The sequence below is a fragment of the Phycodurus eques genome, chromosome 8 (assembly GCF_024500275.1).
Source record: "Phycodurus eques isolate BA_2022a chromosome 8, UOR_Pequ_1.1, whole genome shotgun sequence".
NCBI lineage: Eukaryota > Metazoa > Chordata > Actinopteri > Syngnathiformes > Syngnathidae > Phycodurus > Phycodurus eques.
The window spans coordinates 12,895,282-13,039,460 of record NC_084532.1 but is presented as its reverse complement, the minus strand read 5'-3'; the positions used below and the strand labels follow the sequence as shown (position 1 = coordinate 13,039,460).

At 41.1% G+C, this 144,179-nt stretch overlaps 6 protein-coding genes across 8 annotated transcripts in view; 3 read left to right on the top strand and 3 right to left on the bottom strand.

Moving 5' to 3' along the window:
* dynlt2b (dynein light chain Tctex-type 2B) overlaps positions 1 to 3,640 on the bottom strand; it is an 8,460-nt gene extending 4,820 nt beyond the window's left edge. Inside the window, exons 1-4 of one of the 2 annotated variants that reach the window (XM_061683748.1) lie at positions 3,487 to 3,640; positions 2,176 to 2,309; positions 1,952 to 2,021; positions 1,210 to 1,310 (exon numbers count right to left, since the gene is read on the bottom strand). In XM_061683748.1, the coding sequence (XP_061539732.1) occupies positions 1,211 to 1,310; positions 1,952 to 2,021; positions 2,176 to 2,309; positions 3,487 to 3,533 (351 nt within the window). In that variant the 5' untranslated portion in view covers positions 3,534 to 3,640 and the 3' untranslated portion in view covers position 1,210. The remainder of the gene's footprint in view (positions 1 to 1,209; positions 1,311 to 1,951; positions 2,022 to 2,175; positions 2,310 to 3,486) is intronic. The other variant, XM_061683747.1, reaches the window with a different exon arrangement.
* Positions 3,641 to 7,132: 3,492 nt separating this feature from the next.
* Positions 7,133 to 17,427, top strand: LOC133406631 (5-hydroxytryptamine receptor 3A-like). Its single transcript, XM_061684359.1, has 8 exons — positions 7,133 to 7,360; positions 8,196 to 8,240; positions 8,321 to 8,427; positions 10,820 to 10,989; positions 13,225 to 13,391; positions 13,489 to 13,699; positions 16,266 to 16,445; positions 17,102 to 17,427. Exons 1-8 carry the CDS (start codon positions 7,214 to 7,216, stop codon positions 17,389 to 17,391), a joined length of 1,317 nt encoding a protein of 438 aa, XP_061540343.1. The 5' UTR covers positions 7,133 to 7,213; the 3' UTR covers positions 17,392 to 17,427.
* An 815-nt stretch (positions 17,428 to 18,242) lies between these two features.
* LOC133406572 (5-hydroxytryptamine receptor 3A-like) lies at positions 18,243 to 24,616 on the top strand. The gene is made up of 9 exons (XM_061684257.1): positions 18,243 to 18,326; positions 18,966 to 19,129; positions 19,226 to 19,270; positions 19,402 to 19,508; positions 19,628 to 19,797; positions 20,151 to 20,314; positions 21,317 to 21,527; positions 22,972 to 23,223; positions 24,343 to 24,616. Exons 1-9 carry the CDS (start codon positions 18,290 to 18,292, stop codon positions 24,585 to 24,587), a joined length of 1,395 nt encoding a protein of 464 aa, XP_061540241.1. The 5' UTR covers positions 18,243 to 18,289; the 3' UTR covers positions 24,588 to 24,616.
* Positions 24,617 to 29,637: 5,021 nt separating this feature from the next.
* Positions 29,638 to 55,269, bottom strand: rubcn (rubicon autophagy regulator). 2 transcript variants are annotated; one of them, XM_061683196.1, is made up of 21 exons: positions 55,057 to 55,269; positions 50,850 to 51,003; positions 48,734 to 48,817; positions 48,194 to 48,353; positions 47,995 to 48,101; positions 47,664 to 47,874; positions 46,943 to 47,368; positions 44,543 to 44,638; positions 43,628 to 43,743; positions 43,347 to 43,542; positions 42,705 to 42,812; positions 41,990 to 42,064; positions 40,078 to 40,138; positions 39,498 to 39,630; positions 39,258 to 39,403; positions 39,041 to 39,105; positions 38,710 to 38,948; positions 36,045 to 36,106; positions 35,768 to 35,921; positions 34,617 to 34,710; positions 29,638 to 31,782 (listed from the first exon to the last, which is right to left on the bottom strand). In XM_061683196.1, exons 1-21 carry the CDS (start codon positions 55,137 to 55,139, stop codon positions 31,646 to 31,648), a joined length of 2,907 nt encoding a protein of 968 aa, XP_061539180.1. In that variant the 5' UTR covers positions 55,140 to 55,269; the 3' UTR covers positions 29,638 to 31,645. The 2 variants fall into 2 exon arrangements, with proteins under 2 accessions (XP_061539180.1, XP_061539182.1); XM_061683198.1 differs by lacking the exon at positions 41,990 to 42,064.
* A 12,301-nt stretch (positions 55,270 to 67,570) lies between these two features.
* On the bottom strand, positions 67,571 to 102,490 carry tsc22d2 (TSC22 domain family 2). The gene is made up of 3 exons (XM_061683047.1): positions 100,325 to 102,490; positions 70,547 to 70,598; positions 67,571 to 69,569 (listed from the first exon to the last, which is right to left on the bottom strand). Exons 1-3 carry the CDS (start codon positions 101,854 to 101,856, stop codon positions 69,285 to 69,287), a joined length of 1,869 nt encoding a protein of 622 aa, XP_061539031.1. The 5' UTR covers positions 101,857 to 102,490; the 3' UTR covers positions 67,571 to 69,284.
* Positions 102,491 to 122,836: 20,346 nt separating this feature from the next.
* On the top strand, positions 122,837 to 129,578 carry LOC133406716 (profilin-2-like). The gene is made up of 3 exons (XM_061684545.1): positions 122,837 to 123,175; positions 128,214 to 128,406; positions 128,886 to 129,578. The coding sequence occupies exons 1-3, from the start codon at positions 123,044 to 123,046 to the stop codon at positions 128,981 to 128,983; spliced, it is 423 nt and encodes a 140-aa protein (XP_061540529.1). The 5' UTR covers positions 122,837 to 123,043; the 3' UTR covers positions 128,984 to 129,578.
* The last annotated feature ends 14,601 nt before the right edge of the window (positions 129,579 to 144,179 follow it).

The window sequence follows — 144,179 nt, the reverse complement described above, 5'->3', positions numbered from 1 at the left end:
TCCCCATAGTTTCCCCACTTAAAGGTTTAAGACCATCAAATATAAATATCAGGTGAAGGTACCCAAGTAAAAAAGAAATGCAATTTTGAAATGGTGATTTTATTTATTAATGAAAAAAATATTAGCTACCTGGCACTGTGTGAAAAAGTAATTGCCGCTAGACCTAATAACTGGTTGAGCTACCCTCAGCAGTAATGAGTCTTTCACATCTCAGTGGAGATATTTTAGCACACTCTTCCTTGCAGAATTGTTCAAATACACCAACTCCGTACTTTGACGAGGCCACTGCAAAACCTCCATTTTGTTTTTTTTTAAGCCATTCAAAAGTTGACTTGTTGATGTGTTTTGGAATTGTTGTCCTGCTGCAGAACCCAAGTGCGCGTCAGCCTGAGGTCGCAAACTGATGGCTGAAGTCTCCTTCAGGATTTCTGTTAAAGAACAGAATTAATGGTTCCATTGATCACAGCCAGTCGTCCAGGTTCTGAGTTAAAAAGCAGCCCCACACCATCACACTACCACCACGTTTGTCTGTTGGTATGATGTTCTTTTTCTGAAATGCTGTGTTACCGAAAGGAGAGTACACTGGCGCATTTTGGCTGCCGCATCTCCATCTGAAATGTTTCTTTTATTGTTTAATGGTTTACATTCACTGGGAACAAGAGCCATACTGTGGCTGAAAGTGGAACTTGGGCAGGCTTTCGATTGTCTTGGTGTAGTTGGCTGTCACTGGAGGGGACCATTACCCCCTTTTTCATGCCAAGTACCTAGCTAGCTCCCTCAGCTCGCCGGCTTGCTCTCGTCAGCATCCACCCTAATGGCTCGGGTGCACGACTCTCTGCCATGCTGTGGTTGTCCTGCGCCACCTTCGACTCTTTTCCATCAACCACGTAGTGGTTGTTCCTGTCCTATTTCTCCCATTCATCTGTCATGGCCGATGTCTAGCTCCAGTGTTGACACTGACTCCGGTTGTGGCGCTACCCTGTGCATCTGTGCGGCTCCTCAGGCTCAGCGAACGGACGCTTTCTTTTGATGTCCCCACTGCATCTGATGAAGCCCAAAACCTGTCCACAATTTCGCCAGGCTGGACGGCGTCCCATCTCTGTGTTTTGACTGCGGCTTGGACAGATTCCTAAACATTCACTTTTACTGTTATTGTTTCTCTGTTATTTGTAAAGCATCGTTGACTGTCATAAGTCCATGAACACTGACCTTAACTGAACTGCAGTTCTTGAGTTGTCCTGATTTCCTCTGTGACCTCCTCAATGAGCCATCGCTGTCCTCTTGGGGTAATCTTTGTAGGCTGTCCACTCCTGGGAAGGTTCACCACTTGTTTGTTGTTTTCTCCATTTGGGGATAATGACTCACACTGTGATTCACTGGAATTCTAAAGCTTTAGAAATGGCTTTGTAACCCTTTCCAGACTGATAGATGTCCATTACTTTATTACTCGTCTACTCTTGAATTTCTTTGGACCATGTCATTTTGTTGCAGCTTTTTGAGATCTTTTGGCTAACTTAATTTTGTCTAACAGGTTGTATTTACGTGATTTCTTGATTGAACATCTCTGGAGGTAATCAGGCTAGGGTGTGGTCAGTGAAAATAAACTCAGCTTTACAAAACAAAATTGACTAGCCACAGTTAATTCATGATTCAACAAAGGGTGGGGGGGGGGGGGGTGGCAATTAATTTTTCACACAGGCCTTGGTACATTGTGCAACATAAAACTGCATTTTATGTTAACTTGGGTTATCTCTGTCTGATATTTTACATTTGTTTGATGATCTGAAACATTTAAGTAGGGAAACTGCTCAAAACAAAAAAGAATTTGAGACGGAAATTAGTTTTTCACAGCACTATCTGATCGGTATTACGCCTGAGAGTTTATAATTTGTCATAAATACATGTTTTAAATTTTATACATTAAAATAATTTGAAACAACATGACACTCACTTGACTCCTTGTCCACGTTGTTCTCCAATCGTCACCTGCACAACAAACTTGTACCTGTGAAACCCTAGATCTATGTATGAAGAAAAATTCAGCAAAACGGTGATCAGTAATAATGAAAACATTCAATTGGATATTCAATTTGATTGTTTAAACATTTGATAAATAATTTTTTTCACTGTTAGGTTAGGAGCATGCATGTGTTTGTGTGGACTTGCATTACTCACTCTTCACTTTATTCTTCACACAGTCCGCCAGTGTGCGGGTAAGCTCTGAGACCTCATCTGGGTCGTATTGCACTTCAGACAGGCGTGCCTTCACTGTTTCGCGAATGCACTCCTTTACGACTGCAGGCTTGAATCTAGAATTAGACAATGGCCAGACGGACGTTAACAACTCACTTTAAGAGTGCTGACCAGGAGCTGAGATTTGAACCCCGAACCTAAGAACTGTTCAGACTTGCTGACCAATAGGTGAGCGTGCGGCCCTGCGTGACTTTGTGTCTGTATATGTGTGTACTGTAAATGGTCAAATAAAGCTATTCAACAAATCCTTCTCACATATATTCTACATTTTTCATGCCAATAATAGTACTAATAATATAACATTTGGCATTTTTGTAGGTATGTTACTAAATCCAGAAAAACAGCATCCATTTTCTTTCCATTTCACTCTGCCGGATTTCCGGCACTTGGATTTAGCAGAGGTCCACCAAAACTGCGTTTTCTAATTTTTTTTATAGAAGGTAATTTCCTTGTCCTTAGCCAATGACGTTGAGAAATCCCTTTACCACCACGTTTTTTAAATTTTCAATTCAAATGGATTACTGTGGTTCTGAAAAAGATGAAAATGTTCCTCCATTTCAGCATCCAAAAACACACATTTATAGGTCTTCGGCACCATTTAAAGATATATCAACAATGAACTATTATTATTCTTGTTTTCTGTGAAGTTTGATGTAAATCTGAAAATTAGTTTGCTCTTAGTGTGGCCCAGAATGCCCGAGCTGCCATTGAAAAATCTAAAATTGGTGTCACTAATAAGAAACAACCACACTTTTTTTTTTTTTTTTTTTTTTTTAAACCAAAGAGTGAAAGTTTCTGTCACACATTTCCTATTGATTTACATTGCGCAATTTGGGCCGATTTTGCGATATAAAAATAAAAAAAAAAAAAAATCCTTCATCCTTAGCAGATTCTTACAAACTGTTTTTTATTCATGTTTCATATCGCTATTCAATGATACCGTGTATTTTAATGGATTTCAGTAACATACCTTATTTTGCTATGAGGCTAATATAACAACAAGTTTAGTAATTTCATATATTGCACGTTGGTTTGCGGTGGTGATTTGGAAAAACTTCTCAGCGTCATCCTGAGATGTCACATGAGAGCAACGAATAATTCACCAGCGGAGGCTTCGCTCAGAACGGGGCAGGAAAACGTCGGTTTGCGGTAGCTGGGGTAACGGGAGCGTCGGCGAAGCTACAGCTACAAGCTAACGTCACAAGATACGAGTTTGGCTTTAAAGCAACTCACTTGTGCTGATAGTTGGGTCGTATGAGGTATGTGTCTGGGCCTTCCATGGCATGCCAACACCAGTGATATAATAACTCAACAAGGAGTTGAGACACAGAAAATAAAAGCGAGGAGTCCTGTAAAGTAAGACCAACACCGCCGGAAGTTGATTATCCCGCCGGCATTCACCGGAAGTGACTGAAGGACATTAAAAGCAGAAAATAAAAATGGGTCCTCGGTTTACGGACACACACACACACACACACACACACACACATATATATATATATATATATATATAATTTATTTTGTATTTTTTTAACCCCCACCCTCCCGACAAAAAACGTACAATTGTCCATATAACGTCATATTTAATGGAAATCCTGGGTGCCACTGTAGTACAGAAGCTTTGCTGCATATCTTTGCTTAGCCCAATCTTGCATACTGTGGGAAAAAGACACAAAAACTAAGTTTCTCAGCCAGTATTATATGGGAACAAACGGTGCTCTTGCCACTCAATGTAATGCGCATGCGCAAAAATTACTTCACAATGATGTTTCACGAATACGCCCATATGGTGTTAGCTGAGTGTGCCTCTTTTTTTTTAAGTGACAACAAATAGTCAGAACAGTAAGCTACATAGACTATATATATTTTTAAAACACAGACACACACACAATACAGTATATAAATATTTTCAGTTTCCTTCAAATAATTTGAAAGATTTACAAATATTTACTTTTTATTATTAGAATCATTGATAAGTTTGATGTAGGAGAGACTATCATTGTGAAAGTGTATGAAACTAGGTTTCTGACTGTTACATTTGAATTTGTGAATACAATTTTGCCCTTACTATTAACATTTTTATTTTGAAAGATACATCTCTAACATTTTTTTCTCAAATAAAAATAAATAAAGAAAGAAAAGGCAACGTAAAGCGGCGTGATGACAAATTTACTGAAGTCTTTTCAGAAAGTCAGAGAGTGTCAGCAGATCCAGAAAAGGTGTTGGACTGTCTCTGGGTGGTTTCCTCAAAAGAGCAATTCATGTCAATGTCCCTTTTAAATGAAGCCATGTAATGGTTGGCCGGATAGTATTGATGTAATATTTTAAAAGACACTTCTTTCACGATATTTATAATAAGGTACTTATTTGGGATGGACAAGAACTTTTTCCACTGAATATCATTGACAAAGTGAAACCAATATGATACAACATGCGGAATGGAGACAGCATCTTTCTGAAACATGGCATAGACCTTCTAGTAACAATTTTTATTTTGATCCAAACAAATATAACCGTACTAATCTCTGTATCTAAAGATAAGAGAAACATGGTGGCACAATAGAAGACAGTTATTTTTAAAGAGCATGATTACCCCTGTAGGTATCGCATCAAATAGAACAGCCTATTGTTTTGGCATGATTGAAAATCTATAAGCGTTTAAGGATTCTGAAGAAAAGACATACAGGTAAGTTGCCCCATGTGCTTAAATAGCTGCATATGCAAAAGCACCTGTTTCGGTACCCAACCAAGAAAACAGAGCGATTTTTGATTTCATACAAAATATCTCTGTTGTTCCACATTACGTACTTATGGGGTGAGAAATTATGTTTTCAAATAAATAAGGGCCCATGCTAATAGAAATTGGTTGTGGAAAAAAAGTTTTACCAGAACTTTGTCCGCCTCGTTATTGCAACTTAAGATAAAGTTTAAGCAACCAAATTTTACAAAAATATATTGAGGAATACAATTCCCGGGTGTGCTGGAGCCTATCCCAGCTGACTCTGGGCCAGAGGCGGGGCACACCATGAACTGGTCGCCAGCCAATCGCAGGCACATAGAAACAAATAAACATTCGCACCTATGGACAATTTCGTCTTCAATTAACCAACCATGGATGTTTTTGGGATGTGGGAGGAAACCACAGTACCCGGAGAAAACCCACGCAGGCACAGTGAGAACATGCAAAGTCCACACAGGTGAGGCCGGATTTGAACCCAGGTCCCCAAAACTGTGAGGCAGTTCTGTGCCTCACTGTACTACCATTCCACCGGTTGTAATGTACTATATTTAAACAAAATTTTTTTTTAAAAAAGTCCTTGTCTGAGATATGATATTCTATAGGTATTTACAGTATATGTTTTGCAACATATAATGACTTTCATTACTGGTAGCGTGCTCTTATTAGATAAAAAGCACAACTTAATAACTCTTAATATACAATATGTCATTAAAGAGACTCAACACTGAGCTCCTGAACAATGTTGTGACTTTCAAAAAGGCCTATAGGTGTAAAAAAAAATAAATAATAATAATTCAACAATGCTCAGTTGAATTGCTCATTATTTAGGAGACTGCAAGTCTACACCAGGGGAGCGATATCAGATACTGTACTGTTGTGCTCTGAAGTTGACATACACTAATCGTGGTCATGAATGTCTTATTCATTTTGGGCTTTTAGTATTTGTATTTATTTTTCAGGGTAGAATCCTTCTAACATACATGATTCAAGGATTTTTAAAATCAAAAACTGGATGGCACGAGTGGACACACCTGTTAAAATAGCACATTGTTCTGATGTGCAAAAATAAAATGACACCCATTAATTAATGTAATATGTCGGCGGGGATTAAGTTGTAAACACTAAAAAATACATTTGGCCATTATTTGCTTTAATTAATGGCGACAGTCTTTGGGAAGAGGTTTATTAGCATATAATATCTGTCTCAACATCCCAATCAGAAAAAGAATGGCTTCACCAAAAGAAAACAAGTTTTTGAATGGCCCAGAAGAGTACAGACCGAATTAGACCTAAACATACACCGTTATTTCATTTACACAGTGACTCAATGTTTGAACATGATGATTGCAATTACTATTTTTCCTGTTTGTTTGCCAGTCAATGGGTGATCTAGTCAACATTGTATGTTTGTAACAAAACATGTTTATTTTAACCAAAAGTGTGGTGAGAAAAAATCTTACTGGTAGTGTGTGGCCATAACAGAGCGTGCCTCTTCTTCATATGGTAGCAACACCTTATTTGTTTGTGACCAACATGCGTGACAATGAATGTCCCACACACATACGCACGTGCGTGTGCACTGAAACCGTGGTTTGTTTTTTGTTTTTGGATACATTCCTTGCGTTGTCTTGCAGAGCTTTGCTTTAACCACATTATTTGCATGTTTTAAAATCTCAACTACACGCTACAGTTGCAGTACCACTATATATACAGTATGTACAAGCTGGTCGATAAGGAGGACTCAAGTCTTCTAGGTAGGGACTGCTCGGTAATTAATGTTTATCCTGTCAGAATTGACAACTATATTTTAATAATATCATAAAGGAATACTGTATTATCAATTCTCTGTAGGCACACATGAGGAAAAGATTTGGTGTTATGACCTTCAAGAATCCTTCACTTAAGGTAGGTTCTTCTCCAGTTGTACATCCTGTATTTGATCAACTTGTAACTGATACCACTTGAATTCTAGTGGGCCCTTCTCCCAATGGAGTCCTTGCTGATTACGCTATTGGTTTTTATTCCAGGTATGTTCGTTTGTCAGCATTAGAACGCACAGGGCAGATCAGACCAAAATAGAGTAGCGAGCTAGTGAATATATGCTATCGTCTGTGTGGTGTGCAGAGTGTGAGTTGAATTTCCCCTTGGGGTATTTTATTGAGTATAGTAACAAATTAAAGACCTGCTGTTTCTGACCTATCAGCTCCTTGCAGTGCCATCATGATAAACTGCTCTCAACCGAACCAACTGGCGCTGTTGGAGGCCCTGAAGCCGATCTTTAAGATGGGCGCCATAAGGCCAGTCACAAACATGGCAACCCCCACCAACGTCAGCTTACACTTCTTCCTCTATGGAATATTAGGAGTGGTATGTTGAGCTCATTATGAATCCATCTTTAATGGTTCTATAGCATTTATGCTGTTCAGGGTCATGGGGAGCTAGAGCCTATAACAGCTAACATTGGCCGAAAGGCAAACGAGACCTGGACTGGTCTACTGTGCATCAAATGTGGTATTCAGGCAAACTTTGGAGCCTGTTCTCTGAATAATTTGATTGGCATTTGTATTTATGAAAAGTGATATTACGGGATAGTAGCACCGTAAATGGTAGACTTTACTTTAGATGACTTGAAACGTCAAGATGGTGTATTTTTATTTAATATTTTTTTTTACTTTCACAACCCCAGACCCATTATGGACAGTTTTAAATAATTAAGGCAGTTACTCACTATCATATGCACATGCAGTATTTTAAAAATAAAATTTCTTACACATTTCTTGCGATAATATCACCTTCATTTATGAAATGATTGGTAATTATCGCATTTTAAATATGGTAAGCCTTCTCCGGCACTCCTCCCGCTCACCAACAATACAGTATGCACGTACGGTTGTTGAAGACTCTTAATTGTCTACAGGTGTGAATGTGAGTATGAGATTAATTTTGCGAATGGCTGGCGACCAGTCTAGGGTGTACCCCGCTTATCGACCAAAGTCAGCTCATGAGGACACACGCTATAGAAGATGGATGGATGCATAAATAATTACGGCAGTAAGTGGAACGAAAGGCAACGGGCACTTACCTTTAAGTCAGTACAAACAATAGGTGACATCAAATTAACGTATCAGAATGGAGAGTTGTGTCAATTGCTGTATTCATAAGTGAATGTAACACTGACATAATTGAAGCATCTCTTCTTCAGAATGAGAAGGCTCAACTCCTGACAACTTATCTTTGGCAACATTTTGTAAGTAATATATCCTTATTAGTTGTTTTATGTTGGTGATGGTGATTTATGATGCATTTATGTTCTCATTGTTGCATCAGCTGTGGCAGAATGAGTTTGTCAGTTGGGACCCAGTCCAGTGCGGCACTGACAAGATTTCTCTTCCCAGACATAAATTTTGGGTTCCAGATCTTATCATCCATGAATTGTGAGTTACAAAACCATAATTTGTGTATCACTTATACTAGATGCACAGGCACGTCTGTACGTCAGTACAGTCTTGGACCGTCATTAGATGTGTTGTTTTAGACATGTTTTCATGCCCAAATCTAATTGTTTCTTACTGTCTTACTTAGAAAACTAAAAACACACTAAATATAAGACTTGTGGAAAATAGCTTATAAACGTAATTTAACCAGCTTAGTTGTTTTCTTCAATATCCACAATTAAGGAACATGAGGGCCACACTGAAAAGCAAAAACAATCGTACAATTCTGAATAAAAGGAATATAACAAGAATGATTATTATTCGGCAATGAGAATAACACCATTATATTAGTTGAACATAAGAATTCAGTTTTTTGGGAGAGAGAAACCTGTAATAATAATGGACTGATAACTTCAAGCAGCTGTCAAAACACACCTTTTCATGAAGGCTTATTCCCAACACATTGTTTAATCCCCCTTGACCCTGTAAAGGGACCTTGGGTATTTTGAAAAGCGCTACATGAATTTAAGTTGTCATGATAATGAATAATAATAATAATTATTATTATTATTATTCTCTTTGTAATTCTATATTTCTCTCCCTCTCTCTCACTCGCACTCAAAAAAATAAATAAATGTTTTCTCACCCACCCGGGTGGTATCGCCTTCAGGCTTGGCTCCTCTACCAGAGGCCTGGGAGCTTGACTAGTATTGTGCTCTGCTGGAAGGAGACGTCAGAGGTCGGTATCTGCTGGAGCCATCCACCCAGTTTGGTGGTAACTGCCCCCAGCACACCGATCACTTCTGGCACCGCCATTGCTTTCACCATCCATATTTTCTCTAGTTCTTCCCTCAACCCTTGGCATTTCTCTAGCTTTTCATGTTCCTTTTTCTGGATACTGCTATCACTCGGGATCGCTATATCTGTCACAACAACTGTCTTCTGATGTTTAGCCACCGCCACAATGTCTTGTGTGTCCTATTTTCTTACACCCTACTGTGATATGGTGCACTGTCTCTAGGGCTTCTTTGCACAGCCTACATCTGGGGTCCAATCTAATGTGGTAGAACCCTGTGGTAGAATTTTCTCTATTAATCCTGTATTTGGGGCCTGTTTTTGTGCTGCCATGATGAGTGCTTCCATGCTGTCTTTCAATTCAGCATTTTCCAGCCACTGGTATGTGTTCTCGATGTCAGCCACTTCTTCAATTTGTGGGTGGTACATGCCATGCAGGGGCTTGTCTTTCCATGACAGACCATCTGGCTCCTCCTCCTTACTGGGCTTCTGTTGCCTGAGGCATTAATTTAGTAGGTCCTCCCTGGGGGCCATCGTCTTCAGATATTCTTAGAGGCCTCTTGTTTCCTCTTGGATAGTGTCTGTGATGCTCGCTAGTCTTAACCTCCCTCCTTCCGCTTTGTGTACAGCCACAGGATGCTGGACTTGGGGTGGAACCCTCTGTGCATTGTAAGGAGCTTTCTTGTCTTGATATCAGTGGATTGCATTTCTTCCAGTGACCAGGGTATTATGCCAATGGGATATCTGATTACCGGCAGGGCATAGGTGTGAATGGCCTGGATCTTATTTTTACCATTTAGCTGACAATTTAGGATCTGCTTCATCCTCTTTAGGTATTTGGATTTGGCTGCCGTTCCAGCTGCCTCCTCATGGTTGCCATTTGCCTGTGGAATTCCAAGGTATTTGTACTGTAGCTATCATGCACATCTGCTATGCTGCCATAAGGTAGTTCAATCCTTTCGGTTGTGATCATCTTCCCTCATCTATCATTCGCCTGCACTTATCTAGTCTGAATGACATTCCAATGTCATTGCTGTCTACCCTTGTGACGTGAATCAGGGAGTCGATGTCACGCTCGTTATTGGCATACAGCTTGATGTCATCCATGTAGAGGAGGTGGCTGATTGTTGTTCTACTTTTGAACTAATACCTGAAACCACTCTTGGTTATGATCTGACTGAGGGGTTCAGGCCTATGCAGAATGTTTGGATATCTGCCACTTTACGACTACTGGTTCTTTTTCTGGGAGTTTATTGTGGTCTGCTTGTAAGTCTGCCAGTCATTGGGCATTGGTATTGTATGACTATATTATCATAGTATTTTATTTTTACTTTTTTTAGTTTGGCCAAAATACTCATTTCTAAAAACTAACAATAAAGCAAAAAACACCAACAACAACATTCACATGGAAATATTATTATTGTGTCCAAATGACTAATGTGAAAATTTTATTAAAAAAATATATTATAGTGGTGGTGTAAGACTTTTTCCAGGTTTGTATGAACAGATATGAAACAGATCTCCCTTGCTTTCGGGAGCCATAAACAATGTAAAACATGATTTTGTATACCCTTAAGTCTGTATCTGTGTGTTGCAGTATGGATCAAGACAAAGCTCCATTTGTTCCGTATGTGAATCTGCACAGCAATGGAAAAATGGAAGACGCAAAACCGACCAGAGTTGTCAGTACATGTAACCTCGACATCTACACCTTCCCCTTTGACATACAGGACTGCACTCTTACTTTTGGCTCCTTCATCAACTTGGGTAACAGTCTTTGCATGGTGACTTTTGATCAGCTGTGGAACTCTGAACCATAAGGATACTGTAAAAATAAGAAGTAATTTAGATGTGATTTGTGTGTTTGCTGCTGAACGAGAGACATCGATTGGGTTCTTCTTACCATCCTCAAGAGGTTTTTAGTGCAAACCATTGCTCCTATTAGGCTCGAATGATAAATGGGACTGTGAGAGGGCTGTGGGTGCTCGTCATCAATTAAATTCAATTGGCCGACTGGTTAGCACATCCGCCTCACAGTTCTAAGGATGTGGGTTCAAATCCGGCCTTGCCTGTGTGGAGTTTGCATGTTCTCCCCATGCCTGCGTGGGTTTTCTCCGGGTACTCCGGTTTCCTAGTGAGGATAAGCTCAAGAAAATGGAATGAATGAATGAATGTTCATATGAGCATTTCCCCAGAACAGATGCGATAGATTAATGTTAGATAGCGGATGTCATTAACTAGATTTACTGCAAATCTTTCTGTAGCTAATCATAGAGGAACACGTTTGTAGCAGATGCAAAATGTAGTAGTCACTAACTTCACAGGTCTACACATCATCCCTTTATAGAGAACTTGTTGGTGTGTAGTACAACCACAATCCATTTCTTGATGCTGCTCGACTTCCATTTCGTTCTTAATAATTACAGTCGAGAGATTCTGGGTTCAAATCTGTGCTCCGGCCTTCCTGTATGAAGTTTCCATGTTCTCCCTGGGCTTGTGTGGATTTTCTCTGGGCACTCCAGCTTCCTACCACATTCCAAAACATGCATGTGAAACTAACTAAAATCTCTACATTAGCCATAGGTGTAAATTTGAGTGTGAATGGTTGTTTTTCTACATGTGCATTGTGCCCTACTATTGGGTGGTGCACAGTCCATGGTGTACCCCGCCTCTCATTGAAGTCAGCTTGGAAAGGTTCCAACTCACCTGCAACGCGCAGGTTGCACTATAGAAAATGGATCAAATGGATGGATTTGAATTGTAATGTAAATAGGGGAAATAAATACAGTATCATATATTCACTGTTGAGCAGAAACCTCCCATGTCCAAATTTGGTCAATTTTAGATTTTTCCTCAAATGTATACTATTGGTCAGTGCCCACATGGGTCTCTTATTTTTACAAATTACTTACCAATCTGAATTGTTGAAAATGGCTTGTTCTCTTTGACGATACAATGTTAATGGCTCAAAAAAAATGCCTTTTTTGTTCCTTGAAACGTGATGGTCTTGGAAGTTTGAGGATTCCGCCCAATGTCAGCGATATACTGTATGACATAACTGGCTTTGATGATGGTGTGTGTACGTTCCACTACAGTATTTTAAATTATTAATATGGATTTATCGTCTCTTTAACAGTACAGTATTGTACTGAGCAGCCAAGACAGAACCAGACATACGTATAGCATTCATATGTCAAATTCAGTTACATTTTCCAATTCTATTGTCATCATCCCACTTTCCCTCTTTGCCATTGGTTCCCTTCCATGGCAGCATCACAAAAAGCCCAATAACAAAGCAAAACCCACTTGGAATTAATCCTCAAGTTTCAAACTCATTTTAGTCGCCTTTGTCTTCGTAGTTATGGTTTCCCCCAAAGGTCTGTTATGACTGTGAAAACCTTATGACTGTATAATCACCGTATCATATTATTCCAGATACACAATTTTCCATGCAATTTATTGTTATATATTTGAAACAACAAATTGAATTTCAAATCAGAAGTCATGTTAAGAAGGTATTTGTTGGAGGAAAAAGCCTTGTAATATTTGTTGAAGGTGAAGAAGCATTTCAATCCCAGAACAGATTTTCTGCCAAAATGAAAAGAACAAATGCCTTTAGCAAGAAACGAAAAACACTTTATTTGCCTTGCCTGATTTCTAGATAGTCTCATGAGATCTGCTCATCACGTGGTTTTTGCTTAACTTTTGGGGCATCTTCTTCCAGAAAATACTGCTTCAATTCCAAATGGAGCCAAATATGGTTCCTTGCCCTATAAAGTATCGTAAGAAACAAGTCCAAATTAAAAAAAATAAATAAATAAATAAAAACATAGTGTGTGGTGTTAAAGTCTTGTTGCTGATACCCTTAGAAAGATCACAGTTGTTTGTTTGACACGCAGAAATCAGACTAAAAAAATTACCCAAATGTCGGCATTTTCTACAATGCAATATAAAATGGGGCGGTTACTGGTCCTTTACAACGAAATGTTTTCCTGTCTTCAGCAAGTGACTTGAAGTTGTCCCTATCGATGTCTGAAGATTTTATCACAGCGAAATCCAAGAGTGTCATGACCACTTTAGGGGAATGGGAGCTGCTGAACATCACGGCCGTAAAGCAGATGAATCAATTTGGGAGTGAGAATACCTATGTGGAAAACCTTCAATTTCATGTATGTCCAATTGTATTGCACACAAATGAACCAAATCCGAATACACTGGGTCCAAAGAAAGCAAATACTATTGAATTTTTTTCAATTCTTCTGCTAGATCCTATTGCGACGCAGGTCCACGCTGTACGTGGTGAGCCTGCTTATCCCCAGCATTTTCCTTATTACAGTGGACCTTTTTAGCTTCCTGCTACCTCCACAAAGTGCGGATCGCTCCTCCTTCAAGATGACCCTCATCCTGGGCTACACCGTCTTCCTGCTCATCATGAATGACCTGCTGCCTATCACAGGAAACACCATTCCCATCATGAGTAAGTGCCAGACTCCCGGTCAGTTTCCCTTTGTATAAAGTTGTTACAGTGAGGATCTACATACAAGTTAATAATGTTTCAGTCATATCCTGATCAAATTCACCAAAATCACATCAGACCAGCTGTCTAACTACTGGGCCAGGACTTAGATGTAGTCTGAGCTGGCGTAAGTTTAGATCGAGTTTCTGCCATAAAATTGTCACTCTGCCAGGTCCATCTGCAAGGACACTCCCTTTGCTGTGCCGGAACGCCCCAACAAGGTTTACCACTTTGGCAAACACGCGCAGCAAGCCTTGCGCTTGCACGAAAATCAGCATCCACAGGCATTTGCGCTCCACTGCCAATGCGGTGTCTACAAAAATAGAGCCCCGTGTCTCAAATGTGTCATCCACTTTAACACCTCTCCACAAATAGATGACATCTTTCTCCGCTCAGGAAAGACTATAACAGCTGGCACCACTAGGCACTGGTAATTAATGTACTTATTATAGTCAAATTTCCACAAGGCAGTACATTTCCTCATGCGTAACAAGACTGTTCTGGTTGTTTAAAAGACGTTTCACATCTCCTCTTCATCAGTTCATGCACAAAGACTAGATAGGACTTCAAGTATATATCCTATAGGTTAGAGACACGCTTCCACCACAAATGGGTTAGCGTTTGGATTAGGGTATCACTCTTTTAGGATGCAAAACAACATTCGTTAAGATACATTGGAGAGGCCTCTGATACATTGGAGAGGCCTCGCGACGCAGGTCCACGCTGTACGTGGTGAGCCTGCTTATCCCCAGCATTTTCCTTATTACAGTGGACCATTCTTAAGTCCCAACACCACCTTATCCGCTACATGCTGTACAATGCTGTCTTTTCATCCCTTCTGTAGCGATTCAATAATCTAGCCTCTAACAAATAGCCAACAAACACTTTTGTTGGTTATTTAATGCACTTTTGTTGGTTATTTAATGCACTTAAAATCACGAGTGAGCACAAGGAGCCAGACCAAAAGTTCAACCAAGGGAGGTAATAAAACATGAAGCAAGCAATTCGAACAACTGGGAATGAAATCCAAGCTGACCAATACCATGCAGGTAACAAGGACGTTCTGGCGAGGAGTGGAAGTCAGACCGGAGGTTAAATGCAAAGGGTGATGAGTAATGGGGGACAGCTGTGTGAGGAGCTCAGCACACCTAGCCGTGCCCAGCCCTGAAACAAAAGGACAGAGTCAACACAGAAAACAGAACAGCAATGATGTCAAAATGAAACAGAACCAAAAATGCCCGAGTAGCGCACACACACAAAATTACATTTATTCTAACATCACTAAATTCAGAAACCATATGATAATCAAAACTATCAGCTTGATCTTACAGCCATGCAGCAAGTGCAAACTTTAGTAGGCATTGGCTTTGGTCGCAAATGCATCAATCACAAGTAACAGTGAAGATGTAAGCAGGAATCAGTTAGTTCCTCCTCCAACTGCACTGCCTTATTGATAGGAACCAAAGTTAAAAGACATGGGAATAGAGCATTTTACACATTCCATACCAAGTGAGAAGTAACAATTCTCCATTGACCTATCAACTGATGTCAATATGGTATGTCTTGCTCCATCCTATATAAGCATGTGTAAAATGAAGGTCTCATTCCAATAGATGCCTCGTTCAAATAAGCACATTGTATGCCTGGCTGTGAGCAGTGTAACAGCTGGAAGGAATGTGTGCCTCAGTCCAAGGTCTGGGTTCGAATCTTGGGTCTGACCGTTCTGTGCTGTTTGCATGGTCTCCCTGTGCTTGCATGGTTTTTCATGGGTTCTCCAGCTTCCTCCCACATTCCAAAAACATGCATGTTTGGTTCATTGAGGACCCTAATTTGGCCATAGGTTTGTTGTGTGTGAATGGTTGTTTGTATGTTTGCCCTGAGATTGACTGGCAACCAGTCCAGGGTGTACCCTTTCTGCTTTCTGATTTTTAACAACAAAACATGCTTACCTCCATCTTCCTCTCAAATTCCCCAAATGCATGTTAGGTTAATTGACGATTCTGAATTGTCCGTAGGTGTGAATGTGAGTTTCAATGGCTATTTATGTTCCCTGTGACTCACTGGCAACCAGTTCAAGGTGTACCACTTCTGGCCCGATATCATCTGGGAGCACACTTGTGAACCTAATGAAAACATGCGGTATAGAAAATGATTGGATGAATGGACTTCTGTCATGGCTTTGCAATTTCCAACTATCATGGTCAAATTAATGCGTTCATGTTCAGAGCTCTCCCCGCCACAGCTTAATAATAGTCACACACCCACTGATTTTATAAACAAATGCCCGAGGTGCAGGAAGTGTGCTGAAGTGCTACAGTGGCAGTATTGATCATTTGCATGATCCATAAACAGCATGGGCAAACACATAGGCCTACCGATTTCCATGTCGTCACAATTCAAATGTCAAGCAAACACGTCTTACCGCAAGAAGCAACTTGTGTCGATCTCTCTGCTCGTTGATTTAATTATTCACCACTCAATCTAGAGCTGAATGTGTGTGTGCTTTACCCCCTGTCTTTCACGCCAGATGTGTTCTTCTCTTTGTGTCTGGCTCTGATGGTGGCCAGTCTCCTGGAGACGATCATCGTCACCAACTTACTGCTCACCTCTGAAAATGTCACTCCGGTTCCTCGCTGGATCCGTGTGCTTGTTCTGCACATTCTAGGTCGTCTTGTTGGTCTGCCTTGGGAAGAAGTCAAAGATGCAGGTATACTGGGATTAGTTCTGCTTAATACTTTTATATTGGAGATAATGCAAAAAAATGTTTGAGATTTGATATACGAGGTGTGTCAGGTTTCAGGAATAGTGTCCCACAAGCCATATTTCAAATCCAACCTACAAACTGCAAGTTTTCCCTTTTGAAGTAATCCCCCCCCCCCTGGAGTCTAATGCATTTCACCAGTCTTCTGTGCCACGTCTTCATGCGCTGCTGGAAGGATTCTTCTGGGATCCTCCACATCCATCTTGATGTCTTCCATATCCTCAAAACAGGGATCCTGGATAACCCCCTTGAGCTTGGGAAAGAGGGAAATAAATCACACCGGGCCAGGTCGGGCAAGTAGAGAAGTTTCTCCAGCACAGTGAAGATCTTCTCGGCCAGGAACTGTCAGATGCTCAGGGCACTGTGAGCATGCGTGTTGTCATGGTGAAGTAGCCATGAGTTGGCCTGCCACAACTTTTCCCTCTTCTCACGTACTGAAGAGAGCAAATGCCGCAGGATCTTTTTGTAGACTTGCTAGTTGATCGTCTGGCCCAGATTGAAGGGGAAACCTCAGAATTTAGGTTTGAAATATATCTTTTGTGACACCAGTCCTGGAACCTTCCTGACACCCCCTTATTCACTGAATCTCCCTCAACAAACAGACACAAGAGGCAGCAGTGTGTCCACACAGAATGGAGCTGAAGACGACCTTCATGAGGAGAAAGGACCAGCAGTGGAGGACAGGGCGCTGCAGGAGCTGAGGAGCCTTGGTGGAGACCTGAAGGTCCTCCGCCAGCAGGTGGAGGAGCAGCTGGGGTGCAGCTGGAGCTCAAAAGAGTGGATCCAGGTGGGTTTCATCATAGACCGCCTGCTGTTTGGAATCTACCTGCTCTTCATATCTGTCAGCTTCATCAGCATCATGATCATCTGGGTCAGGTCCTGTAGGCAGTAGATGACAGCAGTGACTCAATGTTTTTGTTTTGTTTTTTGTTTGTGGAATTGATTGATAAGTCATTTTGACATGCTTATTTTATTACTTTGAAAAGTAACTTTTAAATGATCCCTCATCAACAATTAGTGTTGATTAGATGTGTGAAAGTCTACAATGTTAAAAAAATAAAATTATATGAACAAATACCTCATAGTTTTGGCTGATATTCCTTTCAATCGAGTTATTCCTCTTAGAAACTTTAATTTCAGTTCTCTATAAAACATTTCCTTTACAATATGAGAATGAGAAAAACTAAGCCAAGCAGACATCATTAACTGAATAGCTGTAACTATAAAAATCTAACCGTATGATGATGTATTGTTCATTGTGAATGCGAGTGTGGTTTGTTTGTCTATATGTGCTCTGCGATTGGCTAGTGACCAGTCCAGGGTGTACCCTGCCTCTCGCCCAGTGTAAGATGGGAAGCTCACCCGTGACCCTAATGAAGACAAGCACAATAGAAAGTGGATCAACGGTGAGATGGATGAGTGGATAAATAGGAGGTGCAGCAGCTTGAAAATAATGATTTATTTATTTTTTTCTTAAACTGGCATCGTTAACTTAACTTAAATCTGAAGGTTTTCTTCATTACCGGTAATGTTTTTCCTGTATCAGAAATGTATCAACATTTATACTTATGCCATGTATCAATCTCTTCTAAAATTGAATACCTAAAACTGAGTTAAAAATAAAGCAAAAAAAAAAAAAAAAAAAAAACAATTGAACAGAGCAAGTATGGGTGTAATTCACTTGCAGTAAATGGGATCACTTCACACACCATCACCATTGTTAACCTACCAACCGCTTTTGACCCACTGTTATGTAATGTTTTTAGTGCTGCCCACAGAAAGCCAAGCCTATGGTTCTCTTCATCTTCGTCTCACTCTTCATGCACGGTAAGAACATTCAGATCACATCTATTTTTCAAACCTCCTGTTTGACCTTTTGACGCATGCTAATTTACACGAGAGACTCAATGGTTTCAAACATCCTCAGCAAACTGAAAGTGGCAATAAAATTTAATTACATTCCTTATGTTCAGTATTGTAATTAGTGCAACAAATGTTTGTATTACTTTTTTGTTGAATGAACATAATGAAACTAATATTTTCAGAATATGTATGTAATACAGTACATTGCTAAACTTTATGTACAATTTCCTTCGGTTTTCTTTTGCGATTACGTAGATTAATGTTTGTGGTTAACTGTCTTTCAAATACAATAAAATACCAATAGACTTTTGAGGTGGTGCAAATAGACGATAGCAATAGGAGAAAATGAGTGTGCGGTTTTACGGAATCTTTCATGATAAGTTGTTGGATTGTTATTTACTTGTCTTTGAGAACAGTGTTTCTACTGACTACTGCGTGTTTGGAAAGATTCTTGGTGGACCTTCACCAGAAAACATTAAGTAACCCTTTTTCTGGAGAGCAAGGAACAGCACTTAAGTTTTTGGGGGGGAAAGTGGACCCAAACTAGCACATGTTCCTATTGCTGGCTCCCAATATTGCTGATGGTCTTTGGTCTTCGTGTAGCGTCATGCGTCTCCATCATGCCGAACTGCTCTCGCCCGGATAGCCTCGCCCTACTGGAGGCTCTCAGGCCCGTCTTCAGCCTCAGCTCCATTCGACCCGTCGTGAACATTTCAACTGCCACGCTTGTCAGTGTTGACTTTATCCTGATTGGCATTCTCGGGGTGGTAAGCGACATTGACATCTATTGCAAAAAAGGTCACAACTTCTCTCGTTTAATGGCGACCCCTATAAAACTAATACATTTTGACTTCTTCTTTCAGGATGAAAAGGCTCAGATAGTGACGACATTTATCATCCAAATGTTGGTGAGTCATCACTTTCCAATTTTTTCTATTGTAAAATATGTGCCTTGAGTTAGTGATGCTCTACTGGGACTACATTTTATCTTGAAGAGTATCTTATTATGTGACTCTTTATCAGCGCTCCTGTGTTGCAGAGGTGGAGAAATGAGTTTATTAGCTGGGACCCAAACAAGTGCGGTGCCCAATGGATTACAGTCCCAAGAAAAGTGCTGTGGGTCCCCGATATGGTCATCAATGAGTTGTAAGTCGCTGCAACAATCAAGGAGGAGCAATAATTAGTACCCTGAAATCATTTCAGTTAAAAGCACAAATCAACACATTCCAATTCAATTTGTGTTCGGAAATATCCGCTTCCTGCAGCATGGAGAGGAACTCAGCTCCGTTCACGCCATACACATATGTGTATCACGACGGCTTTGTGATCGATCTACAGCCTCTCCGAGTGGTGAGCTCCTGCAGGCTTGACATATACACTTTTCCATTTGACATCCAGAACTGCACTTTAACCTTCAACGCCTACCTGCATCGTTGTAAGTACGAACTCATCCATACTCCTTTTATATTCACAAGTTTCTAACACCTTTGTTGTTAGATTGGAATTCTGTTTTTCTGTGAATATATGTGTTGTTTTTGTTTTCTCTTATTCTTTACATTGGATTGTATGAAAAAATATGAGGGGAAAATGTATTAAATTGTGAGACTGTCTTTTAAATTTTACAATAATTATATAATATTGTAATGCTGCAAGAATAATGTGCTGCTATTAAGGAAAAAGGGAAGGAGAATTAGAAATAATACCAGAAAGAGTCATACAGGTGTATCTAAAAAAAATGTAATGTAATGTATTATATAAATTAAATAATTGAAAAACTTCTTCTTTCAGTGTCTTCTATACAGATTGGCCGCATAATGTCAACAGAGCAAATATTAAAATATTCCCAAACATTGATGACAACTATGGGTGAATGGGAGCTCATTGGAATCAAAGCATTACAACGGAAGATATCGTCTTCGGATGGCGACGTTTACGAAGAACTTCGCTTCTTCGTAAGGACTTACTCCCGTTACATATTATTTATGTCCGAAAGGATGTAAAGCTACAACAGTTTTGGGCAAATCTTGGGGCTCAAGAGCTGTATTTTATTTGCAAAACGGACAGATGGACGGTCATTCGAAGATAAGGTAAAAAAAAAATAATAATAAAATAAAAATCCATTTAAAAAAAAGTTCAAATGTGTATGTAAAAAAAATCTTAATAATAAAAGTAATATTTACTACTTTTTAATACAGTAATATTTCTCATTTTAACAAGCTACTTGTGATGAATTGAATTAATATTAATCAACTATATTAAAAATAAAATGTAAAATAATGATTCTGCACATATTTTTTACTTTATGTAAGATAGTTTATTTGAATAACAAAATATATTATATAATAAAATGAAAAAAATCACGGTCATTCGTATTGTATATGTATATTTAACTAAATTATCATTAATTAAACAGTTATTTCATAACGTAAAATGCATTCAAATGTTTATTTGACTAACATCATGTAATGTAACAGTTTTTATTTTATGTAAAACAGTTTTTTTTGATAAGTCAATAATAAATCCTTCTACTTTTTCAATTTTATTATTGAACGTTAATTCAACTATGATTGATTAACCACAATTAGAGTATTTAAGTCGCCAGCGGTTCTCACCAGCTCATACAGTATTTAATAGGGTACCCGCTTAGATAGTCTATTGCCACACAGGCCAAGAGCAGTGACAATGCACGGAGCGCTGTGATTACGCATTGTCCTCTTCCGCACAGAGATGTCTCCATGCGAGACTGCCGTTGCTCCACATTTAAAAGGATTGAGACGAGTCGCTTTGATTAGTGACGAATGAAGTCGGCTGTAGACGCACCCACCAATGATGAAGTCACGGAAACTCTGCTGCTGAGATAAATCTAACTACATGTCATATTTTGTATCTGGAAAAGTGTCCACATGTAATCAAAAACTGACAAAATGTCATATTCATCATTTTCTCACGGACAGATTTCAATGCGACGCCGATCCATGCTGTACGTGGTGAACCTGCTGATCCCCTGCTGCTTCCTCATCACAGTGGACCTCTTCAGTTTCCTGCTGCCTCCTCAGAAGGTGGACCGCTCCTTGTTCAAGATGACCCTCATTTTGGGCTACACCGTCTTCCTGCTCCTCATGAACGACCTGCTGCCCATCACTGGAAACACCATACCCCTCATAAGTAGGTTTATGAGTATCTTGAATAATAAGAATAAGAATAACAAATTGTATTTCAAGAGCGTGTTTAAAAGGTTCTCAGATACACTTCACGGGTGAAGAACAATGAAAAATTACAAAATGGGTAACACATAGGAATAAATAGCAAAAAAAGAGACACAAAAATAAATAAGAAAGTAGGGGAGTGTGACAATGGCTAGGTGATAAAAGCAGAGCAGAAATGTGTTTTGAGGATTGATTTAAATGATGGGAGGTCAGTGCAGTGTCGTATGTGTTGTGGGAGAGAGTTTCATAGGGTAGGGACAACAACGAAGAACGTTCTGTCTGCCCAGGTTTTGTGCTTGGTTTGTGGTATGGAGAGACTTGAGCTGGAAGAGCGGAGGCTGTATGCAGAGCTATGGCGTGGGGTAGGTCTGTGAGGTAGGAGGGTGCCTGGTTGTGGAGGGCTTTATAGGTAAGAAGGGTGAGTTTGAAATTAATACGCTGGGAAATGGGGAGCCAGTGGAGGACAAGAGTGAAGCGTTCTGGATGAGCTGGAGTTTCTTGAGGAGACGGGAGGTTGTGCCACTGAGGATGCTGTTGCAATAGTCAAGACGGAAATTGATGAAGGCGTGAATCAGCGTTTTGGCAGCTGTGAAAGACGGTGAGGGTGGAGGCGAGAGATGATTTTCAGATAAAAGAAAGCTTTTTTTGGTCATGTGACTGATGTGTTGGTTGAAGAAGAGGCTGGCGTTGAAGGTGATACCAAGATTGCAGCAGTGAGGGGAGGGTCACAGAGTCAAGTTGACGATGGTAGGGTGGAAGTCATTGTCTCTATGGGTAATAAAATTTGGACTGATTATGATTAGGTTTGATTTGTCCCAATTGAGTTGTAGAAAGTTTGATTACATCCAGGATTTGGAGGAAATGTAGAGCTGGACGACATCAGCGTAGCAGAGAAAACAGAGAGTGTGAGGACGTACAGTGTGATTTGGCTAAGTAGGACGAGGTAAAGGATGAAGAGGAAGTGGCCAATCATTGAGCACTGGTGGACACCTGAGGATGGGGGGGGGGGGGGGGGGGCAGTTGAGGAGGAGCAGTTGTTGATGAAGATTAATTGTTTTCTGTCGCTCAGGTAGGTGTGTAACCAGGAGAGGGCAGCATTGGTGATGTTGAAGAGTGATTGCAGTGACGTGGTGGGGTTCATGGCTGATGAGGGACTGAGTCAGAGTTACAATTTTATGAGCCAAACAGAGTGGCGTTTTTACCAAATTAGCAGCCTGCCTGGTTAAAAAAAATAATAATAATAAATAGTATTTTTTTTCTGTAAAACCATTTTGTGCCAAATCAGTCAGGGATGGATGGATGGATGGATTTAAAAAAAAAGATTGTTCATGATGGAGTCATGTAATTTTTCGAGATTTGTCTATGGCTCACACATCATGTCACATCATCTGTTTTCATGTCAGATGTGTTCCTGTCCCTCTGCCTCGCTCTGATGGTGGTGAGTCTTCTGGAGACCATTCTCATCACCAACCTACTGCACAATTCTGCTCACTACTCAGAGGTTCCTCGCTGGATCCAAATTTTTGTCATCCAGTTAATGGGCCACCTGGTTCTGCTTCCTCCAAAGCCCACACAAGTGGAGCAGATCATCCGAAATCCTGGCACACTTGGTAAGACCACGATGTGTGCATTTGAAACCCGATCACACAAGAGGAGTACTCTAATTTCTCGTGTATAATGTGCATTTTTCCCCCCCAAAAAAAGGTCAAGAATTACACATAGGTATACGGGGAAATAAAAAAAATAAAATTTGTTATAAATGTATGCCGCCATCTAGAGGTTATGAAAAAGCTGTACACTTTCATTCCAGTATGGCACCGCCACCTCGAGGTTATGAAAAAGCTGTACACTTTCATTCCAATATGCCACTGCCGCTTAGAGGTTATGAAAAAGGTGTAGCCTACACTTTCATTCCAATATGACAGGGGTACGTATGACTGCATATATGTACAGTTGTGCTCATAAGTTTACATACCCTGGCAGAATTTGTGAAACATTTTTTTTAAATACAACTGATGACTGAACAACCATCATTAATTTCTTTATGTTTTGTTTAACGATAATGCTTTTCTGAAATGATTGACAGTTTAATTTGAATCCCATTAAAGTAAAACTTAATGTGTTTCTCCTGGTCCTTCATGTTTTCTTGAAAGAATTATACCCATCTTACAAATTCTGCCTGGGTAATCAAACCTATGAGCACAACTGTGTGTTTTCTCATTGCCTAAATAAAAGTAGGGCTGTGAATTTCATTGCCTAAATAAAAGTAGGGCTGTGAAATTCAATGTTTTTCACCTGGTCCTTCTTGTTTTCTTTAAAGAATTGTACACATCTTACAAATTCTTCCTGGGTAATCAAACATATGAGAAAAACTGTGTTTTCTTATTTACTAAATAAAAGTAGGGCTGTGAATTTCGAAATAAGAGCAAGTAAATAAAAAAAAAAAAAAAAATTATGTATTCAAATAAGGTGCTTAACTTCAGAATTATTTGAAAAAAACTAACAAAATACAGAAAATACTCATACTAATGTTTTGATCATATGGGTAGAAGCAAAATTATGCATTGTAAAAATGCTTTATACATAGGTACAAGGGTTTTCCAGAATTTTGAGGTCAACTTTGGGGGTGCGTATTATACATGGGTGCGCATTATACACGAGAAATTACGGTAAAAGTTTTAGTTTTTGCCAAGATGCATTCTCACCTGCCACCTCCTAAACAGAAATGGAGCCATTCACTCAGAGAGCAGGTAAAGGAGAGGCCCAAAGACCAGAAGGGCCACTGGGCCAGGACAAGGCTGTGGAAGAGTTAAGGAGCCTGGGAAGAGACCTCCGAGTCATCCGGCTGAAAGTGGAACAGGAGCTGGACGTCAGCCAGAGCGCAGAAGAGTGGATCCAAGTTGGTTTTATCATAGACCGCCTGCTGTTTGGCATCTACACCCTCTTCATATCTGTCAGCTTCATTAGCATCATTGTCATGTGGGTCAACTCATACAACGCATCACGATTTCACTTATAAACTGGCATGCTGTGCATTAATGACGTGTTTGAATGGATTGTCCTGTTAGTGTGTTATTTGCATGACAATGTAGCAGCATAGTTTATCCCCTTTTAAATTATATTATTACTCACCACTAGTTTATCTAGTGGGGTTTTTTGTTTTGTTTGTTCTTTTTTGATAGTTTTGGTTGTTTTATGCTTTATTTCCTTAAAAAAATAACGTAATCAGCATGTAATGTCGGTTCATTCATGTATGATAATAACTCATTTGAGAAATGAAGCAGTTTGGTCTGTTCAAATCTTTTGTGTGCGTGTGTTTTAAATCAACAGTCCAATCAATTGTTATCAATGAACTTAAGTGTGCCACATGCTAACCAAGACATTTATAAGATATGATGCTACTCCTTGACGAACAAATCGTCCTGGACCGCAAGGACCAGATCATTTTGCACCTAGATGGGTGTTTGACAGTGGATATAAAAAGTCTACACACCCCTGTTCAAATGCTAGGTTTTTGTGAAAAATTAAGAAATGACACCAAGATAAAGCATTTCAAATCTTTTTCCAGCATTATTGTGACCTATAAAATGTACAACTGAAGTGAATTTAAAAATAGGAGTCGGCACTCACCTGCCACCATTTAAAATGTATCTGATTAAACCCAAATAAAGTTCACGTGTTGTAGTTAGGATTTTCCTGACATTTCTTATATAGCAGAAGCTCAAAGATTTTGTGCCAACACTAACTGATATTTGGAACTCTTCATAATTCACTCCACATTGACTAAGGCTGAAGAAAAACAACCCCAAAGAATAATACTGCTACCAGCATGCTTTACCATAGGTATGGTGTTGTTTTTGTGATGAGCTGTCGTATTTGTGCCAAACACACCTTTTGAAATCATGGCCTAAGTGTCCAACCTTGGTATCATCTAGGCTTTACACGATCAGGATGTTTGGGGTCGATCACTGATTAGCGAGTTTAAAAAACTAATAACCGATCACCGATCCGATCACAACATGGAGCAATGTGTCTATTTAAATGACCTGTTCATTTACTGAATATACTTGTGTACTTAATTGCTCAAAAAATTATATTTACAATAAATAATGTATCTTTGTTCATCTATTTATGCCAGTGATGCATAGTGACAGACAGAACAAATGAATGGTGTTCTATTAGATGGTCTATTAGAAGTAAATACAGTCATTAATGTGTCCACTTTTTTGTGACGTTTTTGTTTGTTGGTGTGCCGTGAGATTTTTCAATTGTAAAATATGTTCCTTGGTTCTATAAAGGTTGGAAATCACTGCTCTACTCAGATCGTGTATTCTAATCAGTCAGGTCAAACCAACATTACAACATGACAGAAATAATGGGTGCTAACTTACAGTAATTACATTACTTTATTGTAATTAAATTACTTCACCCACACCGACACTTTAGAGCATGATTCGACAGAACGGCGGCATGTTTACGTACAACTGTTAGTGCTAGCACTAGTTTGCTAGGCTACATAACATTTTGTTGCCTGCTTGTGAGCCGTATCGTATTAAAGTACGGGAACATACCTCAAGCAAGCCTTAAACGAACGTCCTCTCCTGTCCTCAGCACCGGTGACCACCAACACACATTTTTCCCCATTTTGTCCTTACAACGATGCACTCTTGTTGTCGTCGCCACGGTAACGAGTGTATCCGGTCGCTTTTGACAAGATAAAACCCAATGATCGTAAAAAAACGGGATGCGGTGGTATCGGAATACAAGATTTTATTGCAGTAGTCTGAAATAGTGCAATCGTGAAAAAGCAAATTTGTCTTGTCGTCGGATCCGGGCATTACGTGTTGTCTGTCTCAGACGTGGTGGCACGGTGAGCGACTGGTTAGAGCGTCTGCCTCACAGTTCTGAGTACCGCGGTTCAATCCCCGGCCCCGCCTGTGTGGAGTTTGCATGTTGCATATTTTTCTGAAAACGGCCCCATCTAAAAAAGATAAGAATATGGTTTAATAACATACTGAGGTGCAAGAGTCTAGAGTTTACCAGCCTGCAAATCCCTCAGGTGAAACTGTTCAAAAATAAAATGGGCGAATGGTTAATGGAGGTGTTAAACAACAAGTGCAATGTGTGGTTGGTTAATGAATATCTAACTCCCTAGCTATCTCCCAAACAACCGTTCTGTGGATGTCAAAGATGTCATGTTTTAGAATTAAATTCAATGCAAAATTCTATATGAGGAGATTACAGTTGAGTAACATTCGGTTATGTTGAAGATTATGTCTTTGGTGTTTACTGAGCATGAACGCTTTGTATTCTGCGTGAGCTCAATTTTATTATGTTCATAATAAAACCCTAAGACTTACCATATTTTGTGCTACCAAAAGGCAAACAATATTTTCTTGTTAAAATTTGCCTCCCAGTAAGGGTGAAATTAAAATTTGGCATTTGTGCATGAAGATGTTGCCAGTGAATTGCAATAATCCCCAGAGATTGTTAATATCATGCAGCCAATGTGATGCTGCTGTAATTATAAGTGTGTGTGGGCTCACGTATTTGCTGGCAGTCAGTGTTGCATCACGTCAACTCAGCTTGATGTTAGAGCTTTTTTTTTTTTGTTCAATCATATTATATTCTAATTATATTTGAGCAAGCATAAACTTCCAAGATGTGTTTGTTGCATCAGAAAATAAACTTCATTTCAACTCTACTGTTAATTACAGGCAATAACATTTTGCATCCACTTATTTGCTTGTTTTGCCTGAAGTGGTTTTATTATGTGCACTACTGGGATATCTGTTTGTCTTTTATGTCAATGTAGTGGGATATAATCGTTACAGTACTTACATTTTTCAGGTACTGTACTTCACTTGATTATAGTCTGAGTACTTTTGCCATCTATGAATAATATCTTATTTTTCCTATGGTGAATTGTTGAATTTATCCACAATATTCTTGTTGCAATTTACATCCATTATTGCATCCAGCCATGAGAGTAGGCCTTTTGGACTGAAAAGGAAACATCTTCAACAAAGAACCGTCCCGTTGCCTTCATTCACCATTTGCGGATTACCATAACCTGGATGACAGAATCTACAGAGATAAAAGTATACAATATTGTACTTCGACTGTATGTAAAATATAATTGAAAATGCCAGGGTTTGATGCTTGGCTTTAACATCAATGGTTGTGATTGTTGCAGACATGGAGAATAGATGGGCTGCACTGGAATGAGAGGGATTGTGGCACTAAAAGAGTTTCTGTCTCTCGGGAAAATCTTTGGATTCCAGACATTCACATCTCAGTTGTATGTGTATTTAACAAAAACAAACAAAATGAACCTGTTGTACATTATCAATAGAGCATTTTCACCATTTCTCTTTTTTCTTAATTTTCTAAAGCACCTATCAATTAAGGAGCTACAAATGGGAGAAAATGTCAAATGAGGGCATGAAAATACATTGTGTGATACTGTTTTTTACTTTCCTTTTTTCATCCAGCATGGGTGAGGACGACTCTCCCCAAACCACGCACGTCTTCTTACACAACACTGGCCATGCTTTTGACAGTAAAACCATTAGAGTGGTCAGTTCCTGCCAACTGGACATCTACACGTTTCCCTTTGATGTGCAAAACTGCTCCTTGACATTTTAATCATATCTGCACCAAGGTAAGACTGCCCACACCTTCAGTCAGTCACATACTCCCAGGAAAGTCTGAAATAGACCATGCAGCTTGGAAAAGGAAATATCTTGAATTGCTAAAGAAAATGCAATCAGTTAAATTATGAAATTAATATTGCCCGTGTATTTAAGAAAAATACAATTAATTTTTGCGTTAAATCAACTTATCTACTTTATTCAATATTGTTGGTTTTGACATGTGACTTACTTAATGGATGTGCCAAGATTCGGAGATCAAGACGATTCAGGGCGCCAAATCTGAGGAAACCCTGGAAGTGTCCAAAAAACTCATTCAGACCAACGGGGAGTGGGAGCTTGTCGACTTCAAAGTAGCACCATCGGTTCTAAAATTAAACGGAGGAAGCTACTCTGAGATGAAATACTATGTGAGTACATATACTAAGGTTATAGACTTTACAGTATGCACGACAGAACAAACAAAGTGACACTGGTGGACTGCCAAATTGTTCAGAAGTAATTTTATCCTAGAAAATAACGGTGAAGGTAAAGTTTGCAGTTTAAAACAAAAAACACGATCATAACATAATATCATATATTAGGTTGAATTGAGGACGACTTGTTAGCACATCTGCCTCGCAGTTCTGAGGACCGGGGTTCAAATCCCGGCCCCGCCTGTGTGGAGTTTGCATGTTCACCCCGTGCCTGCGTGGGTTTTCTCCGGGCACTCCGGTTTCCTCCCACATCCCAAAGACATGCATGCTGGGTTGATTGAAGACTCGAAATTGCCCGAAGGTGCAACCAGTTCAGGGTGTATCCCGCCTCTCCCCCAAAGATAGCTGGGTTAGGCTCAAGCACGCCCGCGACCCTATTGACGAAAAGCGGTACAGAAAATGGATGAATGGATGTTGAATTGAATTCTTTATTTCAAATGTGAAAAAATTAAAAAGTGACAGAAAAACAACAAAACAAACAAGATTTCAACAAAAAATAAAAATGAAGTTAAATTACACATTTGAAAAGGAACTAATCAAATTGGATTTTTTAATTTATTGGACAATGAAGTCTCCAACATAATTATTTTTGCTAGCTTGTGGGTTTACTTTTTTCCCCGTATCATGTGACCGGGTTTCCAAAAAAAAAAAAAAACTGTTATTTCAGACTCTGATGACCATTAAAAAAAAAAAAAGTGTTCAGTGGCTCTGTGCGGGCTTGTACTAAATGGCCAATTGGGGACTCCTGTACTAGACAACGCCAATGACTGATCAGATTCCAACCTTTTCCTGAACTACCACCATATGGCAACCACTGTGTCTGTGTCTCAGGGTGTGTGTGCTTGAGTGTCAGGAAACTGTAGGTTATAACTGAAATCTGATGGCTGTCAAGTCACATTCAAATGTGAAACAGTTAAGCAAACAAGCACCAACCCGCATCAACAGTCTGGCCATTCTTTTATTGTCAACATCATTCTATAACAATGATAAAATAACACAAACAAAAATAATTATAACCATCTAAATTTCAGCCTTTGAAAATAATTCCATCTGTAGTACACCTTCAGTCACACATAAGAGTGGTGGGTGCTGAATCTGTAGTATAAGGAGAAGCTATGCTGTTAATTTATGTTAAGTTGGTCACTATGATACTAGTGGACAGATTTGTGGACAATAGTACTTTGGTCTCCTTTGGGTGGACCTATGAAGAGGACTAAAAAAAAAAATGTCAGTATGTCACCGTTTGAAATGGTAAGGTGATGGAAGATGGATGGAAACAAGTCCTTTTTGTGGTTTCCCAATATTGTCTGGCGTTACTGTCTTAATTATGGAGTAATAATAGTAAGATATTGTTGAGGAAAATTATCAAAAAAGTACATTTGGTTAGAATGTGGATGCAATTAATAACAGTGTGCATTTTGGAAAGAGAACATCTCTCCTGTTTTGCGGACCAGTAAGGAGAGAGTGAAGAATCATCTTCTGATAAACATCAGAAAACAATCCCACCAGTGACAATTCCATTCCATCTCCCACAAAAACAAACATACATCAGTGCAATAAACTTTATTTTCTCCAGGAATGCCAATTCAGTGACATTTGGAGAAAAAGCTAAGTGCTGATTAGGCTCAGTGTAAACCTTTGTGCATAAAGTACAGCAAGGTAGATATACAAACTAAATCATGTCAGTCTCTAAGGGCAAAACACACAATACAGGAAAAAAAAACAATGTGTCTTAAGAATGTTTTCATCACCCTGAAATCTCACTGGACCAACGCAAGGCAGTAAGCTTCAACTCTGCCATCGCTTTAGCGCAACGACAAACCTAGTCCTAGCTTCAGCTCAGTCATTCAGTCTTGGATTTAGCTCAACGGCTAAATCTAGTCCCGTTTTAAGCTTTACTGCTAGCTTTCGCTGAGTCACTAACTCTTCCCTAGCGTTGACCACACTGCTAGCAATCATTTGGACCTAGTTTTAGCTCATGCCCCACCATTGACCAATAATGCTGTGCCAAAATACTTGCAAAAAATAAATTGTTGTGAAGCTATATTCTCTGCATTTGAAGTCCTAAAAAAAATACAAAATAAAAAAAACAATAAATAGCTGGAGGTTTGTTGTCAACATACCCACTAGCTTGCAGCATTTTAATGTACCTGCTAAACTGGATTACTGAGGCATATTTTCTGTTTATTGTCAACAGGGACGGTCCATAGAATAAAGTTCTGCCCAAAGTTTCAGGTTATGCACGAGTTTTGCTGTGGTTGTACCATTTCTGCTTGCTCTTCCCCAGCTTTAGCGCAAGCTGTTAAGCTCTACAGTTAGCCAGGCATACTAGCCCTGGAAAAAGTTTTTGGTCTCAAGGCATGAGTGTCTATGCACACCCCCCCCCCCCCCCACCCCCCAAGAAAAAATTCTTATATAAAATTATGAATTAAAATAATAATGGGAGGAATGTACATTGAAAGTCAGTCAGTCAGTCTTTCTTTTACGTGACAAATAATAATTCAGCCATTTTAAATCAAAACCATTCGTCCTCAGCAGGCCTGAAGCATGTAAAAGCAATTGTCGGCAGGAGTTAAAAAAGCGGGGAAAAAAAAACACAAGTACGATATTTTATCAGCTCCTGTGTTTTACTGCAGAGGAAAACCAATTTAAGTGCCAATGAACAATCTTTGGCTGTGTGGTGGTGCACCATAGCTTGCCTTTCTACTAGAGGAATTGAGACATCTCACCTGGCATGGCAGCAAACGCTCACTTCTCAAAAAAGCTGTACAAATCTCCTTTTTCACATTGAACACATTCTCCAGTGTTAAGTGCTAGAGTGAAAGGTGCTTGTGATAATAGTTAGTTAGTTTGACAAAGCACTCAGCCAGGTGGAACGGGTGCAACGGGAGGCATTACAATCACGGTCACATTGTGCTCTACTTCTCCTTGTCTCCGCGTTTTCCCCATTAAGTTCCGCCCCCCTCGTCCTCTTGCTGCTCCATGTTCCTGCATGCCATCTTCTCTCGGCGCTCGGCCAGCCTCTGACACCGGGGGCAGTCCTTGGTGACTCTGAAGCAACCGCGGTGGTAACAAGCATGGCACTCTGTATGGAAAAACAACATAAAAACAAGTTAGTTACCATACTTTCAAGTAACATAACAGGGGTGTTACAGGGCTTAAACGTGATTCACGCAAAATAACCAGTCCAACCAGTTTGGCCCTAGAACTGTGCCAGCCAATCAGAATGAGAGGCAAGCTATAAAAAGGTGCAAGGGTGAAAAGCAGAGAGGCAGAAGGGACTAGCAAGTAGGGAGGTGACACTACCGACCGCACCTTTCACCAGTTCAGACACATCCACTTCCTCACCCACTACAAAGCCTCTACACAACTTCCACACTATATGATCCACTATGATGGACAGACTCAAAACGACAAGAAAAACATTCCAAAAAGTATTTATTTCATGTTCATGCGGAATGAAGCTCAAATAACAGCATGGAAATATCAACATGTTGAAAAAAAAAATTAAACTTGGAAAAAAAAAAATTATCAAATGCCTTCAACATGTCACAATCTGCATGATGGTGACACTACCAAAGAATGAAATGGAATGAAAGTGCAACATGCTAAGAAATGTTCCAACCGAAAAGCACGAGTGTAAACATTGGGTCCTTTCACACTGCCTTTACAGGCTTCCATTTTTCCACCTGTTTTCCATGTGAATGTTATGTTGTTGTTGTTTCTGTTCTGGTCTTTGCATGTAGTTAGCTGTAACAGAGGCTGACAGTGTTTATGGGATTTTCTTAAGTTTAAGATCTGACTCGCTTCTCCTTAATCATAATATAAAATGACAATCCTTCAATCTTAAGTAAATTTAAAATAATTTTGTTTCATTTTGTCAAATCCATAGATGTAATTATTATGCAATACAAGCTGCAAATGCTGTACAAAGGTTTCATACTTATTATGTATAGAATCTTAAAAATATTGAACAAGTTCTTTATCAAAGACTAACTCCTCCTCGACTCATTTAGTGAATGACTAAGCAGTCTTCAATTTGTCTTTAAAAGTTTTGGCATCCTTAAACATGCAGCTACCCTGAAAAGGAACAGGCTGATTAATTCCTGATCTTATGTTAAAGCTCTGTTGCACCAGTTTTGCAGGATCTCCGTGTGAAAGAGGGTATTGAGTGCAGGAGCAAAGCAACAAAGAAAAGGACACTGCATGCAGCCTTAGTTATCCCAACATTTTCAACTGAAGTCATCCACCACCAAATAATTGCCCCAAAAATATTAGCCAGCCACCATCTGTGCACATCGACAAGCCACGTGACCACAATATATAAATTCCCCACCACACCAAAGTGCAGAGAGTTAGGAAGAACAAACGGGAAACCACCACACAGCCGAAAAGCTGAGGAATGCTCAGTCAAAAGGAGAGAGGCTAAAACACTTCATTTAAAAAAAAAAAACAAAAATAATAAAATAAAATAAAAAAATAAAAAATAAAAACAGTGCAACTCACCGTCACATTAAAATTAAGAGTTCAATCAATTTTCATGAATGTGTCTAATAACGTCTTTGCTGATAATCCATGCAACAATTGCCTCTCATCCATACAAAGGTAAGGAAAGAAAATATGTGATAGTATAGAGAAAGCCTAACTCTATAAACTCACTTGATTTACCTTTCATTAGATAATTGGTTTAAAAAATATCTAATCGAGTGCTCCCTACATAGCAAAAGCAGACACAATAAGAGAACCCTTAAGTCTGTCAAATGTACATAATGACTTGAGTTGCTGCTTCAGTAGCTGTTCTCGGAAAATGGAGTTTACAAGATAGCCATTTACCAAATCAGTTACTAAAAATTTGGCCAGGGTATGACTCATTTTGTGCTCAACTGTACATACCCAAGTCTGTTATTTCTCAACCATGAATGTCGTCTGCATTGCCCCCCACCATCTTGCTCTCACCCTCCCTCCCCTCACAGGTCTTTCTGCCTCCAGTGACTCTCCGGGCTTTGCGAGTCTTTCGAGCTCGCCAGTTGGTCTGGATCGGAGCCGAATCCACTTGCCCGTCACCCGTACCACCGCTGTCTTCCTCGCTCATGCTCGGCTCTCGAGAAAACACGGCCGATAGTTTCAGCACTTTGGAGATGGCAACTTTCTCCTCTCTTTCCTCACTCTCCTTCGCCACTTCTCTGGCTTTCCCCTCTGCCACCTCCATAGTGCCACCTCCTGGCTCTGATAACATTCTCTCAGGCTCTTCTTGTATGTCTTCCTCTTTCGCTTCTGTTTTGCTGTCACTGGAATCTCCTTTAGAGAAGGTCCTGCCTAGACGGCCAAACCATCTCTCCTTCCTCCCTTGATCTGTTCCCAGTTCATCTAAACTTTCCTGGCTGCTACACGTCTCGCTGTCACTATTCTTTCTGTTACTCTTAGAGAGGCTCTTCTTCAGTCGCTCTAAGTGGAGAATTTTAAGTAAACTGATTCTTTTCTCATGACCATCTTCCGCTTCTTCACTCTTTGACCTTTCTTTGTTGAAAGAATCATCTCTCGCCTCACTTCCTTGATCACAGTCTTCTCCTCCTTCCTTCTCAGACTCGCTCCCTCCCAACACCTCCTGCTTGTCTTCAGTTCTGTGGTGCCAGGAAAAAGCTTTTGCAAATTTCCCAGGGGAGAAACCCTGAAATAATCCCACTTTTTCCACTCTCGCTTCTGTATTGTCTGTTGACTCCTCTTGGTCCCCGCTCTCCGCTCCCTCAGCTGACTCTAAATCCTCCTCCCCGCCTTCCCCCTCCCTCCGGTCCTTGGAGAGGGCCCTTGCCAGCCTACGAGGTTTGGAGAGCTTCCAGTCTATCCAGATAACGGGAGCGGAGCTGCGGCGAGGGGGCGCTCGTAGGCCGCCCAGGCCTGCTACCAGCAGAGCGGGCTCACCTTCGCAGCGCTGGCACTTGCTCAGTTGAAAGGGGAAGATGATGTCTTTGTCGTTGCCGCAGAACTCGCACACGAAGCCCTTTGCCTGGCACAGCTGGAGAAGAAACACTGGCTTAGGTAAACAACGCATACAAATGTGGGATACGTCTTGGCCATAAACCGAAGACCCCCAGTAATTTGTTTGATGTGTATAATTAGAACAGTGTGTCGTCTCTACAAAGAACTGACAGAAAAAAAAACATGAGCAAATATGAAACTTGGGTTAGTTTGAATTTGGTTAAAAGTTGTGATTGGTTGAGAAATTACAGCAAACATCTCCATTTTATATCTGAGCTACGTGTGCCCGCTTGTGTAAAATGTCATTTTTACTGTTTTTTTTTTTTTTTTTCTTTTTGGGAAACAGGATTCCTATTTTGTTCACAGTTTATAAAAAAAAAAAAAAAAAAAAAAAACCTTTTGGGGTAAAATATGCCTCCGAAATCTCCCAAAACTTTGATGGCGTCATACATGACGTCACATAAGCATATCGCACTAGTCGGTAGGAATTAAAGGGTTAACTCTGTGTTTGTGTTTTCTTTGTTCTCTGGCTTTTTGTGACTCACTTGCAGTACAAATTTTAAAGGAAATATCAGCTTCAACAAGAGTTATTGAGAAGACCATGAAAGCACGGTTAGACAGCACATTATGTCATCTGTGTGTTTAATTATATTATTAATTGTTGGGGTTAACTTGTTTTTACATTCATTTGACTCTTAAGATATTTGTTAAATGTTGCTTTAAAGGTTAGTGCACAGTTAAAACGTTTTACAGTGGTGACAGGAAGAGGATATTTCTATTATTTCCAATAGAAAAATGTATTTTTAATTGAAAATAAATTAGGTCAACTTTCATCCTTCAAATTCAACCTTAAAGGTGCTACTATAAATCCCTACAACTTTTACAAATATTAACTAAGGATTGTGTTCTAAAAAACAAGGCTAAGACTTCAGCTACCTCAAATATTTTGAAATTTGGATAACCTTTGGGATTGGGAAGACCAGAACAGGGCAAAGAAACCCTTTAAGATCAGTTATAGTGACAGGTTAAGTGACAACAAACAGAGTCAATAAATAAACACTTGATATTCTGAATAAAACCCAAGGTTCTCTTACCACGCAGCCTGCTACATGCACAGTCCCAAGTTTAAGCAGCTCCTTCATTCGGGGGGCCAATTCTCCATTGCGCACGGACGAGAGATCATTTAGGGAAAATAAGTAAAGGTCCTCGGTCAAGTGACCAGGAAGGATGTCAAACTGCTCAAGGACCCTGAGAGACGACAAGCACACCCATTATTATTGGTGTGTGGTGTCATACAGGAAGACATTTTGCACACATAAGCCCAAATGATGTGACATGATGGTGACTGTCAAAACAATAAACAAAGCTTACTCCTTTGAAAACCGACACATCTTGAAGAGATTTTTCATATGAAAGAGCTGCATTCTCAAAACCTAAAATTGAAGAACAATAAAAGGATTATTTTTTTAAACTTAACATGCCACATGGAGAAACACAGCACTTTGAATTATGCTTTAACAGAAAGTCAATGTTCAAAAATATTCACAGTGCTTCAAGGGGCTCTAAGCAGATAGTGTTTTGTTTCTAAATACATTAAATATGTTTGAAGATAAGTGTTGAAAACACATGCCAAGACTTATCACAATATAATGCTGAATTGTTGAGATATAGCTTTGTGCATCTTTTTCACGTTTGAATTGTCGTGATTTTGTGGACAGGGCTAAAACACAGCCCCGTGATCCCCCACTATATGAGGAAAAAGTGAAATTTTTTTTGGCTGCTCAGTTGAGTGTTAGCTGTATTTTGCTTCCATAACAAGCCCCATTTACCACACTAGAGAGCAGTTAGAAAGCTAACGATGGCTACACCCCGAAAAATGTCGGTGACGTTTTTTTAAGCTCCCAAAAAATTTGGAAATAAAAAAGCGATGGATTGGCTTTTTGAAGACATGCGGATGGCGAGCTGAACATCAACACTACCACCAGCCGACTCTGCAGTGCGGAATTATGATTGATAGTTTTGCAAACTTTCACCAGAGACAACATGGCTTCGTGGGCAACTTGATACAAGTAAATGGGGCAGTGCTTAACTACCGGGGGTTCCTCCTACCGTTCCGATGTCGTCAGGTGCCGTGTTCGGCTGTGACATTTATGTCACCAATAACAAGGGTAAGTTGACGTGTGTGCTTATTTTTATGATTATAGTCATAAATAATAATATAATATTATAGTTATATTAAGTTGTATAGTTATATTAAGTTGAGCCTCCTCACGTGATTTTACATCGTTTAAGCTATCACCCCCTCAGTATGTTTGACTTGCATGGGGACACACACATTTCTTGGAAAGTTGGGACAATTCCATGTTTTTGGGAAACTTTTTAGAAAAATTAATAAGAAAAAGATCAGCTCCCGTTTCACTCTCTGTATGTAATATATTTAAAATGCAACTCTGTCAAAGATTAAATGTTTTGACATCGGAGAAAGGCGTCTGGTTTTTATTTTGGTTCATATGAGTTATCACGATGGCAAAGGAAACATGAGTCGAAGAAATGTGATTTAACATTAAAGGACATCACGCATAAATAATGTTCTGCCGGTAACTTCACTCATTATGTTGCTTATATACAATAACTGCATACATCTATGGGCTAAAGCTAAAGATAAATCCATTTAATTCTAATTTCTCGTGTATCATGAGAACCCATGTACAATATGCACCCCCAAAGTTGACCTCAAAATTCTGGAAAACCCTTCTACATATGTAAAATGCATTTTTACAATGCATGATTTTGCTTGTACCCATATGATCAAAACAAAGTATTATCTGTATTTTGTTCATTTTTTTCAAATAATTATTCTGAAGTTAAGCTCATTATTTGAACACGTAATATGTTATTTGATTTACTTGCTCTTATTTTGAAATTCACAGCCCTACTTTTAGCCAGGCAATGAGAAAACACACAGTTGTGCTCATAGGTTTGATTACCCAGGCAGAATTTGTAAGTATAATTACTTTGTACTTTGTAATTATACTTACAGTATAATTCTTTAAAGAAAACATGAAGGACCAGGAGAAACACATTTAGTTTTACTTTAATGGGATTAAAATTAAACTGTCCAGCATTTCAGAAAAGCATGATCATCAAACAAAACATAACCATAAAGAAATTAATGATGGTTGTTGTCCAGTCATCAGTCGTATTTAAAAAAAACTATTTCACAAAATCTGCCAGGGTGTGTAAATTTATGAGCACAACTGTCCATATTATGCAGTCATAATGTAGCCTTGTCATATTGGAATGAAAGTGTAGGCTACACTTTTTTCATAGCCTCGAGGTGGCACTGGCATATTAGAATGAAAGTGTACACCTTTCTCATAACCTCTAGGTGGCGGTGGCATATTGAAATGAACGTGTACCGCTTTTTCATAAGCTATTGATGGCGGCATACATTTATAAAATGGGGGGAAAAAAATAATTTTGCCCTATACCTATGTATAATGCTCACTATTGATCTTTGACATTTTGGGGGGGGGGGGGGGGGTGCGCATTATACACGAGAAATTACGGTAATACTTTTTTAGTATTACCGTAATTTCAAAATTTCTCTCTGTTGTAAAGTTCAACAAATACTAAAGTACTGTAAAACACTTAAATGTTCTGCCTGTTATTAATTATATTTGTTTTTGGTTGTCGGACTATTACCCGTAATCGGTTATCAGAATTATTTTCTGACAAATATCAGCATTGGCCCCAATGAAACCTGATGGAGCTTGAGGCGCTGCAAAGTGGACTGGGCGAAACTACCCAAAAAAGGATGTCAAGCTTGTGACATCAAATAAAAAAATATTTGAGGCCATAATTGCTGCCAAAGTTATATCAATCAACAAAGTATTGAGCAAAGCATGTGAATAGTTTTGTACATGTGATTTCTTAGTTTATCATAATAAATTAGCAAAAATTATTCTTGTTGTCATTATGCATGATGCACTGTCTTCTGTATAAAACAGGTTTCCCATTCATAACAATGGCTCACCCTGACAGCCTCCAGAGCTTTAACTTTCTTGTAGAGGCTGCTGTTGATGTCATTTGGATTAAAGAGCGGGTCTCCAGGAATCTTGCTCAGCAAGTCACGGGCAAAGTTGCTCACGTAGTATTTGCTGAAGTCCCACTTCATGAGAATTCGACCGGGAATCACCGCTTGGGCATTCTCGTGGCAGCACTGGCAGAAGTAACGACCAAGGTACTCGCAGTAACGTAGTCTCTTAATATAATCTGTGCCACAAAGGGTTAAAGGGTTGCTATAGACGTGTAAGAAGGGCCAATCAGTGTTGAAACAGCTGAAGTAGCGCATTATGTTATCGTACCTGGGTCAATGCGAGTGCCGCAGCCAGCACAGCGGTAATTCTGTTTCGCCACAACTATCTTCCTCCTAATAGAATAACATTAAATCAGTTAATTCTTGTTGAAACACAAAGAATAACCATGCTGAAGGGTGTTTCGTAAAGCATTTCAAAGTTTCAAACAACATAAAATGGAGACAAACAAAACAAAAGACAAAAGAAAACACTGGCGCTCGTGTACTTGGGTGGAGAGTGAATGTTGAAGATGATTTGTGGTCGGGGTGGCGCCCACTCCAGGTTCCCTCGTACGCGAATCCTTAGCTTATAGATATCTGCATGTTCTCCATCATCCGGGGAGATGGGCAGAGAGTCTGGGATTGGCAGCAGCTGAGAGACGTCCGACAAAAGAAGTTATGACTTTAGTTAGAGTGTCACCAATGTTTTAGTGGGCGCAGTACTCCATGTGAGCAGGAAGGCATACTTTCTGTGGCGCATCATGTTCTGGAACCAGCCAGTCAAGCTCAGAGGCGGCAGGAAGCTGCATGCCCTCAAACTGCCTGAGCAAACCCATGGCAACCGACTCCGCTGAGTTGGATTGAAGGAAGGAGGTGGAACTGAAGGACAAGTCATATAATTGATGCAGGAACTAAAAGTTACTATCCACGAGGTGTGCGCCAATACTTATACCAATACCTGAAACCTTCTACGATACTACACATTGATACCATATAACATAGCCTATCACCAGCGTGACATATACCTTTTGGGTAGGAGCCATGTCGGCCTTGTGCATCCCTACGATACACATAATACACTTGCCAAACGAATCATTATTAGGTACACCTGCACAAGCGAATGAGGTTCAATACAAGAACTGCATCAAAAATTGTTAAATTCTCACTTTTGAGCGACACTAAAGACATTAGTTTAACAGTATGTTTATAAATGTAGAACTCTACTGTGTCACTTTGATCCATTTACATTATTTGGTTAACGTGTAAGTGCAAGTAAGTGGCAAGTGAGCTACAAGAATGCAAACCAGAACATTGTTTTTCACTTACATGGACTCTGAGCTCAGGAAAGACTTGTTGCTGGAGCCTATGCTGCGCTTTATGTCTGCTTCTGGAACATATAACAACATTAAAAGTGATAATTGAACTAATCAGGCCAAATAATGTCAGGGGGACAAACTCCTATACTATAAAAATATCTGCAACCCCTCAGTGGATGATATTTTCACCACAAGTCACATGACCCAACTTATTAAAGCTAAGCAGCACAGTTTTTAAACAGAATTTTTGAAAAAAAAATGAGCATCATGTTATATTTGAGAGAGCAGAACATTGCCAACATTATTATAATATTCTAAATGATATAAAAGTTATTTCAACTAAGAAGTATTTTTAAAATCAGATGTCAGAATTCAGATATACAGGACAGGGAGTCCTTAGTTTGCACAGTGTTATAAGAATACATAGCCATGTGGCACAAGAAGGAATGCTCAGTGACAGAAGTACTCATTTTTACTTGTTTTGCATTTGATTGTTTTATATCTATGGACAGTTTCTCATACATATATTTACTGTAATTATGAATTTACTATTGCATTAGCATAGGTTAGTGATAGACCACTGCTTATTCTGATTTGCATACAAACGTTGGCATTCAGAGCCCCTTAAATTTTTCACTCTTTGTTATTATATTGCAGCCATTTGCTAAAATCGTTTAAGTTAATTTTTCCCCTCATTAATGTAAACACAGCACCCCATATTGACAGAAACAAAACGGAATTGTTGAAATTTATATATATATATATATTTAACTCGGGTGCTGTCCATTTCTTCTGATCATCCTTGAGAACGTTCTACACCTTCACTGGAATCTAGCTGTGTTTGATTATACTGATTGGACTTGATTAGGAAAGCCACACACTATATATCTACTACATAAGACCTTACAACTCACAGTGCATGTCAGCGCAAATGAGAATCATGAGGTCAAAGGAACTGCCTGAAGAGCTCAGAGACAATTGTGGCAAGGCACAGATCTGGCCAAGGTTACAAAAATATTCCTCTGCACTTAAGGTTCCTAAGAGAACAGTGGCCTGACTTAAACCCAATTGAGCATCTCTGGAGAGACCTGAAAATGGCTGTCCACCAACGTTCACCATCCAACCTGATAGAACTGGAGAGGATCTGCAAGGAGGAATGGCAGAGGATCCCCAAATCCAGGTGTGAAAAACTTGTTGCATCATTCCCTGAAAGACTCATGGCTGTATTAGCTCAAAAGGGGACTTCTACTAAATACTGAGCAAAGGGTCTGAATACTGTGGGGCTGTGTGATATTTCATTTTTTCTGTTTTAATAAAACTGCAAAAATTTCAACAATTCCGTTTTTTTTTCTGGCAATATGGGGTGCTGTGTGTACATTAATGAGGAGAAAATTTACTTAAATTATTTTAGCAAATGGCTGCAATATAACAAAGAGTGAAGGGGGTTTGAATACTTTCTGTACCCACTGTAACAGGAAGGCATAATCATCTGTATGAATGAAAGTATGACAGCTACAAGGCTTTCAGTAGGCCTCTGAAAGCCTGACAGAGGAAACAAGAGGACTCACGAGAGGATGGATGGCAGCTATACAGATAACTAACCAGTCCCTCCGCACGCATCATTGGAGGCAAAAACACAAAACTGAGCTACAAGCACCTGCACAATATCTAGCCAGCTTGACTCCAAATTGAAAACCTTAAACGTCTCCCTCACATTCTTCTGAGGTATGAAACATGCAACATGACCACCAAACAGTTAACTGGATTTTTTTTTTAAATCAGCTAATTGTTATTAGCTTTGAAGTGAGTGGTGCGAACTAGTTTATCATGACAGACTATTATGAGACAGAATTTCTCAGTTTGGAGTCAAGAAGTGTGTTTCCTTTATGAGGACCCCATCCCTCTGAACAGCCAGCAGATACCTGAGAAGAGGGAGGCAAGTGACAAGGAGAGGCCGTTCTGAGACACCGCCAGCAGGGACTGACCCTCACAGCCATCTGAGAGACAAAAACTAACACTCAGCACCTCTATCACCAAACAGCACCAACATTTCAAACCCAAAGATTGCTTACGTTGCATCCAAACACAAACACAGACACACACACATTGTCACCCGGGCCCCAAGACGCACAATGAAGCAAATCTCACAGGTCTATAACATAAAATGTATAGATGCACACACAAAAGAAGTCAACCCGGAGGCTTTACAATAAAAACAAAAACAAAAAAACAAAGCACGTCCGTATGTGTCCAGGACATGTTTGAAACTAGGAATGCCAAACCAAATAATTTGCAATCCCACCACTACAACATCAGAATTTAAAATTGCACGGGCTCCCTAATCAGAGCAAAATACATGCCTATCATATATAAAACTTAGAACAGGTGGGAACCTTTCTGAGACTATGCGCTATTAAATTGTTATGGCCCAATAATTCAGAGACAGGGACTGGTAAACCATTACAAAGACAAAAACACTTCACCCAGCTATTGTGCACACTAAGCATATGTGTGTGGTAAATGATTAACAGTGACATGTATAGTTAGCAGTATGAAGAGAATGTGATGATGGGGTTATGAATGTGGACCCAAAGCTTCCTGTTCACTGATTCAGTTCAATTCTCTCTGCCGTTGTACCTCGTAGTTCACACTCCTCCACCTCCTCGGCCGAGTCGGAATCTAATAGGCCGTGATGGGAGTCCTGGGAGCTCCTCCTTGAACCACTGCTATCCGTCGAATGGAACACTAGTAAAAACAACAGAATTAGATTGGCATACATGAATATTAGATGTTTAATTGAGAGAGTTGCTGTCTTCTCATACATTTGATAATCAAATAGACCGTAATACAGGAAACAACACAAATGCCCAATACAAATATTGATTTACGCAATCAGGGTTTGGACTAGACCCCTCAGTTGTCACTGAACCTTAATTCTTCATCTTACCAAGACCTTTGGAAAAAACTTTATATTTCCACCATAGTGGGAACAGTTTGGTAAAGGACATTTTCTGCTCCAGCATGACTGCGTCCCAGTGCACACAGCAAGTTCTATGAAGACATGGTCGGAGGAGTCTGGTGCATAAGAGCTATGCCATCAAAGCATGCGGCTGAACTACACCAGCGACTGAGAGCCAGGTTCTGACTGGGTGAACAATCAAACCCCCCCGACCTTCTTCGTCATACATCGGGTATGTGTAATGGTTATAGATGTGCCCAGAGGAGAAGCGGCTCAGAAAATGGATGGCTGGGTGTCTGGGAAGTTTAACTGCAGCTTACGGTACTGGGAGGCCGTGTAGGGCGGTAAGCGGTTGCGACGGATCTGCTGCCTTCGTAGGCGGATCTTCTGCTTGAGCTGCTGAATCTCAGAGTCACTGTCTCCTTCCTCCTCCCCCTCCTGTTGACACCGCAGGTTGTACTTCATCAGCTCAATGGCCGCAATAAGAGACTCTGAGATGCTAAAATGAGCGTTCTCCTACATAATGAAACAGAAACAGAAGCTTGTTTTAAGGATCTGACCATTTTTCTCAATTTCAGCATCAAGTTCTATAATTGAGCACCTTTTCAAGGTCAGCACAGCTGCCAAAGTCCTGCTCTGACAGGTAGCTGATGAGGCTCTGGCCCTCTGATGGCTTCCTGAACAAACCATCCGGTGCCCTGCTGTGCTGAGACCCATCTGGATCAACCAAAACAAATACATAAACAGAAAGCTAGGAAACAATCAAACAAAAACACATTGCAAATCCCCTATTTATCAAAGCCGTTACAAACCTACCGGCAATGGGTCAAAATCGGCAATAGACGTAGAGGCCCTACAATTTTTTTTGTCGCTTTTTTTAATATTCTTATCCCTCAAGCCTGCGACCCAGAAGAGGTCTAACTAATCGGGAGAAGTTTCATCATGCAACAAGATAATGACCCAAAACACACTGCCAGCACAACAAAGGACTTCATCAGGGGGAAAAGGTGGAAGGTCTTAGACTGGCCAAGTCAATCACTGGACTTCAACCAAATAGAGCATGCATTTTACCTCCTGAAGAGGAAACTGAAGGGAGAACAAAAAAGAACTGAAAGGGCCTGCAGGAAAGGCCTAGAAAAGCTTTCAAGTGAAGAATGCAACAGTCTGGTTAAGTCAATGGGTTGCAGGCTTGATGCAGTTATTGCAAGTAAGGGTTATGCCACCAAGTATTTTATGTTATTTACTTTAAGTTAATTTAATCATGTCTGTTCCAATACTTTTGCTCACTTGAAAAGTGGGTGGCTTCCAACAAAAGGTGCTCTGTCCTGAGTTGTTTATCACATCTTGATGTAAATACCATAAAATGAAAGCTGGCATTCTGAACATTTGGTCTCATATTCATCTTTTGATCTGCAACCCAAATGTCTTCAGTATACAACAAAAATAAAGGAATTGACCTTGCCGTTCCAATACTTTTGGAGGGGACTGTGTGCTGTGTCAGGACGTCTAAACTCACGAGACTCCATGTAAAGGGAAGTGGGCGTGCTGGCGTCACTGCGCTGGGATGAGAAAGGGTTGTACTCCTTAACGCAGCAGTCTTCGCTCACCGTTTCTGAGGGACAAAACATCCATATTTAGTGCCCCAGACTTTCAACAAATTCATTTAAGCCACATCATTCCTGAAGATGGGAAAATAAAATGGCTTTTAATTATTTTGGTTTCTTTTTTTTTCCCCCCCCACAAAATGAAAGTTTTTTTGTTTGCATGCAGAGACAAAATTAGGGACGCTGAGCTTCGATATGACGGCCCTCTATTAAAAACACTGTTATAAACATCATAAGAGCTGCAATAATTTCTGGTTTACAGCTTTACTTCAATGTACAGTATCACTGATAATCTGACTCATGAGGATGTAATGATCACTGCAGGAACACAAAGCAGCAAGGAAGGTGCATGATGGTCTCAAAATGAACAATCTTGAAAAACAAATGGAACTTGATTTAAGGGATGAGAAAAGTTCATCCACATGCAGTGGAAAGGAAAAAAGGGTGAAAGGGGTCAAGTGATGGAGTACAGTGGAACTGCACTGACAACCTGCTACCGGATCCTCTATTATTATGGTGACTTTCCGGTGGGCCCCTCCTTCATGCAAACAGTAGAAAAAGAGGTAGAGCAGAAAGAGAGCATGTTACCTCAACCAAGAAAGGAAAACTGTGAGCAAAGAGAATACTGTAAAGCAGTTTTAAGTTACAGAAAATGTGAGTCTATCAGTCATTTCTGGAGCAAATTTTCACTTTCTCCCAGTTGAATTATACATAGTTTCTAGGTAGAGTCAAATGTAATTACACCATGTGTAATTAAAAGGTCATAATATTCTCTAGTGTACGCTGGCTATAATGTATCATGTGTCACTAATAGAGATAAGGATAATATTCAATTCAGTAACTGTTAAAAATTTGGTCGAATGTGTGGAATTGCTAAGTGATTAATCATGCCTTGAATCAATTGAAGTAACACAGAGAGCACTACTGAGCTGCAACCAGCAGTGGGTCTGCTGATTGAGTCTCGACTAGTTCGTGGACTGAAAATGAAAACATGACATCAGCTATAGGAAGTTAAGCTACATCCACGCTACAACAACGCCTACATGCAGTATTATTCTGGTATCGAAACAGGAGTTCAGTACACTGAGAAAAGATTCTCACATCCCACTAAAAATTATATTTAAATTGCCAATACAGTAGTCCCTCGCTATATCGCGGTTCACCTTTCGCGGCCTCACTAAATCACAGATTTTTTACAGTGCAATTTTGGATGCTGTTTTTTACATCGTACGAACCCGCATTGTGTCCTAATTGACTTTGCATATTTTTTACAGTGCAATTCTGCATGCTGTGTTTTACAGCGTACAAATCCGCATTGTATTCTGCGTCCTGATTGGCTACGGTACTGCAGACCAATTTGAATCCATCTCTTCTGTGCCATGTCTCCTGTACAGCACAGAATGCGTTCGGCTTGCTAAATTTAAATTAGTGTTCCATTGCTAGCAGTGTGACTCTAAAGGGCCTCCTGTTTGCAATTTTTCTCCCAGACAAAACCAACGTCGACGAAACGTGCTGCACCGACAAGGGTACCTGCGGTCGCACCAAAAAGGCAAAGGAAAGTGCTAACTATCGAAGGTGACATGTCTGTTTATAAGAATCTTCTCGCCCAGAAGAAAAAAGAGCGGCAACAACTACCTATAACTATGTTCTCTCGGAAAAAGACAGTGGAAAAGGACGCTACAGCGGAGAGGCGTCAGGACGAAGAGGGACGGAGGAAGCGTGAAATACGCGCGAGTCACAATTAATAATTTCTTATGTTTCCAACCTCATACATTGTTCATTAAAATTAAATTTGTTATTTCTAAAAATTTTCATCATTATTTGTCAGAAAATGTTTACATTTGTATTTCTTAAACAAATGTTTGGGCATTAAAACAGGTTTTGACCTTTGTTTCGCTATACAATAATATTAACAATAACAAGTACAACAACAACAATAATAGTAATAATAATCACAATAATGTACTTATTTTTCTTCTAATAATTGTAAAAAAATAGTTTCCTACTTTGCGGATTTCACCTATCGCGGGTTATTTTTGGAACGTAACCCCCGCGATAAACGAGGGAACACTGTAATTCATTAGTCAATCGAGTAAATTTACTCAAATGCTCATCTCTATTCACCAATATTTTGTGTTGTGAATATTGATACAGCTAATGATCATTTCAATTCAGTTCCAATCTAACCAATTGTACTGTTACAAAACATTCCACAAAGCAAGTGTGTATGACCAAACAATCACGAATTACCTCATCACCCCCATTAATTTAGTAATCAGATTATTATCTGCGACTAGTTCAGATTGACTTACCTTTCCTGAGTTTTTGGGCAATCCCTGTGTCGGAAAACGAGCGGGTGTGTCCTCGAGACCCTCGGCCTGGTTCTTTCTGGCCCTCTGAAAAAGATGAGCGCCTGGGTGGAGGTAGAGCCATAGAATTTGGCTGTGGGGACAGGTCCTTGCTCTCGCTGGGCTCACTGCTCTGTGTGGAGCTTTGGGTGTTGCGGCGATTGCGTTGGCACAGATTACCAATGGCCAGGTACTCTGGACCGTCGTCAAATTCGCCGTCACCTGAATCTCCCGTGTCAGGCTGTGCGGAAGAGGGCGAGGGAGACTCTGAAAGAGAGCTGGAGGGTATGGACGCATGTCCAGGAGGGGGTGTCACACCCTGCTCGCTCTCTTCTGGCTTGGTCAAACACACCCAGGGAGGACCTAGGCTGCTGGCTCGTGAGGTAGTATCTACAATAGAATTCAACAGATGGAGAGATGAAGTCACAAGCCCTGCTGCAACTACTCAAAAAAAAACATGAATAGAGTCTTCTCCCCCAGATTTGCAAAAAAAATAATATTGTTTGCAAAAAAATAATATTGTGTGTGGACATTAACAATTCTTATTTGCAATCACCGTAGAGTATGTTTTAGTATACTATGCAATTAAAAATCTTGATTCTGAAAGGAAACTAAAAAAAAGATGTACTCATTTAAATTGACCACTGGATTACATGCTTACTGGGAATTAGCAATATTTCCTCACTTGCACTCTTGCTGACTCCTGTCATGTTGCCACTGGTGGTCGAGGCGGCCACATCTCTAAGGGAGTTGTTCGATGTGGTGAGCCTCCGGTTTAAAGACTCTCTTGCAGGTGCAGAGTCAGCGGTTCGCCAGGCCCCACCAGCCCCGGGCAACACACACAGGCTCTGGCTTTTCAACAGGCCAAGGCATGGTGGGTTCTTGAGAGGGGACAGCTGAAGGTTGTAGGATGTAAATGTGTTCAGGTTAGATAGGATCTGTCAACACTGATAGGTACATTTAAAAAACATGTGAAATCACCATTCCTAACTCAACAAAATCAAACTCAGACGCACCCCCACTGTGTCTATTTTGGCCAACAGTTTGGGGTTATTCTGCTCCACAGCTTCAAGACACTGGAACATGGCGGTGACGTGTGGCTCGCTGAGCAGGTAGGCATCCTCTGAAAATCAAAAGATTATGGCGGGAGAGAGGTCACGAAGAGAAAACAATGACAGAATATCGTGAAGGCAGTTTCATGAACAAATGTCATACCGTTGTAGTATTTTCTTGTATGTCCCTGATGCCGAAGCAGAGGTTTGAGCTGAGCTGACAGCATGTGGACCTGCAAGCTGTAAAGCAGCCAGCGCTCAGCCTTGTAGCTCTCACCAGCACTCTGCACCCTGCTGCTCACTACAGGCTCCAGATGACTGAACTATCAACGGCAGGAAGAGACAGCAAGGAAAAAAATACTTTAAATAAGGAAAATAAGACTAAAAATCTATTCTTCACTTCTATGGTAATCAACCTAATGTCAATAATGCCCGATATTAGTCGTTGCTTGCTGTTCATATTGTGACTCGCTTATTTAACTACGTGAGGGACCACAATAGTAGAAAATAAAACGCATGCGCCCAACTACCACCATCGGAGATTTATTTAAAAAAAATTGAAAATAATTTAAATTGCCATTTAAAATCATAACGGCATACATACAGTACATTATATAAAATACATGTACAAGTGCATAATACCTCTATTCGTTATTAACATGAATGCGTGCATTAGAGTGTGAGTTTATGTTGAAAAGTGTACCTGTTCAACATGTGAGGCAAACTGAGGGTTGATGTAACGAACACACCACACAAATGGCCAGTAGTCTCTCTGCTTATAATACACCTGCAATCCCAAAAAAAGCTTAAGTATCATATGAAGTATTTTATACATAAATGCAATGTACTGACAATGTAGTCAACTTTGATGAAACGTGTACTCAGGCACACAACTGTCCTAGTGTTCTGTTTGCTATCATGAAAGCTCTTCATGCCTTTTTGGGCAACATGAACATGTCAATGATATTTATTTTGGCAAACAAGAGATTTACTTTTCTCAAAAGCCTGATGCAATGTTACAATGTCACAGGTTGAACTGGTTTTCATTGGCAAATATTGATATTGATCATGAGAGTTTGTTAGAGGGAGTACTATCATTTCACAACTACACTTTCCGAGAAATGGAGAGTTTTGCAAAGAAATATAAATTCTTAGGCTGATTAATACATAATGCTTTTTCTTTGTCTATTTTGTGATGTTGTCAAAGAAAGGTAGCAGTCATGGCAAAGAAGAGAAATATAATAACCACAGCGCCAGAAAGGGAACTATTAGCATTGGACTTGGACTCTTTCTTGGATGCTCAGTACAATATAACTAAAGTGACAATAATACAAGAAGAAGATTGTATAATGATTAACTAACACACTTACATGACATTATGAGAATCCCCTTTCATATTTTTTTGCATGTTTGTCACACTGAAATGTTTCCCATCATCAAATAAATTGAAATATTAGTCAAAGACAACAAAAGTACACACAAAATGCAGTTTTTAAATGAGTAATGGGAAATACTCTTTCTGCTTTTTTTAGTTTTTCAATTATTCTGATGTTCATTGAAAAATGCTGCCAGACAGAAAATGGTTTTAGAGGACAGACAGAGGGACGGGGGGCAGGCCAAAGGAGTAGAGCAAAGAGAAATATGAATATCGACCACTGACCCTATTACTATGGTTACCAGGTCCCTGACTGGCAACCATTATCCCTGTACCGTGAATGTGTGGTGGGGTGTCATGCGAGAGAATCATGAGGTTCTTAACGAAGTGCAGCCCTAATGAAACCCCGAAATTCCTTACAATTGTACGTTAAGAAACGTTCTTAAACGGTTGGCTTATTTGCTCACGCAGTAGACACTTATTTGTTTCCAATTAACCTGTTCAAAACAGGTGTTTTTGAGCATTCCTCAACTTTACCAGTCTTCTGTTGCCCCTGTTCCAGCTTCTCTGGAAAGTGCTGGAGGAATCAAATTCAAAATTAGTTAATACCGTGCCATGAAAACGTATTGGCCCCCTTCTCAAATTCTTATATTTTGCATAGTTTTCCAGCTTTCATGTTTAATACCATCAAACAAATGTAAACATCAGACAAATATAATAATAAATTTGTTTGATGAGCTTAAAGTGGGGAAAATGCAAAAATATAAGAATTTCAGAAGGGGACCAATACTTTTTCACAGCACTGTATTTGCACAAAAACAATAACATTAATCAGTATGAACATTAAATATCTTCTCTCGGAAGTGTATTCAATTGAATATAAATTGAAACTGATTGTATTTCTGTATTTATTTCCCAATTTCTTTGGAATTGAGGTTTTTAATATATTTTTTTAACAAATGAAAATTAAGCATATTAAAATATTACTTAAAACACTCCCTGTGCAATTAATAAAGGTTTTATGATGACTCAGGAACACTTATATATTGTAATATATATTGTAATATATTGCTCTGGTAAAAATTGGACCAGTTTCACAGAATCTGGGTTGTGTTGGAAATTACAATAAATCCATGAATGGATTGTATTGTTTGAGATAGTGCATTATTTAATGCCTAAGAATCGCCTTTTCTTTTTTAAACAGGTACTTTGTTTTTTTTATCCACTTTTTTTTTTAAATAAACAGCATCCACATTATAATTAAATCCATAATCACACACAACAGATGCATCAAGAAAGGCACTAATTGTATGTCAATGGTTAATGTAGCTATATTATATACCCAGTAAACCGGGCTCACTTGGCTGCAGTTCATGCTAAAACTGATCGGTGGTCAGGTTGTTTTGAAAAAGCTTGTGATTTTGAACTGGCCTGTGTGTCTGACCTGCTCATTCTTCAGGCAATGGCTAAGAATGTTGTTCATGTCCTTGTGTAGGCGCTGCAGGCCGCCGTAGCGGGACCAGACGTTGGGGTTGTTTGTGGTCAGGAGGCCCTCCACTGTGGTCTTCAGGCTGGACAACAACTTCCAGAGCTCCCGCCTGGAAGGAAAGTCATGCAGAGGAGAGTAACGACATGAGGGGGGCAAGTTTAGGAATGAGGAAGGATGCTGAAGAAGTGCTGGCATTAGCAGTGTTGTGGCTGAATTTATTACTTACGTCAACTAAAATTAAATATATTTTCAGGAATTGCTAAATTCCAGTAACTTCCCTTAAAACTAGAATCAGCAAAAAAAAAAGTGAAAGTGCTGAGAGCTAAAAAATAACAGACAAATCATCTATTTTGCAATAGATAAATCCTTTTGAGTTCAAAATCCTCAAGAGTAGAGGTTTTAAGAATTTCCACAGTCGTATGCCTCAAACGTTGTACAATTTGTCCTAAATTTTTGTCAGCAAATGTTGGGAGATTTCAGCTTGGTGACCATCGAAAGGATTAACTCACAAAGTGTGCTTTGCTTTTTCTTTGGCTTTGTGTGATGCCGCCACAAAAACATTGAAGGCAAACCAGGAAAGTGTGATGAGGACCACAGAACAGTAAACTGAACATACTGCAACATAGGAAAGGCTCTGGATGCTCACTAAAACATGATCAATATAATTAATATAAGTGGCATAGACAAATTAATTGTACCAAACATAACATGCAGATGAAAGCATAACTGAGTATTTTAGCTTCATTTTAGCTTCTGTTATACCCCTATCAACTGCATGTTGAAACTACTTAAAACATTGTTGTGTTAATAAAGGTTGGAGGTTCCACTGCGCTTTTAGCCAAACACAAGCACAAAATGTGCATGACCTCGTGTTGTTATGTCAGCCATCATCTGTTCATTGTGCCTGCAGAGGAACACTCAGAAATGCAATATGGGTGCATTGTCTTCAGAATGACATGCGGTATTCCAAACAGTGACTAACTCCCTTCTCACAGTTATTTTGCATTTTCATACTCAAGTCACAGCAGTGGAATGCTGATGCACCAAAAATGTCAATAAAAGTTTACTTTCCTGAAGCTATTAAGCACTGACATAGGACTAACTTCCTTTTGCCTCAAGTCAGCAGACAGGAAGGCTGCTGAAACGCTGCCATTAAATCAAAGCAACAATTAAATGCCTTCTCAGTGGGGATGAGCAACTCGGGCATTCCTTGAGGGTCAATTAGGAAACACTGGTTATATGGCTTCTGCTGACATGTGACCTGTTCTTTAACAGCCAGTCTTGAAATATGCTAGAGAGAAGGAAGGATGAACTACAGACTAACAAGAACTCCTTGGCTGTGTGACTGCACTCCACACAATGACAATAAATGTAATCAGATTTTAAAGACGCTGCTGACTCACTGAAGGAGGTTTGTAAAAAGCTATGGAACCTGCAAAAGGCACGGCAAGGTTTATATCTGAAAAACTACTTATCAGATCACATGATCACATTATCTATTTGATAAGTCATGTATTGTACATCTCTACATACACATGCCAAGGAGGAAAATTCCAGAACAAGAAGGTTAAGATATCTTTTGTGCGTGTGTGTGTGTCAGGAAAAAACCTAGAACAACTTCTAACTACTGTGGAAAAGGAGGTGAAAACAAAGGTGATCATTTTTTGGCATTAGACAGATAAATAAACAGGCAACAATCATGATTAACTCCACTAAGACAGAAAGCGTGTGAAAATAAATTCCTTGGAGTAATTACTATTCTACAGCAATCTAAGGATGTCTTAAACAAAACATAATTATACACACTCTACTGTTCACTGGTACTGTCATACAGTATATGACTTATTCTGTTGAAATATGGGGCTATATGTATAAACCCAACACTTACTCAGTATTCCATCTACAAAATAGGCAATCGGAATTATTAATCGATCTGGTCCCATAGAACCAACCAATCAACGATGTACGCACTCAAATTCTATGACTTGATTGAATTCAAAACAGCACAGCTGATGTATAAAATACACAACAATTCACTTCCTCTCACTACACAGAGGCTGTTCAAGATAAGAGACAGTTGTTATAATCCGAGAGGAACAGGGATACTTAAAAAATCTAAAGCAATAACATATAAAACAGAGATGTGTTTCCATAAAAGGAATTTACTTATGGAATGATTATGACAATGAATTGAAAACATAGCTCCCTAATTATGTTTAAAAAGTTGTTTAAAACAAGAGTGACAAAGAAATATATGAATCAGGTATAAGGGAATAAAATAAAATATTGTATGTTGTGTATATGTATATATGAGAGATAAACACACTAATATTGATTAACTATGAGTATGATGAAAAGCTAGCTTGAATATTGCAGTTTGTATGTATTTCAACTGTCAATCTCCATTAAACTTGGATGGACCCTTTATTCATAGTTATTTATAGTTATTTGTATTAGGTATGCATGTGTGGTTAGCACATCTGCCTCACAGTTCTGGGGATCGGGGTTCAAATCTAGGCCCCGCCTGTGTGGAGTTTGCATGTTCTCCCCGTGCCTGCGTGGGTTTTCTCCGGGCACTCCGGTTTTCTCCCACATCCCAAAAACGTGTGTGGTAGGTTGATTGAAGACTCTAAATTGCCCGTAGGTGTGAATGTGAGTGCGAATGGTTGTTTGTTTATACGTATGTGCCCTGCGATGGGCTGGCGACCGGTTCAGCCCGAAGATGGCTGGGATAGGCTCCAGCAGCCCCTAGTGAGGTTAAGCGGTAAAGAAAATGGACGGATGAATATATCGATACTCACAATATAATGCATATGATTAATTTAGTACTTTATTATGTCAATACCACTTTACATGGACCGGCTTGTTCAAGAATTCTTAGAATATGTACAACCAGCTTCCTAAATCATTACTATTATACTAGTCAGGTATGTTCGCAGTATTAGGGGTAGGACCCGTTTTTTTACTTCCTCCAACATAGACATTGTAGATTCCCTTTATTATCATTTCTTTGTTTACCTTGTGTTGATTGATTTGTTTTCTGTATACAGTGCCATGAAGTTATTGGGCCCCTTCTCAGATTTTTCTTAAGTTATTTTTAGCATATGGTAGGGGATGGAGCCGAAAAATGGGCGTGCCCCAAAATGGCCCCAGGGCCATAGTTTGGATAGACCAGGTATACATGCTAGCTGCGTGGTGTTGATGCTTTATGATCCTTAAGTGCTTTAACGTCATTTTGTGGCATCTATAAGCAATTACAAACCTCTTTAATAGGGATGGCATCAACTTTTTCCAGATTTTCACTGTTAGTTGCAAGCCTAGTTTGTTCTGTTTCCCCCGCAAATGTCGGGGGTTCACTGTATATTTGATTTGATATATTACAGGAAGCAATATTGTACAGTGTATTGTATGAAAGCATTTAGTATGTTGTTATATACTTACCGTTTTATATTTGACTTTTATATTTATCGCCTATAAGTGTTTTACTGTTTTTTTTCCACTTTCGACTTCACTAGTGCGTTACCTCAGGTTACTGTTACTATCGTCCCCTAGGGCGCGTCTCGACGTTAGTACAAAGTATGTTAAGTTTGAACCGTGGTATGAACACTTAGGACCCCCAGTGCGGTACTGTATTCATAAAACGAATGGTAAAGGGGGAGCTACCGCATTCAGACCAAAGCAACAGCACCAGAAAAGCGCTCGGCTCCGACCTGTGTGTTTGTGTCAGCACTCCTCACCAGGCAGGCCTGACGAGTAAAATTCCAGAATAAGACTGTTCCAAAACGACAGTTTCTGAGAAAACACAAGGTCAAAGCGCTCGCTTCCAGCGCACACACTGCCCTACCACACGCCAACTAACAACGCGTATATATATATATAAATATAAATATAAATATATATATATATTTTTTAAATGAGTATAGTTTCTGTTTGTGAACTTGACAACTGTCAACATGAATGCCAGCTAATTAGCCTAGCAGCTAGGTGTTAGCTTTATCAGTTTTGCCAGCTGACAGGTGCCTATGTAAACGCACAATTCAGGAGAGCGGTGTCACGTCGTCAATATGCCCAGCGTGGTCTACATGTATTAGACATGCGTTTCAACCTTCAGCCGACTATACCCGTACAGAGCAAGACACATCCCCGGCTGTCACTCACTCACCTGCGTTCCGCCGCCTCTCCGTCCGACGTTATCTCCATGACTTCTGACAGGAATCGAGTAACGGGCTTTCTGAGGTACTGCATGAAAATAGCTGGAATTGCCGAATATGTTTGTTTCTCAAAGAATGTGCACGGGTTTGCAGTTGTCGGCCATCTCGGCCCCGCCTGTCTCAGGCGAGCCCGGAATCCAAACAGTGGCGGAGGCCACGTGACCTGCTTGCATCCGCGAGGAGTGGGTGGACAGCGCCCCCTGTTGTTCGTCTTTGATGGCGCACCATAAGTATTGAGCCAAGAGGGCGGATAATGTACGCATGCGTAGTATTGATTAGTAGTCAACTTCCGTTTACCAAAAAGAAATCGCAACCTTCGTTGACCACAAGATGGCGCCAAATTATAGTCTGTTGTGTTGCTAAAACCTATCTATTTAGAAACGTACATAACAAATTTGCAAATCTCTCGTATCCCAAAAGAAAATGATGTTTCTATTTTCTTTCATAAGGAATTATTTTTAAAGTCAATTTTTCTTTTTTTACAGTTAATATTTGTATTTTTTTAATAGTAATTTAGTCTTTGGGTTAAACAGTACTGATTTAAAAAATATTACGTCAACACTAATAATATCCATCCATCCATTTTCTGAGCCCCTTCTTCTCACTGGGGTCGCGGGGGTGCTGGAGCCTATCCCAGCTATCATCGGGCAAGAGGCGGGGTACACCCTGAACTGGTTGCCAGCCAATCGCAGGGCACATATAAACAAACAACCATTTGCACTCACATTCACACCTTCGGGCAATTTAGAGTCTTCAATCAACCTACCACGCATGTTTTGGGGATGTGGGAGAAAACCGGGGTGCCCAGAGAAACTCCACGCAGGCACAGGGAGAACATGCAAACTCCACACAGGCATTGAACCCCGGTCCTCAGAACTGTGAGGCAGATGCTCTAACCAGTCACCCACCGTGCCTAAAGAGTGATTCGTTCGTTGAACCTCTTTGATTGTGATCCACTTAGGAGCGATTTACTAGTACGATGAGTGATTCGCTTGCGCAAGGAACGGCGTACTACGCAGTGAACGTACTCATGAGTGATTTTAACCGCAAGTCCTGAAGTCCTCATGGGGATAGCGTTCACTAGCAGCCGTTTCTTCAAGCTAACGGCTAATGTTGAGTCGGTCAAGCACATGAAAACAAGCACACATATTTAAAATAAATGTAAATTAATAATAAATGCATATAGTTCCCTCTGTGTCTCTAATGAGATTATTAAAGCTTTTTATTTAATAATAATAATAATTTTAATGATAATAATAATACATAAAATTTATATAGCGCTACTCAAGAAACTCAAATACCCTTTCCACTAATCAGATGACAATAACAGTAAGGTGAGTGAACAGGAAGCCCTTTTGAACGAATTTTTTTAAAGAATGATTGAAAATGATGATTCAGTACACTCAAAAGAACTGCCGTGTCTATCGCTAAACTCACTTTTTCTATATGCACCTTGTGATTTGCTGGCAACCAGTCCAGACAGTACCCCGCCATTCGCCCAAAGTCCGCTGGGATAGGCTCCAGGTCAATGATGACTTTCAGTCATTTTATGATCAGTGTTGACCCAATCCTTATAACATTTATGGCATTCATCAATATCTGACTTTGTTTATAGAAATAGCCTGCAAAGTTGTTTTTGTGACTGGATTCTGCTTTGGTTTGTACGCCCTCCATCATATGAAACCGTTGCATCACTTCTTCAATGACAGTAAACACATTCATGAGCATATTACACAAACCTTGTCCATGCAAGATGTTTCTACAGGATGGAGACAGATGTTTTCACCAAGTCACCAAGTTCACATATGTAAACTCCCCTGTGGCTGCAGTGGGGTGCGTCACACGTACTGTGACTGTAAGTCTTCTTCATAGGAATTATGAGGTGTGGTTTCAGATGACTGAACGGTGAGTAATCATTTCATAACATGCGGGTAGCCCTGCAAAGAGCATTGAAGAAAAAAATGGATTACACAAGATCCCATTTGTGTGGGGCCATGTGACATTGAGATAGATCACATTCTGTGTCGCTTTAATATGATGCTTGTGATTGTCTGCTACTGTTATGTGGTGCCATAAGCAGACGGAAATTTGATTATATTGGGTTACTGGCTCAAAATGACTCAAATGGATTGCTTTTGGAAAGCACCTATTACCTAATATGGCTGAATTCACGGTTTCAACTAGTACACAAACAGTTTAATTATGGTGTCTTATTTGAATAAGCCTGAATTTTTTTTCTGATTTAGCGTCACACAGTTGTGTACAGAATAACAGCAGTGTTTAAGAAAAAGGATTCGTAGCTTTTATTGTTATAAATGCAAATAACTGTAGATTCTGTTCCAAATCAACACATGAAGAAGAGCTCATCAAAATTAGTATTCATTTACAGAAAGTTAAGAAAAAAGTATATTGGGCTCTTTCTAAAAAATTATGTTTGCATTTTTCATTACGGACTCAAACATCCATCCATCCATTTTCTCAAGTGCTTGTCCTCATTAGGGTCAACTCACAGCACAGGTAAGTAGGAGCCTCTCCAAGCTGACTTCGGGCTAGAATAGTACACCCTGGGGTGGACATAGAGACAAGCAACCATTCACACTCACATTCATGTGTGTCACTATGGACAATTTAGAGTCTTTAACTAACCTAAGAGACATATTTTTGGAATGTGGGAGGAAACCTCAGGACCCAAAAAAAAAAAAAAAAAACTCGCAGGAAAAATTCCACACAGAGATGTTCCAATAGGAACAGGAATAGAATACTAATCCTGATTTCCTGACTGTGAGCAGCTACAACCTCCATTTACTATATGACGTGAAAAAAGAGTGGGGATTCTGTGCAATCATGTTTAGTCGTGTACCCACAGTTTCGGAAAACTCCTTCACTTCTGTGTAACATGGGGTCAACCTGAACTGCTATTCTGCTATACACAGGACAGGTTGGACTACATTCCACATGTAGCAGTTCACGGGAGCCTAAAGTTGGTCGATGCCGTGCAACGCAGATGTGAAGCATGTGCCTGTTTTGATATAATACCTATTGTAAGGATTTGAATCTTTATTCTCCTTTTTAAAACATAGTTATTCTAAACACAACTGTAATGGTGCACACTGTAATTTCAATATCTACGGAACAGTACTCGTTATGGACAAAAATACTGGAACCCCCGGCCATTACACCGACAGGAAATGTTCCTCCAAACCAAACTCAGCCAGCCACACCTTCATGGACCTCATGCTGGAACAGAAAATGACCTTCCCCAAAGTTGGATGCATGACTTTTGTATGATGCAGAACACAGGTGTCAAACTGGTGGCCCGGGGGCCAGATCCGGCCCGCCACATCATTTTATGTGGACCGCGAAAGCAAATCAAAAATGCTCGTTGTATTCTGGTGTAATACCATTGAGATATTTGCAAGCATTTGTTTTTGTTACCAATCCCACTTTGAAAATAAATGTAATAGTCGAAAAACATGTTTTTATAGGCTTCTGATTTCAAAACTGGTTATTCATCAATGTGTTGTTTATATTGTATGTAATTACAGTGTATGAGGTAATCTTTCATTTATATGGGTTCACAGTTGTAGTAGGCCTCCGAGGGAAGTCATAGATAGCTATGATGTGGCCCGTGACAAAAATGAGTTTGACACCCCTGATGAAGATTAAAGGGAAATAGGGTTCAGATCAGGGCAGCATGGTGAACTAGTGATTTGCACATCTGCCTCACAGTCTGTGGTTCAAGGTTCAGATCTTGGCTCTGGCCTTCCTGAGTGGAGTCCCCTGCAATTTGTTGGGAACCAGTACAAGAATACTCCACCTCTCTCCCAAAGTTAGCTGGGATAGGGCCCAGCTCATCTGTGACCCGAATGAGGACTATTGCTACAGAAAATTGATTTTTGGAGGGTTCAGCCCCTGATTGATTAGTTACCAAATTTGTTGGGCCTGTCGCTACTTTTCTCCGCATAGCAAATGATCTGCTGGCCTCAAGTTACATGTCTGCTTTTTAAGTCGTGTGGCAAGTCTCAAGTACGTTAAGGAGTCAGGACGGGACTGTGTGCATTCTGACTTTGTAGTTTAGTTGAAATTATCATGCAAAGTCTTGAAAGGGAACTTTTTATGGAAAATTTATTTATTATTGTTTGTATACAAATACGGCGGCACGGTGGACGACCGGTTAGAGCAGTTCTGTGGACCCGGGTTCAATCCCCGGCCCCGCCTGTGTGGAGTTTGCATGTTCTCCCCGTGCCTGCGTGGGTTTTCTCCGGGCACTCCGGTTTCCTCCCACATCCCAAAAACTCCCACATCCCATTAGTTGGTGACTATAAATTGCCCGTAGGTGTGACTGTGAGTGCGAATGGTTGTTTGTTTGTATGTGCCCTGCGATTGGCTGGCAACCAGTTCAGCGTGTACCCCGCCTCCTGCCCGATGACAGCTAGGATAGGCTCCAGCACGCCGGCAAGTGACGAGAAGCGGCTCAGAAAATGGATGGATGGATGTATACAAATATTGTATCTGGGTCTCTGCAGAGGCTGCCGACACATCGAGTATTAAATTAAACACTAAAATAAATGATTTGCTATCTGCTTATTTATGGAAATGTGCCTGTGAGTTAGCCCTTCTGAACCTTCGCCCCACTGTTATGTACAAGTGTAGTTGACTTTGAAAAACACCCCCTACCCTGAGTTTCTGCACCCGACCTCAACCTCAGCTGGTCGAAAACTGGAAACCAGGAATCAAACACTATCATGCAGAGACACTAGCATGCAGAAACACCAACATCCCCTTGTGGTGCAGAGCTGTAATCAGTTTTCTTGGGTGCACAGATTTGCATTAGGTAGTAGCGTTAGCTCCTGATAAACAGAGGTGGGTCGAGTAGCCAAATATTATACTCAAGTAAGAGTACTGTTACTTTAGAATAATATGACTCAAGTAAAAGTAAAATGTTTACTTGAGTAAGAACGTACGCAATGAAAAAAACTACTCAAGTAAAGAGTCATTTGTGAGTCACTTCAGATTTTTTTTTTAAATCAGAGCATGAACATCAAATAAAACAACAAATATATATATGGGAGTCAACACACACCTGCGACCATTTCAATGTTTCACTGACTGCAAAAATCAACAACACATGCATTGGTCCCGACAGAAACATTATTTGTTTTATTCACTTTAATGCAGAAGTGGGTAGTAACGCGTTACATTTACTCCGTTACATTTACTCGGCTGTTTTTTTCCCCCCTAAAATGAGTCATTTTGATTAGATTTGATTGATTTCGCAAAGGTTACTTGGGCGGTCATGTGACTGCCTTGTGTCGTCTGATTAGTGAATTGGAGTCAAATGACATTTGTGTTCACGTCTGACTGGCGCAACGGGCACGCAGGAATGGATAAATAAAAGTAGCGATAAACGGTGTAAAAGTATCGATCCTTCTTCACATAAATACTCAAGTAAAATTAAAAAGTACAGTGCATTTGAAGTACAGTTTATTGAAAATGTTACTTGGGTAAATGTAACGGAGTAAATGTAGCGCGTTACTACCCACCTCTGCGGATAAGCGGCACTTGATTGCGCAGTGAAGTTCTCGACGCAGTGGCAGTGGGGAGTACTTGCCTTTGGTGATGTGTCCATGCACCACATACACACAACATAGTGTATGAAATGTTGCTTCCACAGGTAAAAATGTTTTTATTGTCTTTATTGATGCTAGCTTTTTTTCCACACTCTGGACTCCTCTTTCGCATGTGGACGCAAGCAGCTGACCAGGTGCACCCTTGCCAGCAAGATGACCAAAAAGAGGCCGCTGAGTGACACTGGAACAGGAGATGGCCATACAGCGGCAAGAATGTGCACACTTGCTGGTGAGATCCACACTTGTATGAGACAGTACTCAATCAGCGCCCTAAAAACAGGCTGGTTCAGAAGACAGAAAATAGGGTGAAGAAGTGAAATGAAGTCTAATATAATTCTTGATCCTTGTGGTATTTGAACAAACGCAAAGTCAAAGACATGTTCATAAAGCACCTGGGAACTGTTTTACATTTTAAAAAAAAACAAGTCTTCTTAAAAGCAGCACCACAGTGTCTCCGTTGTTTATACCGTATTATGTAACACTTGTGTGTGTGTCATAACTGCTGTTATGTTCTACAGTGAAAAAAAAAATTATAAGGCAACTTGATCACATCAATTACATTAAAATCCAATTAGAAATAAATGGTCATCCAAATCCCATTAGAAATTTCTTTGGGACTAATTGATCATTGATCAGATTACATTAACTTCATTCTGTAAGACATTACAAACGCAAAGTGGATTCACATGGAGGCGCTGATAAACCCAGAAAGAGCCAAAGGTTCTTGGAAGCTGCTGTTTATTTGGGACAAATGTGCAACAGCCTGCTCTGAAGTTCCCTTGACCTGTTATGAGAATTTCCATCAATAGAATGCTCCAACAAACCTGAGGAAGAAGCATGTTTTTGAAACAGGTTGTTACTTGGCTTGTGACACACTGGCTGCAGTTTTGGACAAGGCTTTTACGAGTTGAGAGTTTTGGTCCAGAACTCCCCACCACACACAGGATATGCATCAGGCATAAATAACATCAGCAGCCAACCACAATGAAGAGTGAAGACAATTGCATTTTACTTAAAATATATTTATATATCTTTTAATAAAGATATATAAGTCGTTCATCCGGTTTCCACCCGCAGACCAACGGCCAGACTGAGCGGGCAAATCAAGATGTGGAGGCTGCTCTTCGCTGTGTTTGCCATCAGCACCCCTCCTCATGGTCTTCTCACCTGCCTTGGGTGGAATATGCGCATAACACCCTCGTTTGCTCTGCTACTGGACGGTCGCCTTTCATGACTGCATACGGTTACCGGCCGCCGTTGTTCCCTTCTCAGGAGAGGGAGGTGGTCGTCCCGTCTGTACAGGTCCATCTCCGAAGGGCTCATCGGGTGTGGCGGGATGCAAGGGCGGCCTTGTCCCGTACTGAGGCTCGCAACAGGCAGTTAGCTGATCGTCATCGGATCTCAGCTCCTCCCTACCGTCCTGGTGAGAAGGTCTGGACGAGATTTGCATTTGGCCGGGGGTTCTAAAAAACTGGGTCCTCGGTATATTGGTCCTTTCGAAATTGACTCTGTTGTCAACCCGGTGGCAGTTAAACTTCAGCTCCCTCCCACCATGAAAGTTCACCCGGTATTCCATGTCTCCTTGCTCAAGCCGGTTTCCTCCAGCCCCCGGTGTCCTCCAGCGGTGCCTCCTCCTCCTCCTCCGCGGATGGTTGATGGTGAGCCAGTGTACACGGTGGGGGAACTATTGGATTCCAGAAGAAGGGGCAGGGGTGTGCAGTATTTGGTCGACTGGGAGGGTTACGGCCCTGAGGAGCGTTCCTGGGTTCCCCGCTCTTGGATCCTAGATCCGTCCCTTCTCCGGGCCTTCCACTCTCTCCACCTGCAGAAGCCAGGAGGCGTCCTTTGAGGGGGGGATACTGTCATGGCCCTGTGTTTCAAGTTGTTTTTCTTTGTGTTGCAGTGTCTGGGTGGGGGTGGACATCGGTGACGCACCTGTCATGCATTGTAATCATCAGCCTTTTTAGGGGCCACCGTGACAGTGTGTGGGCGTCGGAATATTCACTCGTTTTTGCCGCCGTTCTGACCGCTGTCCAAATTTAGGCTCAATACGATTATACCACACGGACCGTTTGTCGTGTCTCCCTGCGTTATCTGTTTTTGATGGTGAGTTCCTTTCGTTTCATATGTCTCGCCATCACATGCTCTGCCCTTTAAGTAGAGTTGTTTGGACCTCTGACCTGGAGTCTATTTTTTGAGATCTGCTCTTACGGCATTGCCGATCGTGACAGGTTCAGGTCAAAGTGCAAATAAACTCCCAACTTGAACCAAAGAAACGTCTACAGAGCAAGCTTACCAAATTAAACTTAATTCCAGAAAGAAGCGACGAGTTTAAAATACGTTTGGCTCATCGCTTTAAAGCTCTTCTAACGCTGGAAGACACAGATCTGTCAACACACGACGAAATTGTAAATGGGAATTCTTCAAACTGCACACAAAGTAGCACCATCAACGAGAAAGACGACAACATCCAGAATATCTAAAGCTACTCTCGAAGTAATGAAAAAGCGATGAGAAATGAAGAAAAGGGGCAGCATTATCAACAAAATTGAATATGATGAATTGTGCAAAACGATTCGGAAGAAGATACGAGAAGAATTGAGAACTTACAATGTTCGGGTTGTTCACAAAATGCTTGAAGCTGGACACGGAATAAAAAACATAAAACGTGCATTAATTCGCCACAAGAAAATAATTTTTGCTTTGAAAATGGAAGATGGAATGATATGTCACAGCCGCCAAGAAATCGTACGAGTTAAAGAATTTTATACAAACCTATACAGTGACCCTCACCGAATGATTACTGGAAAGCTAGAAGCAGACTCAGTTCCATGTACCCTGAATGAAGTGGTTGAAAATGCTATAAGTTCACTTAAGGCCGGAAAAGCTTGTGGTCTGGATGAAATTTCTGTTGAAATGCTTAAAGCAGGAGGGAACAAACTTAATAAGATCCTTTTAAAACTATTTCAACGCTGCTTGGATTTGCGAGAAGTAACGGCGACATGGAAAGACGCAGAAATACTTTTACTATCGCTCAGGTCTGAAAATGAACAAAAGCAAAACGAAGGTCATGTTCAATCGTTACTGTCCACAGAAAGATATCAAAATGGAGGACTACGCCGTTGACAACTACATCTATTTAGGCCAACTTGTAACAATGGATGGAAATACAAGCACTGAAGTTGAACACCGCATAAAGCTTGCCTGGCATGCTTATGGAAGGCTTAGTGTTATATTCAAGAACAATCTCCCCATTTGCTTGAAAAGAAAAGTTTTCGATCAATATATTTTACCAGTTCTCACTTACCGTAGTGAAACTTGGACTACGAATGCCAAAGTTATACAAACACTATGTGTAACCCAAAGGAACATGGAGCGCCAAATATTAAAAATAAGCATTCGCGACAAGAAAAGTTGCGCAAGAAAAGATGCAGCTGGATAAGACAGCAGACGCGAGTTACCGACGTCAGTCAAAAAATAAAAAGCCCTAAATGGAAATGGGCTGGCCACGTTGCCCGAAGAGCTGACAAAAGGTGGACCACAGAAACTATCAATTGGATACCACTGGACACAAAGCGACCACAGCGAAGACCTAAAAGTAGATGGATAGATGAAATCATTAAACACACCGGAATACACTGGCAACAAATTGCAAAATGTTGTAGTAGTTGGAAACGTGAAGAACAGGCCTTCATCCTGCAGTGGATAGATAATGGCTGATGATGATTATGATATATACATATATATACATACCTTGTCACTATGAGTCAGTAGCAGCATTTGGTAATAAACAAGCAGCGTTGTGTTGATGTTATTCATGTATGAATGATAACTACCTGGCAGGTAGGTATAAGTAAGGATGACTTCATTCTGGATTTTACACATGCCACAGGTGTCTTTCCTTCCTGCCTGTGTTGGACTGAAACCTGACGCATACTTCACCGGCCTCTAAATTACGTGTCAAATGCTCAGCTGAAAACTAAGTGATGACAGATATAAGAGGTTATAAATAACATTATTGGTCTCTTTGGAATTCACCAGTGGCAGGCACATGCAGTGCGCAACAGAAATCTTTGATCAGTAAACTTTTTATCCAATTCTCAGTGAGCAAATAAACGCTTCCAAGAATATTGATAATGATCTGTGGTTGAATTCTTTGTTTTCTAATGAAACATTTAGCTTTGTATACTTATTTCTGAGACATAAAATGAAGTGAAATTGCCAAGTAGTATTTTGTAGTATAGTATGCATCTATTATATATTCATTCTGAAAAGGAAGTCAATGTTTTTAACAAATCTGTTGGGGTGTCTCTCATCTTTGAATTACAGAACTGAGAAACATTTTCGCCATCACAGTATTTAACTTGGCAAATATAATAATCCAAGGCTATTTTTTATTTAAAAAAAAAAAAAAAAAAAGACAGATGGGGCATTAAACATGTTAAATGCAATCAAATAAATAACGTCATTACATACAGACGTTGCCAGCAACACTGTTGTGGTTATTTGCGCCTCATTGAATGACCTATTATCAAATTGGAGCCTGTATAATGAGGAACTCCAGTTTTGAGTTATATAAACTGTGAGTGTGAATGTTTGCTTATCTATGTTTCCTGTGATGGACAGTAATGAGACTACTTCAGAGCAACACAACATGGTAATAAATAAAGACATTTAGTCAGAGAGGTGATCCAGATTCAGGTAATACTATTCGTGGGTGGCCAGATGGCAGTTGATGTTACTCTTCAATGACAAAGCTGTATATGCTCTCTACACTTCCCTGGAGAACAAGTCATGTTCTTACCAAAAGGTTATTCGGTCAAATATATACACACATACCGATAAGTGGTCCGGATTCGAGCATGTTTCCTCTCTTTTGATACAAGCTGGCAGTACATACTGTAAGTAACATTAAACAACATTAAACATTTGTCTTAGCTGAATAAAGCACTGTTGCTTGATTACCTATGGGGAAAATCTTTCATCATAGTGATCATTTTAAATTAAGAAAGTCTTTGTACAGTACCCGGTTATTAAGCATACATTTGCCACATTTTGTTCCTCATGTGTTGTGTGTCTCACATTTTAAAAACTGTTAGGATAAGTTCAAAGTTGGCATGTGAGTACTCCATTTAAATTGCCTGTTATTTTCAGAGGCGGGTTGAGTAGCCAAAAATTGTACTCAAGCAAGAGTACTGTTACTTTAGAATAATATGACTCAGGTAAAGGTAAAAAGTAGTCCTCCAAATAATTACTTGAGTAAGAGTAAGAAAGTATTCAGTTAAAAAAACGACTCAAGTACTGAGTAACGATTGAGTAACTTTTTTTTTTAATCAGAGCATGAGCTGCAAGTAAAATAAACTAAATACAATATGAAGTGTAAATTCAGATATTGCCGAACACTATCACTTAATCTAGAACATAATAAATAAAATCTTTATGAAATAAAACATTTGTAAAATAACAAATTCAGGCAACTTCAGCTCCAAGAAATTGTATTATACTATATTGTTTCTACTTGTTAAACAGCACAATACTTTAGGCTCACCAGGCAGATTATAAAAACAAGAACAAGACTGCAACGGATATAAAAAGTATACACACCCCTGTTCAAATGCCAGGTTTATGTGTTGCAAAAGAATTTTGACCAAGATAAATAATTTAAAACCTTTTTCCACCATTAATGTGACATAGAATTAGTACAACTCAATCTCCTTGAGAGGCAAGGTGAAAATTAAACAACTGAAATAAACTTGAATGTTACTGATTTGGACTTCACGTTTAACTTTCTGCCTTCTTGGCCAGGTCACCATTGCAAAATAGATGTTCTGTTTTAACTGGTCTTTTACCAGGTTATATAAAGTTTAGATAAAATCAAAATAAATCTGGTTGCACAAGGACACACTCTTATAACTGGGATGTGGCTATGTGCAGAAGTAACAGATAACATTCAAAATCATGTTCAATGGGAGTCCAGACACACCTGTCACCATTTCAGTTTTTAAAATAAACAACATATGCATAGGGCCTTACATTAACATTATTTACTTTATCCACTAAAATTCCTCAATGAAGAAGCTGTTTGTTGACCATACTAGTGTGTCTGTGCCTGAAAGAGAGAGACAGAGAGAAAGAGGGAAAGTGGGAGAGTGAGAGAGAGAGAACAGAACATATCCCAAATGATGCATGTTTTACAGTTACTTGTGTCCATAAAATAGTGCAAATGTTGCATAGCACAGCCAAAACAACAGCAAAAACATCTGCAACTTACCACAAGGTGTTTTCTCAAGTTAGAAGTGGGTTGAAATATCCAAGTTTAGGCAATGACAAAACTATGCTGCATGTTAAAGCTGTTGCTGTTGTTTTTCGTAGTCTGTAATGTAAAAATGAGTCATGCATGGCTGTCACGACTCACTTTGATTGGCCCGCGAAGCTCAACAGAAGAATTTGTGTGCTGACGTGACTTTCTTGTGTCATGTGATTGGTGAACAAACGTCACTGTGGCAATCACGATGGATTGGAGCAACCGCACCCGAATCAGAAGTCAAAAACGAAAGTGTAAAAATAGATCCTGCGCACGCAATTATTGCAAAATAAAAGCAGCGACCGGCATGTAGATTATTGTAACAAAGCAAAAGTACCTTTTCTTAACAAATACTCGAGTAAAGTAAAAAACGTATGCTCCATTATAACTACTCTAACAAGTTCAATTTATCCAAAATGTTACTTGAGTAAATGTAACAGAGTAAATGTAGCGCATTCCTACCCACTTCTGGTTATTTTGCTGATCCAATTAAGTGTAGTGTGCGATTAGGTAACTAAAGACAAGCATATGTTCTTAATAAAACAGAAATTTATTGTATTCTGAAAACAAACTGTCTGAACAGCACATTACAAGGGCATCGTTAAGATTTTTCTCCAAGGCTCAGTGATCACTTCCATACAGTACACTTGGTATGTACACAGCATCTCCTTCAAATTAAACAAAAAAGAAAACATAAACCAATAATTGAATTTGTCACCAAAAAAAAAAGCAATTGTCCATTCTCTAGCAAGATAACTCATTGTACAATCACCAAGTATTTTGGTTTGCTTCTAAGCCACACAGACCGCATCAGAATCACCTGACGACAGGAGGCACAACAGACAAGACAGAACACGAACATCCCAATTCATAGATTCTCTCTCAAGACTGACTGAGTTCCAGCTTCAGGTTGAGAAATGTTTAATAGTTCCTTGTGGTTTGGATTTTGGAAATTGTTACGTGTGTTTTTTAAGGGTGTGTTGGAACGCTACAATCAAAATCTGAATGCTGAATTTGCTAAATACATTAAAATCTGTTAGGTAACAAAAATGGCTCCTTTTCTCACTTCTCCTTGACCCCTGCTGAACTTGTTCCCTTTCACGTTCATCACAACTATAGCCACAGACAAACACATTGACAGAGAAAACTGAGTGCTGGATTGAAAACAGGACTTGAAGAAAGTGGTTTGATTATAGGGCATGCAGGTCATGCAAAAGAGTCAAAAAATAAAGGGAGAAAGTGTGCGTTGAAAAATAATAATAAAGGGGTGAAAACAGAAAAAAAGACTTAACACAGCTTTGCGTCTTTGGTTATAAAGTAGGTCCAACAAATTCACAGCTTTTCATCCCCCAACCAAGCCCCTAACCTTTTTTTTTGTGTTTGTTTTTTACCCATTTAGACAAAGACCATCTAGAGAATTAAGTTTGCTTTATCAAAACCTCCCAGCACATATTCCATATCTTATCAGGTTCTCCCCTGTACTGTACATACCTTGTTCACTCTTAATACTTTACAAAATATACATTCAACCTGGATTTCACAACTCATGTAAATTCTGCTTTAGTGTTTTCTTCCAACTGTCTGCTCTATTTACTGACTTGTTTGTGAGAGAATACCGAAAAACCTGACCGATTCTAAAAAGACTATAGATTTTTTGTCTTTTGTGACATTGTTTGTGACATTATGAAAATAGCAGCCCTGTAATAAATAAATCCAAATACTAAAAGTGAATTAATGATGAAAATGGTACATGTCAAAGGATGGTGGCTCTGAGGAAACAACAACAAAAACTAACATAAGCTTTTTGTTGCAGCATATCATGAACGAGGCACTCGACTGGCTCCGCCGGACGCCTCCGCTGATGACTCATCCCTTGGTCACTTCCGGCCCTCATGAGCGATGTGGCATGTGGGAGCCTAGAGGCCATGCTGGACATTGCGGGAGCTCGATTTCCCACTGGGGATTTCCCGCATGTCATGCCCTGTCCTTTTGAACCACTTGTTTCCCCCCTGCAGTGTTATGGCATGCTCCTTCTGCCTTGTCCTGCCATCTACTTCAGCCAGTAGGCACAATAAGACTTTTTAAGGGGTAATGACGGCTCTCTTTTAAGATGATGTCCTTATTTTCCTTAAATGGAGCATGTGTAACGCAGCGCTGTAGGGACGGTATACGTTTGTCTCTGCTCAAGAGAGGTGTGGAATTGAGCATGTGGATCAGTGGATGCGCTTGGGTGCGTGTGGTTGGGTCACGCCGAGGTGATGTTGGGCTGGTGGGGGACACTCTGACTTCCCTCGTGGTGGGTCAAGGGGGCGCTGTTGTTTGTAATGGCTGAGTGTTGTTGCTGCTGCGGCGGAGGAGACGTGCTGCCATGGTTGGAAAGGTGGTTGAGCTGATCCGAGTTGGCCAACGACTTGAGCACGGCGTTCTCCCGCTCTAGCATCGAGTTCCGCTCGTACAGCTCCTTGATCTGCTCCTTCAGCACTTCTACCTCCTCGCGGACGGCATACATCAGGTGACTTTTCACCAAATCCTGAAGAAAGAAAGATAATTATCATCATCATCATTATTATTCATACGACTTAAGCAGGGTGCACACATACAGCGGTACTCTTGACTTCCGGTTTTTCAAGCTACAAGCCATTGCTTGGTCGATTTTTTTGCTTTGTGTTCCGAGCCAAAATGTGAGTTATAATCGAGCATCACTATTTGTGGCTGGCCAGACGCCAGTTGATTTCCAGGAAAAAACGGTCACTATGCTGGCTACACTTCCTTAAGGCATCCTAATGAAAACAGGACAGTCCCTGTTTTTAACAAAGTTTGTTTAGAGAAGCTGGTGCAAGTCAGCAAAGGGACGATTATCAGATTGCTTCAAGAGTATCGTGAAGGTTTATCGTGTTGTGGATTTTGTGAAGAATATTTCCTCCCAGATTTACTGGGAAAAGAGCCTGGGCTGACAATTGTAAATGTAAAAGCAGTTCAATATTTTCAATCAAAAATTGTTTTGGCCGTGTTTGTGACATAACACATAACAGCCAATTAGGAAGCGACCTGAAGCTCGTGCTTCTGGATGATATAAATAGAGGAACAACTGGTTGTGTTGAGTGTTTGGATAACTGGTCTCAAGTTATTTGGCCCAATAAAAATTAAAAGGAGAAGAATTTCCAACTGTGATGTAGTTACAAAATAAGACAACAGTTAGCATAGCTTTGTCTATTTCTTCTTCTATTACTAATTTCTTCTTCTTGATATTTTCCCGCAGTCTGGATTCCCTTTGGCATCATGCTGCCTCCCACAGGTCAGATTTGGTACTTGGACAAACATCTGGTTTAGGGGAAGAGACTCACGATTGTCGGTGGAGATATCGTTATACTCTACATAATATTAGAGTTGTAAGCAACCACATACATGGTGATTTCGTCCTTGTCCTCTCACATTTAAAAACAAATGTTAAAAATCGGAACGCGTGTACCCTACCTACACTGTGTTGTGTGTGAGGGAAAAACTCACCATGGCCTGCTCGATCTTGTTGTCTATGGCGACGACGCTGGCACCGGATGCACTGTGGAAAGAAAAAAGAAAAAAAAACATGAGAACCACACATCTTACTACATGCTTCACATCGATACTGTACAGAAGCCACATTCACATTATCACTTCCTTTGAGCAGCGCACGACCAGCTGCTAGCGACTTAAGAGTGACACAAAGAGATTTATTGAGGATTTTGCTAGGAGTCGACAAACAAACAAGCTATTTTCCCCCATGAAGTCATGAATAAGGACACACACAAATAGTTGTGTCATACACAACAGTGGTCCCCATACCCCGGTCCACTACAGTAAAAGATAAGCCATTGGAGATTTTTTAAAGATTTCCATTTCCAACATCCTACCTTTGTGAAGCGGGCTTTTCTGCAGTGACAGTAACAAAGACAAAACTACGGAGCAGACTGGACATAAGGAACAAGCCCAAGGCTCACACTGATTCTGCGTTGTGTTAATATATTTTTGCTGTCTCATGCCATACGTGTGTGAAGTCTGTCATATATATATATATATATGCGCCACACCTTGACAGCCGGCCTGTGAGAAAAAATGCCTACTTTAAACCGATCCGTGGTGCAAAAGAGGTTGGGGAACACTGATGTACAATCACCCTCTGTTTCTCAACAAACATGTAGATGTAAAAAAAAAAATTTTTTTAATTATAATTTTAAAATACAATGAATAAACTAAAATAAAAACATACATCCCCGCCAGGGCAGTAGAACTAAATAAAATTTGTGGGACTTTTATATCAAGTTTAGTTTTATCAAAGTTTGTGTCAACACAAACATGAAGCCACACACGAAATGAATCCATTTCTACAATATAATTTCAGTGGAGTTGCAGAATTAGAATCATCTTTATTTGCCAAGTATGTCCAAAAAACACACAATGAATTTATCTCCGGTAGTTGGAGCCACTCTAGTATGACAACAGACAGTCAATTGACAGAGAACACTTTTGAGACATAAAGACATTGAAAGTACAACACCAAGTCAGTCAACCCTGTGATGCGTCTACTACAGCAAATACAGAGCCTGACTTTTTCCCAGCTGATTTTGGGCGACAGCTGGGGGATCACCTAGGACTAGTCGCCAGCCAATGGCAGGGAATAAAAACCCAAAACTCTTGCCACAAATTGAAGGCATGAATAAAATGAAAATAATTTTCTGGCCAAAACAGAAGAGCCGAAGTTAATTAATAATTTTATTATTACAAATATTTGAGTCCATTCGCCATTCAATTGCTGTTGCACTTGTCCTCAGTTAGGGTCACAGGCACCTATCCCAGCTGGCTTTGTGTGATAGGCAGGGTACACCCTGTACTGGTTGCCAGCCAATTGCAGGGTACTTACAGGATTTCACATTCCCATTTATGTACAATTTAGGCTTTAATGGACCTTTAGAGTTTTGTGCAGTGCACAAAAATAACAAATGTATCCTCTCCACAACAAGTCAACTTTCACATAAAATTTCTCTGTTCAAAACACACAGACAAGATCCATGAGGGTGGAAAAGAACGACGCCTTTTAAAACTGTAACTCCCAACCAGTGTGCTGTGAGAGATCATCACGTGTGCTCTGGAAAACAGTTAATTTCATTTAATTAGTCAGAAATGTATTTACTGAAAACACTATCTTTGTTTATCAATGTCAGTGATGTATAGTGACAGGCGGAATAATTACACTTTTACTAGACTGCAAAAGGTACAATTAACCTGTGTATCGACCTGCAGCTGTTTATAAACAGAATAATCTGTCACTTAGTTCAATTCTGCAAGCATATAAGCTTTGTGTTCAATAAACAGGCCCAATTTCACACTATGCAGATTTGCAAGACACTTGAGACAGGTTAATCATTATTTGAAAATACTGTATGTACTTTTTTTTACATTTTTATTCTGTGTTGTGCCAAGAGATGCATCTAGTGTAAAATATTTGCTTGGCCCAAATACAGTTTGGAAACCACTGAGTCACTTGAGCACTGATTGCAAACCACTGTGCTGTGAAATTATCAGCTGTTCCTAAGGAAATCACCAAATTTCACTTAATTCTACTACATGGCATAAGAGCCATAATTAACCTGTGTATCCACATTTTGTGACATTTTTGTTTGCTCACTTGCTGTGAGAGTTATCTAATGTAAAATACTGTATGTCAGTCTCAATAATGTTTGGGAATCACTGAAGTATAGGACAAAGTTGCCACTAGGGGGAGTTGTGAGACATGATGGTGAGTGACAGGCACAAGGGTCATTCAAATTCCAAGTAGGGTTGCTGAAATAAATGGGGAGATTTTACTGTACGTGTATGCGTGTGTGTGGTGGTGGTGTTGGTGGGGGGTTGAAATGCAACGACTTTGGTTGTTTATGGAGTTAATATTTGAATGCTCGAATGTGAACATTGATCAACATCAACAATAACACGCGGCGTGCTGGAGCGCTCACGTCGAGCGCGTTGCACGACCACAGCACGGAACACACGTAGACGACCCTCACACTCACTCACTCACTCACTCACTCTCACACACACACACACACACACACACACACACACACACACACACACACACACACACACACACAAACACACGCGCGTGTGCATCCACGGAGATTCAGGTTTTATGGAGCGCGGCACAAATTATGAAAAGTCAGTAACGTACACTGCGATAAAGGAGAAAGACATCTCAAAAGTATAAAGTAATGTGTGTGTTTTTTTGTTGTTTTTTTTTACCTGCCGCATCTCGCTCGATAGGACTTCAAGCGTCCCGAGTAAGTGGGAGAAGACTCCGGCGAACACGATAGACTGTAGCTCATTATGCAGCGCATTTTCGTAGCGCTTCAAAAAAAAAAAATAATAATAATAATAATAAAATAAAAGGTTTCCAGCTAGTTTTCAGCTACTCCGCAGTCCCGTCGCGGTGGGTGTATCCAACAGCCTGGTAGACGAGGGCAGTCTTAAAAGGCAGCTCGCGTAGTCACATGCGACGTCAACACAGGGGTGGAGCACAGCGAGCAGAACGCCTACCGTACACTGAAATTGATTTCTTTCGTACAGGTTAGATTTTTATTCAGCAGCTTGACAGAAATAGTCCACTGTGACTCCCGAGACCAAGCGTGAGTTGTTACTTTTTGATCTAACGTCCTTTTTTTCCATTCAAAAGGACTACTTTGTTTTCTTATTGTCATGCCACAAACAACGATGTAGAGGGTCATTACTTAAAATATTCACTGTTCACATTTACATAACACTGAGTTAGGCTTAGTTTATTTTATTTCAATTTAAATGGCACTTGTTAAAAATATAATTATACTTATAATCTCATATTTCTGTGTAATGACACGATGTAATATATCGTGTATGTAATTAAATAATATAATACAATACATAGGTGTATCTCAAATGATAAATTACTTCAGTAGTTCAATTAAAGGTGAGTCATGTATAGTCAGTATACAGTTGCACGTTTAATGATTTTACTTTATAATAATTGATAATGAAAACCCCCAATTTATAATATTTAAAAAAAAATTTTTTAGCGTCGAAATTATGTAGAAATGGGCCTTCTGAAGAGTATTTCAACGTGGTTAATGAACTGTTTTTGGTTGGGGCCCCCATGCTTTACGGGCATGGTGGGGCGGTGTCAGCAGTGGGGTACACTGGGTGAGGGTGTGGGGGATTGGGCGTCGAAACGTCGTAGGTCGAGTACGTCGTAACTCGAGGACTTCCTTTATAAAAGCATTCCACACCGCTCATCGGTAGCACTGCCTTGCTCATCTCCCATGTCCTGTCCTACCGACCCTACTCTGTGCTCTCTCATCTTGTCCTATTAGTGAACTATTGCACGTCGTCACCGGGTTTGCCACCCCAATAATATATAATATTCAGATTTTACTAAAGGCAATCATGTTCAGTTTTGATTGACATATTCAAAGATATCAGTTGAATACATTTATTACTGGGGTTAGTAGTAGGTAGTTTGCAGTTGTGAACCGTACTGCATAATGCGAGCTGTGACCTCAATGAGTTATGAGTGTCAAGATTATTTGAAACAGCTCTCAGTACGATGCAATGCACCAATGTAAACTACAACCACATTAACACATTAAATAAATATTATATTATTTACATCCTTCTGTGAAAATGAGGTTATTTTTGTTAAATGCACACCATGTGGAAAATGTGTCTGGGAAAATAGAATGGAAATGTCACAGCTGGTACACTTTAGGTTAGTAGTAGTAGTGGTGGTAGTAAATTTTAAGTGTACCCTAATAATTGTAGTGGATGAGCTCCTTTTACACTGCCTGTAAAAGCTTCCATTTTTCCGTGCCACTGTTGTATATAAACAGCACCAACAGAGAATGGGGGGGAACATTGTCGACAAGGAATTTGAACACTTAACACATACATGTCCTCTGTTTGAGAACATTTCCGCGTTTAAATGGGAAGAAAAATAAACGTTTTTAGATCACTCACAGTTGACCAATTTGTCTCCAAAATACCCCTGTCATACAAACAAGCCTCTAAAAATCACAAAAGTTCTGAGTTCATACAGTGTATTTGCATAATTTGAAGACAAAGCAAACATGAAGTAAAACATGACAAATAGCATCAAATTTTTCATCTCACCTGAGGATTTCTTTTAACCCCATGCATGTTGACAGAAGGTTAAATGTGTCACATTTGGGAGTCTGATAAACAAGGCGAATACATTTCAGCCTTTTCTTTCTCTTTTTTTTTTTTTTAAACACGTGGGTGTCAATGGGAGAGAAGAATGAAAACAACTTTGCTTGAAATGTGTTTTGTTTTGTAACAAAAGCGACTGACACACCAGTTGGATTTAAATTACTTTAGTGATTGAGGTGATGACACGGTGAGCAAATGGTTAGCAAATCTGCCTCACAGTTCAGTATCGAGTTGTTTTTTTTTGATCAATGGATCATTTGACAGCGGCACTTTGGACAACTGTGTCACAGTTCTGAGTACCTCGGTTCAAATCCGGCCTCGCCTGTGTGGAGTTTGCATGTTCTCCCCGTGCCTGCGTGGGTTTTCTCCGGGTGCTCCGGTTTCCTCCCACATCCCAGAAACATGCATGGTAGATTGACTAAAGACTCTAAATTGCCCATGGTGTGAATGTGAGTGCGACTGGTTGTTTCTTTGTGTGCAATTGGCTGGCGACCAGTTCAGGGTGTACCCTGCCTCTTGCCCAGAGTCAGCAGGGACAGGCACCAGCACCCCCGCGACCCTAGTGAGGACAAGCGGCAAGGAAAATGGATGGATGAATGGATGTATGGATAGTGATTGAGATGCTTCTTGCCTAAAGGAAGACAAAATCCCCTCATCTAATTTGTTGCCATTCCGTTTCCAACAAAAACAAAGTACCCAGTACATTCTATTCAAGAGGGAAGACGTGGTGGTTTATATAAGGACCTCTTACTGCGCTAACCTCCACATGGGCCTGCCCTGCAGACTGCAGCGGCATCCACACACGCATCCTCAAACGGGGACCTTAGCACATTCCATCCGTGGACACCTCCGGCCTCAAGGCCAGTGCCTCTAGAGCCAGACATCTGTGTCAGAGCCAGCATCATGCTGTGACACAACACGGTAAGATCCTGCACAGAGTACTCGAGGGCATCCAAGGCAATTTGTTTCTACAAGCTTTTTAGTTCAGAACCAACTTTTCTAGAGAACGTCTCTTTCGGAGACATGACCTGCAGGCACACTACAAGTTGACCACTGTAAATAGACTTCACACAAGTATGGCATGAGACAAGCACATGCCACCACATCACATGACTCACCATGGCATCACATAAATCAACGAGCTCTCCACTATGCCACAGATGGACCAGCACACGTCCCCGTCCTAAAGCATACAAATACTCCCAGTGGGGGGGAGGCAGCTGGATAAATGAGACCTCAGTCTTTGAGAGATAACACCCCCAACAGTGACCTGATTTCAAAACAATAGTGGGAGGGTGGGGACTACATCAACAGAGGAGTACACTCACTGATGACTCACTGTTGCTCTTTTTCATTCTCTTCAAGGTGCAGTTTAGCCACATTACCATATGATGTCAGCAAAGTTTCCAATTATATGACCCAAAGTATGTCTTCCAATATTTATCACAATTATTCCTATGCCTAAAACCAGAGGGAACAAATGTATTAAGGTGTTAAAACACGTCTTAGGTTTGTTCATGAGAACTTGAACATTAACATCTAATAATACTTATTTGCATTTTGTGTTGATTATGGTGAACAACGGGTTAGCACATCTGCCTCACAGTTCTGAGGACCCGGGTTCAAATCCGGCCTCGCCTGTGTGGATTTTGTATGTTCTCCCTGTGCCTGTGTGGGTTTTTTCCGGGTACTCCAGTTGCCTCCCACATCCCCAAAACATGCGTGCTCGGTTAATTGAAGACTCTAAATTGCCCCTAGGTGTGAATGTGAGTGCGAGGGGTTGGTTGTTTATATGTGCCCTGTTTTGGCTGGCGACCAGTTCAGGGTGTACCCCGCCTCTCGCCCAAAGATAGATAGGATAGGCTCCAGCAAGCCCTCGACCCTAGTGAGGATAAGCGGTATGGAAAATGGATGGTGTTATGTTTTTCACAAAATGTAAATGCAAACGTAATGAATGACAAAAGATTACATAAACCAACCAAGCCAGGTCGAGTCTGACATTGGCTGCTTGGCGATGAATAATAATCTTATCAGGTAACAAGGAGACCATTTCTTAACGGGGGTCCTCAGAGCCCCTCATGTTTGCCTATTTTGCTAGATAAATACAACAGAGACAGGGGGAGAACCCAGCCTTTCAACTTAGAAAACAGGTTTGAGTGAACGGAATCCTACAGGGTTTAGGAACCGCTTTTCACCGCGGGCTGTGGGCATGTTTGATGCTACAGAGAACATAAAAACACTTTGCAGTCACTGTGTAGCCAATGCGTAGTGAAAGACGCTAAAATGTGAGAAGGCAAAGGGAATTTACAGAGAAAAATTAGACCGCAATGTCAGAGACTAAGACTTAAAAAATAAACAATGGTTTGGATCGGTACAAAATTTCAAATACCGAGTGGAGCAGTGATCTGGACCAATTACCTTTTCTGTGTAAGGCAGGTATTTTCACGTACGCTGTGTGTGGGGTGAGTGCCTGCTGCTGCTTTTTAACTAATTACAAACATTTGTTGAATAAATAACCTGTACAAACAGCTGCTGTCCTCAATGTAACATGAGGTTAACAATGACAATTGCAGGATGCTGCAACTAAGTTAATATGTGCCTATGAACAAAAGGATTGCTGGATGTGTTGTCTATCAAAAGGGGAGGTCCGAGTATAGACAGTAGAGACTAAACAAAAACTTACATGAGGGACGCCTTGTCTGAGGGTGTACGTTTTATTTTCCTTGCACAAAATCAAGTCGTTAATAGGTGTGCCTACAGCCCCCAAAGCTTCCGCTCAAAAATATACAGAAGGAACGGTCCCACTAACCCCCTTGCTCTTTACATAATCCCCAGACTTGTGCATAAACAACGCCTTAGTGCTACATACTGTAAGTCTCAAAGCCCACCAATGAAACTCCCAAAGGACACAAGGACCGGATGATGAAGGGCATGAGAAATACAGTAATCAAAACCCTTAAATAGTCAATGAGCTGATAAAAATCAACAATTTTGAGAATGTGGATGAGCTTTCGCCATCATGTTGAATGGGTTATGTTAGGTCCTGTTATTCTAGACCCCTTGCATAGGGAGAGGAATGTTTGCAACTTGTGGGGGGAAACGAAAAAATTTGCAGTTCGCACTCCACCACTTGGGCTCCTGAAGACGTGAGATGTTGTGTAACCATCAAGCTCCATTTGCAAACATAGCAGGGGTCTGTGTTTATGGTTGTTTAGCCTAAAGTCATCAACGTCAAAGTGGCGCTTGACTAAAACCAGCTCTTAATGTTTAAGCCCTGGACCGCTTCACCATTCTGCTCCATACATAATTTGGGGGATTTGGCTATGCCCCGGTTTCTTGTTCTAATGTGATTGAAAGCCTACTGGAATCCATTAGCTGATACACCAAAGTTAATGTTGGCAAAATTCAGGGTTCACGGCAAAGGAGCATCTGTGCTCCGCAGCAGCATCACAGGATCAAGGATGTTCTCTGGGTACCCTCTCTCAAGAAGATGCATTGTCCGTCTAAAATCATTAGGCACATCGTCCTAACATCTTAAACAAATGTTAGGTTGGATATTGCTTCAAAGTCACAAATAGAAATCGGTTTGTGAACAAATGTTTGATACCTAAAATCTAAGGGTTTAGGGAAATCTTTGCTAATTCCAAGATGCACAGAGAGAGAGTTTGCCAAAGGCTGAATAGAAACATCTATGCTTGTAATAGGTCTTTCATGAGCATCAAGGCCTTTAACTGACCAAGTGTGAGGCAATAGGATGCTGTAAGGAGGGCATGTGTGCGCAGTAAACGCTTGTGGTATAAATACAAGTCAAATGTCATCCAGGTTTCCAAAGATAAAGTTGACAAGATGCAAATGTTGCCTCCAAACAGTAGCAACTTTGAGACCTGTGGTCAGTTACGCAAGTGGACCAATTTGGGGGGATGGTTAAGATAACCGCCCATCAAGTCCTCCCTACAACGTGAAAGTCTTTGCTTGTTTAAAATCACAGTTTGGCACAATGTACAAAGGAGTGTACTTCAACCCCAGTAATCCGTTCAAAATTATGTACTGAAGGTCTTTGAAGAGTGTTTCAATTGAATTTGGTTGGGTACTTTAAGTATGCCCCACAGCCTGTTAGTAAATGTGCTTCTCATTTTTACAATGTGATTCCAATTCAGTTATGTTATTTCCAATTCAGTTATGTTATTTACATTCAATGTTATTTAGGCCAGTAGATCATCAGTGAAGCTGCTGATTTACAGCAACATAATACTATATGTTTAAATGTTTGTTACCTTAACTCATAACTGTTAATGGACATTTAGTAAAGGTTAATTATATAAATCTTTTTACTGTTATTTATACACATTTCCAAAGTAAAATTCAAGCACATAAAGTCCTTAACTCCTTTCCCGTATCCTTCTGTTGATGTAAAGCATAGATCATTTTATAATTTTATACTTGAGACTATAGGAGTCACAGGATGTATATGTCTGGAAACAATGAGTACCAGCCCTAGAACAGTCCCTGGAACTTATCACGGAGTACAGATACAGCAATCCTCCGCTATATAACGGTTGTTGCTTCACGGTCCCGCTATATTACAGATTTTTATTTGCACATTTGTACAGTATTTTTGTGTTATCTATTGCTCTTGCTATCTCTCAATATACCGTAATTTCTCGTGTTTCGTGAGGATAAGCGGTAGAGAAAACGGATGGATGGATGGATAATGTGCACCCATGTATAATACGCACTCCCAAAGTTGACCACAAAGTTCTAGAAAACCCTTCTACCTTTGTATAATGCATTTTTACAATGCATGATTTTGCTTCTACCCATATGTTCAAAACAAAGTATTATCTGTATATTGTTAGTTTTTTTAGCCCTACCTTTATTTAGTAAATTAGAAAATACACAGTTGTGCTCATATGTTTGATTACGCTGGCAGATTTGTAAGATGGGTACAATTCTTTAAAGAAAACATGGAGGACCAGGCAAAACACATTTAATTTTATTTTAATGGGATTCAAATTAAACGGTCAAGCATTTCAGAAAGGCATTAGCATTAAACAAAACATAACCTTCAAGTACTGATGGTTGTTGCTCAGTCATATTTAAAAAAAAGATAATATTTCACAAATTCTGCCAGGGTATGTACACCTTTCTCATAACCTTAAGGTGGCGGCATTTTGGAATGAAATTGTACAGCTTTTTCATAACCTCTAGATGGTGGCATACATTTATAAAATTTTAAAGTTTTTTTTTTTTCCATTTCCCCCTATACCTATGTATAATGCGCACTACTGACTTTTGACAATTTTTTTGGGGGGGGAAATGCGCATTATATATGAGAAATTACTGTATTATTGTTTCAACCTGCCACGATACCAAATTTTGTAGGACGATATATTTTCCCAAAAACTATCACGATAAACGATAGTATCTATGTTTTTTATGCCACTGATAGAATGATATTATAGTGCATAGTAATTCAAGTAGATCCTTTTTCAGAACAATTATTTTTCAATTCTAAAGAAGGTTGACCATTGGCTTCGAAATGTAGAACAATAAATAAAATATCTTAAATAAACAAGACTCAGGCTCTGTTTGCAAAAACAGCACTTAAACAAATATTAAACATTTGGCACATTGGTATAGATTAATTAACCAACTAAAGAGATGCAAAAAAATTTGTCGTTGAATGAATAAAAAATAAAATAAAATTATGTACTCGAAAGCATTTGGGTTTTGTCACTGTTTTCAAATCAGACGCCATACATTTTAATATCACTGTTATTTTATAGTCTATTTTTATTTATTGTGTGAATGTTGTCGTGTAATGAACTGTATAATTTCTGCTGCCTGTATCATTTCTGCTGCCTCTTGGCTTTTGAAAAAGAGATTTTATCTCTCAATAAGCTTTTACCTAGTTAAAGGATGAAATATAAAATAAGCCCTGCCCTCGAGCTGCTGGACTGTGATGTGAGACCACCTGTCAATCCAATGACGCTGAAAATGGGTTCGCTGACGTCAACTACTGCCTGAATATTGATAACGTGTGCCGCTGTACTTTATGGATTATAAACGGTTAACTTTCACATATATGTGTGTGTACACCCGCGCGTGCACGCACTCAGACTGACAGACATAGATAGGGTGAGTCTTAACCCATGAGTCTACGGACGCAGAATGAATATGCTTCTTGCGTGCCTGCTAATTTTTGGGACGGACATCAAATGAGAACCCTGTGTAAGTAATATTTACGAATATTAAATTTAACTTGTGAGATGTTAGATTCATTTCATCTAATAAAGGACAGGCTGAATGTTTTTTTTTTTTAATTTTTTTTATAAAAGAGCTGGGAGGGACCAACTATAGATTTCCAGGAATGCTTCTGTTTGCCCTCAAACACTTTTAAGAGCTATCCCACTGCACCTCTCGCATGTCCAACCTTGCAGATGACTTTTCCCCAGACAAAGGGAGGTTTAAAGAAGCAACTTCCTTTCCCTGCAATTAGGTGGAAGTCATAAATACAGTTCAAGTGTTACTCAGCAAGCCCACAGGCCACAAAGAGCTGGGTGGGAAAAGAAACATAACCACTAGTTTGTCAGGTAAAATGTCAGTCAACAATTCATGTTAAGACCCCCAACCAGCCATGAGACTGGACTGAATCATATATATATATATATATATATATACACACACACACACACACACACACACACACACACACACACACACACACACATATATATTTCCAAGTTAATAAAATCAACACTGATTTGTCCAAAAGGGACACAAACCCTAAATAACAAAATACCAGGTTCCATCAGAAAAAAAACGGCATAATAATAATTTAGCTCGTCGTCTCGAGTATGCATAAAACCAAGGGCACAGTCACACTTGGCAACCTGTAACCGTGGTTAAGCAGACCTCTAAAGTCTGAAATGTTGAAAGTGTGAGCGCTCAAGCACATGCGCAGGAGAGCAATATAGCAAAAATGGGACTCAAGCAATAGTGACTTGGACAGGAGTTGGCTCAAGTCATTGTGATTTAGACTCAAGATGTCGCTTTGGAGACACCACTACATAACCGACGTCGCCTCCATTACCGGCCCGAGGATGGCCCGCCACCGACTCAGCAGGCTCGAACTCGCTACAGGGCAAGCCAGTCGAGGAGGTGCAGTTTCTGTTTACTCCCGCTACTTGCGAACGGAAGTGGATCATGAAAAGGTCCTCTCTGATGAGCTGTCGCACACATTCACGTCATTTTAGATCGAGGAAATATGCACATAGCTGATAACTGAGATCGCCGTTATTAGGAATCCCACACACTTTCCTGGCAGGACACGGCAATATTATATTAATATGCTCCAATATTACTTGCTCCAGGACACACACCGCTGCACTATGATTGGTGCGTGTATGTTTGTACACGTAGGTACAAACATTCACTCGCCACGTGGCGAGGAGCGCTCTGAGATGCACCCGCCAACGGATAATTTAGTCGCATTCTGCGCCTGGCAACTGTTAATTTCGGACCCTGCTTGTCACATCACTTGCGTGCGAATTACTTTTCTCCCCCTTCATCATTGCTTGCTACAGCTGTGTGAATGTACATTATTAATAAGTTTGTTGAATATCATGTTTTTCACTGTGAAGATTACTTCTGGGAGATGACTGCCATTGGTTGAGAAGCAGGCTTAAGTATTACTTTGCATTGGTTATCGCTATTAGCTTCAGTGCTAATTAAGCAATGCTAGCTTTGTCATAATTGTAATATCTTGTGTTTTCCTTTTTTGTAAGTTTGAACTTTTAATTCTACGGTGTGGGGTGGTGTGTTGAGGTGTAAATAAACATATGTAAAGAAACTAAAGCGGTCAGCAAACCCCTAACCCCCCCTCCTGGATGGTTGCTGGTCCGCGAATTAGATGTACATCCTTGAACCGGTTCATGACTGGAAGGTTGGGGACCACTGTTTTTTTTTTTTTTTTATTAATATTACATCACAAACAGACAGATGTTGTTGTATTGTCGTTTTGGTTTTTTTTTTGGAAGGAGAAAAAGAAGCTGAAGTTGTTTGGATTGTAAAACAAGTTTTGATTGACAAGGAAATCGCTGTGTATCATGACGAGAATGTATTGTACATAAAAAAAGTAACCAAATATAAACATGGTTGAGTCTCTTCCAGTGTGAATGCAGGGCAGCGAGGAACAGCGGAAGGTGAGGGAGCCATGTGCTTCAGCTACAACTGGCCCAGTGTGATTATGGAACAAAACTGTCACAAAGGGTTGATCAACAACATACTTAATTAACAGAGTTTGTGACTGCAAACTAAGACACACCTTTTGAATATTGAGCAGATGAGTTGATCAAGTCTTGTTTCTGCCAAAGTGGGCACACTCTAGTCAACACTCCTAATTCCAAAGGGGACAGCACAATGTGTTTCATGTTTCCCACAGGTGTCTCTCCATTCTTGTCCTTTATAAATATGTGCCTCGTCTATTTCTGATGGCAGCCATGCCTGAGCAGGATCTCGATCACGGGACTAGCACATGGCATAACTGTAAATATAAACGATTGGCAGCAGTCCAAAATTCAACTGGTCAGCTTTTTTTTCTTGTCAACACAGCAACAAATATTTTACATCTCTCATTCATAACAGAACCTGAGTGCATATTCATTTTCTGCAGCCTACTCCCCAACACCCTCATTGCTCCCCAAAGCCTCACATATGAGGTATTCGTGTGACGCAAGAGAACCAAAGCATAGGTACAAGGCTGGCTGGTATAACAGTTCAAGAATGCAACACAAGTTATAATCAGCTTCTCATCTGAGAATATAAAACGACACACTTCAGGAGAAAATACATGATCTATCACAGCCTTGGTCGTGTTGTTTTAATATGATCTCTATGCCGTGCTAAAACCTCCTGGCTCTACGCTAGGCACATTGTAGGAAACGAGAAATCCAACCACCAGTGACTCGTGACTGACAAAACGTTATCACTGAGGCCTGACAAGCACCCAGGAGTGTCACCGAATGGACTGACGTTCACGAGAGTGCTGTGCTATCTATCTCCATGCACTATAAGAATTCAGTGACCGAAATACCCACCATGACAAGTCATTTGATTTGGCAACTAGCCCTTCAATAGACCTGAAATTCTATTAAAGGAGTAAACTGTTCCTAATAGTTGCTGAGTCCCAAAAATTATGAATGCAAATTCTAAAAATAAGTGTGCAGTCATTTGTTAATAATAATAAAAAACACTTAACAAAAACACCACAACTACAGAATGGTGGGTAAAACCCATTAATACAAGTTTGTTAATCATGCAAGTAAATCTAATACGTATACCATACTGCCACATTAAAAAAACAGAATGACAATACAGGTGAGAATAGTGAAACTCGCAACTGTTGATGTAGCCTGATAGTCCCTATTTAGCAACTGTCAACAAATAAAATTACACAAGATTTGTGACATAATATCTTGATCTGTTCTCACATTGTCAAATAAACTGATCTACTTGTTAGTAAATTACACCTTTGGATGACATAAATGTCAAAGTAATAGAATAGTACTGGTGGACTAATTTTAGTAGGTTGCATAAGTGCATTGAATGGGTTCTGACAAACATGTAAACACACCCAAGCTCATACCTATCGTTGACAGGCTTTGAATCTCGCAGTCTGCTAGGCTGAAAAGCCTGGTAGAAAACAGTAGATGGATTTCTGCATTTTTTTTTTTTAGGGGGTGGGGAAAAAAAAAAAAGAAGAAATATGAGTGAAGGAAGAGAGACATTCTTTGAGCGTGAAGGGAAGAAAGTCAATGAGTAAGGGTGCGAGAAGATGCTGAAGCACCCCAGGAGGTCAGAGAAAATGGTGACGCAGCGCAAACGGCTTTCAAAAATTGCATAATATAAAACCAAATCCATCTCGGGCACATTTTCCATTTTTAAAAGCGATGAGTTGTTCCCTCACTATTTTTTTCTCATTAAAATATGAAGAGGGAGCTGATCCAAATGAGACATTTCTGTATTTGTCTGAGCAATTCACTGCACCACCAACATCTGTTCAGTTTAAATGATGTGTTGTCACAGCAGCAGTGAAATAATCATCTGGCAGATTTGGTGCAGAATAACTAATATGAACCGCATGTTTGTTTTTGTTTTTTAGTCCATCCTTAACTGGGAATCCCCCAAAAAGATGATTTATCTACCAGTCTGCTATCAGAATCGAGTATTGAATAATATAAAATGTCATTGGTTTTCAACTTTGATGACTGTGTAATTATGGAACGCAAACTGGCATGCCATTTTATTGACACTATTAAGTTTACTGGTCTTTACACAATCAGGATTTTTGGGGCCGATCACCAATCAGGGAGTTTAAAAACAAAATGATAACCGATCATTGATCCGATCATGGAGCAATATGTCTATTTAAAAGATATATATATATATATATATATATATATTGGACTATTTTCTCACACACTTGTTCACAAAGAGGTGAACCTCGCCCCATCTTTGCTTGTGAATGACTGAGCAATTCAGGGAAGCTCCTTTTATACCCAATTATGGCACCCACCTGTTCCCAATTAGCCTGTTCACCTGTGGGATGTTCCAAACAGGTGTTTGCTAAGCAATCCTCAACTTTCTCAGTCTTTTTTGCCACCTGTGCCAGCTTTTTTGGAACGTGTTGCAGCCATAAAATTCCAAGTTCATGATTATTTGCTAAAAACAATAAAGTTTATCAGTTTGAACATTAAATATCTTGTCTTTGTAGTGTATTCAATTAAATATAGGTCGAACATGATTTGCAAATCATTGTATTCTGTTTTTATGTTTAACACAACGTCCCAACTTCATTGGAATTGGGGTTGTAAAAATAGCGGCTTACGATGCAGTGTTTCCAAGTTATATTTTAGAACACATACTTTGTAGATTTAAGTAAACTGGAAAAGATATACAAGATAAGGACATTTAGAATATAACAGGAAGTTTTTACGTCAGGGTTTACTTCCGCTTTAGGTCATAACTGATATTTGTAAGAAAAAGACTTCTCTGACATAACTATAAAATAATCAATATAAATGAATCAAATAAAAAATAAGTTTGGCAGTGAGAGTATCTTCCTGTGACTGTCAGTTCTGAGTCACTTTCCACCAGAATTAATGGATTACTGAGATGTATTAATCGACTCAATCTTTTACATCTGCACACATCTGTGTATCTAATAATTATTGATTATTTCACTCTCCCCTTTATAGTTACGATAAAATAAAATTATTATTATCCTTACCGTTGGTAAAATATCAAGATTAGATTGTACCAAAGGTTACCGAAATGAAAATAAGTGATCACCAATTGATTGTGAACATCCCTTGGAGAAGGTGTGACATTCACATTGGACTGGAAAATCACATAGGCTTCAACATAGCTCTACCTCGGTAGCAAGAACAGGCTGGTAACAAGCAGCTGTCGATTTCTCTTTGGTCTGAGGACTCCCTTTGAAATGAGCTAGGCATACTTAACATACTGCAACCACTCAAAAGAGGGGTCGAACCAGTTCTGGCTTAAGAGCATTTTGGAAAAGCCAATAAACACCAGTGGTTTACACATAATTCTCATTCCTGGAACAGCATGCAGGATATTCAAAGACCTGGGGCCTCATGTACAAAGACTTGTGTGGATTCTCTACTGAAACATGGCATACGCTCAAATCCAGAAAGCGTCGTACGCACAAAAATATCCATATGTATGAATCCGTGCGCAAGCATGAATCCAAGCACATTTCCTTCGTACATCCCAATCACCGTAGAATTGAGCGCACGTGTTAAAGTAGTTGACCTCTCCCTGTCCACGCCCACATTTAAATATGAAAATAATATTTAAATGAACCCTGCACCTGAGATCTGCATGATCAGAAAAAAAGGAAAATGAGCAAGGTAATGAAGAAAAATATTTTTTATGAATGGGAAGTTGCTCAATGAAGTGGAGGTGCGGAAGAAAATCCTCTTTTGGCACGCTGTCCTCCGGCGTTAACAACAAGCAAAAGAGGAGTGAATGGAACAGCGTGTGTGTGGCTGTCAATGCTGTGGAATCAGAATAGCGCACACAAAAAAAAAAAAAAGAAGTGGTCAGACATTAAGGTGGATGTGAAGGGGAGGACAGCTGCCCACCGCCAAAGTGTGGCCAAAACAGGCGGAAGAACCGGCGCAGAAGGCCTCACCCCGTTTGACAAGAGAGTCGCTGCAATCATGGGGGACACTACTCTCACATGTGGCTGACTCTGATTACCCCCAAGGTAAATACCATATATTTTTATAACTCACAACAAAAGTGTTCAGACAGTAACCTACACTCAGCCCTAGAGAAAGGTCCAATGTGTAAATGTTGTATGTATGGTATTTGTAATAAATCTGTTGAATTCAAATAGAAGTAAGAAAGAATATCACCAGAACGAAAAAATAAATTACACATATACGTAGATAGCTGGTCACCTTTCCTCAACATGCTAAATCTAGACTTTTGATTCCTTTGCCTGAGTAGGGTGCCATCTGACATTTGACAATAGCAAGACTATTTTCATAAGTATGAAAGTAAACAATGGACTTCTATAGTCTTTGTTGTCGAGGTTGTTGTTGTTTTATTATTCTATTTATTTCCTTTTATTTTCACACATTTTAGATCGGTTTGCATGGTGAAAAGACACATGCATGCTGTGGGGATCTTCTGTTTGCTGTTCCGGATTCTGTGGGGGCGGGACTTTTCTTTCACTCCTTCCTGATCTCGGGGGTCGGGGGGAACCACTGGGGTGACCTCCTGGGGAGTAATGCTGGTGGGATGGTGACTCGCCCATGTTACGTGGGTGCTCTGTTCCTTCGTCCCGCTGCGGTCGCCTCTTCCTCTTCCCGTGGGGGAGACGGGCGGTTCCCTGCGGGCTGTGGGGTTCTTTTCCCTGCCTGGTTTGTGGGGCGGAGGGTCCACCTCCAAAGCTCAGGGGCGGGTAGTGGGTGCTGGCGGGGTTGGTGCTGCGGGTCTGGGTGGGATGGGCCTCTTCGTCGGTGGTTGTCCGGCCTAATGGGCCCGACCTGGGAGCCATGCCTGTTAATCACTCACTTAGCACACACTCGCACCATTCACTGTATATATTTCTCACTAACCACATCTGGGCACATACACATTTCAAAGGGTTCCTGGGGGACTGGTATGGGATCGGGAGGGTGTGGGTGTCGGATTGGGTTTCACCACGTCTGTGCTGTTTCACGGTCCTTGCGCCTTGCCCCTCCGCCCTGCCTGCCCCCCTGGATTTTAAATACATCACACACACTCCCTGTGTTTTAATGCACCACATACACCTATCTCTGGGGGGCGGTGGGTCGTGGGTTTGGGGGGAGGTACACGGGGTAGGTTACTATGACCTGACAGTCATAGTAACGGGGGGGGGGGGGGGGGTGGGGGGGTGGATCTCACTTAGTTGCATGGCCCTGCTCCTGAGGCCAGGCCCCCCTGGGCTGGATGACTGCTTGGTGTTGGGGCTGACCTCTCGTGGCCCACGGCTGCTCCTTGGGTTCCCCCCCGCGCTCCACCTTAATTGTTCCCTTGTCGGGAGCCCCTATCCGCCCTCCATTCCAACAAACAAGGGACACTCTCCCGCCCTCGGGGTGGGCGGGGACTGGCTGCATCGCGGGCCCTGCGGCTTGTGGGGGCCGGTGGGTGGGGTGGGTTGGCTTGGAGGGTGGCATTGGGTCTCTGCGGCCCCCGCTGGGTGGCCAGTTTTCGGGGCGTCTCGGTTCGTCAGCCGCGGCAGTGCGGCCACAGCAATTACAGGACACTTCTGTGAGTCTTTGTGCATGTAAACTGGTATCAATTTACTTGCATGTATCCGCAGGAAACACACCCCTCGGACTCTTTCACTGGGTGTGGGGTCACGCACTGCAAGAAATAACTCATAAATATGCAAATCGCTTGTGTATCCCCTCACTTATACTCTCACTCTGTAGACTTTTATAACTTGCATAATTAATGCCACCGCACTTCAGTTGTACAGCCGGGTTCACGACCCTTGTCCTGCATGCTTCTTCTCCTGTCCTTGTCCTGTCCTTCCCTCACAGGGTGTAGCACTACAGTCCCATGCAACACTCATATTTAATGTTTCATTGTTGTAGATAATGTAATGATTTACTTCTCTCATCCTGTTTACAATTAGTGCTTTGTCTTTTGTCTTTGTTTCTCTCTCCCTTCTAGAAACTTTGTTCTGTTCGACTGATCAAGTCTGATTCTCAATAAACCTCAATTATAATACCACAGCGGAAGCTTAAAAACTCCACTGTGACACAGTAAAACTGTTCCGGCATTAAAGGGATACAGATTTTCCATTCTGCTTGACCTAACAGCCGAACAGGACAAAAGAAAAAAAAAAACACAAATAGAAGCATGTCAGCATATTAAATAGGTTATCAAAAACTTTGACTCACGTTTCATTACTCGATTTATTATTTGAATACACAGGAGAGGTCACGCAGTCGAAGCCACGTGCTACATGTTCAGAGGATTCGTCAACATTCCCCGGTGTCTCTATAGTGTCACAGACAGATGATTCATCCACCGTTCTTGCCATCTCCTCCGACATCCGGCTGCTGCTGCCCGCCCGACTGGCCGTGTCCTCACCCATGCACACTGATAAAGAGTCCTTTGAATTTACTTAATGTGAACATGTACATCGGTTGCACATTATTAAAATGTGTTAAAATGACAATTGACGCCTTTTCTCCTAAATGTAATTTTAACACATTTTAATCATGTGCAAGCAATGTACATGTTCACATAAAGTAAATTCAAAGGACTCTTTTTTTTTTTTTTTTTCAGTGCATGTGCTGGAGTCACAAGAAGCGATTGCGAGGGCAACAGGAGGCATAATTGAGCGCCTTGGTCAATTAATAGGTGTCCTCACAAATATCAGTGATTCATTAAATACACTAGTTAACAAATAATTTCTGAGTCCCTGCCTCTTTTACATTGTTGAAATCAAATGTTGCCAGGTATTAATTGTTCATCAGTCGTAATTGTTCACGTGTCTCTGATGTGCAGATTTATTATAACAGTTTCCCAGCATAACCTCCAAATGTCGCCAAAACACCAAAAGCTGTAGAAACGTGCATACACCAGCGATGAAGTTGGCGTGAGGCACCGCACATTTCCACAGTCATTTCTTGATACAGCTGAACTTTGCCGTGAAAAAGAACATACGTAACATTTTTGTGCGGACGCACCTTTTGTACATGAGGCCCCAGCTTCACTACAAAGAGAGTTAGTTATAATGGGCTCTTAGTTGTTTACTCACTTTGACTGGTCCAGTCTAATTGGACGTAAACCCTGATACCTTGCTGACATAATCGGGCAGGTGCTGTGATCAGAAATTATTCAACCACTGATCTGTTTGGAGCTTTAACATACTGTATACACTACAGTGTTTACATGTAGGGGGCAAGTTTAAGAATGTGGCCTAAGGCGACAAATTTAATTAGCCCCAGAGGCCCAGCAAAGGGTTATGGAGTGACTTTTGCCCCATTTACAGCTAAGGCACACATACACACAAACACAATCTGGCTGCTTTTGTCCAGATTTTGCCCCTTCCTGTCAAAGGATGTGAAACGCCAGACTATATTATGTCTTATAAGATCATCCTATAAGATTATCCTTAAATTTGAGGTATGTTAAGAGTGGATTTGTCGAGATAATAGTTTCCGAAACGGGTCGGGGCCGACAATCCCAAATAATAAATGTGTTCAATATTTACAACCCAAATTCCTCATGTGTGTGGGAAAAGTCGACTACTCTCAAGTCATGAATCCGTGAACTGCAACATGGTACGGAATATAAAGCGGTAGCCCTGACTTACGAACACGTTAACAACCTTAAATAAAAACAGACTTTTTACCTAATCTCTTTATTTGTATAAAAGTGGGTTCCCCGGACAGCAAGAAGTATTTTCCGCGATTTTGCATGGTTCGGCCTTGGGCAACCTTGAGAAACACTCTGGAAACATCAACTCATATTCACAAGACAAAGGGTAGAAGGCACGATATATATAATACTGCAGATCAACTAGAGTAAAGGAGAGAGTGTTTCAGAAGAATTAGGACTATGGGGGGTATATCAGATTAGCCACATTCGGCCAGTGTCCCAAAATCAAACTGGCAGAGAGCCATTAGCTCAAGCTGACAATCCATGCCATTCAAGGCTCCAGGAATTTGTTAACACAGTCAGGCTATCAGTGGAAAATGAGATACTCCCTTGTGTATATGCCATAGCAGCAACCCATTTATCAACCATAACACATGTCCCCAGTTTGAATGTCCACTGCACCCCATCCACACACCCTCCCCCTAAACTGTCAAACTGCCAAGAGGGCGAATGGAGGGAGGGGCAGGCACGACATTATAAATACATAACATGCACATTCTGATATCCAACCTTTTCCTCATATTTTTGAGATTGTAGGGTGAAAAGCTGCAGCTGGAACAGAGTGGACTGAATGGGTGGCAACAATGGGGAAATTAAATACCAGTATTTTGAGGGTAATAGCCCGTCAGCAACATACTGAAAAAAAGAACTATGAACTAGTTTGTTTTTGGACTGGTGAACTTAGTTCAAAATTCTAAATTATGAACTATTAACTGAACTTGTTCATTTTGGAACAATGAACTGAACTAGTTTGCGTAGAAAATTAACTTTCCCAACGCTGATCCTGTATTATTTCACATCGCAATAATATATCGCAGGTTTAAAAAAAAAAAAAAAAACGCAATGTCATTTTTTACAATACCGTGCAGCCCTAGAATATACTGAGAAAAAAACTTTTTACCATTACACATTTGGCAAGGCAATGCAAAATATACAGTTTTTAGCAACTTGGAGTCAGTCCATCACAGAAGAAACTGAAAACTACTGCGGTGACACAGGATCCTTGTGGCCATATTAGTTGTTGCTGCCTTAAATGGCCATTATTAAAGATCTCAATGTTTCCCCTGTATTCACCATCCCAATTAACCTCAAGTTAAACAATAGCAAAATCAAGACAAGCTCACACCTTCCACTGTGATCATGGAACCCAGTTTGCAACTTGACATTTCAAAACACTCCTTATCAGACTGGAACTTTTCTTGACATTCAGTACATGTGGTTGTGCAAGGTTTCATGGTGACATCACACGCCAGCTATCACATATGTCTGGGCCCAAGTTCATTGCCTTGTGGGTGGCAACCTGAGCTCAATCATTTTAATGTAATTGTTCTGGTGGTTTGTTCTATCCTACCCTGTATAGAAAGGGAAACTTAACCTTTACACACGCATTGATAGATGTTGATTGCTGGCCGAATATGTGCTGGGACACTCAGGTTTAAATGAGTATTTATATTTAGTTGTAATTTCTTGAAAAACCTGCACAATTACTTTGAAAATATCTGGTTTGAACGATATTCCCAGGAGGCCATTTACAACAGAATTCCAGCTTTTTTAGCAGAACCTGGATGGGCACAGTAACCGATTTGTCATTTAATCAAGTGTTACGTATTTTGTCAATTGGCTGGAATTGATTTTTTAATGGTGGATTGAGGGAAATGTGGAAAAATGGAGTGCGCCACTTGGCTGCAACCAGCAAAGACCCTGTTGATTCAGTCTGAACTAGTTTGTGGCCGAAAGAATATGACAACTGCGAAGGCATAAATCAGCAGCTCCAAAAACTAAGGAAAAATAAGAGAACAGCGTGAGTTTATCCAGGCTTTAGAACGCAGGCTAGCAAAACTACCTCTTCAGTATCTCATCATTATTTCAAATGTTTTTACTCGGTCACTATTTCAATTTCTGGTGACTCTATACTTTGTTCGTGTTGTTTTGCTAAAATGTCTCAATTGTAAACAGGTGTAGTTCCGGCTCAAGCTTAGCTGTTTTGCCTGTTTTGATGATATTATTATTTTTTTAGTTAGAAAGTATTTAATGTCGCTGAAATGTACATTTTATCCAGCCAGCCATCCATTTTCTTTCCGGGTCACGGGAGCAGTAGCTTTAGCAGGGAAGCCCAGACTTCCCTCTCCCGAGCCACATCATCCAGCTCTTCCGGGGGGATCCCGAAGCATTCCCAGGCCAGCCGGGAAACATAGTCTCTGCAGCATGACCAGGGTCGTCCCCGGGACACTTGACCAGGGAGTTGTCCAGGAGACATCCAAATCAGATGCCCAAGCCACCTCATCTAGCTCCTTTCAATGCGGAGGAGCAGCGGCTCAACTTTGAGCCCCTCTCGGATGACCAAGCTTCTCACCCTCTAAGGAAGAGCCCGGACACCCTGCGGAGGAAACTCATTTCAGCTGCTTCTACCCAGGATCTTGTTCCTGCGGTCACAACCCACAGCTCGTGACCACAGATGAGGGTCGGAACGTAGATCGACCGGTAAATTGAGATCGTCGACTTTCGGCTTAGCTCCTTCTTCACCACAACGGACCGATACAAAGTCCGCATCACTGCAGACACCTCACCGATCCGCCTGTCGAGCTCCCATTCCATTCTTCCCTCACTCGTGAACAAGACCCCAAGATACTTGAACTCCTCCACTTGACCCAGGATCTCATCGCTGACCAGGAGAGGGCACTCCACCCTTTTCAGACTGAAGACCATGGTCTCAGATTCGGAAGTGCTGATTTTTAACCAACTGCTTCACACTCTGCTACGAACCGCTCCAGTGAGAGCTGGAGATCACCGCCAACAGAACCAAATCATCTGCAAAAAGCAGAGATGCAATACTGAGGCCACCAAACCGGAACCCCTCTACGTCTCGGCTGAGCACCAGTCTGGCAATCCAGAGGCACTGTTACCGAGGTCCATGCGATGTTGCAGAGGCGTGTCAACCAGAACAGCCCCACAACATCCAGAGCCTTTAGGAACCGTGGGTGAATCTCATCCAACCCCGGGAACTTGCCACCGAGGTGGTTAAAAACCTCCTCGGTGAGCTCAATCCCAGAGATAGGAGAGCCCGCCTGAGAGACCCCAGACTGTGCTTCCTGATGGGAAGGCATGTCAGTAGAATTTAGGAGGTCTTCGAAGTATTCTCCCCACCGACTCACTACATCCCGAGTCGAGGTCCGCAGGGCCCCATCCCCACTATACACAGTGTTGATGGTGCACTGCTTCCCCCTCCCGAGACGCCAGACAGTGGACCAGAATTGCCTCGAAGCCGACTGGAAGTCGTTCTCCATGGCCTCACCAAACTCCTCCCACACCAGAGTTTTTGCCTCAGTGACCACCAAAGCTGCATTCCGCTTGGCCAGCCGGTACCCATCAGCTGCCTCAGGAGACCCACAGGCCAAAAGGGCCCGATAGGACTCATTCTTCAGCTTGACGGCATCCCTTACCACCGGTGTCAACTAACGGGTACAGGGGTTGCCGCCACAACAGGCCACCTTACGGCCACAGTTCCGGTCGGTCGCCTCGGCTATGGAGGCGCGGAACATGGTCCACTCGGACTCAATGTCCCCCGGCTCACCCGGGACCTGGGTGAAGTTCTGCCGGAAGTGGGAGTTGAAAGTCCATCTGACAGGCACCTCTGCCAGATGTTCCCAGCAGACACTCACAATACATTTGGGCCTGCCAGGTTGGACTGGTATCTTCCCCCACCATAGGAGCAAACACACCACAAGGTGGTGGTCAGTTGACAGCTCCGCCCCGCTCTTCACCCGAGTGTCTAAGACATGCGGCCGTACGTCCGATGACACGACCACAAAGTCGTTCATCGAACTGCAGCCAAGGGTGTCCCGGTTCATGGTGTTCATTATGGAAAATCCATGATGAGCACAGAGATCCAATAACAGAACACAGCTCGGGTTCTGATCGGGGGGGCCATTCCTTCCAATCATGCCCTTCCAGGTCTCACTGTCATTGCCCATGTGAGCAGTAAAGTACCCAGCAGAACAATGGAGTCCCCAGCGGGAGCGCTCTCAAGCACCCCCTCCAAGGACTCCAAAAATGGTGGGTACTCTGAACTGTTGTTTGGTACATGGGCAAAAACAACAGTCAGGACCCATCCCCCCACCTGAAGGCAGAGGGAGGCTAGCCTCTCGTCCACCGGGGTGAACCCCAATGTACAGGCGCCGAGCCAGGGAGAGTATACCCAGGACCTGCTCAGCGCCTCTCACCGTGGGCAACTCCAGAGTGCAAAAGACTCCAACCCCCTCAAGAGTACTGGTACCAGAGTCCAAGCTGTGTGTAGAGGCCAGCCTGACTATATCTAGTCGGAACTTCTCGACCTCACACACCAGCTCGGGCTCTCTCCCTGCCAGAGAGGTGACGTTCCACGTCCCTAGAGCCAGCTTCTGTAGCCAGGGATCAGATCGCCAACGTCTCGCCTTCGGCCACCGCCCAGCTCACACTGTGCCAAATGTGGGGGGAAAAAATGTGGGGGGGAAAACAAAAACGTCTGTGTGGAGTTTGCATGTTCTCCCTGTGCCTGCGTGGGTTTTCTCCGAGCACTCCGGTTTCCTCCCACATCTCAAAAACACGCATGGTAGGTTAATTGACAACTCTAAATTGCCCGTAGGTGTGAATGTGAGTGTGAATGGTTGTTTGTTTATATGTGCCCTGCGATTGGCTGGCAACCAGTTCATGGTGTACCCCGCCTCCTGCCCGATAATAGCTCGGATAGGCTCCAGCACGCCCGCGACCCTAGTGAAGAGAAGCGGCTCAGAAAATGGATGGATGGATGGATTAAAAGAAGACAAGTTCCTGTGCCAAAACTCAGAAAAGGTGATGTCAAACTAAACTTTGACAAGACTGACAAATTACAATGTCCAGACAATTTTGAAAAAGAATCTGTCATGAATAAGTCAACACCTAGTTACGCTGTCAACAAAAACACTATGACGACTTGATTTGAGCATCAGACCACAGAGCAGACATCATCCTGCCATTTCATCCAATACTCATGCACACACGCACACACACACAAACAAACTTTAGATGCTCACTGTGGTCCTCATTGGTGTGTGCATGTGTGTGAGTAATTTAAAAGTGATCTCGCTCTCTCTACGGCCATTAAATGCCCTGTCCAGCTGCCAACATCATCATAGCTGCACAGGCGTGCAGTGTTGTCAGTCCACTTTCCGCTCTTTCCCTGTCTTTCCGAACAACAAAGGGGAAACGGGTGTTCCTTTTATGAATATATTGGACAACACACGGACACAGTTCCTGTCTTGTGCACATTATCAAGTCAGTTGCAGTGATGCTGCAGGGACAAAGTATCTTAGTAAACAACAATAAGCTTCAACAGTATCTAGAGCCAGGGGTGCCAAACTAATTTTTGTCGCAGGCCACATCGGAGGGCCGTTATGACTGTGAACCCATATAAAATATTGTCTCATATAATGACATATACACAACAGATTGATGGATAACTAGTTTTAAAATCAGAAGCCAATAAAAAATGTTTATTTATTTTATTTATTTGAAAAAGGTGACCGTTAACATAAAATGCTTGCAATATCTCAACATTATACAAGTAAAGACACCAATTTTGGTATTTTCACAAGAAACATGAAGTCGTGATTTGCTTTCGCGGGCCACATAAAATGATGTTGCGGCCCCCTGGCCACCAGTTTGACACCTGTGATCTAGACAGTGGACAATACAGAGCAGGCCTCCCTCCACCTTTGAAAACGTAACCCTCCTTCTCCTATGGCTGTACCAATTGATTAAGCACTAAAGAACAGACCATTGGTTAACATGTACAGGACGCACATATTTATGATTTGCCAACCTGTGAAATTTGTGGTATCAACATCCTTTTTTTCAAGCTAATTTTTACTGCCAAATAAAGTGTGGCAAGATTTTAGTTCAAGGAGTATGGGAGCCCTGTGAAAGCCCCTAAAAATAGCTGCTGTGTGTGTGAAGGGGTATTGTAAGCAAGTAAAGACTCGACATTCACATGGTTTTACAGCTAATAGGGCAGAATAGTGTCTCTCATAGTCACACTAGGAAATAAAAATAAAAATCAGGCCCTTAAATACTTCCTGCTGTGTATCTTGCTTGTTAACACATCTCTAAACTCCACCCACCCATGGCTGAATAGTTTTGCATGAGGGGGCTGAGAAGATCTAAAAAGGATATGTTAACCATGCAGTGCTTTGAACCTTTTTAATGTCAAAGACTGAAAATTCCTCCCGTCTCTGCCAGTTTCATTGGAGCATCAATCAATCATGACGCCCATCCTCACAACAGCAGAAAAATGCCAATGTCTTGAGGAATAACCCCAGTACTTTCAGTGTGCCTAATTATGGTTGTGGTCAAAAGAGAGGCATGTAAGGCATGCCCACACTGCTGAAGAAAGAAATGACAGCATTTAAATTGAGGGCATCTCCCCAGATACATACACACACACATACATACACCCACACACACACATACAGCGGCTGAAATATTAATTTAACACGTCACCATTTTTCTCACTAAATATACTTCCAAAGGTGACCTGAAAATCTCACCAGAAGTTGGGAACAACCCATGTAATCCATACATAAAAATATGTTTAGAAAAAAAAATTACTGAGAAATTAAGTTGTATGTAAAAATGACAAATGACACAGAGAAAAATTACTGAACACATGACGAAAGGGGGCGCCACAGTGGCCGACTGGTTAGAGCGTCAGCCTCACAGTTCTGAGGAGCGGGGTTCAATCCCCGGTCCCGCCTGTGTGAAGTTTGCATGTCCTCCCCGTGCCTGCGTGGGGTTTCTCCGGGCACTCGGGTTTCCTCCCACATCACAAAAACATGCATGAATTGGAGACTCTAAATTGCCCGTAGGTGTGAATGTGAGTGCGAATGGTTGTTTGCTTGTATGTGCCCTGCGGTTGGCTGGCAACCAATTCAGAGTGTACCACGCCTCCTGCCCGATGATAGCTGGGATAGGCTCCAGCACACAAGCGACCCTAGTGAGGAGAAGCGGCTCAGAAAATGGATGGATGGATGGATGACGAAAGGGAGGTGCAAAAAGGCATGGAAACCAAGACAACACCCAAAATCTATCAATAATCAAACAGCAACCCAGCCCCTTGTCAGTGCCAATGCTGGTTCAGTCCTAATTGATGGCCTACAAAAAGGTCTTATTGCCAGGGTGTGAGTCAAGACACATCTCATGATAGGTAAGAGCAGAGAGCTGTCGCAAGACCATCGCAAACTTAACTGTTGCAAAACATAATGATGGCATTGGTTACAAGCGCATAACTAAGCTTCTGAACGTTACAGTGAGCACGGTTGGGGCCATAATACGTAAGGTGAAAGCCAATCATACACCATAGATTTGCCTCGATCAGGTGCACTCCTCTATCTCTTCTGATAGAGGAGTGCAAAGAATTATCAGAAGAGTTGTCCAAGAGCCAAGGACTGTCTGTCTCCTGTCTGGAAGAATATAGTCTGGTCGGATGAGAGCAAAATTTAACTGTTTGGATGCCATAATGCACACCACATTTGGAGGAGAAATGGCACTGCACATCACCCTCAAAACAACATACCAACAGTGAAGTTTGGGGGTGAGAACATGATGGTGTGGGCCTGCTTTTCAGCAAATGGTACTGGTAAACTTCACATTATTGAAGTAAGGATGAATGGGCAAATGTACCAAGACATTCTTGACAAAAATCTGCTGCCATCTACGAGGATGATGAAAATGAAACGAGGGTGGACATTTCAGCAGTATAATGATCCAAAACATACTGCTAAGGAAACTCTCAATTGGTTTCAAATAAATAAAATAAAGCTGCTGGAATGGCCAAGCCAATCACCTGTCTTGAATCCAATCGAAAATCTATGGAAAGAACAGAAACTCAAGGTCCATAAAAGAAGATTTTTTTTTTATTTTTTTTAATCAGTTTATTTGAAAGGGGAAAATGCAATTGAAGACTGCTTGTGTGGAGGAATGGGCCAAAATCGCACCAGAGCAATGCATGCAACTGGTTTCGCCATACATGAGGTGTCTTGAAGCTGTCATTGCAAAAAAAGGCTTTTGTACAAAGTATTTAATAAATACCAGTTGGGGTATGCAATACTTTTTCCCTGTATCATTTCACATTATTACACAACTTAATTGCTGAGTATATTTGTTCTACTTTCTTTGTATGTATGGATTACTTGGGTTGTTTTCAGGTCAATGGCAAATTTGGAAATATATTTAATGAGAAAATGGTGACGTGTTAAGTACTTATTTCAGCATTTACTCTATGACTGCATAGCTGCCAACCTATAGAAATTAACATCATCAATTAGTTTGAATTTCCATATTTTTAAAATTATGTCAAGAACATTACCATGAGAAAGTTATTGCAGTATGTTTTATAGTAGGATAAAAAGAATTCTCCATACTGTTCAGTTTCACAACAATCATTACTCTATAATTGTAATAGTTAATAAATTATACCTTCAATATGTTATTTTACTGTATTTATTGCATCAATCTTGTAATGGTGGACGCATTTGCAGCCAAATGTCTTCTCTTTCATGCTCTTTTTGTATTACCTGTATCCACTATTTGCTGAAGCACTTCAACAACACACACACACACACACACACACACACGCAAGCAATGCTTGGCAGATTGATCAGGTTTTATGCGACCCTGCTCATTTTTGTGCGTCTCGGACGCAGGAGCCACATCAATGAGATCCTTGCATATAGGTTGTGGGTTTTTTTTGGGGGGGGGGGGGGTGAGAGAGAGAGAGAGAGAGAGAGATTAGAAAATAAAATTTGGATTAAAACTCCCGAAATAATCCATCAATCATTGCTTTTCCTGTTCAGGGCTGCAGGGAGGTGAAGTCTAGCCGAAGTCAGCCAGGATTGATCACAGTCAATCACAGGCCACATATTGAGACAGACAACCATCAACACTCAAATTCACACCATCACTGTGTGAGAAGTGAACCCACGCTGCCTGCAAGGGAACTACTAAACGATCAGTGACTCCCAAAACAATCTCTTTGTTATACTATAACAATTTCAACAGCCTAACATATATGATCACAACACAACTTCTTACCTGTCCTCATCGCCATCCATGGTTATATGGATGCCAAACAGGCTGTTGACAGCAGGACTGGGAAGGCCGAGACCCTCCGTGATGAAAGGCTTCATATTGTCTTTCCCTGGCAACACACTGCCACTGGGCTGAGGTAGGACTTCAGATTTGGGCTGACCATTTTCTTCCTGGTTACTGAATCCAGTGAGAAGGCCTGTGGTGGCACCTCCATGGGCCCCTTGGGGCTGAATAATGATGCCAGGCGCCTGACTCGCCCCACCTGTAGGGGTACTGGTGGTAGTGGGCAATGTGACAGGCACATTCAGGACCCCGCTGGTGGCAGAGGATTTGGGAGCAAGGCCTAACCCTCCTGAGGGGTGTGTATGGTTGACCAGCTGCTGCTGACCACCGCGTGGTGCCATGTGCAGCAGGAGGCCCTGGGCAGAGGGTGCCTCGACCCCTAGTCCATGGGCTAAGGAGCCAGCTGGCAAGATAAGAGATGAGGGGCCCACAGAATGAGGAGTTATTGGAAGAGGGTTTGAACCAAACTGCTGTTGACGGTAATCTGGCTGGACCGCGGGATGGTTAGAATATGGAAAGTGCTGGACTTGTGTGGCAGGAGGCGGGATGGGAGACTTCTGCTGTAGGGAACCCTGGTGCACACCCTTGAGGTTATTTGAGAGGAAAGTTTGGGGAGCAGCAGGTTGCATACTGACCAGAGCGTGTTGCGTTTGCTTTGATGATATTGTTGAGTAACCTGTGGGCTGGAAGGCACTTGCCCCACTCCCAATCTGGGGGACCAAGCCAAAGCCTTGCTGCACAGTCTCAGAAGAATGAGTGGGATTTGTAGCTGTGTGGCCGCTGTCCGCAGCATTCTCCAAAGCCTGGGAGGAGGAAGCACTGCTTGAGAGAACGATGTTACTGGTGGTCCCTATTCCACTGTCCCGTTCTACACTGTGATCAAGAGTTACAGTTGGTTTGATGCTATCCACAGTCCGATTGCCATTTGAATCTGAGTCTTTGTCATGGAACTCAGTGCAAGTCCATCTCCCTCTTCTAAAGGGCTCTCCGGTACCGTGGTCTAATTTAATGACCCTGAAGCGAGAGCTGCAGGTATTCACAGGAGCAACAGTGGTACTAGGGACAGTGGCAGCAGGAGCAGCAATTGGCTGAGCTGTTGCTGCAGACACATTTGTTGCTGAATGATGCGGGGCCAAAACACCGCCGACTGCACTTTTGTTATTGGGGAGACCCTCATTGACAGAAGCTGTCAAAGCGGCCTGACCCTCTTGCGTGTCTCCCACGTTATTTAATGTTTCCTCGGATGAGCTCCTATCACACACAGCGAGGTCGACTCGTGAAACATCGAATATTTCCGACGACACATCCTCTGTTCGGGACTCGTCTGGGTCGTCCAGACTCTCGGTGTCGTCTGCAGTGTTGCTGGCCGCCACCTGAGCCTGCGTAACACTCGTGATCTGGAAACAACTCTTTTTTTTCGCTGGCATTTTCGACATGTTGGCTAGCTCTGTCGATTCAGTGTATTCCCACATGAAACGAAGCGCCGCACGTCGGTTCTTACTGGTCAGTTCACTGGTTGAGGATGAGAAACGGAGACGTACCAACACAGTACTTTTCCATATCGTTTATCTCTCGCCAAGTCCACCCGTTGAGAAGTCACAAGCACAGTCCAAGATTCTCCCAAACTCCTGAGACGTTGTGCAGTGTCCAGTCACTGCACTCCTCCCCGGCCTCTCTCTGGCACCCGGTCAGTCGCCCTTGCGTCCTACGGAGTCCACAACAAGCAGCCCCTTATCGCACTTATTCACCAGCTGTCCCCGGGACTTCAATCGGAGGCAGGCCCGGGTTTGTGAGGCCACCTCTCCCTCTTTCTCGATATGCCGAGTTAGCTCAAGTGAGCTAGTTTCGCCTGCCCCAATACCAACAGGTGTGGAATCATAATGTAAACATTCCTCTCGGGTCCTTCGAATAAGAAAGTATAATCCAGCGACGGAGAGAAAAAAAATACGTCAAAGTCGTTGAAGTCTGGCCTCTTAGTGTCGTAAGTGACTTGTGGCTGTTAGCTGACAGATAGCCACAAGAGCACAGCCACTGGAAGCTTTCGGCTACTTGCTACTTACTGCTTGCTGCTGCTAGCTGCTGCCTGCCTCTCGTCCACCAGACAAGATGGCAAGAGCCAAGTGCATCCTGGGTAAACAGGTCAAATACATATTACCCCGAGCGTAATAAATATTTTTCAATAATGCAACTAAAAATAATGTGTTACTTTTACTGAGAATAATATTCTTTTCCGGAGACAACGAATTATACTAAATTACTAATACGGAAAAGTAATTAACGTGTCGTCACTTCCGGTATGTGTTTTACCGAGTCGTACGTACTTTATATAGCTTAAGTACAGTATTACATGTGATAAAGGGTATCTAAATCCAAGGTGCTTTCCAGAATGTGTACGGGTCATTTCTGGCCGTTGGTATTTATTCAGTTCCCATGAAAAGACCTTTATTATTTTACTTCAATATAAATAAAATAGGCGGCACGCTGGATGACTGGTTACCACATCTGCCTCACAGTTCTGAGGACCGGGGTTCAAATCCCGGCCACCGCCTGTGTGAAGTTTACATGTTCTCCCTGTGCCTGCGTGGGGTTTCTCCGGGTACTTGGGTTTCCTCCCACATCCCAAAAACATGCGTGGTAGGTTAATTGAAGACTAAATTGCCTGTAGGTGTGAATGTGAGCGTAAATGGTTGTTTGTTTATATGTGCCCGCCTCTCGCCCGAAGATAGCAGGGATAGGCTCCAGCACACCCACGACCCTAGTGAGGATAAGCGGTGCAGAAAATGGATGGATGGATAAATAAAATGCGGGTGGCACGTTTTGAGGACTCGCGTTCAAATCCGGCCTCGCCTGTGTGGAGTTTTCATGTTCTCCCCGTGCCTGCGTGGGTTTTCTCAGGGTACTCCGGTTTCCTCCCACATCCCAAAAAAATGTGTGGTAGGTTAATTCTCTAAATTGCCCGTAGGTGTGATTGTGAGTGTGAATCGTTGTTTATTTAAATGTGCCCTGCGATTGGCTGGCGACCAGTTCAGGGTGTACCCCGCCTCTCGCCCGAAGATAGCTGGGATTGGCTCAAGCACACCCACGACCCTTGCGAGAATTGGCGGTTCAGGAAATGGAAGGATGGATAAATAAAATGCTTACTGTGAAAACATTAAAACATTGATGGTCTTCATCAATCACAAAATGGCTGTAAAATTTCTTTTTATGTACTTGTAGTAACAAACTTGTTTTTTGAGCCCAGATTTCCGTTTAAATGAGGGTTAACCAACTTCTTTTCTGAAAGCTACTTCTTGAATTAATGCAGGGGCTAACAGTTTGATATACATCTGAAATTTGCTCAAATTACCTTTAATTATATGCTATTGTTAATAATTTTGATAATTATCTGTGAAGTTACAGATTTTGTTCATGATTTTTCCCAATTATTATCAACAATGAATTTACAAGGTAGCCTACCTTGTTAATTCATTGTTGATAATTATTGCATATTTGTTTCCTACCTTAGGGCTGAGGGCTACCCGTGTGGTCTTTGGTGGCTACCGGTGTCTGTGGGCACCATGTTAGTGACCCTTGCTTTACATGATATCCCTAAGGCAGGTTTTCAGTTTCAGAGAGACATATTTGCAATTTTAAAGTAAATAAATATTCCACACATCAAGAATACGTAACTAAGATGTATTAAGGTTTTTACCAGTTTTACGAATATAGCCAGAGTCCACCCGTTTCTCACTCAGAGGTGCTGATACATGCTATTATCTCCTTAGACTACTGCAATGCCCTGCTCGCTGGTCTTTCCAAAAAGAACATCTGCACTTTACAACTACTTCAGAACTCAGCTGCTCGTGTGCTGACAAAAACCAGAGGGCGGAAGAACATTACACCAGTTTTAAAATCACTGCATTGGCTCCCCGTGCGTTTCAGAATGGATTTTAAGGTTATTTTACACGTTTTTAAATGTCTTAACGGTCTTGGGCCATCATATCGCTCTGATATGCGCTTATCTTATCAACCCTCGTGGGTCCTGAGGTACTCTGGCACTGGCACTTTTAAATATTCTAAAAACTAGAACAGAAAACCACGGAGAGGCTGCATTCCGCCATTACAGCCCACGCCTCTGGAACAGCCTGCCAGAGGGCATCAGGAATGCAGAGACTGTTTATGCTTTTAAAATGAGGCTCAAGGCTCACCTGTTTGGGTCAGGTTTTTACTAATTTATTTATTATTAATTTATTGATCTACTCATTTGCTTATTCATTTAACCATTTATTTATTTCTAATTTTACTCATTTATCTAATTATTTCTATTCTATTTTCTTGTTTCTCTTATTGTCCTTCAGTTTCTATCCTGTCCAATTGTCTCTTTTAGACTTTTTAAGGTTTACTCCAGTCTCCTCATGGAAGCCCCCATGCTTGTAGGTGTACTGTGTTGGGTGATCGTGGCACTGGTGTTTGGCTGGTGAAATTCTTCTGACATATGACTCTTGACAGCCCTCAAGAGGAAAGCACAAAATGAAACACATTGAGGTGTTGAGAAAAAATATGTCGTATTTTTTACTGTATTTATTTGCATAATATTGGATTTTTATGTTAAGTACCAATTTGTTAAGTACAATGCTACTGACTTTCAGTTATATCCAAAATATTGAGGCTACATGACCACTGACAGTTATAGACACTTGATTATTTTATTATTCAAAATATTAACCCGTGTATTACAAGAACACGACACAAGACTTGAGGCATGACTTCCAAGACAACAACAAAACAAAAAAAATGACAGGAAGTGGAACATAGGCCTATGACACGTCTCTTATCAAGTCAGGAACGTCACCCTCTGGTGATTTCACAATCAATTGAACAATCAACTTAAATTCATGTGACCACGCTGAGTCACAATCATCTTTCACAACAGGATTAGAACATCACTGCATGACAGTGCTGTTAATCATTTGGGCACTATGTTTTCAACATCATACTCACGATAGTAATGCTTCCATTCAAAAGAGTGGCTTTATTAGTTCTATATAGTTTATTAGTCATTTATGCAACAGTCTGTTGACTGCTGCTCGGTTATTGTGTAACAGTCGACCGGAGAACATTTTATCACAAGATGGGGGCATGACATTGGCAAAAAAGGAAAGGTTTATGCTGTGTATTCTCTCGCTAGTGATGGTATTTGGCATGATTATTATCTTCACCACAAGGGTCATGTTTTCATTCCACTCTGTCTGTTGTTTCACAGGGGTTCCGATCAATTTTGAGATACGATTTGCTTAAAATACATGAAGCTTTTATCAGTTTGACTGTCTTACCATGAACCTGTCATGACTCTGTGAACTTGCCTTGTCTGTTTGTTTTTTTTTCCAGTGGATGTCAAGAAGGGGCGAAGCATCCTGTGCGCCCCTGTCACGCATTGCGATCAGCTTGGTTTTAAAGCACAGGGAGTAACAGGGGATAGTCGCTGGTCTATTATCTGCTCACCACTAGTTGCTTTGTGCTTTTCTTGTCATGCTAGTGTAAGTACTTGCTCTTCTTCCCTTCTCCAAGTCTTGGTCATTGACTCATATTTAAGTAATTTTCTGTCTCTTTGCTTCTAGCTTGCTACTTGTAGCTTCTGTTCGTGTGTGTGTGTGTGTGTGCGTGTGTGAGTGTGTGAGTGTGTGTGAGTGTGTGTGTGTGTGTGTGATATATACACACACTGCAATTGCACACCACGTATTATGACTGCTCCGACCAAATAATGTAGCAGTATCAGGTGTGTACAATGACATGGCACGTTGTGGTCGCATATAACATTCTTCATGAATGTGGGTGGCTTCAATTCAGTCAGTTCAAGATTCAAGAGGGTTTTATTGTCATTTCAGCCATTTACACATACATAGTGCAATTTTATGCAGTCCAAAGCTAAGATATTGGAGAAGGAAAACAACTCAATACACGTCTTGGAAGCCCATGATAATCAAGGAGATCTCAATGCAAGTGAAATAAGAAATCTTTAAAAGAGATGAGCAAAAAAACTCATGTGAACAAATTATAAAGTTATAATTATTAAACAAATAATATAATACAGTATTGTACTTATTTTTATGAAAATACATTTAATAAACTTAATATTAAGTTTAATAATTAAATGTAGTATTTTTAGGCAGTAGTTATTGACATGTAAGAATTTATTTTGGGTATTACAGTATTTAGATATGAATTGGTACAATGAATGCGGTAGTGTTCTCGGGTCTGTGTGAGTGTGGACATTGCTTTTAGAGATGCACAAGGTAATGTTGTTTTACTGTGCGATGACACTAAATATGATTCTGATTCTCAAATGATCTGTTCGGTAGGTTCTTTGAAAACTCCCAGATGAGCTCCTCTAAAGGCTTAGAACTACAATACTAAAGTAGCTCATCAAGGAATGCTTTTCTTTGTGAATGAAACAACATTTCATCCATCCGTTTTCTGTGCCGCTTATCCTCACTGTAGGGTCACGGGTGAGCTATTATCAACAAAAGTCAAGAATATACCATAGAAGGTAAGTGTATTGTCAAAATTTACAACTAAGAGACCCATTCATGGATTTAAATACAGACAATAACAACAAACACAAGTCAGATTAGATTTGTTACAGAATTAGATTCTTTAGACAGAAGAAACCAAGGTCAACTTGCATCAGAATGACAGAAGAGAAAAGTATGGGGAAGGAAACGAGCAACTCTTGATCCAAAAGCTCCCTTAGTTGTCAAGCATGATGTAGGAAGCATTACAACGTGGGCATGATCTGCCTGTCGATATCCAGTTCCATTCTTCCCTCACTCGTGAACAAGACCCCAAGATACTTTAACTCCTCCACTTGGGGCAGGATCTCATCCCCGACCTGGAGAGGGCACGCCACCCTTTTCCGACTGAGGACCATGGTTTCAGATTTGGAGGTGCTGATTCTCATCCTAGCCGCTTCACACTCGGCTGCGAACTGCTCCAGTGCGAGTTGGAGATCACGGCTTGATGAAGCCAACAGAACCACATAATCTGAAAAAAGCAGAGATGCAATACTGAGGCCACCAAACCGGACCCCTCTTCGCCTTGACTACGCCTTGAAATTCTGTCCATAACATTTATGAACAGAATCGGTGACAAAGGGCAGCCTTGGCGGAGTCCAAACCTCACTGGAAATAAGTCTGACTTACTGCCGGATATGCGGACCAAACTCTGACTCTGGTCGTACAGGAAATGAACAGCCCGTGTCAGGGGGTTCGGTACCCCATACACCCGAAGCACCCCCCACAGGACCCCCCGAGGGACACGGTCGAACGCCTTCTCCAAGTCAATAAAACACATGTAGACTGGTTGGGCGAACTCCCATGCACCTTCGAGGATCTGCCGAGGGTGTAGAGCTGGTCCACTGTTCCACAGCCAGGACGAAAACCACACTACTCCTCCTGAATCGTTTTCCTAACGGACCCTCCTCTCCAGCACCCCTAAATAGACCTTACCAGGGAGGCTGAGGAGTGTGATCCCCCTGTAGTTGGAACACACCCTCCGGTCCCCCTTCTTAAAAAGGGGGACCACCACCCCAGTCGGCCAATCCAGAGGCATGGTCCCCGATGTCCAGGCGATGTTGCAGAGGCGTGTCAACCAGGACAGCCCCACAACATCCAGAGCCTTTAGGAACACCGTGGGAATCTCATCCACCCCTGGGGCCTTGCCACCAAGGAGCTTTTTCACCACCTCGGTGACCTCAACCCCAGCGATGGGAGAGCCCACCTCAGAGCCCCCAGACTCTGCTTCCGCATGGGAAGACGTGTCGGTGGAATTCAGGAGGTCTTCGAAGTATTATCCCCACTGGCTCACAACGTCCCGAGTCGAGGTTAGCAGCGCCCCATCCCCACTATACACAGTGTTGATTGTACACTGCTTCCCCCTCCTGAGATGCCGGATGGTGGACCAATTTTCTCGAAGCCATCCGGAAGTCTTTCTCCATGGCCTCACCGAACTCCTCCCATGCCCGAGTTTTTGTTTCAGCGACCACCAAAGCTGTATGCTGTATTCCGCTTGGCCACACCACTCGGGTTCTGATCGGGGGGGGGGCGTTCCTTTCAATCACGCCCTTCCAGGTTTCACTGTCATTGCCCACGTGAGCATTGAAGTCCCCCAGCAGAACGATGGAGTCCCCAGCGGGAGCGCTCTCCAGCACCCCCTCTAAGGACTCCAAAAAGGGTGGGTATTCTGAACTGCTGTTTGGTGCATAGGCACAAACAACAGTCAGGACCCACAAGGTGATGGCTTCCAGGAGGGGTAGAACCCATCAATATACAAAAATTCAAAATAACAGAACGTAACTGACAAATGACAAAACATAAAACAGAAAACTACTGACCAGACATGCTGATTATTAAATGTATTAATGTGTGCAGATCGCTACAAACTTGTTTTGCTTGTCGAACTTGACTGTTTAACACATTTTGCTTCGACCAACCAATCAGAGGACAGAAAGATGCTGATGTTGTCGGCCAACACTACTGATTCTGAAGGCCTTAGGTGGATCAACTTGACATGGCAGCACATAGAGGCTGAAATCTGATTGGACAAAAAATATAAAAATCACTTACACGTACATGAAGCAGTGCAGCCAAGGGAAACACTACCAATTGAAGAGATTAGACTGTTGGGAATAAAATAATACACTTTCCTGGAACAAATGCTTATGATAGTATTTAACAAGTTGTCAGAACCAGCAAGGCCTTCTCTAATGGTCTACAATGTTTTTTTATTTATTTATTACACTATGTAAACGTCATCCAAATTTTTCTGGCCTCAGCTGTATACTTATTAACAAATAGTTTGTAAAGGCAATATTGCAACATTATATCAGTCAGTCCGTATATATTTAGGCTCCCTGCTTGCCTTTGCATTTCCCTGCTCCAGACCATATGTTTGTATAGCTGTGTGTGTTTATTTATCCTGCGCCGAGGCTCAAGACTACCAGGCTGTGCTTGCAGCGCGTCACAAGCTGAAACGCAGGCCACTTTCAGCGAACCACCGCAGAAACAAGACAAATGTTGTGCTGTCTGTATTTTGGGGCCCGAGGGTCCGGGCCAGTGGTCACTTACAGCAGCCCCAACTTGGGAGACCTGTGGCTTTTACCAAAGCAGCGTTAGTGCACGATGAATAAACAAAGTGACCAAACATCACTCAAGACTCGCTAAAAACAGCTTCCCTGAAGGAAAGTGTACACAGGCTTCGTTCAGGACTTGACCAGTAAAACACCAAAATAATGGGGGGGAAATGCATGTGAACATTGTGGTGTTTTTGGCATGTTTTCCAGTGGCATGTTCATTCTGACCTGGATGATTCATTTCCCACTGTCTGACCACTAATCAAGACGGCAAAACTGAAATTACCGTAGGCCTCAAGGTGCGTCTCTGTTCTCATAAACTCTGAACACACAATTCCCAAAACAGACTTAGTTAAAGTCTGGTGTGTTTTGGGAGATCATCGGGTGTATTTTTTGTTTAACACTGACGTGTTAACACCCTTGGATATTTTTTGACAACCTCACGAATTCTTTCACTTTTCACAACAATGAGCAGCTATTACATAAAAGTGGGTGTGATGGTAATGAACATAAACATACTGGTATTGGTCTAAAAACAATACACAGTTGCCAAGTAGTAGCCATCCCTGTCAAACATCAAATTGGTCATCAGGTGCAATGTGTGAAGTGTTTTTATCATGTTAAAGAACCAGCAAGTGCACCAGCTCTGACTTGGGCCTACACTGCATCACATCAAATGGGTTAAAATCATAATTGAGATTTTTTCTTTAACGATGTACAAGACAATAACGGGGTGGACATTTATGGCTAATATTAGCAATTTATGAGCATGGACCTTCACTCATAGCAAGCTGATGCCGTACTGTTCAACAAACATATTTCACATTTTTTAAAGGTTTTTGTATCACTTAGTATTTCACTATCACAGAGTGGAAATGTGATATATGATAAAAATTATGAAACACAAGCGTAAATATTTACACTGTTTCAGCCTGTGTTGAAGAAAGACAAAATGCTGGTAGTAATGTCACTGAAAACATCAGAGGGGTTCTTAAAGAAGCAGTTACCCCATAATGACAGGGACATTAGCAAAATGTTCAGTATTATCATTAAAATGGAAAATACATGATTAAAATGACTTGTTTAATCCAAGAACTCGTTGTGCACAATAAAACAATTATTTTGTTTTTGATTCTTTTTTTTCCAGTATCATTTAACCACTTATTACACACACTGTCATAGCAGAGCAGTACATTCCATGAAAAAAAAAGTTATGAAATGAAGGAAACACATTTTGAGAGACTTTTTATTGCACTGGTATGTGTGCAAATGTTTGGTATCTTATAATCAGACCATCCATCCATCAATTTTCTTATCCTCACTAGGGTCACGGACTGCTGGAGCCTATCCCAGCTATCTTCGGGCGGGTGGCGGGGTACACCCTGAACCGGTCGCCAGCCAATCGCAGGGCACATAGAAACAAACAACCATTCACACTCACATTCACACCTACGGGCAATTTAGAGTCTGCAGTCAACCTACCACGCATGTTTTTGGGATGTGGGAGGAAACCGGAGTGCCCGGAGAAAACCCACATAGGCACGGGGAGAACATGCAAACTCCACACAGGCGGGGCCGGGATTTGAACCTCGGTTCCCAGAACTGTGAGGCAGATGTGCTAACCAGTCGCTCACCGTTCCAGCATAATCAGACCAGAGTTTCATTATTTATTCTGCTACATTTTCATGATGACTTAGCATGCGTTTGTGTGTGTGTGTGTGTGTTTATGCATAGAAACAGTAGGACTAATGAATGGCAACACACCCACAATCTAATATTTTGATAGGAATGTTCAAAGCTGTGGTGCAACAATGCAAGACTAAATCTAGAAAAACGGTTTGAGCGGTTTCATCTTTCAATTGCTTTGATTTTAAGCTTCTCTATGATGTAATTCTTCAGGTCAGAGTATAAACAAGCTTTTCTGGGAATAGGGGGAAGAAAAATGTGGACTTGCAAGATATTAGCTGAATAGAATCCTTTTGTTCAAACTGTTTTGACAACAATGATGTGGTGAAGTATTTCTTGTTCCCTCCCTCAGACAGTGTTGACTGCTTTGTTGACAAGACTTAACGAGGATTGTCTCCTGATCAATTAGCCTTTTAACACCATGAAGTTGGATTAGCTAACACATTGTGGCGTTTGGACCACATCGTAATGTCCTCTGTACACATCTAAATGACAACTGGCTAAATAAGTCATTTATAACCATCTTATTTAATGCTGTCTACGTTTTATTTCTGATCAATGCGGTGTATGTGCAACCTACTTCTGCATTCCGCAAAATAGGTCGAAGCTCTTCCTCCCATTGGGTGAATGGCGATGGGGACCATGACAAAGTACTCGTAGGAACGTTTAACATCTACAAATGTCTTTTTTGTAACACAAGATGTCACCACAGAGCAACCAAAGATGACAATAGCCGATGTTTAGGCTTTGTTTGTTTTTACATATATCAGATTTGTATAAATAAATGATATCCATGTGTTTAACATTTGTCTTCAGACACCAGCCATAAAGAAAACAACATTTTGTAAGCTCAGCTTCAAACAATCATGACATAAAATCGTAGTTATGCTTGTTAGAGTAGCATACACAGGAAGTCCGCTTACGTGTTTTCCGGGTTTCCTCACATTACGTTCCGCATATCGCAGATTGATATCATCATATTATAATAAGCGTCCCATCTTTTTTGAATGGTAGAAGAGAAACTCCCATACATGTGTTTGTTTTAGTTAGCAGAGTGTATTTGGCAAAATAAACTCCGCCATGCCGATGTCTGTAGGACCTTTGTGTTGGTACTCGTTTACTTAACGTTGTTGTCTCCTATCATGTTCACAAGGAAGCTTTAAGTTGCGGCCTCAACTCACCGTGACGAATCTGAAGGTGAAAATGCATTACTTTAGTGACAGTAGAAATGTGTTATTTTCAAGGCTCTCTCACAAGTTTCTGTATCGAATAAATATGACTTAAAGCAACTTCTGGTGCTGCACGGTTTTGCTGATGGCTTTGTAGTCTGGTTCAAACGTGGTGGTTTCACCACCACGTTTGTGATCGTCTTGATCTTTTTTAAATATGATAACAACTGTTCACATGTATACGTAGAGCCAAACATGTTTAATCACCCTGAGGTGGGATGAATGGCTATGTCTGTCAACACATCCAAAGTGAGGGAAACGTACGGCGGGCACTGCATTTATGTCCTTCACTTGTGTTTCCTCCACTTGATTTGCCATCATGATGGTATGATTGTGAACAGTTCTTGGTGACAGAGGCTTGTCTTTTATTCTTTTGATTACCATTATCCGAAAAGTCATCAAAAAGTTCATTGGCCACATCAAGCATGAATGCTTTGGCATACTCGCCATCTGTGAATGGCTCTCTGTTCCTCACTATTGCTAAAGAACCAGCAAAGACAGTCAAATTCCAGCCACCTTGTTGGGTCCCTACACGGAGTTGCTGCTGACTACCTTGCACTCTGCACTGTAGCGCTTGGCATGCCTTCTTCCTGCAGTTCAGGGTGTACCCCACCTCTCGCCCGAAGATAGCTGGGATTGGCTCGAGCATGCCCGCAACCCTTGTGGGGATAAAGCGGTACAGAAGATGGATGGATGGATGGATAGATGAGTTCATGTGACACACGAACACTTCACATTACATTCTGCCTAGAATACAGTAGTTATGTTTACAGTATGTAATTTTTCATAGCTTCCAACAATGAAATCCAGTCAGTGTGATTAACTGCACCAAGTGGGACCAAACCCTGTCTGTTGACTTAGTTCTGAGCAAACTAGACTAGCAGAATGGTATGTCCCTGGCTTCAGGTATTAAATGACGTGTGTCACTTTGAACACCCTCTTTGCCATCTTGCAAAACGACTTCTATCCCTGAGCTGAGGGGCATCCATGTGGTAATAATTCATAAGAATTGTATGTTAAAACTCCTCCTCAAGGCTTAGACACCCTTAAGCCAAGCCTCAACTGGTAAACCCACACCTCCACCAGCCTTTAAGCAGCCAGAATGCTATGATGACCTGCAGCCTGAGTCCAGCAGTGTGTATGCAAGATTAACAACTTGAAACAAGTGACATGTTGTGATGAAATAGTTTAATCTCAACGGTATTTCCAGATCAGAACAACAAATTTGGCAAACCAAGTGGCCCGGGCTTACTCATATAACAGTAGGGGGAGAGTAAAAATACTTAATTACTGTACTTAAGTAGATTTTCCAGGTATAGTACCTTTACATGAGTGTTTTTCTGAACATTTTTAACTTTTACTCGCTATATTTGAACAGAGATATCTGTATGTTCTACTTCTTACTTTGTGAAAATAGGCTCGTTACTTTTTGGATGATGCCACGACGTAAAAAAGACAGCGAAATAGAGGGACCACAGTTGAGATCTTGGGCACTTAGAGTATCAGGCACAACAAATTTGGAGAAGCAAGATATTTATCAGTTGATCTTATCAACTACAATTGGTCGTAACTAATGCGTTGTGTCTTGTGCCAACCTTACGAGCATTAAAAGATTCTTTGTTGGGACATAAACACCTACGTACAGCAATTCATTAAGTAATGAAAGGTGACCTGTAGTGCGGTAATACTGATACAATGACCATTGTGTAAATGATCCAGAGAGGCATCAAGAAATTTAAAGTGACCATTCACTCATTCTCCGTACCGCTTACGCTCACTAGGGTCGCGGGTGTGCTGGAGCCTATCCCAGCTAACTCTGAGCGAGAGGCGGGATACACCCTGAACTGGTCACCATCCAATCACAGGGCACACATAAACAAACAACCATTTGCACCTACGCGCAATTTAGAGTCTTCAATAAAGCTACCATGCATGTTTTTGGAATGTGGGGAGGAAACCGGAGGACCTGGAGAAAACCCACGCAGGCACGGGAAGAACATGCAAACTCCGGGTCCTCAGAACTGTGAGGCAGATGTGCTAGCAAGTCATCCACCGTGCCGCCTTAAAGTGACCAATAGTGTGGTAATAATGATCAAAAACAAAAAACAGATGTTTTTTGTTGTTTTTGTGACAAGTTAACAGGTATTCTATATCAGTGACACTAAAAATGAATTTTTACTTTTGCTTTGTACTTAAGTACATTTCAGAGTCTGTATTTTGTTATTTTTACTTAAGTAAAGGAGTTGAATCAGTATTTCTGCTTTTCCCAGATTTGTTTTCTACAGAATTATCTGTAAAGCCCGCCAAAGTACCAATACAAATTTGACACACGGCAGAGAAGAATGCTGTTAACAGGGCTGCCAATTTTGAATGAATAAAAATACATCCAATAAGTCATGGCTTCCCTTGGTGTTGTATGCGGGTCCTCATAACAAAAACACATCAGGGAAAGTTAATCGTGTGGCTCACACGATAGACAAGCCTGAATAATTACAAAATACATAACATTTGTAAATTTAAATAACACCTTGTAGGCCTAGCTTGCTTGCTAACTGAACACTGGAGAGCTGGAAATTGGCCTTGCAATAAAAATTTCTGCTAATTAATCCGCCATTGCACAGGAAAGCCACTGATGCGAGAAGGCACCCGTGTTTTTACACAGTGGGGGAGGGCCCCTCATGTGTCCAGTAGTGCAATAATTCTGATCGGGAAAAATATCATGCATCTGCTACAATGAATATATAGTAGTACAGTAGAGTAGTAATGGCACTACAGAGATAACATTTGCAAAAAGGTCACTAAGAAATTATGGGTCAATTGTTTAAGACATTAATGTCAAGGGGAAAGAAGCTGTGGGATTCTCCGCTCATGGTTTTCGTGTAACACTACCCAAATTGCACTTAAGCTGTCGCCAGCCCTCTTCTGTGACATGCAATCAATGCAGTCAACACCCAGTCCCATTCCCCCGTTCCGTAATTGCAATTTGTTTAAAACTACTGGCGCTCCCACATATGTGGAGCTTTTTAATAATATAGCAAAGATCGATGCAGTGTTTCAATTTGATTTATTTCAGAAGTACATCACTGCATTAAAAAAAATCATGTTTTGATCATGTTTGTGTGATTAGTGTTTTTATTTTTTTTACTTTTTGAGGGGGATACTCATCATAAAGAGCCTTCATGGGTTCATAGTATGTTCAGTGTCACTATCCGTCTGCACTGTGAAGCACCTGCCTTTCAGTTATACGTTAGTAGCATTTATCTGAATGTGAGCACAGAGTATACATACAAGGCCATGCCGCAACACTGCCAGCACCCTGTTTGACATACAATATGATATAGTAGGCTTTGGATCAGGAGCTGTCCCTGTTCCAGAATATTCTTCACTTCTATTCATGTCCATATACAACTTTATTTGTTTTTGTTTTTTTAAATATATAAATAGCGGCACGGTGGCCGACTGGTTAGAGCGTCAGCCTCACAGGTCTGAGGACCCGGGTTTAATCCCCGGCCCCGCCTGTGTGGAGTTTGCATGTTCTCCCCGTGCCTGCGTGGGTTTTCTCCAGGCACTCCGGTTTCCTCCCACATCCCAAAAACATGCATTAATTGGAGATAAAATGGTATAACTATCAAAATATCTCTCTTAATTAGTTTAATAGTACCCAAATGAACTGCCTAAAGGTCTTTCTTCCGTCTTACATTTTCTTTCTTGTCTTTTTTCATGCACAAAAAAAAAAAAAAAAAAAAATTTTAAAAAAAGATGCCATGGACAATTACGGCCACAAGATGTCACCAGACGTTAAGCAGCATTACAGCCCTGGGACCAGAAAACAGGCATAATAAAGAAATTGGGAAGTTCATCTAGTGTGCTATCAACAATTGTGCCTTTACAGTAGTTATGATAATCTCCGGTTTTGATGGATGGTATCAGAGAGCTGTGAATTGAAAAAAACCTTTGATGCCACTTTTGGGTGAATGGGTAAATACTTTCCTTTAGATATTTCTTCAGATATCAGATTTACGGTAATACAATCTTGGCATTGATAATAATAATTACATTATATGTGGCATATATGTGGCATCTCACAGTTCTGAGATTGGGGGTTTGAATCCAGACTCTGCCTTCCTGTGTGCCATTAGAATGTTTTCCCTGTGCTTGCGTGGGTTTCTCCGGGGCTCCGGCTTCCTGCCACATTCCAAAAACATGCATGCCAGGTTTCATCATCTTGCAAATGGCACAAAGTCTTAGACTTCCCTGCTCTGGGTTTTTGTAAGGTAGGACTGTGGGTGCATCTTGCATGGTATACATACAGTATTTCTTTGTGACTCCATAATGGGTGTGGTGCTCCAGAGAGCAACCAGGCCCTGAATACTTTGACTTTTGGACACGAGGTCATCTCCAAAGCTGAAGACATAAACCAAAGAATGACTCATCAGGTCACAAGTTGGCCACAGATTTATATATATATATATATATATATATATATATATATATATATATATATATACACACTGACCTAACATCTAAAAATCTGCAACCCATCAGAATTTATGACCTCAATGTCATCCATGGCATGCATTTGCATTCTGACTTTAACATCATAATGTAGGTTTCCCTATTATGTATTAGAGCTCTGGGGGGATATATTTTTTTGCGCTTCTGACATCCTCTTACCTTTATCCGGACCAGACAAATATTAGGATCCCCTCAGAGCTCGGAATACAGCGGTCACAAATTATGATCAAGACACCTACTTTACACGACTAATAATCAGTATTTTTCTTCTCTTTTGTTGTTTAAACACTCAAATGCACTCAAGCTTACGTCATGGACAGGATATGTTGTCTTTTACCACATCCGTTGAAGAAACCAGAGCAGGCAGGTGTCGCCTAGTTAAAAAAAAAAAAAAAAAAAAAGAAGAATTTGTGAGCATAGCCTCTGCAGGAAACACGAAAAGGAAGTGAGAAATTAACAGCAAGTCTCAATGAAGCTCTAAGAGAGAGCATGATAAGAAACACGCCATAAGAATGTCCATCTCGAGAAGAACTCACTTCATTCTACTGGGTGAATCATGACTATTCATAGGCCAGGAACACTGCGGGCTTTCTCTCCAGCCTCAACATTATCATACAGTGCTGTCAGTGTGAGGAGGACTAGATGTAAAGTCGGACAACAACAACGAGCTTTGCTGCCAAATGTAGATGTCACCCATAAATATGTCAACACGATGTGCAAACGTGATACCGTTGCATTTCCTGTTTCTCACAATCAAGAGGGCTCTGAACTCAAAAAGGAACAGGAAGCAGAAAGAAGCATGTAACTATTTCTTGTGTCACCAGTACTCAAATCTATAACACAGCTTGTTTAAAAAGACTAACTCGCCTTGTTTATGTGTTTACTTTCTGTCCGTAAGGAATAACGTGCTATTAAAGATGTTGATGTCTGTGTGACATCCACACTTTTAATCAATGGAAGTGTTGATTAGTTCCACAGATGGGCAGTGTAGGCCTAAGGGTGGCCTCTGAAAAGACTAAATTGTGCTCCAGCTGCCTGCAACACACAAAGAAAAAGGATGGTCGGGGCGTCTTTATTGCGAGAGTGGGAAAAGTAACACGGTTACATTTTTATCCATTCATCTCATGAAATAACTGTTTAGTTGATTTATTGTAAAGAATCAAATAAAATATGCAATTTTAGATTTGCATTTAACATTTCTTAATCATTTTATAAAATACTCGGCTCATTAATTAGAATTAAATTATAATTAATCCAATTTATAAATGAATGAATTAATGATTATTTTATTAAATATTGACATTTTACGTTAAAAAAATCTTATCTCCAAATCGAGTCGGCTTATCTTCCCATTTTAAAAATCTAATACTTTAAGCAGTGTAACTGTTGTCACCCTGGAACCCACATTTTCCTGTTGTCACAAAGTCGAGACCCACTTTCATATATGTTAAGAATGAAGATGTTGTGTTTTTTTTGTTGCTGTTGTTGTTTAAAAATAGCCTCTGAAAACATTGCACAGTACATCATATTTTTAAAATGGAGTTTCAAATGAGTTTGCTGTCCCGCCAAAGGCACATTGCTTGCTATGACATCTGCCAGCCAAAGGCTGAGCTGCACTGTATTTGTTTAGGGGATAAACTACTGGCTAGAGAACAAGGAAGTAACATTTCTTATCACTTTACTACTCCATGTGGGAAGTCAGTACGCCTCTATATTATCCCGAAATAAAATCATAACAGGAATACATGTAATTGTTTTACTAGCTTACTAGCTGTCCACGAACCACCCAAATTAGGTCCGCGACCCACTTTTGGGTGCCGACCCACCAGTTGAGGAGCACTGCTGTACAGCCCTTGAACACAAAGGTTTGCCAAACCCTGCTTTAATAGATTAATCCTAATAGGACACTCGACACGTCTGGTCCAGAAAGAGTAGATGACACAATGTTTATCCTCTTCACCTCTGCCCAGTGGAAACAAATGTGTAAAATTCTTTCCTCCATGACTGACTTTCTTTGTATGTGTCAGCGCAAAGGCGGCACGGTGGACGACTGGTTAGAGCGTCTGTCTCACAGTTCTGAGAAGCGGAATCCCCGGTCACACCTGTGTGGAGTTTGCATGTTCTCCCCGTGCCTGCGTGGGTTTTCTCCGGGCGCTCCGGTTTCCTCCCACATCTCAAAAACCTGCACGGTAGGTTAATTGACAACTCTAAATTGCCCGTAAGTGTGAACGTGAGTGCGAATGGTTGTTTGTTTGTATGTGCCCTGCGATTTGCTGGCAACCAATTCAGGGTGTACCCCGCCTCGTGCCCGATGATAGCTGGGATAGGCTCCAGCACGCCCGCAACCCTAGTGAGGAGAAGCGGCTCAGAAATTGGATGGATGAATGGATGGATGGATGGAGAGTGTCCGAGCAATGGTGTCGTGTGTCAAGAGGAGACATTTGCTAAGAGCTGAGGGGAACAATGTGCTTCCACTTCCTTTCTTCCTGCTCAATATTTAATGCACTTCACCTGAGTTGCACCAGGAGGGCGTGACAACTTCTTAACTTCTCTAAAAATATATATATATATAATTAAGACTAATGCTCTGTTGTTCATTTTAGATTACAGTGGCACAGGTTACCTTGTTGTAATGCAACTGCGAACACCATATTCAACCAGTTACTTTGAAATAAATCCTAAAATGTAAACAATGTCAGTTCAGTAACATCATTCATCATCACAAATCAATCTTTGGGCAAGAGGCGGGATACACACCAGACTTATTTATATTTATATATATTATATATATGCGGCACAGTGTGCGACTGGTTAGCACATCTGCCTCACAGTTCTGAAGACCAGGGTTCAAATCCCGACCTCGCCTGTGTGGAGTTTGCATGTTCCCCCTGTGCCTGCGTGGGTTTTCTACGAGTGCTCTGGTTTCCTCCCACGTCCCAAAAACATGTGTGGTAGGTTGATTGAAGACTGTAAATTGACCGTAGGTGTGAATGTGAGTGCAAATGGTTGTCTGTGTCTATGTGTGCCCTGTGACTGACTTGACCATTTCAGCATGTAGTCTGCCTTTCGCCCAAAGTCAGCTGGGTTAGTATCCAGCACCCCATGAGCCTGAACAGAATAAGTGGCACTGACAATGGATGGATGTATATATAAAGAGTGAGAAAAATTGAGAAAAATGTGAGAAAAAGAGTGAGAAAAATTTGTATTGTATTATTAATATTTTTTTTATATTTTTTGTCTTCAAGGAAAGTAATGTGGTGACCACCGTGCATGGTGGTGGCGGCCCGCTATTAAACAACATTCTAAGTGAATGAATAAGCCTCATAGGTGAAAAGGGCATACAAAAATAAGAACACAAACATTATAGCTACAAAAAATATATATATTATTGGCTTTATGTCTGAATTTGGAATACTTTTGTAGTGTTTCGCTTTTAGTACAGGAGGTTTGAATCTGTTCTCTCTCAAGAATGTTTGCCCCCAACGAGTCTGAACATGGGGGAGGTATTTGTTAGCTGAACTGTTAACCGCCCGTTTAGGGATGTGAAGTATGCGTGGCTTTGTCTTCATGGTGTTCAGGCTTGCCATGCTGATTTTCCGCAGGTTCTTAGAAATGCATTCATCATACTTTGACCCGGAATTCATCCATCCATTGTCCGTACCGCTTTATAGGGAAGAGGAAGGAGTTAGGAGTCACTTACTCGTTCATCAAATTGAATAAACAGTGCTTTTAATGTTAACTGTCACATGTAACGTAATGTAATGAAAGCTAGGGGTCCATGATGATTATTATGAGGTACAGACATACATTTGTTTTGCTGTCAAACCTGTTTTGCACATCTTGAAATAATACCTATAGCACACATTCGAATGACCCATTCCATTTAGCATGGAACATGTGCATACAAGGTGCTGAGGCGTGTCCCTCCTTAAAAATACTTCAAGACAAAGCATTTTAGTTGCTCTCATAATCACCTCAAAAGAATCCTCTGTGATTTAGAAAAAAAATTGTGCTTCTTTTCTTGGTGCTCAATGATGGACATATTCTGGTTCCTGCTAAACAATATACTTTATTTTTATTGGGCATTGTGTATGCTGCATTTCCAAATTGCACCATTGTATTCACAGACATTTCACGTGATCAAGTCAGCAGCAAGGAAATCTTTTGCACCACAAATTAAATAATAATAATAATAACCTGGGGTTGGCTGGCAACCAGTTCAGGGTGTACCATGGCTCCTGCCCGCAGTTAGCTGGGATAGGCTCCAGCAAGCCTGCGACCCTAGTGAGGATCAGCGGTGTAGAAAATGAATGGATGGATAATAATAATAATGTTGAAAGATAACATTACAGTCGGCACGGTGTATGACTGGTTAACACATCTGCCTCACAGTTCTGAGGACCAGGGTTCCAATCCCGGCCTCACCTGTTTGGAGTTTGCATGTTCTTCCCATGCCTGCGTGGGTTTTCTCCGGGTACTCCGGTTTCCTCCCACATCCCAAAAACATGCGTTGTAGGTTGATTGGACTCTCAATAGGTAGGTTCCCAACCCCTCTCCGTAGGTGTGAATGGGAGTGTGAATGGTTGTTTGTTTCTAAGTGCCCTACGATTGGCTGATGACCAGTTCAGGGTGTACCCCCCTGTCGCCCGACGATAGCTGGGATAGGCTCCAGCATGCCCGCAACCCTAGTGAGGATAAGCGGTACAGAAAATGGATGGATGGATGGACAACATTACAAAATAATAGTAAAACACATAATTGTTACTGGTGGCATGATGGATGACTGGTTAGCACATCTGCCTCACAGTTATTAGGTCACGGGTTAAAATTCAGACTTGCCTATGTGGAGTTTGCATGTTCTCCCCACGCCTCTGTGGGTTTTCTCCGGGTACTCCGGTTTCCTGCCACATTCCAAAAACATGCGTGGTAGGTTAATCGAAGACAAAATTGCCCGTAGGTGTGAATGTGAGTGCTAATGGTTGTTTGTTTATATGTGCCCTGCAATTGGCTGGTGACCAGTTCAGGGATTACCCCGCCTCCTGCCCGAGGAGAGCTGGGATAGGCTCCAGCATGCCCGCTACCCTCGTGAGGGTAAGAGGAATGGAAAATGGATGGATGCATAATTACGACTATCAACAGTGGTGTTTTTAGGGATGCTGAGACAAAATGCTGAAGGGTATAAATATACACTGCCTTTCCACTTGATAAGGCAGAATGTTTTTTTTTAAAGACAAAGTGCAAGGGTGCATAAAGTGCAAGGGTGCATAAAGTGCCGTGTAAAAGTATTGGCCACCTTCTTAAATACTTATATTTTTGCATAGTTTCCCCACTTTAATGTTTAAGTTAATCAAATGTAAATATCAGACAAATGTATACTAAGTGCTCTTAAAAAGCTGTTTTTAAATGATGATTTCATTGATTTATTGATTCTGTTCAAAATTACCTGGCCCCTTTGTGAAAAAGTAATTACCCCCCTTGTTAAGTCATTAATTAACTGTGGCTAATCACAATTTTTGGTTAATTTTCACTGATCACACCCAAGCCTGATTACCTCCAGGCCTGTTCCATTAAAAAAAAAAACTCACTCTATTTCCGTCTTTTTTACCTCGTGTCGTCATTGTGGAGGATATCTGTTTTAAATGGAGGTAGTAAAAGTAAAAAGTAGTCAGAAAAGTAGTAGAAGTAAAACATACGTAGTCAGAAAAGTAGTAGAAGTAAAACATACCTAAAAACAAAAACAAAAAATCTAATTAAGTACAGTAGTTATACTGTGTTACTTCAAAGACTGTATAATTGGGATGCCTTTTAAATGAAAGCTGAAAGTGTCCACTCTAATCACGTTGATTTTATTTCTAATCCGTCGTGGCGCTGCATAAAGTCAAACTGATCAAAACGAACGAATAGTTTCCATCTACAGTTCTGCAGCCACTAGTACTACTTGTGGACCGACCAGTGGAGTTGTTGCACAGATTTTTTTAACATATCAACTAAAAAGACACAGGACCCCCTCCGCTTGCTTGTTGGACCCATTAAGCACTGACAGCTATTCTCCTGCTTCTTTCGTCGCTCGAGAAGCGTCTGTTTAACTTTTTTGACCCGACTTCCTTTTTATCTTCAGAAAACATGTCCTGGCAAAGCTACGTGGATACACTGATGGGCGATGGTCGCTCCTGCCAGGACGCGGCCGTTGTTGGGTACAAAGACGACAAATATGTCTGGGCATCATGTTGCGGCGGCAAGTTTGCCAGCATCACGGTTAGTTGGCTCATTCTCCCATTTTCGGGGCTCATTCGATACGAAAATGTGCACAGCCGGGCGTGTGCTTTTCTTATGAGCAGGCCTGATCGGACCCTGTCGTTCACATGGTTTCCTGTGCTCGGTCCCGCTGTCTTAAAACCTCCTTGTTTTGTTGTAACATGTCGTAAATGGGTTACTTGACAAGTTTTGCGCTAAATGGCACTGAAGCGAGCTTCGAAGCGAGTTAGCTCCCTCTTCGTGGCGTCAGCTAGCGCTTACTTTGCCGGAAGCCGGGAGAATGTATCAACTTGTGCTGACTTTTAACGAGTATGTGGTTTGCGGATAAAGTATACATTAGTAGCGTGGCAGATGTAACTGAGTAGTCGTTGGTTTAAAGCAGCGAGCTTCTAAGCGACATTTGGGCAAAGTTGTCAAATGTGTCAATCAGCCGCGCCACATCTTCCAAGATGGCGCTTCCACTCCCCGTTTTTTGTTTTCCTTCGCCGTGTACGCCAAAATCAAATAGTTTCCCCTGTGGATAGATTTTTTTTTAACAGCGGGGCACCACTTATAAAGCTTATAACTCTTATAAAGCGTCCTAGCAGTACTAGCTAACAATAGCGCCGGAGCGTGTAGCACGCAAAGGTTTACGTAAATGTTATTTTTAATAGATGTTTTTCTTGCCACACACTTGAGTGAAAGGACATGTTTTGACTTGCAGCTGTAGGAGTGGCCTCACGTTTGGCCCCACCTGGAAGCCTGTCACCTTGCTAAACCGAGGCTAACGCTCGGTCGAACTGCCGCTTCCCGGATTCCGCCTTTTCTGCCCTATGACTTTGCACCTCTGCTTGTAGACGCGAGCAGGGCGAGGCCTTTCACTAGAGTGGCGACTCTTGTTTTTGCATGTTCAACAGTGAAGATCTGTGCATGCACATATTTGACAGCGTTCTGCGTGAGCTCAGTTTCATACCAGGGGGTTTTACAAAAAGCCTAAGATGCTCTTTGGCCAGTATTTGTTGTGAATGTTAATAAATCAGTGGGTCTCAACATTTGTCACTGTGTGTCCCGCCATTTTCTATTATCCCAAGAACGATCCACTTAATTGTGAAGAATAAAGAGAATTTGCTCAGTCTTTGAAAACACATTGTCCTATTTTTTAATATCTGCACACCATGTGTGTCTAAGTGCCTTTCAGGTAGGGCAGTCTATAGAATGTTTTTTTCAAATCGATGGTTCTCATCAACTAATCAGAGAAATTTAATTTGTATTTAATCTTATTGTGAAACAGTTTTAAGATTATGCATTTAATAACACATTATAGGTTATGTGCTACTACCATCCTCAGCATTCAGAAAAACACAAAGCACGTCCTTCCCTTGTGAGTAAATGGTGGAACCTTATAGCAGGAGAGAGTCAAAACACCTGTAAAAACTTAATTTCTATGAGGTCTTTGGTTTTACACGTCTTCAAGAGCTACCAAGAAAACAATATCTGATCAGACTTTGTTCCTGTTTACATATTTGCGTAAATAAATGCCATACTTGTATTTAACAAAGACCCCAGCCATAGCAAGTTCGGCTTCAAGCCATGGCATCAATCTGTAGTTATGGTCGTTATCGCAACAGACACAGGAAGTCTGTTGATCACGTTGTGTACGGCACGTTGCTGTTTGTTTATTATTGTTGAATGCTTAAATACAACCAAATAAACAATTCAGGAGTGGTGTTGTACTTGCCAACCTTTCTGAAGCAGCAATACTTCTTGGGTAGTATTTAATGGAAAGGGCTACCAGTTCAAAATATATTTCTGAAGCTGCTTCAGATTCAAGTTGCCGGTTACTCATACTTTGGCTGCAAGTAACTATTTTTCGCAGTGGTATTTTAAAACCTATATTTATATAATAAAGTATTTAGTTTTTTCCTGTAAATTATTTGATTAGGATGCCTCCCGGACGCCTCCCTGGTGAGGTGTTCCGGGCACGTCCCACCGGGAGGAGACCCCGGGGACGACCCAGGACACGCTGGAGAGACTAAGTCTTTCAGCTGGCCTGGGAACACCTCGGGATCCCCCCCGGAAGAGCTGGATGAAGTGGCTGGGGAGAGGGAAGTCTGGGCGTCCCTGTTAAAGCTACTGCCCCCACGACCTGACCTCAGATAAGCGATAAAAAAATGGATGGATTATGGGTTTGGTCTGTAACATCTCAGAAAATGGGTAAAAATGTTGATCATTGGTTTCTGAAGTGGATGTTTGCAAATGTCGTCTTTTGGTTAAACACAGGATAATCACAGCTTTCATGGAGGACTGCAGAAGTTAAGACTATTTACTCTTGAGGCTGAAATTGGAGGCTTTGGACAATTTTAAGTTGAATGTCATCAAACGGTTAATTGGTTATCAAAATAGCCGTCAATTAATTGTGACAACAACATTGAGAGCGAACATGATAGCTGTATGTACACAAATGAATATAGTGGTACCTTGACTTAGTTGAATTTGTTTCATGAGCAAGCTCGTACAGTGTTCCCCTGCATATTTGCTACTTGTTGAGTTCCCCTATTTGTGGAATTATTTGTTTTTATTTTGGGTGGCGAACTTAGCCATCACTTGTGGAAAAACGCACCTTTTTGCTGTTTTTGAGCTCGGGCTAGAGCACTGGCAAAGTGTCACTTTGGTGGCATCCTATGGCATTTTGGTGCCAGGGAAAGTGAGTGGAGGAATCTAATTCAGACAGGCTATAGCATTGTCTAACAAGTAGTTATTTGCTGCCATATGCCATCTATAGGCTATTCTAAAAAAACATTTTTGTAGGGGATGTCAATAACAGGAAGATTTCTGCTGTTTGCAGCAGGGAAAATAATATATAGGGCTGTCACTGCCGTATTTTCATGACCATAGGGTGCACCGTATTAAAAGGCGCAGTCTCCGTTACGGGGTCTATTTCTGTATTTAACACATACATAAGGCGCACTGTATTATCTGGCGCAGGCATGGTAACGCATACGCTAGCTTAAAACATACGGTAGCATGCACGCTAAAACAATGTTTTTAAAAAGGCAGCGGGAGCACGTTTGGTTGTACTTTATTGAAGTATTTAATGTACTCACGTTATTTTTTTGATCAATCCTCATCCACAAATCCATCAGTCATCATCATCTGTATCCGAAATGACTAGCTGGGCAAGTTCTCAATCAAACACGGCAGGTTCCCTCTAGTACTCTGAGTCAGTTTCGTTGCCGTGCGGCTCCTCAGAAATGATGCTGGCTTTTACCAAGCAGATTCGTTAGCCCAAGCATCCACAATCCATTCCCAAATTGTGGCGTAATTCGCCCGGCGCTGCCTCCTAGTCTTAGTAAAACTGTGTTCGCCATCTGTCATCCATCGCTTCCACGCCGCTCGCAACTTTGAACGCCCTGTTTACACGAATGTCCAGCGGTTAGAGTTCCTTAGTCAAGTCTCCCAGCTGTTCTTTGCTCATTAGACAATGCAGTGAGGAATTGTGACAAGCGATTACCATTTTAGGTTGAAAAACACTAAGATTTGGCTCACTTATACAGCGTTGTGTGCATTTAAAACCTTTAGTGTCTTAAAAATCACTTTAAAACCTCTTGTCATTTTTGGGAATGTTTTTCCACGGGCCCATCGCTTCGTCTGTCTGCAACCGTGCGGTAAAGAGAGACGAGGGGTGTCATTTGTCACAGGCCACATCGTAGTTATGGTTAATCTTGGAGGGCTGTATGATGTTAAACTAGGGATGGATAAGTACCGATGCCATGTTATCGGTATGGGGCTGATACCGGCCTTATTCCAAGGTACGGTGTACTTGTGAAGGAAGGTGCCCAATCTTAACCATAGATAATTAAGACCAAAAAAAAAAAAAAACTGACATTGCGTAAATCCTCCTCGCCAGAAATTACCGCTACACTGCAGTTTGACACATTGGTGAGTCATTGTGACATCAGTACTAGGTACTCTGATATTACGAGTACTTAACTCTTGAGCACTCACTAAAATACAGTCTAAAAAGGTGGTATCGAGCATCCCCCCTGGGAACCCATATACAATTATGATCGCCTATCATTATATGTACACAAGAAATTGGACAACTAATTTTGAAATCAAGTGTAAAAAATATATTTTTTTTAAGGAATTGGTTGCAAAGCAATGCGTGCAATATCCCAACATTGTTAAATGTGAAGACAATCTGCAATTTTGGTATTTTAGCAAAACACCTGAAGTTGACACGTTTTGCATTCACGGCCCACACAAAAACGTTGCGGGGCCTGCTCTGGCCCCCAGGGCGCGACTTTGATACCTGTGACATAGTGCCCAAACATGGTTCCACGAGGTGTTAATTTATTTATTTATTTTTAATAGCCTCAAGGCAGAAATGTTTCTTGACCAATTTTTGTGGTCGACTTAGAATTCCCTTCCCCCCCCCGAAAAGTGTAATGACTCTACAGACTGTAGTATTTGTGTTGGAAGTGTGCCTTTGTCGGGTGTGGCCTAGTGAGTGACACCGGGAGCTGGAGTCAGGTTGAGTGAGTGGGCTCTTACGGCAGTTCCTTACCAGTGTTTGTCCCATTCAATTAACGGCTATAATACATCGGCGGATGTGGCTCTCTTTGACCCCATGCCAGGGGCATTACGCAACCTTAATTGCCCCCCACCTCCCACCCCACACACACACACACACACACACACTTATCTATTTTTTTGGGCACGCCAGTGAACATGTTCCATGGGGGAACATGGTATGGTCCAAAGGTGTACCATTGCATCCCAAGTAATAACATTGCTGACACATGGCTGTCGGTCTTATTTTCTCCAATAAAGACTACGACCTGGAATGCATGTTACACATTTCATAGTCCAGGGGAGGGGCCTTGAGCACATTTTACACGCCTGCACAAAACCAGTTAATTGCATGCAATTTGTAACCTAAAAATGTCAGCACGGTCATAAATTGAGCAGCCTTAATTATTATTATTATTTTTTTTAAATATATAAATTACCACCTATCTGTAACCCAGAATCACTAACTTGTATTTTTCTTTTGCAGCCTAAAGAAATTGACGTGTTGTTGTCAAACGATCGTGAATCTTTCTTCATCCACGGGCTGACCTTAGGCAACGTAAAATGCTCCGTACTCCGAGATGGTTTCACTGTTGAAGGGGATTGGACGATGGACCTCCGGACAAAGGATGCAGGAGGAGGGCCCACATACAATATTACTGTAGCCAGATCTGACAAAGGTACGTGCTGTGATAGGTTGGACTTTGGCTCATGCACGGAAGCCATAATAGCGTTCTTTGATGTCAGGCCAATCCTGATTCTATCCCTAAGTCCTTCCCCGTTCGTCTTACCCCTTCATCTTACCCCTTCCCCTTAGCCCTTCGCTTGGAGGGCCAAGATGAAGGGGTAAATGGCCCTAAGAATTGGGACGACACGTCAACACCCTTGATACCCTACTGGCTGTGTCCGAGGCAGATGTGACGATTGTTTCCAAGATGCCATCCTGGGTCAAATGAATCTTACTATTACAAGTGACTTTTTTTTGTTAGTTTTTGCAGTTTCTGCAATTGGGCTCATTACATTTTGACTGCTCCTCGTAGACAAAGAAATCCCTCCCAAAAAGTCATCTTTATCATATTGTAAGGGTTAACATGCTGTGTTGCTATTGTTTTTTTTTTTTATTAATTTCATTTTTTTGTTGGTCCTTTTTGTGCTACAGCATTGGTTTTCGTCATGGGGAAAGAAGGTGTCCATGGAGGGAAACTCCACATGCAAGCACATGATATGGCATTCTACCTGAGGAAGGTTGGATACTAAAGTGTCCTGTGCCAGCCAGCCAACCCACCTACAGACCCGTCTATCTACCACCCTGTTGCGTTTCACTTCCTGTCCTAGTTGCTAGATACTTTTCTTCTGCTCCCTATTCCTCACCCAAACCATCTTAAGTTGATCCGTAGCCAAGATGAGTTGATGACTAAGGACATCACTTGACTAAGACCAGCAAAATGAAAGCCAAACACTTTTTCTTTGGTTCCCACAATATGTGCTCCCCTGCAGAGTGGCCAATGCCTTCTTTCGATTGGGGCGCTTTAGCAGTAGCTCATCACGTCTTCCTCCTTTCACAACAACTTTGCCTGCTGTTTTACACTCTGCTAAAGAAAAAAGCCCTTCCCGTTAATAAAACATTGGACACCCTTCCTCACATCTGTGCACCCACATCCTTGTCAAGGTGTAGTTTGGGTCAGTTAACAATCATCATGTGGAGTGTTACTGTGCCTGTACACACTAAAAATCAAATGGACATTCCACGGTTACTTGCTCAGGCACTTATTACTGTTTTTCTTTTGCCAGCTCCTGTAATGTATGAAAGGCTATCATTTTGTTGGACAATAAATATCTCTCTTTCTAACCATCTTGAGTCTGTTTAGTTTTTCCCCAGATAGGACCAAGTGTAGTAAAAGCTCTGGTGGTGATGGAAATGTGGTGAGCATGGATCTGGTCTCAGGTTCCCCTGACAAGCTTAACTGAATTTGAAGAAAACATATTTTTGCTGTGTTGACAACTGAAACTGTGGGATTAATTGCCTTTTAGCTTACATTGAGCTCTGTCCCTAAACTGTAACATCCAACTGAGAGAAAGTAGTGACACTCATTGAGTGATGGGTTGCTTGGAGCCAACATTTGCTGTTTATTGGATAGTGTATTCTTGCGCCATAATGTAGAGAGGTCTTTTGCTCATCCAAGATGAATTTTGCCCACTCATAACTTGCCCTTGGCTTTTTTTTTCTCTGGCTTCAGCGCCACTGTTCAGGCCTTGTACCCCTCAAATGTTTCGAAGTCGTCCTTGCCAATTTCTGTTCTCACTAGTTTTCTTGCATCTGGGATACACTTTGTCAATGCATTAAATTTCTTACGCATACAACCAAGAATGCCATATATTGATTTATCACCTTGTTTACAGATTATCAAAATAAATGTATTCCAACCAGAGAAGTGTTTTTGTCCTGCTGTTTAGTTTGTTCTCGTGTAGCAAAATGTGTGCAGTCAACGCTCTCACTTTGTATACTGGTTAGCTTTTGCAGCCATTTGTTATAGAACTGAATAATGTACAGCTGACACCAAATTTTGACATAACCTAGTAAAATACTTCGTTTGTTTTTGACAATGTCATAAGTCGAAATCTGAAGTTTATGTACACTGTCTTTAAACAATTTTGGAAAACCCAGCTGTTGTATCTGGAAGCTACTGATTGCTTTATGGTCTTTTGACATTACAGATACATTTGTGGATTGTATTTGAACTAGGAACATCTGAAGTTGCTTTGTGTAACATGGGATAGAAGAAAATATATCAGTAATTGAACTGTGAACTTGCAAAAGTTTGGTTCAGCAGAGGTTCCATCCATCCATCCATCCATTTTCTGAGCCGCTTTTCCTCACTAGGGTCGCGGGCGTGCTGGAGGCTATCCCAGCTGTCATCGGGCAGGAGGCAGGGTACACCCTGAACTGGTTGCCAGCCAATCACAGGGCACATAGAAACAAACAACCATTCGCAGTCACAGTCATGCCTACGGGCAATTTAGAGTCTCCAATTAATGCATGTTTTTGGGATGTGGGAGGAAACCGGAGCGCCCGGAGAAAACCCACACAGACACGGGGAGAACATGCAAACTCCACACAGGCGGGGCCGGGGATTGAACCCGGGTCCTCAGAACTGTGAGGCTGACGCTCTAACCAGTCGGCCACCGTGCCGCCTCAGCCGAGGTTGCAATTTTCAAATACTTGAAGGTACCACGATCCTCTGTTGAAACTATTATACGCAAGAATATAAACACCATGGGAATTTCCAGCGATCATACCGCTCAGAAAAGAGACTGGTTCTGTGTCCCAGAAAGGAACGTGCTTTAGTCCGAAATGTGCATTTCGAAAGGTAAAGAACGAAAGCAAAAGACCTTGTGAAGATGCTAAAGCTGGCAAGAGTGTGGTCATCCATGGTGAAACTGAGGACTGTACTCATGGGCTGATAGGCCACTCAGCCAGGAAGAAGCCATTAAGCCAAAAGAAGCATAAGCCCAGTTAGAGTTTCCAAATGCAAACGATCAAACGCCTTATTTTTGGTACAAATGTCCGGTGGCCTGATTAAATTAAAATGTAACCGTTTGGCCATGACTGAGCATTGTTATGTTTGCCGGGAAAAGGGAAGCTGGCAAGTCTATGAACACCATCTGAACTTTGAACTACAAGGTTGGCAGCATCATGTTAAGGGGTTGCACTTCACAAAATAGATGGCATTGGAAGGAAAGAACATTATGAGGAAATACTCACGCAACATATCAAGACATCAGTCAGCAAATTAAAGCTTTTTGAAAGGTTTTCCAAATGGAAAATTACCCGAAGGATACTGCCAAACTGGTTACTTAAGAATAACAAAGTCAATGTTTTACAGTGGCCCTAACAAAGTCCTGATCTCAATACAATTGAAAATTGATGAGCAGACCTGAAAAGGCATATGCGAGCAAAGATGCCTACAAACTTGGCTCAGTAACAGTCTTGTCAGGAGGAATGGGACAAAATTCCTGTCAACAATTTTGAGAGGTTTGTGGAACAATATCCAAAACAGCTGACCCACGTCATATAGAGTCCCCTCCAAAAGCATTGGAACGGCAAGGTAAATTCCTTTTGCTTACTTGAAAAGTGGGTAGCTTCAAACCAAAGGTGCTCTGTCCTGAGTCGTTTAACACATCGAGATGTAACTATCATGCAATAAAAGATGGAATGCTGAACTTTTGTCTCATATTCATCTTTTGATCTGAAACCCAAACGTCTTCAGTGTACAACAAAAATAAAGGAATTGACTCTAAATCACCCGTAGGTGTGACTGTGAGTGCGAATGGTTGTTTGTTTGTTTGTATGTGACCTGCAATTGGCTGGCAACCAGTTCAGGGTGTACCCCGCCTCCTGCCCGATGACAGCTGGGATAGGCTCCAGCACGCCTGTGACCCTAGTGAGGAGAAGCGGCTCAGAAAATGGATGGATGGACCTTGCCATTCCAATACTTTTGGAGGGGACTGTAGTTTAAAGGCCATGGTACCAAATACTAATGAAATGTAAACTTGAGTTTGAAGACAGTCATGAAAAAATGTCAAAAAAAATCCTCTCATTATTCTGGCATTTACCAAATAGAAATAACTGACCTAAAACAGGAAACGTTTAGTCTGATTTCATATCAGACACTGAGACAGTCTTTTTCTGTAGTGAATGTGAACTTCGGGTTTCAACTGTAATTCATCTTGAGAAAAAAGGATGGATTCAGAAAAATGAGGTGACGTTTCCTTATTTTATTATTTTATTTCTTTATTGGAACTGAATATGCAATAAAAACAATCTGGTAAAGGACAATGAAAAGGCAAAAGGAATTGTCAAAAGCAACCGTACGAACAAGTCTTTTGGCTAAAATGGTAACATTTGGCTTTGTATGATGAGGCCCATTATATAACTACACAAATGATGTTTCTCACTTTGACACAACATTGTGTGCATTGGTTTGTCCACATTTTAAGAAATAACATTCCTTTATCTTCAATATGCATTTACTGTTATGGAGCGTATTAGGTCTGCACTGAAAACGACTTCAAGAATATGGTTAGGGCTGTTGTGTTGTCATGCTACAAGAATAAAGATGACAACCTTTAAGTCAAAATTTTTCTCCAATTACAACCTATTCAAAATATGACTCTCCAAGTATGGCTTTTCGCAAATTACTCTTTTCATTTAATATTACGACTAGTCCAGCGTCCCTTTTTTTTTCTCATGAATTTATTCCCAAGTGACAATTTTCTCACGGTATCTATTCATCCACTTTCTATTGGGTTTGTCCTCATTCGGGTGGTGGGTGAGCTGGGGCCTCTCAGCAGGATATGGAGGTTGTACAGACTAGTCTACTTCAGTTTTAGAGTGACGACAATAACTCTGGACACACCCATGGCAGGCATGTTGGAGGTTGACACATTGTTTTGTTCCGGTGCTTTTTGAGTGAAAAAATACATTTCATAGCAGATGTCAAAAAATGGTGAATAACTGTGCCTTAATTGATTCAAATTGTCTTCTACTTCTGATGGCGCATCTTCGGTACGTGAGGGAGAACCAATAAAGGGTATAAAATAAAAAAAACATAAAAAAAAAAAAAGGCAGACTATGAAAGTGGAAGGAGAGCAGGGAAATATTTCACTACACACAAAGAGGTCCATGATTTTCAAACACCGCAAATTACCACCATGCAGAACCCGCTGCTGTGGTGGGCTCAGAACGAGGACCGTTTGCAGGACCGTGTGCAAATTACCTGGCTGTCCCCGTGGCAAGCACAGCAAGCTAGAGAATTTGATTCTCAGGCAGGAAATACCATCATGGCATAGTGGGCTTCACCCAGGTCCATGTTCTTGTGTTTAACACATACGTTCTGCATAAATGTCATGTATGGACAGTCTATAGTCGCTGAATATACTTTTATTTTGGTACCCTCACAAATGGAAACACAGATGATCAAACTATACTACTCCGTGCCAAAAGTGCTTAAAGTGTTGAAATCCTTCAGCTTATGTATCCAGAGAGTGTACATGGAGACTGGACTCACCATGAGAACATGGTAGGACCCGGAGTTTGTCTCCTTCTTCGTACTCGTCCAGACAGATGGCACAATCATCGTAGATGTCTCCTGACAAACAAAGCACATTTTTTAAAATTGCTTTACTGGCTTCCATTAACACACTTCCATTTTTTTAACCGCTTCGCTTTACTATGATCGCGGGTGTACTGGTGCCTCTCTCAGCTGACTCTGGGCGAGACGCGGCATACACCCCAAACTCGTCGCCAGTCAATCGCAGGGCACATATAGACAAACAACCATTCCCACCTACGGGCAATTTAGAATCTTCAATCAACCTACCATGCATATTTTGGGAATGTGGGAGGAAACAGAAGTACCCGGAGAAAACCCACACAGGCACAGGGAGAACATGCAAACGCCACACAGGCGAGGCTGGATTTGAACCTGATTACTCAGAACTGTGAGGCGGATGTGCTAACTAGTAGTCTACCGTGCTGCCACACTTGGTGTATTTTCTCAAGATAAAATCTTGCGAGGAAGTGTTTATGGGTCTTTCATGCAAATATTTCCACTCTCTCACACAGCTTCCAATAACCAAAATATTAGAAAGTTTGTGTGCCCTGCAATTGGCAGGCGACTGGTCCAAGGTGAATCCTGCTTCTCACACTCCCCAACTCGTTTGCAAGAACAAACGCTACAAAAAAATAGAGTAAAATAATTGAATAAAATGACATCAAAATGTGGATTATTTTTTATGCCTTTGAGTGTTTAACAATACTGACAAAATTGACAATAGCTTTGAAGCACAAATACAGTAATTCCCTCATTGATTCCACACCCTTCAGACATACAGTGAACCCCCGTTTATCACTGTAGACAAGTTCTAGACCACCCTGCAATAAGTGAAAATCTACTAAAAATCGACTAAAACTCATGGACTCCTGCAAATCAAATCCCAGATTACCCTAAATAAATCTCAGATGTCTTAAAACGCTGGAAAAACTTGCCTATATTATCACTGGGAAGAATAGCTACAATAAAAATCTTACCTCAAATAAATTATTTTCAATGATTCCATATAAGACCACATTTAAATGGTTTCAAACCTTAGATTCTGCTGTAATAATTTTTTATTCAAAAAATAAGAAAAATAGAATCAGTCTATCCAATCTTCAGAAAACAAAACAGGAGGGAGGCCCAAATGCTCCCAACTTTAAACATTATTTAGCTAACCAATTACAATACCTCATCAAATGGTTGAATCACAATGAGGAGTATGATTCTTGGCTAGAATTGGAACAAACAGACTCCAACAAGATCAAACTACCAAACCTCCCATTTATTTCTACTAGTTTTAAACGCCACAAATGTTTCAAGAATCCAATAACCGCATCCACTTTAACGGCTTGGTGGCAAAGTTTAGAATCGACAGGATCTCAATTAGCTCCCAGTATCCTCTCCCCAATCTGTCATAATCCAGATTTCGAAATTAATAATATACCCCTTCATTTTAGTCCATGGGAACAAGATGGAATTAACCATCTACAACAACTATTTAACAATGTTTTTTAGGACACGTGATGAACTGTTCCAAGAATTCCAAATAACAGCCGGAAACTTTCAATAAAATAAATTAAAAGCAGCAATAAAAAAAAAAGAATACCAACACTCCAGAGCACCCTCGAACAGCCGGAGTTTGTCAAGCAAATAATAAAGCTTCTTCCGCAAAATAAAATAAATCTTTCAAAAGTTTATAAATTAATTTTATGGACTAAATCAATGCACTAACCAATCACTAAATGGGAAGAAGACCTCTCCAGGTCTGCTGACCGTAGCTACTGGATACAGATTTGTAACAATACGTTTAAAATGACAAAAAACACCAATCTACAACTTATACAAACTAAAGCGCTCCATAGAACACCCTTTACTGTCATGAACGGAACAGAGTAAAGGACCCAAAATGCACGACTCCAAAACAGATGGACAGTTTAAAAAAAAAAAAAAACAAAAAAAAAAAAGAGAGGTTTAATAAATGAGAAGAGGTCAGTACACAGGCAGGCAATCCGAAAAAGGCAACAGTATCCAAAAAACGTGAGGCAAAGAGGTGAGGTCAAAAATCAGAACAGCGTCTAGTCTTACTATGAGTCGGTGACGTGGAAACAAGGAATGCTGGAACGTGACAACAAGGAACAATGAACCGGGGACCAGAAAGAATGAGACTGGAGGTTAAATGCATGGGGTAATTAGGTTGAACGAGGGACAGATGGTGAAGATGCTTTCAGGAGCAGGTGTGAATGAGACAGGGGGAAGACAACAACCGGAACACACACCCATGACATTTACTCAGTACACTATGCATAAAATGGGCTTCTCTCAATCTAATATATGCGTGCAAAGCAATGCAATCCATATCGTTCCCTTGTTGGGTCCCCCTATCCGCCCTCCATTCCAACAAACAAGGGGCACTCTCCCGCCCTCCGCTGGGCTGCATCGCGGGCCCATCTGGCTCTCCTGGGGGAAGAGGGCGGGGTGGGGTGGCGAGGCTTGTGTGGAAGTGGGTGGGGTGGGAGGGTGGCATTGGGTCCCTGCGGCCCCCACTGGGTGACCTGTTGTCGGGGCGGCTCGGTGGAGCCGACCACCCTGGGTCCCTCGGTGGGGGACGTGTCCCGTCCGCTGAGTTGCTCTCGGGTGGACCCCTGGGCCTGATCCCACACAGCAATACTTTGTGCATGTAAAACGGTGTCAATTCACTTGCATGTATCCGCAGGCACACACCCCTAGGACTCTTTCACTGGGTGTGGAGTCATGCACTTACTGTGACAAATAACTCATAAATATGCAAATCGCTTGTGTATCCCCTCACTTATACTCTCGTCCTGTAGACTTTTATAATTTACATAATTAATACCACCACACTTCAGTTGTGCAGCCGGGTTCATGACCCTTGTCCTGCATGCTTCTTCTCCTGTCCTTGTCCTGTTCTCGCTTGTCCTGTCCTTCCCTCACAGGGTGTAGCACTACAGCCCCATGCAACACTCGTATTTAATGTTTCATTGTTAGAGATAATGTCATAATTTACTTATCTCATCCTGTTTACAATTAGTGCTTTGTCTTTTGTCCTTGTTTCTCTCTCCCTTCTAGAAACTTTGTTCTGTTAGAGTGATCAAGTCTGATTCTCAATAAAACTCAATTATAATACCAAGAAACCACAGCGGAAGCTTAAAAACTCCACTGTGACACGGTCAAACTGTTCTGGCATAAAAGGGATGCAGATTTTCCATTCTGCTTGGCCTAACAGCCAAACAGGACCAAAAAAAAATATAAAAAATAAAACACAAAAAAAATGAACACGTCTGTGCCACCTTTAGTCTAAACATGGTATTGTGTTGATAATGCTTTCATGGAAAAAGAAAGAAAAAAGATGAATTCATCAATTTTCATCCTTTTCGGGGGCTGCCATGTCTGGTAAAATTGGCCTCTGCTGTCGACCGAAATAAATTTTCACAACTGCTTGTGTTGCAAACGTCAAGTGACCAAACCCGGAAAACAGGTAGCGAACTCCCCATGTATGCTGTGGTAACTACCATAACTACGGGTTGATGACATGATGGTTTGAACCCAAACTTGCTAAAATGTTTTCTTTATGGCTGGTGTCATCAAACCTGAAGGGTCATTTCAAGCTCATTGCATTCAAAATAGTGACAAGGATGACTTTCCAAGCACAAGGTGAATATGGAACTCATAGAAACTGATTTGAGAGTAGGGTTGGGCATCGAGAATCGATTGGAACCGGGACTAACGGTAATTTCGGTTCCCAGTTTCGATCCATAGTCCGCTGACCCCGAAGAAGTGGCGAAAACCAACGAAGAAGAACGCGCAACGAAGACATGCTTGTGCCCAACAGCAACGGCAAACAAAAGTGTGTCTTAACGCTGTTAAAATTAATGACCAGTTGCTTCAGTGCAACACTTGGAATAAGAAAATATTGTGCAAAGGAGGCTTTCATGATGTGTAGCGTCTGACGGGCTCCTTCCCACTCCGAGCCTCAACCTACACCGCCCGGAGCTTCAATTTAGTCAACTGTCAGTCAATTGGGTGAGTTAAACAATAAAATACGTCTGTGCCAACATTGAGACAGCTAACAAGGTAAACGGTTGGTTGCACTTTTGCATTGATGGTTTTTAGCGTTCATTTTAAAACCAAACGTAAGAGCCGATGACAGAAAAAATAGCTGAAGGTTGAGCTAAAACTTGACCGTAGCAACTTTACATCACAATGAATTGTGACAAAATTCACACAAACGTTGTCTCACAGTATCACAAACACTAACCTTGTGCGTCATCGGTGGGTAAGGAAAGGAATAAACGTTTTATAGCATTTGGTTCCATCCATTAAAAAAAAATCACCGGTGCCGTGTGAGGTTACTTTCCGTGCCAAAATGCTGAGTTCCGGTGTGTACCCTTCAAAAGAAAAGGCTACAAGCTTAAAACAGGAAGTCAAGTTAAAACTTGCACATATAAATGTGATAAAACAGTCCCAAACAATGATTTTAACAATGCTATATTTAACTTTTAGCAACATTAATTAATGAATATTAAGTCAATTGGGTTAGTTCCACCCACACTGCCTTTTAGTTCATAGGTTTGAGATTGATACTGGTTATAAAGAACCCAGAGTCAAATGTTCATTTTAGTCGATGCTGCGGGCTGCTAAGAAAATAGATGTTCATAATTTGGACACCCTTTATTTAAACCATGAAAACTTTTTTGACCCAGCCCCCTAAAATAGTGGAATCGAGAATCGTTTGGAACCGGAATCGAAATAAGGAACTGGAATCGCTGAAATTCAAATGATGCCCAACCCTATTTGAGAGTCAATGTTTGGATCATCTCATTCGAGATTCATTAATTCATTCTCATTCAAAATAAAATGAGTCAAATCAAACCATAGCTCCACTGGCATGGACACAGTCCAAGCTACTTTGAGCAAAACTGTGGTAAAAAAAAATGTTGAGTGATGCTATTAGACGTAGTCGGATTGTACAGAGCGAGGGACGAGGGGCAAGTGGGGTGGTTTCAATTTTCATTTGCAAGTGGGATGGTCATTTTCATTGATCCATGTGCTGGTCGACTCCCAATCTCGGTATGACTTTTCCTAACAAGCCTCTTAAAGAAGTGAGTTTAAGAATTTACCAACTCACTCCCTTTTCAAATTCCACATTTTTTCCTGGACCAGGCTTAAGAGAGGGTGGACTTTTGTGAGCTGCTGTGTTTACGTAAGCTCCAAGTGTTTTCCTCTGGTGTCCTCGCCAGGGCCGCATTTGACCTTATATGGACGCCCAGTCACATCCACCACCTCCTCCTCTATCGCCACTTCCCTTCCTCCTTTTCTCTCCCACTGACAGCAACTGAAACTTATAGAAAAAGTTTTCACTTTCGCTTTCAGCACACATGGATCCCTCATACATCTAGGAAGTGCTGAATTATAAGCACAAAGTACAAGACCAAAACGTAGCGTTTCAATACCAATGATAAGACTATCCACTGAAATGGATCTCGGCTCTAAATTAACTGATTTGTTGGTTTTCCGTGTTTCAGTTTCATTTCCTCATGAGAAAAAAAACAGTGCAACTACAAGGACATATTCACTTGCCTTTTTGGACCGAGGGATCAAGAAGACTACCTAAATTCCTCATATAGTGCTCAGTTCTTTACTGAGCAAATCAGGCATTTACACACATGGACAAAATTGTTTGTACCCCTCTGTTCACGAAAGAAAACCCCACAGTGGTAACAGAAATAAATAAAAGAAAATGAAAATCAGTCATTGCTTTTGAATTGTGGTTCAACAGAATTCTTTAAAAAAATTAAAACTCATGAAACTGGCCTGGACAAAAATGATGGTACCCCTACAAGAGATTGAAAATAATTTGACTCATGGCTGTATTAGCTCAAAAGGGTGCTTCTACTAAATACTGAGCAAAGGGTCTGAATACTTATGGCTGTGTGATATTTCAGTTTTTCTTTTTTAATAAAGCAGCAAAAATTTCAACAATTACGTTTTTTTTCCTGTCAATATGGGGTGCTGTGTGTACATTAATGAGGGAAAAAAATCAACTTAAATTATTTTGCATGATAACAAAGAGTGAAAAGTGTAAGGGGGTCTGAAAACTTTCCATACCCACTGTATATCAGTGTCAGATCACACCATCTGTCATCGTTTGAGCCAAACTGGACTTCATGGGAGACGACCAAGGAGGACACCACTGTTGAAAAGAAATCATAAAAAAGCGAGACTGGAATTTGTCAAACTGCATGTTGACAAGCCACAAAGCTTTTGGGAGAAATGTCCTATGGACAGACGAGACAAAACTGGAACCTTTTGGCAAGGCACATGAGCTCTATGTTCACAGACGCAAAAATGAAGCATACCAAGAAAAGAGGACTGTCCCTACTGTGAAACATGGAGGAGGCTCTGTTATGTTCTGGGGTATCCATGCTGCATCTGGCACAGGGTATCTTAAATCTGTGCAGGGGACAATGAAACTGAAGACTGTCAAGGTATTCTAGAGAGAAATGTGCTAACCAGTGTTAGAAAGCTTGGTCTCATTCGCAGGTCATGGGTCTTGCAACAAGGAGGTCATGGGTCTTGCAACAAGATAATGACCCAAAATATAACGACACAGCTAAAAACACCCAAGAATGGCTAAGAGTAAAAGATTGGACAATACTGAAGTGCCCTTATTTGAGCCTCAATCAAAATCCTATTGAACATCTGCGGAAGGAGCTGAAACATGGCGCGGGAGAAAGCACCCTTCAAATCTTAGACAACTGGAGCAGTTTGCTCCAGAGTGGGCCAAATTACCTGCTGAGAAGTGCATAAGTCTCATTGAAAGTCACATAAATCGTTTCGTTGCAGTGATTAGCTCAAAAGGTTGTGCAACAAAACATTAAGGGTAACATCATTTTTGTCCAGGCCTGTTTCCTGAGTTTGTTTTTTAAAATAATTCTGTTGAACCACAATTCAAAATCAATGTCTGATTTTCGTTTGTAATTTTCTTGAAATGTTTATTTATTATTAGTTCTGTCAAATTCAAATTATTTCTGTGACCACTGTGGGTGTTTCCTTTCATTAACAGAGGGGTACCAACAATTTTGTCCATGTGTATTTGTTCAAATATACAGTATATTTATAATAATATTGTATATTACTATACATTTTTGTGCACAGGTTAACCACAATTAAATGGATTCAAATTTGATAAATTGCAAAAAAATAAATACAACGCTGTGGCATGAAGCATTGTGAACTCTGCAACATGCAAAACATGCCAAGATTAGCTTTAACACTCCACGGAGAAATTGTTAACATGAACGGACCTAATTCAAAGATACCCCCAAGTATCTGCTTGAGGTGACATGCTTACTTGTGAAATGAGGTAAAAAAATAAATACCACATGGCCTAAAACTGCGCCGTCCACTATAATGGACGCCAGGTCTCACTCTCAATTAATCCCTGGTTGTGTAATACACTCAACATAAGCGCCTTTATCCCCAAAGGATAAAAACAGACAGTAACTGCTGCTATCTCAGTTCATAGGCGCTATTGTTTACAAAAGGACATCCATCCATCCATTTTCTGAGCCGCTTCTCCTCACTCGGGTCACAGGCGTGCTGGAGCCTATCCCAGCTGTCATCGGGCAGGAGGCGGGGTACACCCTGAACTGGTTGCCAGCCAATCGCAGGGCACATAGAAACAAACAACCATTCGCACTCACAGTCATGCCTTCGGGCAATTTAGAGTCTCCAATTAATGCATGTTTTAGGGTTGTGGGAGGAAACCGGAGTGCCCGGAGAAAACCCACACAGGCACGGGGAGAACATGCACACTCCACACAGGCGGGGCCGGGGATTGAACCCGGGTCCTCAGAACTGTGAGGCTGACGCTCTAACCAGTCGCCCACCGTGCCGCCTACACAAGGACATTTAAAGGTTAACTGCATAGCCCATTTGAACCATGTTGCTAACCAAAATACCAGCACCTAAGCAGTCTGTTGAATTAAAATGCGGAGTCTAGGGTCTAGTCTTACTGTGAGTCTGTGACGTGGACACAAGGAATGCTGGAATGCGACGACAAGGTACAACGAACCTGCGACTAGAAAGAATGAGACACAAGGTTAAATGCAAGGGGTAATTAGGTGTGAACGAGGCACAGGTGGTGAAGATGCTATCAGGACCAGGTGTGTATGAGACAGTGGTGAAGACAACAACCGGAACACACACCCATGACAGTCTTACAGGCTTGCACTTACGTAATAATAATTAATCATTAATAAATTAATCATAATAATAATAATAAGAGAACAATAAAACATCAATTAAAATGGCAAATGTATGGCAACAATGTTATAATCACGGTCCCTGTGATCATTTTACGTGTTGAAACCTAATTTCTAATATTATCCACAAAATTGTATGAATTTAATCCGAACAGAGTATTTTCTGCATTTTTTAGCATTTCTCTTGGCTGCACAATTTCCATCCAGTAGGATATTTGAATTTTTTTGTCTGACTTTTAGCCTTTATGTGTTGCTGCCTTCAAAATCAGGAGTGACGGTTGATGTAATTTAAACTAGTATACAAGCAATGGGACCTTATCTTGTGCGAAAGGAGAATTGTTAAGTACCATTTCTTCAATTTTCTTATGTAAAGTCATGGCTTTAAAACCATCAATACACAAACATCTTCTGCAAGCATTGCCGCCACCCCCCCTGTAAAAGCACCCGAAGACAAATACAGCAAGTTGACAATGATTAAACCTGCCCAGGCTTTCTTAGGACTTGAAAAACTGGTCTGGGGCCTTTTTTAGACTGGGAAGGAATTATAAGATGAGAGTGCTCTAAAACGTGTAAATGCAAATACAAGACATGAATATGTAATAATATAATAATAATTATATTATATAATAATAATATAACATACAAACACGTCACTGTCCATGCATTTTACATTTTCTTTCGCCACAAGCAGTGTTATGTACAACCCCAATTCCAATGAAGTTGGGATGTTGTGTTAAACATAAATAAAAACAGAAAATGATTTGCAAATCATGTTCAACCTATATTTAATTGAATACACTACAAAGACAAGATATTGAATGTTCAAACTGGTAAGCTTGATTGTTTTTAGCAAATAATCATTAACTTAGAGTTTAATGGCTGCAACACATTCCAAAAAAACTGGGATGTGTGGCAAAAAAGAGGAATGCTCATTAAACACCTCTTTGGAATATCCAACAGGTGAACAGGCTAATTGGGAACAGGTGGGTGCCACAGTGGTAAACATGAACCTGTCCCAGCTTTTTTTGGTACGTGTTGCAGCCGTAAAATTCTAAGTTAATGATTATTTTCTGAAAACAATCAAGTTTATCAGTTTGAACATCAAATATCTTGTCTTTGTAGTGTATTCAATTAATAGAGGTTGAACATGATTTGCAAATCATTGTATTCTGTTTTTATTTGTTTAACACAACGTCCCAACTTCCTTGGAATTGGGGTTGTAAGTTGTGAAATAATGGCCATCGTGGGGGGGGGGGAGTTAGATTGTATAGTATTCCATTAGATCTAATTATATCACTTTTCCCATTTTATTTGTTGTGATTTAATTTGCCAATTTAAAAAGCTGTCCTTCACAATCTCAGAAGGTATCTTGACAACACGTAAAGTTTTCAAATTCCCGGTATTCCTGAAAACAGAACAATAAAAAGGACATACTGTACATCACAACTCATGTCCCCTCCTTTTTTGTTCTTTATTAATCAGCTAGCCTTCCAGCAGCGTCCTCGCATCTCGGAGGAGCCACGCTGTCCCACTGAACTTCAGATGAGCAGTGTGAAGCGTGCTGGCAGGGACATGACACTCAGCGGAAGACAGGCCGCCAGAAACAGCCAGAAAGTGTGCAGAGTGGCGCTGAATGAGAGAGTTGTTCTGTGCCCCCACCCCTGAGAAACTGCAGCTGCTCTGTTCACTGCAGGTTTGTGAGCGTGTGTGTGTGTGTGTGTGTGTGTGTGTGTGTGTGTGTGTGTGTGTGTGTGTAGGCATCAGGATAGAAGTCAAGAGTTGAGAAGGAGGGGCTTCCAAATACAGGCACCTCCAAAATGATTGGAACAGCAAGGTCAATTCCTTTGTTTTTGTTTTATACTAAAGACATTTGGGTTTCAGATCAAACGATGAATATGAGACAAAAGTTCAGAATTCCAGCTTTTATTTCATGGCATTTACATTTAGATGTGTGAAACAACTGAGGACAAAGCACCTTTTGTTTGAACCCACCCACTTTTCAAGTGAGCAAACGTATTGGAACACACATTATTAAATAAACTGGAGTTTGCATGTTCTCCCCATGTCTGC

Coding starts and splice junctions, on each gene's coding strand:
- LOC133406631 (XM_061684359.1), top strand. CDS start 7,214: ATGATAAACTGCTCTCAACCGAACCAACTGGCGCTGTTGGAGGCCCTG. Junction 13,392..13,488: donor TGGAAAACCTTCAATTTCAT/GTATGTCCAATT, acceptor TTCTTCTGCTAG/ATCCTATTGCGACGCAGGTC. Junction 16,446..17,101: donor GGAAGAAGTCAAAGATGCAG/GTATACTGGGAT, acceptor CTCAACAAACAG/ACACAAGAGGCAGCAGTGTG.
- LOC133406572 (XM_061684257.1), top strand. CDS start 18,290: ATGGTTCTCTTCATCTTCGTCTCACTCTTCATGCACG. Junction 19,509..19,627: donor GATATGGTCATCAATGAGTT/GTAAGTCGCTGC, acceptor CGCTTCCTGCAG/CATGGAGAGGAACTCAGCTC. Junction 20,315..21,316: donor ACGAAGAACTTCGCTTCTTC/GTAAGGACTTAC, acceptor TCTCACGGACAG/ATTTCAATGCGACGCCGATC.
- rubcn (XM_061683196.1), bottom strand. CDS start 55,139: ATGCAGTACCTCAGAAAGCCCGTTACTCGATTCCTGTCAGAAGTCATG. Junction 43,744..44,542: donor TTCCCTTTACATGGAGTCTC/GTGAGTTTAGAC, acceptor TGGTTGATCCAG/ATGGGTCTCAGCACAGCAGG. Junction 39,404..39,497: donor AACATGATGCGCCACAGAAA/GTATGCCTTCCT, acceptor GACGTCTCTCAG/CTGCTGCCAATCCCAGACTC.
- tsc22d2 (XM_061683047.1), bottom strand. CDS start 101,856: ATGTGGGAATACACTGAATCGACAGAGCTAGCCAACATGTCGAAAATG. Junction 70,599..100,324: donor ATGGATGGCGATGAGGACAG/GTAAGAAGTTGT, acceptor TTCTTTCCACAG/TGCATCCGGTGCCAGCGTCG. Junction 69,570..70,546: donor ACAAGATCGAGCAGGCCATG/GTGAGTTTTTCC, acceptor TTCTTTCTTCAG/GATTTGGTGAAAAGTCACCT.
- LOC133406716 (XM_061684545.1), top strand. CDS start 123,044: ATGTCCTGGCAAAGCTACGTGGATACACTGATGGGCGATGGTCGCTCC. Junction 123,176..128,213: donor GCAAGTTTGCCAGCATCACG/GTTAGTTGGCTC, acceptor TTTCTTTTGCAG/CCTAAAGAAATTGACGTGTT. Junction 128,407..128,885: donor TGTAGCCAGATCTGACAAAG/GTACGTGCTGTG, acceptor TTTGTGCTACAG/CATTGGTTTTCGTCATGGGG.